This window comes from Bidens hawaiensis, unplaced genomic scaffold (assembly GCF_021521415.1).
Source record: "Bidens hawaiensis isolate Kalapana, Puna unplaced genomic scaffold, B.hawaiensis_p1.1 tig00038106_1, whole genome shotgun sequence".
In the NCBI taxonomy this organism is placed as follows: Eukaryota; Viridiplantae; Streptophyta; class Magnoliopsida; order Asterales; family Asteraceae; genus Bidens; species Bidens hawaiensis.
This window is the reverse complement of record NW_027496675.1, coordinates 4609-148787: the sequence shown is the minus strand read 5'-3', so window position 1 is coordinate 148787 and position 144179 is coordinate 4609. Positions and strand designations below refer to the sequence as shown.

Here is a 144179-nt window from a genome sequence, read left to right as displayed (position 1 = left end):
GAGAAATGAGATTTTAACAATTCAAAGTATGTCACCTAAGTCAATAATAATCAATGACAATGCAATCAATAACACCCATAAATTCTACTTTTGTTGCTATGGAAAATCCATTCTCTTAAAAAAATGGCTTCACTTAACTCTACGTTTATTTATGTTGTTTTAAAACAATTTACAACACTTGAATTTCAGTTGTAGTAAGATTGTCTTATTAACGATAATGAAAAGTTTTAAGTTATGATTCAATAACATTTCCTTTTGAACGACCAACAAACATATAACATATAGAATGCTAAGGTATTTCGTACGAGGTGATCCAATGGCAAAATGCCACATTCAGCCGGCCCAACCCAGCCGTATGAAACTCTTAAGCGTCTTCAAGTAATCTCTTGTTCCGGTGAAAACCGACCCGCCCGAAGACTCACGGTGGTAAAACACATACGCCATCAAGATCGAACTGTAAATCACGAAGATCACAGTCTTCCTTCATTGAGACACTGTGGCCCTAATAACACTTGTGCATTGTTTGATTAATAAAATTCAAATTTCCTCTCAATAAAACAATTAAATAGATTATCATTTTTTACATTAAAAATTTAATAATATATAGCTTTTAAATAAAATATGAATATCTAAAAACATTTTTGTAAATTATTTTATTTATTATCAAATAAAAGTAAAAAGAGAAATCACACATGAGATGAGATGAGATGAGATGAGATGAGGTGATTGATTGACGTCCAGTAAACTGATCGATTTAGGGTGTGTTTGGGATTCCTTATTTAAGGTGAAAAGAACTTTTTATGATAAGTAGAAAAGGTATTGTGACTATTTGTTAAGGAGTTTTAGAAAAAGTGTTTGGATTAACTTATTGATGTAAAATGACCAAAAATGACATTTTTATAAAAGTGAATAAGTTATTTTTAAAAAGTGTTTGGGATTGCTTATTTATACCATTTTATACTTTTTTCATCTTTAGCATATTGAAAAAGAAATTACTAAATATACATCATAAAATTTGTTTACATATAATTTTTTGATTAAACCATAATAATACTACATTCGAGATGTTAAAAAAACACCAAAAATACACAATAATAACAAAATAATGTCATACTACATTCCGCTTTGCGATTCCATTATTTCTTGCGCAATAGCATCTCTTATCGCTGTCATACAACGAATGTTCGCACCTTGGTATGGAGCAAGATACCCTTTAGTATTTGGGTATCCGGCATCAACAACATAATATTTTTCTACAAATAAAAAAAAGTTGTGAGTCGTTTCAAACAAGTATAATTAAAACCGAACCGAACCAAACCGTTACTAACAAGTATAATCATCTAAAACCGAAACCGAACCGTGGATAATTAAAACCGAACCTAACCGAACCAAACCGTTATTAACGGTTTGGTTCCGGTTTGGTTTCACGGTTTTGACTTCCGGTTTGGTTTCAACAGACTGCAGATTGTATAGTCTTTAATCTACAGCATTGGAGTCAAAGAAGTTGATCATATAAAGACGTTATTAGAAGAACTTAAAAGGAATCAAGAATCAAATATTGAACTTGAGATGGTATAGTCTTTAATCTGCAGCTCATGAAAGAACTTGAAACTGAGCTGCAAGCGCATCACGCATTTGATGCGCTCGTTATTTAAAAAATACTAAAGCATTGAAACATGGCTAAAATATGCGCATTCCTGTTGTCCCATCAAGCTAAATTCAAAACAAATGAGTATCTAATTTTAGTGTATGCATTTAATTGTAAAATCAACATCAAAATTGTATTCCTTAAACTGATAAACAACTACTATTTGTAATATAGACTCTTATCACTTACATCATATAAAACAAGAAAAACAGTACTACAAATTGATAAACACTCAAACTTTGAGCTTAAATTGCTAAGAATATCTCTAATTTCATCACCACCATCAAATGTTCCTTGTTATTCTTTGCAGGACTTGGCGAGTCAAAATCAGCAACACCAGCAGAGAAATCAGAATTGACATCATGGAATCCGTCATCTTCCTCATCATCGTCCTTCACCACTACCTTGCAGAGCCTCCTTCGTCCATGAATTTTCACTTTTTGATGTCTGTCACCTTCTGTATTCACAAACACTTTCACGCTAACATACTCCAAAATAAAATACTCTCTCAAACACTACATGATATATAAAGAAAACAATTACCTTGCTGAGAATCAATGTCATCCACAATGGAACTACCAGGTTCACCAAAAGAATCAACACTTTGAAATTCATCTTCATTCAAAACTTTTGATGAAACTTTCTCTTGCTTCATCTGTAAGACATGAAAGGTACATGTGACACACTGAGAACAATAACAACATATACAGAATGTACAAGTCTTTTCACTAAGGTTTATTATTTTTTGAAAGCCCATTAATCTAGGGGTGAGCAATAATCGAACCATTAAGTCGCTAACTTAAACCAAACTGAAAACTAGTTTAACCAAAAACCGGTTATCAAATTTTTGTGTACCACTGTTTAACCAAAATTAACCAAACCGAACGTTTTTTATCTTCATATATCTGTAGCTTTTATACCTCCATTTCCTTCCTGTATTTCGAGCTTTATACATCCAGTTCATGTATACACACCTTCACCTTAGGTGTACATACCTTCCTTTCATGTATTTCTAAGCAAAAATTGTAGCCGAAGTCTGGTTTCGGTTATTAAATGAAACTAACCAAATCAAACAATGAACCAACAAACTAATCAAACCAAACCGATTTCGGTTAACGGTTCAGATGAATAAATTTTGCAATAACCAAATTTCACTTTTCAGTTTCGGTAGTGTAAAATAATCAAACCAAACCAAGATAATAATTCATACTTGCCCTTCGACCAGTGATAATCCTAACTTTCGCTCTTGTTGCCAAGAGCAATCCTGATAGCATCATAGATTTATACTTGATTTTCACTCGATTTCTCTCACAATAATGATTATGAACATACTAGCAAACATTAAATGCACATTGAGTGTAAAATATATAACGATTATGCTACCGGGATTGCTCTTGACAACAAGAGTGAAAGCTAGAATTATCATTGATCAAAAAGTATGTATTATGAACTGGCGAACGGCCAACATGTGATAATTTGGATGACTAAAATCCAATTTTCCTAATAATAATAAAAAGAAATCAACGTTGTTATCAATTTGTTTATAACATATCAAATAATAATGGACCAACAATAAAATGATCACCAATCTTGCCATCAATTAAACACACCAATTCCACAAACTAATTAGGATCATACATGCATACTTACAGAATAAACCCAATTGGGTAATAACAAGATTCCTCCAGATTCAACTTCTGGGTTGCAAAATCAAGAAACCCCAAATTGCGAATTGGGTTTTTTTCTCTCTAAAAAAGCTTGTGAATTTGAATTCGAAAGCTTAACTGATGAAAGAATAAAGATGAATCTGAGTAACAGAAATTGATGATTCTGGAGGGTTGATATTATTTGGTCAGAATTGAATTAAGAACATGTATTTAGATATTAGCAGGCGTAGGCGATGGTAACGGATGCTGGGTGGAATGGTGGAAGGAGGGTGGAATGGGAAATATGATATTGATAAGACGTTAAGTTAGGAAACTCTTTATGAAAACTTAAATTTTAAGCTTGTAAATAAAGAGTTATTGAAAAGGACTACTTTTTTTATAACTTATAACTTATATAAGTCATGAGGAGGTAAAACAAGGAATCTCAAACACCCCTTAGTGTTCCTAATCTACATCTAATCTAATGATATAATAATAATAACAATAATCCAAATCGATTTCACCGTCAACTAAATACCACTCTCTTCTCCGTCACCAGCTTACTTTCTTTCTGGATCCTCATCACCGATCCGATCTGCTCAGATCTCCTTCGTCCGATCAGGTAACTAATTTCACATACGATTGATTCATTGAATGATTGATCCATTATTGAATTATATTCGTTCATTAGGTTTTGTTACTGAAATTAGGTTTCAGTCACGTGCCAATTGACTGATCATTGCATCGTTAAGTTGTTTATTATTAGTGTAATAATTTGCTAACATCAGTTGGAATGTAACTGATAACTCATCTGGTCAATATATATATATATATATGTATACATATAGTTGAATTGAGGAGATTAGTTTTCAGTTTCACTCGCAGGTTTAGGTGCATCCTCAATTCAATATTTGCTTATGAAAATTTTGAACTCTGTTTTCACTTGATACTAATTTTTTATACTAACTTCTTTGTATATGAATCCCTGAATAAGCACCATGGGTTATAAATCTTACTAAATGAACCTTTAATCTGGAAATCCATAAGCCTAGATGTTTGTTGTGGTTTATGTAGAAATGTATGTTTAAAATGCACATCACATGATACGGTCTGAGTTGATCTTATGTTTGGTGTGGCGCTTATGCGGTTAGACCAGTTTTTAAACAAATTGGATCTTAGTTCTTAAAATCTGATTGAACAAAGCTGACCATCAATGAGTAATTAGACCATTTATTGAACAAATTTCACTAGAGATGATCATAATATCTTATATTTTAGTGTTTAGAGTTTAAAAGTTAACAAGTTCAAACATTATCTATAAATAATTTTCTAGTTTTAATTTTATTAATGTGCATCACGCATCAACTGTTGGGATCAAAACCATCGATCACGGCACACTTTTTAAAACTAAGTGTATGCCTGAGTTAGGCTGGCTAGCTGCTTGTTTATTCTGGCGTCTTATATCTTTATCAGTAAGCTGCATATGGCGTCATCTTTTATGCGTCAAAATAACATTTGCGTTATGTTGTCACTGTGTGTTATGCACACACACTCTAGTTTAGTAGTTTATCTCATTCTTCAGTAAGAAGATGATGTGAAATTTGATTCTTATTTTATTCAAATAATGACGCTCTTGGAATTGCATGTTTGTTGCATATTATTCATGGAAGCATAGGAATAACGTGCTACAACGTGATATACTCAAGCAATGGGGACTGAAAATCCTAACCGTGCGAATAACTATCAAGGATATACAGCCACTCCTTTTGCAGCTCCTCAAAACAACATGGCCATTTCATCATCTCATCCTGTGGCTGGATCAGGTGTCTCGGCTTTCAGGCCAACATCAGCCCCTGTTATGCCAAATACAACTCCATTTTCTTCTCCCGGGCCTGTGATTGGATCTGGGCCACCTAGTTTTAGACCCATGCAACCAGGTGGTCCAGGTAGGCCCACTCCGTCATATGGCCCACCAACTACAGGACCTCCCAATGTGGGCCAGCCGGTTTTTCCTCCTCCAATGAGACCTCTACCTCCTGGCCAAGTAAACCGTCAACCCCAGATGCCACCTGTACAAATGGGATCTCCACCTCAAAACTTGTACAGTAATCTTCCAAGGTCAAACATGCAGTCAGCTCCACCCTCAACTGGACCACCTTACCCTGGCTATCCCAGTATACAAAACAGGCCAGTGAATCCACCACCACCTCAGCAGACCATATCTGCTCCTTTTTCTTCTCAACAAGGTGGTTATGGACAACCTCCTTCAGTGACATCATCATCAGGAATGTATGGAGCTGGTCTTACCTCAGCACCTCCTACAGGGGCCATGTCAGGTTTGGTAGAAGATTTCAGTTCACTTTCTTTAGGATCGGTTCCTGGATCTTTTGATAATGGGCTTGATACTAAATCATTACCAAGACCACTCGATGGTGATGTGGAACCGAGTTATTTTGCTGAGATGTATCCCATGAACTGTGATTCTAGATATCTCCGGCTCACAACTAGTGCTATACCGAATTCACAGTCTCTGGTTTCCCGTTGGCAGTTGCCTCTTGGAGCAGTTGTGTGTCCTCTAGCAGAAGCTCCTAAGGGGGTGAGTATTCGTTCATTTCTGCAACTAATGGATGTGAGATAGATTTTCTATTTGATAAAACAATAATTTTGTTTTGTACTGTTTATTGTTCAGGATGAAGTGCCGATAGTTAATTTTGCCACAACAGGTATCGTTCGTTGTAGAAGATGCCGTACATATGTGAACCCTTATGTGACTTTTACAGACGGTGGAAGAAAATGGAGATGCAATATATGTGCTTTGCTTAATGATGGTAATACTCTTATTCCTTGTACCGAAACATGAACTGTTTTTAAATTAGGAAAGTGTTGGTTAAAACAGTAATTTGACAGTATGTCTTGTTCAACCTTACATGTTTCTAGTTCTAAATCTGTTCATGTTGTGTTATAAGGTTTCATCTTACCTCCAGCTATATGATATCTTACACATTTATGCTGTAATCGTGTTTAATATATCTAGTATCAAATTATTATTTTATGCTGTATGGTCACCAGTAAATAGGCATGTGATGATGTGAACGATCCAAGCGCTTAATGAACCGTTTGTAAATCGTTCGACAGGAAGTTCGTATATGGTTATTTATTTAATGAACGAACATGGACAAAAAAATGTTCATTTAACTAAACGAGCGAACATCTGCGTTCATTTATTCACGTTCATGAATGTTCATTTATTCACGTTTATGTTTGTTCATTTACGTTCACATGTTTAAATATATTATTGTTAATTGACATTACTAATTAGCCCCTGCCCATCATTTACAAGACCATGTTAATTTTATTTGTTCATTTACGTTTGTTTATGTTTGTTGATTTAGGCTAGTTTAGAATATAAACAAACCAACATGAACATGTTCGTGTTAATGAACGGAAATGGACAAGAAAATTCGTACGTTAAAATGTGCGTGTTTGTTTGTTTATTCGGATACAGTTAAACGAACATGAACAAGTCTCGTTTGATTCGTTTATAAGCTTGCCAGTTAAAAAATATCTTGATTTTGTTGTCGTATATGGAATTTTGTTACAATTATGCTATTCTTGCTAAACAATTTCTATGGATAATTGCAGTGCAAAACGATTATTTTGCTCCTTTGGATGCCACTGGTAGAAGAACTGATCTAGACCAACGTCCTGAGCTTACAAAGGGTTCTGTAGAGTTCGTTGCTCCAGCTGAGTACATGGTTCGGCCTCCAATGCCACCGGTATACTTTTTTATGATCGATGTCTCAATATCTGCAGTTAAAAGTGGAATGCTTGAGGTAGCCTTTTCTTTTGAATATATAATTAGGTAAACAAACCGAATGAACACGAACGAGCCATGTGCGTGTTTTTTTTGTTTGTTTAACTTTAACCGAAGACACGATCAAACACGAACAGTTATACAAACTTGGTTTTCTTGTTCATGTCTGTACGTTAATAGTATAAACGAACTGTTCACGAACGTAAACAGACATAAACATGTCTATATAACTGTACATAGATGAGCAGATATAAACAAACGTAATTGAGCAAACACTAATTACAAGTAAATGTGAATATTATTATGTTGGGCCTAAAAGTGTAATAAAACTAGACTAAATTGCAATGGGTGATTTTTTAATATAATGAAGCTAGACAAATTTGAAATAGGCTTAACTATAAATGAATACATAAACAAACAAATGTAAACTAATAGACATAAATGAACAGAGGAATATAACTGAACATAGATTAACAAATATAAACTAACATAACTGATTACACACCAATTAAAAATACACATGAACATTAATATGTTGGGCCTAAAAAGGTAACAAAATTAGACTAAGTTGTAATGGGTGATTTTTTGAATAAATAAAATTACGCAAAATTATAATGGGCTAACATTAAATGATTACATAAACGAACAAACGTAAACTAACGAACATAAATGAACGTAAAAGAACTAACTAAACAATCATTTATGAACCTAAGTGATTGGACGAGACGTGTTATGTTTGTTTGTTAAACTAAATGAACAAAAAGTTCTGTTCATGTTCGTTCATTTAGTAAATAAACGAACTTCTTGCCGAATAGTTTACAAACGTTTCAGTGAATGTTTGGTTTGCTTACAGGCCTATATATAAACCAGAACTCAACCCTTGGGATTTACCTTTATACATATAACCTGTTGATTATGTTTTCTCATTGTAAATTTTGTTTTCGAGGTTGATTTGGGTTCATGTTAATTGAGTTATTTATTTATTTATTTATCTATTTATTTATTTTTTGCTTGTGTTCTTAGGTGATGGCACAAACTATTAAATCTTGTTTGGATAGTTTACCAGGCAGCACGAGAACACAAATCGGGTTCATAACGTTTGACAGCACCATTCACTTCTACAATATGAAGGCAAGTGATTTAGAGTTTTGCTGATTGTACATTAATTTTTTTATCATAACTTTGATTGATGTTGACCTTGAACCACCCTTTTTGTTTTACCTTTTCCAGTCATCTTTGACACAGCCTCAAATGATGGTGGTATCAGATTTGGATGATATTTTTGTTCCATTGCCAGATGATCTGTTAGTCAACTTGTCAGAATCCCGAGGTGTGGTGGAGGCGTTTCTGGATAGCTTGCCTTCTATGTTTCAAGATAACTATAATGTGGAATCTGCTTTTGGGCCTGCCCTTAAAGCAGCTTATATGGTTATGGTAAGCTTTTTTTGACCTTGTACTAGTCAGAATAGTGACTTCATTGTATCATCATCTACTTATTTGTGTGATGTAATTATGTTTTCTTAACGTTGTTTAGCGGTTGTGAAACTTTGTTAGTATCATGTCATATACGTGGAGCGACTGGGTAGAGGTGGCAATTTCAACTCATTTTTAGTTAGGTGTAGGCCTGTATATGAATCAAACTTTCGGTGGAACCATTCGGTATGAAGTTCGTTTAGTTTATGAACGAACGAACATGAACAAAATTTTTGTTTATTAAGTTAAACGAACGAACATGAACACGTGTATTGTTCGTTCATTTATGTGTGTTGGTTTACGTTTGTTTAAGTTCATTTGTTAATATTCATTCAAATTTTTTTGGTTCATTACAACTTAGTTAGTCTAGATGTAATAATTTTTTAGGCCCTACACATTGTTCTTCACATTACGTTTATACTGTTAACAAGCGAGCATAAAAGAATGTGCACATGGTCATTTTATTAACAAATGAAGATGAACAAGGAAATCGCTTTCGTGTAATCATTCGTTTGGTTTGTTTACAATCCTAGTTAGATGGGGTTGCTTGGGTTATGTTGTAGTTCTCCAATGGGTAAAATAGAAAAGTACCGCTAAAAAACAAGTCAAATGGTGTGTAAATTGCCCAAAGTGTACTATTAATGATAATGCCTCATCACCATTTATCCAAACACTTGGATGTTTATTGAAATAATATAACTTTTGTGATCATCTTTGATTCTTGTTTGCTGTAATATAACAAAGTTTAAGATGTTATTACTGAATTGACTATTATTATTCAATACTTTTTTACAATATATAGACATTACAAGGAAACCTTAGTTAGCTAATAAGCCCATGTGCCCTAATCTGATTATACATTCCAATACATAAATTATACAAAAGGGTTTACTTGTTGATGCCATTTTGCTGTCACGAGTTAGTTTACTTGTTGAAAAAGATGTCTGCTTTTGTGGTTTTACAAAGGATTTTTGAGCTCTATGTGAAAGCTTGAGTTTTAAGTGTTACATTAGTGAACTTAATTGCAGGTTAAGTTAAAAGTAGTGACCTTTATGGTAAAATGTAGTCACATCACAATTTAATGGTTTACAAAAGTTCAAGCTTTAATTGAAGATTGAGTTTTGAGTTAAAAATTAGTGAACTTAAAATGTGGATGGTGATTGTGCATCTCTTATATTATGTCAGTTACATGACCCGACTAATAGTTTTGGTGTAATGTTGCCACATCACTAACAAGTTTCTTTGGTCCGTGCAGAGCCAACTTGGAGGGAAGTTGTTGATTTTCCAGAGCACTCTTCCTTCACTTGGTGTTGGTCGTTTGAGGTTGCGAGGAGACGATCTGCGTGTCTACGGAACAGATAAAGAACACACGTTAAGAATACCAGAAGACTCGTTTTATAAACAGATGGCTGCTGATTTCACCAAGTTTCAAGTTGCAGTGAATGTATATGCATTCAGTGACAAGTATACTGATATAGCCTCACTAGGTATGCATTGATTGGGGTCAACTTCATTCTACACTCTTCACAGGTTGAAACTTACGCCTAACGGGTCAAGCCGGGCTAATTTTCTATATAACTAAATAGGAAATGGGTCATGTATGTCAAATGGGTCAAAAGTTCATTGTTTTAATGCTACAACCTTCTGGTTCTCTTTTTGTTTAACAAGTATTTGATTATTATTATAGTTATAATATATTTTTTATATTTTTGATTTGAAACCTAAATAACCGAACGGAAATGACCGAACCCAACTGACGATTTGGTTTTTGTTTTGTTAAAACCGAGTTCTTTGGTTTTGCATGTATCAAAAACCAACCGACATGACTTTTATAACTAAAACGAATCTGTAAAAACCATATAAACCAGTTTTTTTGTTTTTTTTTAATTTATGGATTATACTTTTTATTTTTTAAGCATTTTATAAAAAAAATAGTAAATGGTGTAACCCAAAAATTGTAGGCCCAAACGTATGTCAATCAAATCATCATTAATTTGCAAAAAAAAAAATTAGGCTCAAAGTTTCAGACCCAAATTCATTATTCCGGGTCATTTTTTTGGCCCCAAGATTTCAAGGCCAGTTGACAAAACTGAACCAAAACCATTGTGGAAACCAAAAACTGGAAAATCTAAAAACTAAATTTTGGTTGTTTGTTTGCTTTGGGCCCAAAACCGACCCATGCACACCCTAATTTTAAAATTGGTAAAGAATTGTTTGTGGGTTAGCTTTTGCTCAGATATTTGCTTTGTGTGTTATATAAGATCAACAATGTTTATTAATTTACATGCAGGTACTTTAGCAAAATACACAGGTGGACAGGTATATTATTATCCAAGCTTTCATTCTGCACTTCACACAGACAAGTTGAGACATGAGTTGGCTAGAGATCTCACTAGAGAAACTGCTTGGGAATCTGTAATGCGTATTAGATGTGGGAAAGGTGATCTAACTAATTAAAACTGTATCCTGTAACCGAAGCAAACAAACACGAACGGATCATGTTCGTCCTCGTTCGTTCAACTTTAATCGAACAAACAATTGAACACAGTTAAATGAACATGGTTTTCTTGTTCGTTCGTTAAGAAAATGAACATGTTTGTGTTCTTGTTTATTTATGTTTGTCCGTTAACAGTATACACGAACGGTTAATGAACGGACATACCTTAGCATGTTCGTGTTCTTTTGTTTAGCTTTAACCGAACAAATGATCGAACATGAAAAATTAATTAGACATGGTTTTCTTGTTCATGTTGCCTGTTAAGAAAATGAACGTGTTCGTTTGTTAACACTTACCAGTATGCAGACGATATACAAATGAACATGACTGAACTAATTCCTGTTAGAAGTAATGTGAAGAACAGTGTGTTGGGCTTAAAAAGTTATTAAAACTAAATTATGTAGTAACGGGCCAAAATATTTTGTAAATGAATATATTTACGACCAAATATGAACGAACTGTAGTAAACAAACCTTCACGAAGATAAAAGAACGAACGAGGCATTAAATGCACAAACTTTTTGTTCATGTTTTTTGTTAATCAAATAAATAAATGAACATAGTTGAACTCCCACCCTGTCTGGTTTACCAACGGTTCATTGAACATTTGGTTCGTTTACAGGCCTCACTGTATGCTATTTGCAAATTGTTGCTTCTAGCAAGGTTCATTTCTATATTAAATTATTGGTAGTTTTTCAGTAAAGATATTAATTTTTTATATTTTTTTCTAGGAGTACGTTTCACCTCATATCATGGGAATTTTATGCTGAGATCCACAGATCTAATAGCACTTCCTGCTGTTGACTGTGATAAAGCTTATGCAATGCAGTTTGCTCTTGAAGATACATTGCTTACAACTCAGATTGTGTATTTCCAAGTGGCTTTACCGTATCCTTCACTTCTTTTCTTTAGGTTCTACATATGGTAATAATTTATCAAGTTCAAACATTGGACAAAAATGTGATGATGGGTCAACCCAATTAGTTTTAACCATACCCAGCTTCTTGACCAGCTCATTTCACTACCAATATTTTATATAGTTGTAGCTTTTAGTATCGAACATTCTTTTTTGCTCTTTTTTCAAAATCTCCTGTTATCATCATCAAATATGTTCATGAAACATGCTAGTTCATAATCTTTGTATCTTTTGCTATTTCTTTTACATATATGAAAATACTTAACAGCCAAAAGATATACTGCATCTTGTGGCGAAAGACGTATTAGAGTACACACTGCTGCAGCATCAGTGGTTACAGATTTAGGAGAGATGTACCGCCAAGCGGATACCGGTGCTATTGTTTCTTTGCTTGGTAGATTAGGTAAAATAATCTCTCTCTCCCTCTCTCTCTAAAAAGTAAAGAAAAATGGAAATTTGAGAAATATTATATGTGGCGGGAATTTTTTACATGTATATCTACAATCTGACCTATCAAAGCACGTGCGAAAGTAATTTACATTATCAAAAAAATACTTTATATTGAATACAACTTCGTTTTTAATAAAATTTATATCGGAATGTTGAGAAAAAGAATTAAACATGGCTGTGCATTTTTTTTAAATAACGAATAAAAAGTTATTAGCGAATATATAATTAAATAATAAATGAAATATTATAAAAATTGGTATGGGTTGACGATGTATATTATTAATAGTATAATGGGTGGAATTGAAACTTAAAAATAGATAGCGAAATGCGACTGGTTAACTTACTATTGATGGTTTACAAATTGTACATAGTTCTTCAATCACTTGCAACATATATACACATATATGTATAGAGTTTATGGATAGTAACATGTAAGTGGGTGAAGGGGCATATTAGTAATTTAACTTCTTTCATAATTGTGTATATATATATAGAATATGGTTTGAGTTACAATACTAATTCCAATAATATTAACTGTAATTATCTGCAGCAATTGAAAAATCTTTATCATATAAACTGGAAGAAGCCCGTAATGCAATTCAACTGAAGATCGTGAAAGCCCTAAAAGAATATAGAAAACTCTATGCGGTGCAGCATCGTGTGGGAAGCAGGATGATCTACCCAGAATCACTTAAATATTTGGCTTTATACGGATTATCGTTATGTAAATCGACTGCACTTCGTGGCGGGTATGCTGATGCACAGCTTGATGAACGGTGTGCTGCGGGTTTTACCATGATGGCGTTACCTGTCAAGAAATTGTTAAAGCTTTTGTATCCTAGCTTGTTTAGAGTAGACGAATATCTTGTGAAGGTATGCTATACTTCTGCATTTGATCTATTTACTTTAGGCTTGTAAACAAACTGAACGGACATGGACGCAGCGTGTTCGTATTCGTTGCTTAACTCTAACCAAACACCGGTTATAAGTAAACGTGAACATCAATCTGTTCAACAACAACGCTAATAAAACTAGTCTAAATTGTAATGAATGATATTTTTATTTTATAAAACTAGACTATATTGTAATGGCCTGCTTGCGGTGCACGCATATAATGTATATATGTGTGAACCCTCGGGTGGGCAAAAGCGAAATTGCACTAATTTTGACGTTATTTTACCAATATCGTGAAAATAACGTTAAAAGTGGCGGAAGGTTAATCAGGCATCATGTGGTGGCGTTGATAGCCGAAAGACAAGGGTACATGCACCAATCGGTCGGTGTCCCGATGGTTGAGTGTTATGTGTCTTATGTCCAAGGCTTGATGCAAAACTACTATCGAGCCGAGGGTCTCACCGGAAGCAGCCTCTCTATCCCTATGGGGTAGAGGTAAGGCTGTCTACATCTTACCCTCCTCAGACCCTACTATAGCTTTGCTATTGGTGGGATATACTGAGTACGATGATGATGATGATGATGATTGTAATGGCCAGATAAAGTTAAATGAATAAATAATCAAACGTAAACTAACGAACGATACACGAATTCTAATGAATGAATGTACACGACATAATTGAACCAACGAAACATGTGTTCATGTTCGTTCGTTTATTAAATAAATGAATTTCCCGTCAAATGGTTCACTAAGTGCTCGGTTCGTTTACAGGCCTGTAATCGATCCATTTAATTAAGAACAGGTTGATTGGTTTTTTTTTTCAAAACATGTCAGAGTGTCTGATGGGTAAAATTTTTAGCCTAAATTGAAACTGGTCAAAAGTTAACTTTTGTAAAAATGACCTGTTTTGACCTCTTGAACGGATCTATTTTTGCCACCTGTACTGTTAATATTCTTACTTGTGGGTCCTCTATATTGGGTGATTTGTTTATTTGCAGACACCTATCCCGGATGGTGAATTTGGCAGAGTTTGTAAACGGATGCCACTTGTCGCAGAGAGCTTAGATTCTAGAGGAATTTATATATTTGATGACGGTTTTCGTTTTGTTGTGTGGTTTGGTCGCATGCTTTCACCAGATTTAGCCAGGAATCTAGTTGAGGAAGATTCAGCTACAGACTTCTCAAAGGTATGCTGTTTTTACACCTGTATTTTAATTGTTCTATTATTAGGGTGTGCATGAAGCTTAAATAACTGAACTGAAATAAACGAATCCGTTCCATTAATAAACGGTTTGATTTTTTATTTTCTAGTAGAGCGAGTTTATGGTTCGTTTTTTCATGTAGAAAACCGAAATATGAACTGAACCCATAAAAAAAAGACCTTTATGGATAATAGTTTTTACTTTGAATGTTAAGCAGTTTATGAAAAATTAATAAATGGTGTAGCCTAGAAGTTTTAGGCTTAAATGTGTACTAATCAGATACTCATTAATTAACAAAATATTGTAGACCCAAAGTTGTAGCCTCAAATTCATTATTTTGGGTCAATCTTTTTTGGCCCAAAAATTTCTAGCCCAAACATAGCCTAAAAACCAAATCTGTTTTTAAAATTGAAAACCAGGTCACAATGGGTAAACCTTTAGGGCTGGTCAAAATGGTTAAAATTGTGTTTTGGTGACAAGCCAACATTCTTTTGTCCTCTTTTGTATCTTTTAAATAAATTTTAGATACATTTATGTTTATAAGAACTATTACTAAAATAATCGTTCAGTCACTTTTAATAAGAAATTTAGGAGGTTCCAAAAAGTTTTGAGCAACTTTTAAGCCATCCGAATTTTTTTATATGTTATGGATATTGTTTTTGTAAAATTAACACGCTAGTTAATTTCTTTAAAAGTTACTTACACGGATGGCCCTTGTGGTTTGCCATATTGCATTTTTTTACTTGTGGGTAACATTGATGGTCCTTGTCAATAAATTCTGCTAGATTTTCTGTTAAGTTTTTGTAAAATGAATAAATACATTACTTTTTCTTTAAGATCTTTAAGAAATGGACAAAGTAACTTTTTGCTGGTCAATTTAATCCAACTTTCACTGTATTGGTTGTGCTAAAAATAACCCCAGATTTGACCTTTACCCTACCCACTTATTATCGATTACATTTTTCAAGAATCAGGTTTGTGTGACGGAACGTAACAATGAAGTGTCGAGAAAGCTAATGGGGATTTTAAAGGAACTTAGAGAAGCCGATGCATCATATTATCAGCTTTGCCATCTTGTGAGACAAGGAGAACAGCCCCGCGAAGGTTTTTTTCTACTCGCAAATTTAGTTGAGGACCCGGTTGGTGGTATGAATGGTTATGCTGATTGGATACTTCAGATACATCGACAAGTACAGCAATAACGCGTAATAAATAAGGTGAAGTTGCAACTATTTTTTTGTTTTTTAAGAAACATTGCTGTGTATTTTTGAATTTCTTTTCTTTAAAGCTGATTCATGGGTGTGCATGAAAGCGAAAAAACTGAATCCAAACAAATACGACGGTTTGGTTTTATGTTTTCATAAAAAGCCAACTTTCTGTTCGGTTTCGGTTTTACATGTAATAAAAGCTGAAAAAACCTAACCAAAATAACTGAACTCGAACAAAAACCGATTGTTTGGCTTTATGTTTTCATAATACCCGAACCTTTTGGTTCGGTCTCGGCTTTGCATGAAATAAAAACTGTAAACAGCGAGCTGAAATAACTGAGAACCCAAACAAAAATCGACAGTTTGATTATATGTTTTTGTGAAAACATAATTTTCTGTTCGGTTTCGATATTGCATGTAATAAAACCAAAATAACTAGACTCAAATTAAAACCGTCGGTTTGATTTATGCTTTTGTAAGAACTAAACCCAAATAGAAAAAAACAGACTCAAAACCACTTTCTCAGTATTTGCTTTAAGACGTATTTACAATGAAAATTACTTATTCTTGCAGGGAACACGTAGTTGCTGGTTCACTATTCATAGATGTTTTAAGAAAACGAGAACAGTTTTTTAGCCGGAAAGTTTGGTAATTTATCAGACGTAAGTTTCATCAATTTGTGTGTTTAGTTCACCATGGAATCTATATTTCAGTGGGCAATATGGTTATTTCTTGAGTTGAGATTTCGATCCAAAGTAAAACCGTTCATTGATTGATGCATTGTGATAGAAGTTAAGAACCGAGGACGCTTTGTTGGAGAGACGTTTATTAGACTAAATGAGTGCGGCTTTTGTTTGATAGATTAAGATGCTTATCGAGTCATGTGTTTATAGGTGTTGAGCCTGTCTTTCGTTCTAGACACGCACATATATACATATTAAATTAATGACATAATTGCAAAAAGTACTTTAGTTTTAAATGATTTTTGTTTTAAAGGATAAAACAGTCGTTTGATACCATCAACATGCAAAACCGTATTTGATTATTCTCGAATACCAATTCTTCGGCCTTGATTAGGGATGTGCATTTGGTACTGGATGCTGTTACCGAACCTGTAGATTTGGAACGAAATACGATAACCACTTTCTAGAAGTGTGGTATCAATATTTTTAGTGCCCGATCTCGTCCTTAGCTACTTTTGATACTTGTACGATATCGATCTCGTCCTTAGCCTTGATCAATACAGTTTCTCTTTTTTTAATGTCATTTAAGAAACCGTACGTCTTATTTAGGTCACATACCATAATGGTATTTCCATTACATATATTATTATTATTATTATAATTATTATTAGCTTTTATATAGCTGTTAAACTGTGATCTTATTATTAATATTATTATAATTAGTAGTAGTTTTTATATGACTGTTAAACTTTGATTTCCTTTGTTTTGCTTCATACACATGTACTTAGAGCCGAGGGTCTCTCTGGAAGCCACCTCTTTATTCCTTTGGATAGAGGTACGGTGTGCCTACATCCCACCCTCCCCAGACCCTACTTATAGCTTTGCTGTCGGTGGGATTTTACTGGGCATGATTGATTGATTGATAAGAAACCGTACGTCTATTATGCTAATAAATTAAAACACGGTGAATATGACCAAAGCATCTTGGCGATAAATTATACAACATAATGAACTTTCAATAGATAACTAAAACATCTAGCATGTGAATTCAAACACAATTTTATATATCACAAATTCACAATCAATGATCTAAAATACAATAAGCTAAATTAAATATCAAAATCAAATATAGTTAATACTACGAGTATGTTTGGCAAAGAGTTTTTATGAGCTTTAACCTACAAGTTTAAAAAAAAACTCATATTTATGGAAAAGTCTTGTTTAGTTAGAGTAGCTTGAAACTTTTAGGTTAGGAGAAAAAGCTTGAAGCTAAAAGCTTCAACTACTAGCGTTTAGGGTAAAATTTGACCCGACTCGGTTTTGGGTAAAAATTATATTTGAAATTTTTTAAAATCTTATATTTTAAAAGTTACAAAAGAAAATTTAAATGAGTAAATTAATTGTGATAATTAAATATTAAAATAAAAACAAAATTTCAAAGTTGTTTGATTTCAAAAATGACGATTTTTTTTCAAAAGTTATCGGAGCCGACAGGTTTGGTTTATAAGTTGTTTGAGCCGACTAGTTTTGATTGACCCAAACAAAACTCATCGGCGAAGACGGATTTAGTTCAATACTTGTCTCCACTGACGGTTTTAGATGAACATTTATGGAATCTAAAAAAAAGATGACTATTTTGATAATCTCTCTTCTCAAATGGACTATTTTATGAATTTTCTTCAAACACAATAAAAAGGTATGAAGTAAAATACAATATCTCAAATACAGTCTAAAGTGTATAAAGCAAACAAAATTAACTTAAAACATTATTGGAAAAGAAATTAACTTTTACACAATAAAAGGTATGAACTAAAACAGATTGTCCTCGTCATTCTTGCTCAAGGATTCTTTCTTTTGGTTAACCGGAAACTTAGCATCTATTAGTATAAATGATTAAACTGAAATGAAATTGCCTATAAAAGAAAGAGAGTGAAAGTCATATTCGGAAAAAATCATTCCATAATCTGGGATAATCAGAATGATGAAAATTGTAATTTACTCATGTTCCTAATATAAAATATCATAAATTATTGAAAAAAAGAAAAGAAAATGAAACTTACTATAATAATGAATAAAAGTATATATTTTTTTGGATTATCAATAGTATGATAATTTGATATTTATCATAATAAATGTTTGGTTGTTGAAGACTAAGCTTTGTCCAGAAGTTATTCCCGTGTTTTTTGTCGGCGACTTACGACATGCCAACATAGATCCTGCCGTGCGTCCTTGTTTCAAAACATTGACTATGAAGTATAGTACTTGTATCAACAATTTTTGTTTCTCAAAACTCATTTAACATTATTTTATTTTTATTTTAAATCAAGTAACATAAAATGTAATATACATCAATTTTAGAGAAAGGCTTGCGATTTTCACTAGAAACATAATATCGATCCCCACTTTTCATTTTGGGTGATTATTAGCAATGAAAGATTTGAGCTACGTCTTGTGAGGTTGTTAATTTGTATCCCGAGCCAATCGGGTTTTCGTCTCATCGTGTGTTACGTTAAAGAGTTATGCTCTTATGGCGGTACAAAGATTGTCAAGTGCCAGCGGTATGGTATCCCGGGGTAACGCTCAAGCAAAACTCGAAAGTCAGTGTGGATCGATTAAGACAACATAGTAGGCCAGGATGGGGCATCGGGATTCTCCAAATTAGAAAGTGTGTTGGCCTAAACATAAAAAGTCGCCGTTTAAAAAAAATCAATCCTAGTTACTATCTGTTGATTATATTTTTCAAATATAATTAACTGACGTGATACATAAAAAAAATTCACTAAATATTAAACATGATTTATAATTATTCGATTTACTTCAAATTAGAAAATAATAATAATAATCGCACTATATATTTCATTTAAGCAACTTTTGTTTTAATGACTTCAACATTTGTGTACAAAATTTACAAGAATGAACACATACGAAACGATAGACTGAAACTTTAGTATAAAACTTATATTATTGAATGTTATTTAAAAATTATACTCTTTGTTGTGTGTTAATGAAGAAGAAAGAACGCCAATTTCTTATGTGTCACTTGAATAAAAGAATGATGAATGAAATATTTTAAATGGTTTTTCAGTTTTTAATATCAAGACCTGTTTTGGTTCAACTCTAACCTAAAACAGACACAGACCGAATAATGCATACCCTTGTCTCCATGTTTACACACACATTTTGTTCATGATCACAGTTGCATACCCTTCTTTATATATTTCAGTTGCATAGTTTATATTGTGATATTACTATGGCTCGATTTTTTTAGGCTTGAGCTATACACACATCATGTAGGTTATTCAAACACTAGGAGAGCCCATACGACTTGTATAAGGGCTATATGAGTCGTATAGGTGCAAAGTTATGTCATTTTCTGTTAGGAGTGTCAGGTAGCCATATAGGGCTATACGAGATAAGTGAGCTATACGAGTCATAAAATCTATACAGCTCGTATAAGGTCGTATAGACTGCAAAAAGTTATCACCTCTATACATATGTCAATAACTGAGGGTTATACGAGCCGTATAGCCTTGTTACACACCAGGAGTTGATGTTTGAATATAACAACCAAAAAACTAAATAAAGGTTTATTGTTCTACACTTCTACCAAGGTCTCATAAATAAAGGCTGTAACATGTCATGCATTTAATGTTGAACATAATGGGCATTGTCAAATTTTCAAAAACAAAATAACAACCGATATGACAATTCATCATAAACTAACAAAGGGATCCTTTCTTCCATCTTTTCTTTCATTTTCATAAAACAGCTTTTCTCTTTCTTCTTTTTCAAGCATTACAAATCCTATCCTCTATATATACGTACTATGGTGTAATCTTCTTCCTACTCTCATCTTTATCCATCTTTAATATATAATCTACTTCTTCTTCCTTGTTTTCGTTGGTCTGAGGTTTCAGTTCGTTCGAGCGCTAGAAGGAATCGGGTAACCTGAAGCTTGCACATGGCGTTTGATTTCTATATTCTTAATTTGCTTCCATTTCCAGTTTCTATGATGTATTTCCAAGCTTCATAATTTCTTAGGTATTTCCTTTTTAAATAAATAAACGTTGTTTGAATGTTGAATGTTATTACACTATTTGTGTTTTTGAAATTATTGGACCATCCTAGGGTTTTGTTTATCATACTTGAACAGAAATTAAAATTAATAATATATTTGTTTTTGTTAGAAACTATGTATGACTTGTTGACTTCAAATCTGTTACGTTGTTTTTAGATTCCTATATCTTCTTCTTGTTTATCGTGTATCCCATCATCATTAACATTTCATTTATCCAAAATGAAGTATAAGTGAGGAGATCAAGTCTAGGTTGCGGATTTGGGTCCTGGGTTTTTGGGTTCTTACTACAACGGTAACATATTCTCAACGTTTGAGGATGAATACATTTCTCAGTTCCTTACCTTGTTCGAAAATGATTCGGCTGGGCCTCTTCGTGAGTTTGTGAAGGCCGAAAAAATACGTCCGGTCCCTGCATCTGTTGAGGTGAGCAGTTTTTATTTGGGTGAGACGGTGGATGTTTATGCTAATTACAGTTGATGAAAATGGAAGAACATGAAGAATATGGAAGAAGATAAATACTTATTTCTGTAATTAATAGTTTAATTTAGGAGAGCGGGGTCACATAAAACTTAATTAAAAATACTGTCGGAGTAGACGGAATAATCAAAGACTTTGTCAGTCAAGACGGAATACTAAAAGTCCTATCGTTCGAGACGATATTAAAACTTCTTAGGTTTTACCAATGCCTGGATTTTACCAACCATCATATATGTTTTATACTTTTTTTGTTCTAGTTTCGATGTATAAAACACGTAATCGAAACCAAAGGAATTCGTGGTGACTTACCGTCCCAACATCAGGGACCGACAGCGCTTGGGTTTTACCAACGCTCGGATTTTACCGATGTGCTCCGGCTACCGACTCCGGGTGACACACTAGTTTAAAACATTTGTTATTTGTTTCTTTTGTTATTATATTATAGTTCTACTACTGTATTGAATGTAACGAAAACGGACTGAATGACATCTTTTTTTTCATTCTAGTTTTGTATTGTGATGAAAACTAACCGGAATCAAGTAGAGACCTTGTCTTTTTCGGTACCGTAACGAACGTGTTTTACCAACGCTCGATTTTTACTGACCGACACTACCAGTTGTTCCACCTCAATTGTTATAATATATTTTTTCATTTTAGTTCCGTTATTGTAATGAACGTAACGAAAACCAATTGAATTCACGTCGAGTTACCTCCTCAATGCCAGGGAACAACACTTGGGTTTTATTACTGCTCAAGTTTTACCGACCGAATAAACATCGTTTTAAATATTTTATTTATACGTTAATATTTTGTATGTTAATTTGACGAATTTTAATTTGTTTTTTTTTGCTCAAGATTTACCAACGTTGTTTATAATATAATGAACTAATTTATACTGACCGAATTCACGTCAACCCACCCTTATAAAACTCAGCTTTTACCAACATCCGGGTTTTACAGACCGCATATATATACTAATTTTTTTTATAATACGCTCGGCGATACATTAGTTTAATCTTTTATTTTGAATATATTAATTTGACTTATTTATTTTTTAGGTTTATTTCTTGTACCATAACGAATATTGTCAATTCTGATTGAGTTCATGTCGAATCGTGGTTGCAACGCCGGGTTGTAACAACTGATTTCACCGCTCAACACACAGATAAATCACTAGTTATTACTATAAAAAAATGTGATATATCTAATATAAATAAACAAATGTATATATATGAAATATAGGTCGTAAATAATTATAGAATCTTTCTTCACTCAAAACCATTTTAACATGACATAAAAATAATAAAAGTGAAGGTGGTTAATTGCCACTATAAACCAAGAATAAGGGAAAATCACTTAATCGCCATTACTAGTGTAGATTATAAACAAAATCTGACACAACCATTTAGATTCCTATGCCACCCTCCTTACACCCATCTAGATCTTCCTATCAAAGCTAAGGATAATGGGGCGTCATCTAAGGAGCGTGGACTAGGTGGCAGCAGGCTATGGTCGTGCACACCACTACCACCCTCACGCAAGCAGGGACGCGAAGGCATGGGGCGAGCCAGACCACAGGGTTAAAACTAGTCGTTGGACATTGATTTGCTCAAAAAGAGCCGTTGGGCTTGAGTTTAAATAAAAAAAAATATTTTTAATTACAAACCTTACCACTATAAATAACAACCTCGTTTTATAAAAATAACACACCAATCTCACTCCCTCTCTCTCTACTATTATTTACAAAACCTCTCTAAATATCTCAAATTTATAATAATGTCGGGTTCGGGTAATTTCAACATCAACGACCCTCAATTTCCCGAAGGATTGAACTACTTGTACGACGAATCGTTTCAAGCTTTCATGTATTCTCAAAACGAGACTTTTTACAACTGTGAGATGTCACAATCCGAATATTCGGTCCCAGAGACACAACCAGAGACACAATCCCCGAAAAACGCTATTTTTATGTATTTTTTTAGAGGTTGTTGCATTTTAAATTTATGTTTTTATTTTTCTTTTTATTTATGTTTTAATGAAATGTTTTAATTTAGTATTTTTGTGTTTAACAAAAAATAAAAATCAATCAAGTCTCGGATCACCTGGACCACTACACCCTATGGGGCTTGATCATGAACCGCATCAACGCCTACATGTTGGATTTATATTGGATCACTTGGGTAAGATCAAGCCCATTACCCTTAGCCTAAGCAACATTTCTAATGGCAAGAACCCCTTGTATTATTGAGAAATAAAATAAACCCCTCAAGTAATTAAAACCCCACAAAATACACTAGTTTAAAAAAAAACGGTAGAAAATCCCTTTTACTTTTAAAAACGTGTTTCAGAAACCTGCCTGCCTACTACTTTATCAATAGCTTTTATATTATACAAGTCCTTAATTTCTTCCATCTTTTCATTGCCATATCTCTCTCTCTCTCTCTCTTTCCATCTTTAAATAAATAATTGTTTACTGCACGTGCTCACTTGGGGCTTATCTACATTATTTGTTATTTTTATTTTAATTGTTTTTATCTTATGCAAATATGAAGGATGCTAGTCGCTCTAAGACGGTGTATTTATACTGTGATTTTGGTGGGGTAAATGACAATTAAGACGCACAGATCACATTGAAGGGCAGGTGGTTCCGCAGGTAACGAAGTTCAAGTATCTAGGATCATTTGCTTAGAGCGATGGGGAATTAGACAGTGATGTGACCCATCGAGTTCAGGTAGGATGGTGTAGATGGAAAGCAGCCACAGGTATATTGTGCGACAAGAGTTTCCCAGCTAAACTAAAGGAAAAATGGGTCGTAGTTAGACTTGCAATGCTATATGTAATAGATTGTTGGGTCATCAAGAAGGCACACGTGCGGAAGATGGAGGTAGCAGAAATGAGAATGTTACGCTGGATGTGTGGGCACACAAAATTAGACCGAATAACAAACGTGTTTCGGGAAAGATTAGGGGTAGCGAAAATATCAAACAAGATAAGAGAGTGGAGATTGAGATGATTTGGATATGTGAAGAAAAGACAGACGTTGAATCCTGTTAGATTCGTAGAAAACATTACTATAGATGGGAGGAGGGGTAGAGGACGACTTAAATTGACTTGGGATGAGAGGATTAGACATTATCTGATAGACCTAAACCTCTCAGATGACATGGTTGGGAATATGAATTCTTGGAGAAGTATAATTAAAGTTAAGAATTTTTAGGGAGAAATGAATACTTTATGGCGTCTATTTACCTTATTTTGGTCACACACAATAATAGTATTTTCTGTCCATATATTGCTATTATTATTATGATTATTTGTGTTGTTATTATTATTATTATTATTATTATTATTATTATACTGTTAAACTTTGATTTCCTTATATTGCTCCATACATATGTATTCTAAAGCTGATGGTCTCTCTGAAAGCCACTTCTTTATCCCTTTGGACAGAGGTACGGTGTGCCTACATCCCACCCTCCCCAAACCCTACTTATTACTTTGCTGTTGGTGGGACTTCACTAAGTATGATTGATTGAAATATGAATGAGATTGTTAGTATTAGTTGGGTCAAGGTTTACCTATTCTATAGGTATAGGCAGTAGAACGTTTGGCCTTAGTTTTCACCTTTATTTTCCTATTTATCTTCCTTGTTTATGTAATTTTCATTATTCCATTTCATTGAATAAACACAAGAGATTAGTTCTCAATTTAACATTTTTCATAGTTTGTGTGTTCGCTATTGCTTTAATATAATCCACTTTGTTTATCATGTCATCCCGCTAGAATAGAAGGAATAGGGTAACTCGAAGCTTGCCCATGGCGTTTGATTTCTATATTCTTCCCTTCCACTTCCCGTTCCGATTATGTATTTCTAAGCTTAAGATGATTTCTTAGGTATTTCCTTTTTAAATAAATAAACGGTTGTTTGAATGTTGAATGTCATTACAATTTTGTTATTGATATTATTGGACCATAAACCATTGTAGGGTTTTGTTTATCATATTTACTTGAAGAGAAATTAAAATTAATAATAAATTTGTTTTTGTTAGAAACTATGTATGACTTGTTGACTTCAATTAGTTATGTTAGATTGATTATTCCATGTATTGCTTAGATTACCTTGATTGATTTTGGGAAAATGTATAATATATATTTGTTGTTTTGGGGAAAACGAATCTGATTTTTGGAAAACGTATGGAGAATATACTGTAGGTTGTTTATGGATCACTAGGGCATTTGTTGTACATGTTCCATTGAGTCGTATCCAGAGGCGGATCCAGAAAATGTTTGTACGGTGGGCCACTACGGAACGACTATAAAAAATAGGTCAATCAAGAAATATAAAGATAAAAATACACACCTTGTTATTGTATTACTTGTAAAAACATCACCAATTCACTAAATGAGCAAACAATCAAATTACCAATTCACTAAATGAGCTAAAAGGCATTTACGAAAAATTGTGTAAACGGAAAAGTTAGACATCATCATCATCATCATCATCGTACTCAGTATATCCCACCAATAGCAAAGCTATGGTAGGGTCTGAGGAGGGTAAGATGTAGGCATCCTTGCCTCTATCCCATAGGGATAGAGAGGCTGCTTCTGGTGAGACCCCCGACTCGATAGTAGTTTTGCATCAAGCCTTGGACATAAAGCACATAGCACTCAATCATCGGGACACCGGCTAATTGGTGCATGTACCCTTGTCTTTCGGCTATCAACGCCACCACATGATGTCTGATTAACCTTCCGCCACTTTTAACGTTATTTCACGAGATTAGTAAAATAACGTCAAAATTAGTGCAATTTCACTTTTGTCCACCCGAGGATTCACACATATATACATTATATGCGCGCACCGCAAGCAGGGCGAAGGAAAAGTTAGACATGTTCGATACAATTAACAAGAATATAAAAAACCAACAAATAAAAAAAACACTTAAAAGCTTCAAGAATGTTAAAAGAACTTTAAATAAAAGTAATAATAATAAAAAAACTATAAGTTACAACTTAATAGTTTACACTTGCAACAATATTCAGTGCTTAAGCAATAGCATCCTAGCAAATAGAAGTCAATTCGGTAACATTATAAGATATTTTTTTTTGACAAGAAAATTTCTAAACATTATAAGATATATGTTGGATTTATTTTGTGTGGGCTTCAATAAATATAGAATTAATCAAACGAAAAGTGAGATCTTCAAGTAAATTAAAGGGATGAAATCAAGAGTCCAATTTTGTGTGGTTTTATTTTCTGTTCGCCACCGTCACGTCTCTTTGATGACTTCAATCATGACGTTTCAGTAGTCACGTACAAGAGTCTAATTTTAATATTATAAATTTCTTTTAACTAGTTTGGGCCTTGGCCCTTGGGCTTGGAGAGTTTGACGGTGGGCATCAGGTCATATACAATAAAATTACTCTAGATAGTTCACTATATATATGGACCAGCATGGGCTGGACGGTGGGCCTTGGCCCACCCACCTATAAGGCTGGATCCGCCCCTGGTCGTATCACTTTATTTGATCGATCACAATTTATTAACGGAATAGTATCATTGGTTGTCTTTTAAGAGTTTTTCTTCATGCCCTTATCAGGAAATCAAAAATTAAACCTAAGGGTGATGGCATAGTTGATGAAAAAGAACATCTTGAAGAAAAGAAGTTCTTCTGTCAACTGGGTGAGCTCGTTCAATTTCACTACCAACGCCAAGAACAAGTTTATAATAAGAAAACTATTTTAACTTGACGTGACACGAATATGAAAGTGTATATACCGATCAGACAAGGAGGAGAAATAGGCCTTCATAACTATTAGATGATAAAAATAGAATATTTGTAAGTTAATGCAATTGATTGTTTCCTAGTCAATCTCCTGTAATCAAGGAGTAATTTGTGTAATCAATTTATATATATATATATATATATATATATATATATATATATATAATTCAATCCTCAAGACAATATTGAGGTTGATTTTTACCAAATCTTACATGGTATCAGCCAACACTACGATTCTCTCCAATTAAACCCTAAAATTCCTTTCTTCTTCCCTCCTTCATCCTCTGTTCTCTGTTCATCCACCATGGCCGACAAACTCACTAGTTCTATTTTGCACCAAATCACCATCAAATTAACATCCACAAACTATCTTCTTTGGAGTAATCATATACTCCCCATATTCACTCCAAAAACTGAATGGGCATATTGATGGTACCATTGTTTCGCCGCCAAAAACCGTCACTACCGACGGTAAAACTCTTGTCAATCCCGAATATAACTCTTGGCTTGAAGACGACCAGCGGGCTATCATCCTCCTTAATTCTTCTCTCACAGAAGAGGCGGCCACTGAGATCTTGGGTGTCTCAGGCGCTCGCGATAAATGGTTAGCATTGGAAGCCGCATACAGCAACTCCTCAATAGAACGGATGTACTCTCTTCGTGATAGTCTTCGACAACTATCGAAAGGTACTTCCACGGTCTCCGATTACCACCGGAAATTCAAACTTATCTGCGACCAACTAGCAGCTATTGGACATCCGGTTCTGGACATGGATAAAATACATTGGTTTTTGTGTGGTCTTCGGTGTCTCTTTTGAAAGCTTCTCTATTTCGGTTCGTAACATCAGACCACCGCCATCATTTCGGGATCTAGTAACTCAAGCAGAGAGCCATGAACTATTCATGCAATCCCTCCATGGCAACCACACACCACATGCTGCCTTTCATGCGCAACAATCTTCTTCTTCAAACTATCGTGGTGGTCGGTCATCTTCTTTCGAGGTAATAATTATCGTGGGGGTTATTATTCTGGTCGGGGCAGGTCACATCCCAAATTCACTCCAAAATGTCAATTATGCAAAACTTATGGGCATTCGGCTTCGTCATGTTCGGAGTTATCCAAGTTTGCAAAATATAATAAACCAGACAACATGGCTAGTGAATCTCTAGCACGGGCGTTCCATGCTCAGTGCCATGTTAACAACAACACCCTGGATTGGAATGTTGATTCCGGTGCAACGGATCATATGGCTCCGGATTTGGATGGCTTCAATCAGTCCGCCCCTTATCAAAGTAATTCTCGTGTTATTTTTGGGAATGGTAAATGTAAGGCCCCAAACCGGTAGCCCTACTTTAGCGTCGGATTTACTCATAAACACAGTTCTTGCAATCAGAGTTAATTAAAACTTTCGCGGAAACGTTTACTTGAAGCATTCGTTACAAAACATTCAATTTCTTCTCTGATACTATAAAACAAATCATTATATTTAAAACATCTTTTCTTCCATCTTAAGATGCCAGCCGTTCAATCCATGCCATGTGCCATCCTCATGCTAGTTCTTTGGTCTGATCACCTGCGTGCATACTAAAAGTCAGCTACGCTGAGTGAGTTCTAGTTAATCAAGCAACTTATCATACAACCACTACATGCATCATATACGTATCCGCAGACACGTAGTCCACTATCTAACCTGCTTACCTTACCACTTAGCCTCTTATTTACACCTACCACCTTGCCACTTTGCCACTTTAATAACGTATAACGTTATGCCACTTTGCCACTTTAATAACGTATAACGTTATGCCACTTTGCCACTTTGCCGCTTTAATAACGTAGTCACGTATAGGCTTACCCTACCACGTGCTATCGTCGTGCCACTAACACTCTTACTACACTCTTGCCACTTCTAACACGCTCTACCTCTACTTGTCTACAACATGCTTCATATCATTTACATAATAAGCAAGTCACATCATAGCATTCATACACACTAATAACCACTTGGCAATCACTATCCTTGGCGATGCGTGCAATATCCGAAGATCGTTCACGCACCAACAAGTATTATATAATAGCTACCTCGTATAACATCTATAGCATACACTTACCACTTAAGGTAAGTGTATTCACACTTCACATCGAGTATGCACACAGCCCCGAAAACATAACAAGGAAATGGGGCTAGAAACTCACCTGAACACGGTTACGTTCACCGTTAATCGTAATCCCTTTCTTCAGTTATGCACGGCTGACTGTATAACAAGTATACGTATCAATTAACTATCACTACTCATATTGTATTTCTATCTTTATATGACCCACAACGAACGGGGGTCCGGGGGCAGCGCCCCTGGCAGCGGGGTCTAGGGGCGGCAGCCCCTAGCAGGGTCCAAGGGGCAGAGCCCCTGGCTGGGGTCGAGCTGCCAGGTCAGCTTGGAAAAATTTTATTTCCATTAACTGTCTTAACGCATTTTTCATTAGGTTTTTAATTTATTTTCTAAGCGAACTTAACTTTAGGCGAAGTTAAACCTTAGGCGAACTTAGCTTTAGGCGAAGTTAAACCTTAGGCGAACTTAGCTTTAGGCGAAGTTAAACCTTAGGCGAACTTAGCTTTAGGCGAAGTTAAACCTTAGGCGAACTTAGCTTTAGGCGAAGTTGTCATCAGGCGAACTTAGCTTTAGGCGAAGTAAAACCTTAGGCGAACTTAGCTTTAGGCGAAGTTGTCATCAGGCGAACTTAGCTTTGCAGGCGAAGTTCATCAGGCGAACTTAGCTTGCAGGCGAAGTTGTCGGCTGCAGCTACTGTTCGTCCTTAATCATCTTCGTTTCTTAACCAAATAACTCGATTTAGGTATCCACGGAATCGTCTGACCAGCGCCTACAAACCCCAACCATCAAATCGACCTAACATCGATGTTTAAAGGGTGCGATTTAGGCATATAGGTTACGGGTTCTTTTATCAATCGATTAACCCATCAAATCGTAACCATTTTCAGTAAGTTTAGCTTTGTTGGATTCGTTTTTACCATACAAACACAGATCTATCATTTCTATACTAATCCAAACCTAAACGAACAAGTTCTCGATATAAACGTACCGTAAATGAGTCGAACTACGAACACGAGCTGGTCTTGTTGCTTTGGTTCGTCACGACGATCTAGCACCAACGAGCTCGGGTCCTCGCCTTTGGATCTTGGTTCGGCTTGTGTGTTTTGGGGTGTGTAGAGATTAGGATGGATAAATAGATGGAATGGAAATGATTGGGGTTTAAGGGGGTATTTATACTCCCTTAAGCCCATGGACCGAAGGCCCATATTTCCTTTTGGTCCCTATCTAATCCCATCTAACTATCCTACTAAGTCTTCATATTTTGCTATTATTATTATCGTTTCACTAACTCGTTTATTTCACCCGATAAAATAATATATTAAATATTACTTTAGAAATTTCGGGATGTTACAGTAAAACTCTCCCGATTACGCACACAGGTACATATAATATTTCGGACTCTATTAATTTAAAAGATGTGCTTGTTATTCCCAACCTTACAAAGAGATTATTATCCGTCAGCAAGTTAACATTCGATTATTCGGTTGATGTCCTTTTATCTCAACCGTTCTTTCACATTCAGAATCGGAAAACAAAAAGGGTTCTTGCTAAAGGAAGGTGTGAGAATGGTCTCTACGTGCTTAAGGAAGTTCCTCAAGCTTTGGTTGCTACAATTTCAAGTCAAGCTTCTTTTGAATTATGGCATGCCCGTTTGGGTCATGTTGCTTTTGATACTATTTCTCTTTTGAATAAGTTGGGAGCGTTATGTGTTTCTTCGGTTTTGCCCAAACCAAACATTTGTCACTCTTGTCAACTTGCAAAAGGACAAAGACTACGCTTTGATATTAATTTGAAACGGTCTTTGAATCCCTTAGACCTTGTGCATTGTGATTTGTGGAGCCCCTCACCTATTATTTCTAATGATGGTTATCGTTATTATGCTGTTTTTATTGATGATTATTCCAGGTTTACGTGGTTTTACCCGCGCTTAAAACCAAAACGGCCTTTTATACGGTCTTACCTGCTTTTATCAATCTTGTTCAGAATCAGTGTGATAGAAAAATAAAAGTATTTCAAAGCGATGGAGGCACGGAATTTGTTAACCATATCGTTAGAAAAATTTTTGAAGACAATGGCACGTTTCATCGTTATTCATGTCCGTATACGCCACAACAAAATGGTCGGGCGGAACGTAAACACAGACACATCGTTGAGACCGGGTTAGCCATGTTATTTAATGCTTATATTCCAGCTTCTTATTGGGTCAATGCATTTTCTTCCGCCACTTATATTATTAATCGGTTGCCAACACCGATTTTGGAAAATAAATCTCCTTTGCAAGTTCTATTTCAACAAGACCCACAATATGCCAACTTTCGTTCTTTTGGTTGTCAAGTTTTTCCTTACTTAAGAGATTATTCCAAGCACAAACTTGAACCAAGAAGCATTTCATGTGTCTTCACCGGGTATAGCTTGCAATATAAAGGTTATCGTTATCTTGATCCGGCTACATCACGCATCTATGTCACCCGTCATACTCGGTTTAATGAGAATTTTTTTCCATTTAGCGGTGCTCCTAATATCACCAATTTATCTAAACTTGATATTACAACCTTCTTGGAAGACTTCAAAGGCTCAACATCCCATAACCCAAACCCACCTACTTCAGTTTCCATTTCTAAACCCTATGACACAATACCATGCCCATGTGACACTAATATATTCACCCATTCTTCTATACCAACTATAGACCAACCTCCTCTTAATACTACCATCCTATCTACCTCAAATCCAATCTCTGACCCATCTCATATCACTTCCAACTCACCAACCTCAAATTCAATCCCAGACCATCCTCTTCCTATCCTACCCACAACCCAACTCACACCATCTCACACCCAACTGATATCACCTGTAACCAAAACCCAACAAACCTCTTTAGAAATACCTATCCCTTCCACTCATTCAATGACTACTCGATCCAAATCTGGAGTTTTTAAACCAAAACATATAGCCGACTTAGCCTCCCTCACTCACCATCCCTTACATGTAGCCTTGTCTTCCATTGTTGAGCCAAGAGGTTACAAAAGTGCTGCTAAAGATCCAAAATGGTTAGCCACCATGCATGATGAATTACACGCTCTCCATACCAATCAAACATGGACTTTAGTCCCGAGACCTTCCGCGTCAAATGTTGTCGGGTTGAAATGGGTCTACCGTATCAAGTACCATTTGAATGGGTCTATTGAGCGTTACAAAGCCCGTCTAGTAGCTCAAGGATTTACTCAAATACCGGGTCTTGATTACTCCCAAACATTTAGCCCGGTTGTTAAAGCATCCACAGTTCGTATTGTGCTCTCGCTAGCAGTTTTAAATCAGTGGAAATTGCATCAACTTGATGTCAAAAATGCCTTTTTGAATGGTCATTTGAATGAAACTGTGTTCATGGAACAACCACCTGGCTTTATCAATCCCGAGTACCCGGATCATGTGTGTAAACTTTCAAAAGCCTTATATGGCCTGAAGCAAGCTCCTCGAGCTTGGTTTCAACGATTGAGCTCTTTTCTTATTTCCTATGGATTTGTTTGTAGCCGTGCTGACACGTCTTTATTTGTCTTTAAAAAGGCAAATTGCACTATGTACCTTTTGGTTTATGTGGATGATCTTATTCTTACGGGCAACGATGAAAGAATTATTGGCTCGTTTATCTCGCGGCTTAGTAATAAATTTGCCATAAAAGATCTTGGAGATCTAAACTACTTTCTTGGCCTTGAGGTGGCCTACACGGATGCGGGTATCTTTTTAACTCAATCTAAATATGCATCTGACACTCTATAGCGGGCTAATCTTTATGACTCCAAACCTGCTAGCACTCCATTAGCACCTCATGAGAGCTTTATTACATCCGGTGAGCCTTATACGGATCCCACTCTTTATCGATCTTTAGTTGGGGCACTACAATATTTGACTATTACGCGACCGGATATCTCATACGTTGTTAATCAGGTCTGCCGGTTCTTACACGCCCCTACTGTGGATCATTTTCAAGCTGTTAAACGTATTCTTCGTTATGTTAAAGGAACCGTTTCCTTTGGTCTCTCTATTACTCGTCCACATAAAACCTCACTGGTTGGTTACTCTGATGCTGATTGGGCAAGATGTCTAGACACGAGACGCTCAACTTATGGCTATTCAATTTTTTTGGGCGGGAATCTCGTGTCATGGAGTGCCAAGAAACAACCTACTGTTTCTCGATCTAGTTGTGAATCTGAATACCGGGCAATGGCAAACACGGTTGCTGAGATTATTTGGATCACTCATTTACTGTAGGAGTTAAATGCCTTACCGCCGGATCGCCCTACTCTGCTTTGTGACAATAAGAGTGCTTTGTTCATGACTCAAAATCCGGTCTCGCATAAACGTGCCAAAAACATTGACCTTGATTATCACTTTATTCGAGAACTTGTCACTTCTGGTAAGTTGTATACACGTTTTGTTCCTACCAATCTTCAGGTGGCTGACATTTTCACCAAAAGTCTTCCGCGGGCATCCTTTGAAGCTTTTCGTACTATGCTATGTCTTGGACCGCTACCATTCCGATTGAAGGGGGGTATTAGATGATAAAAATAGAATATTTGTTAATTAATGTAATTGATTGTTTCCTAGTCAATCTCCTGTAATCAAGGAGTAATTTGTGTAATCAATTTATATATATATATATATATATATATATGTATAATTCAATCCTCAAGAAAATATTGAGGTTGATTTTTACCAAATCTTACAATAACAACGAGATTAGGATTCACACTTACAAATACATCAACGACGTAACGCACGGTGCTCTCCTCTTCATTGTCATTATCGAGCCATAAAACAAGAGAACGACAACCCCTCGCTTCGTTCTCTAAAGTATGTACGATGTTTATTGGTTCAAGTTGCAGAATTTGCCTTGAAAACCCTAATTTGGATATTGTGTAAAACTGAGATATTTTTTTTATCATCAAGTTTCAAATTCGGGAATTTTGAGCTTATAAATGTTCTTGATTTGGATAACCTAATTTGGATATTATTGTGGAGATCTTGGAAATCTTTTATATGTTATGCCCAATGACATTCTTTCTATCTGAATCGTGTAAAGACTCACATCTATATTGTTAACATTACATGTATACTATTAACAAACGAACATAAACGAATGTGCACATGCTCATTTTATTAACAAACGAACATGAACAAGAAAACCGTGTTTGTTTGGTTTGTTTACAATCCTAGTTAGATGGGTTGCTTGGGTTACGTTATAGTTCTTCAATGGGTAAAACAGAAAAGTACTACTAAGAAAACAAGTCAAATGGTGTATAAGTCGCCTAAAGTGTACTCTTAGCGATAAATCTTCTTAACCATTTATCTAAAGACTTGGATGTTTATTGAAGTAATATAACTTTTGTGGTCGTTTTTGATACTGATAATTGTATGATAACAAACCTTAAGATGTTAATACTGAATTGATTATTACACAATACGATTCCTTACAGTATATAGACATTATAAGGAAACCATGGTTAACCTAGTAAGCCCATGTACCCTAATCTGATTACACGGTCCAATACAAACAAATTATACAAAAGGGTTTACATGTTGATTCCATTTTGCTGTCACGAGTTAGTTTACTTGTTGAAAAATATGTTTGTTTTTGTTGTTTTACAAAGGCTTTTGAACTTTATGTAAAAGCTTGAGTTTTATGTGTTAAATTAGTTAACTTAATTGCAATACAACATAAGCAACAACCACCACCATAATCAGTAAATCCCATAAATGGTCAAAGCTACCAGTAAGGTATTGGGAGGGTGAGATGTAGGCAAACTTCTTCTTTACCCCTAGGATAGAGAGGCTGTTTCCAACGAAACCCCAGGCTCCAAAACAAACAACATATTAGCAAACCAATTAAAATTTAAAAATGTATAATAGTTTTTTGGAATAATAAATAACTAAGTACAAATAAAAACAAAAACAAACAAACAAAAAAATACGAATAGATAGCAATAAGAATAAAAACAAATAAGTAAATAATACATAACTAAACAAATAAAAATAAATAATAATAAAAATATTATAATAATAATTAGTAATAAAGAATTCTAAGCACGTAAAGTTATGACCATATGCCATAATTCTAACCCAAAAAACTATACTCTACCCTTAAAAGTCTTTAATCTTAATCATACATCTCTAAGAAATCTTATTATAAACTATATATTCGGAGATCAATGTGTAGGTTTATCAAATCATGTCTAATACTCTCATCCCAAGTCAATTTGGATCTACCTCTACTCCTCCTCTCCTCTATAGTAATGTTTTAAGTGTTAAATTAGTGAACTTAATTGCAGGTTAAGTGAAAAGTAGTGACCTTTATGTTATGGTAAAATGTAGTCACGTCACAATTTAATGGTTTACCAAAGTTTAGGCTTTAAATGAAGATTGAGTTATAAGTTAAAAGTTAGTGAACTTAAAATGTGTTTGGCAATTGCGCATCTCTCTTGTATTATGTCAGTTGCATGAGCCGACTAATAGTTATGGTGTAATGTTAACACATCACTAATGATGACGGGGTAGCTCAAGGAATTAGTAAAATGGTTTTCACACATTAACGCTAAAAAGGTTAGAAGGTTAAAAGCTTCGTTTCCCGCCCAATTTATGTAAACAAGTACGTGAACAGTAAGCACGTGCTACAGTACAACGTCAAATCACTATTCACATCACTGTTACCTCTGAACAAGGGACATGCTCAGAAAAAGTAATATTATTTTAATCATGGACCAACGGTCAAAAGGTTCCCGCCCATAAAATATCAACTCTCTAGCAAACTGGAGGTTAACTAGTTTATCCACTAGACAAAAGGCTTGGGTTCTCCCTTTATAAAAGGATGACTCAGCCATAAACAAGGACACACCAAGATCTAGGCAGAACACACACTCCCTGATCTTATCTTCTTCTTTGAGAAATTAGCACTTTGCTTATTTCTTTCTTACTTCACAAACATCATAGTTTCACCAAGAACTTCATCCAAAAACCGATCTCAAACACCTTGGTCTTGGATCTCCGGTGAACTATAGCAACTAACAATAAACTAGTGAACCTCTCTCTGCGTTTTGCAAACGTAGAGGGACACCACGACCTGCGTTAGATTAACCTGAACCCTTGAAGCTTGTTAGCCTAACCAATCCTACCAATCCATTCACTATCATTGGTCTTATAATTGTTGTAGCAACAACTAACAAGTTTCGTTGGTCCATGCAGAGCCAACTTGGAGGCAAGTTGTTGATCTTCCTGAGCACTCTTCCCTCACTCGGTGTTGGTCGTTTGAGGTTGCGAGGAGACAATCTTTGCATCCACATAACAATAAAGAACACACGTATACTGATTACTGATATAGCCTCACTAGGCATGCATCGATTGGGGTCAAGTTGAAACTTACGCGTAAGGGGACAAACGGCTAATTTGAAATATAACTACAAACGAAATGGGTCAAAAGTTCATTGTTTTAACGCTACAACCATCTGGTTCTCTTTTTGTTTAACAAGTGTTTGATTGTTATTTGTTATTATAGTACATTTTTTTACAATTATTAATTGAAACCGAAATAACAGAACGGAAATGACCGAACCCAGCTGACGGTTCAGTTCGCAGTTCGGTTTTGCATGTATCAAAAACCGAACGGACCCTACTTTTATTATTAAACCGAATATGTAAAAATAAATAAACACATTTTTTTTAATTTATGGTGTAATCCAAATATTTTATGCCTAAATGTATATCAATCAAATCATCATTAGTTAACAGAAAAAGATTTAAGCTCAAAGTTTGAGGCTTCTGGGTCATTTTTCTGGCCCAAAAATTTCAAGACTAGCCGACAAACCGAACCAAACCCATTCTGGAAACCAAAAAAACTAAAAACCAAAAATTGTTGTTGACTATGCGAGATTCGAAGCGAGAAAGGTGTTGGGTTTTCGCCATAATATAAATAAAAAAGATATTTCCAAGAAGAGCGAAAAAAAAGTAATGACGCATCAGCGAGAAAATATGGATTATTATAGAAATTGATTGTTTATTTTGGTGAAAGTTCTAAACCAAATGTCCTTTGATTGTCACAATAGAAAGCATGCAGGCAGGCAGGCAGTAGCTTTTAAGAACGCAAGGTTTATTTTGCTAGAGACAGCCAATGTTTATTTTGATAGAGACACCCAAGGTTTTTTCAAAACACCCAACTTATATGTGACGGATAGGGTAATCCATGGCATATTGATGGGATGTTTTAGAAAAATGTGTTTTTTTTGTTATTTTGTTGTCTTTTTTATTATTTTATTGTTTTTTTTCTTTTGCTGTCTTTTTATTTATTTTTATTTGTTGATTTTGTTTGTTTTGTTTTTGTGTTAGTGGGTGTAACCAATTTTTATTTTCAATAATTTTTTGTTTTCAATCCATCGGTTTTAAAATTACAGCGAAACAACTGAAACAAAACAACGTAAACAAAACAAAATTTATATAATAATAATGAATACATAACAACGAGTTCGAAAAAAAGAAACAAAACACAAAAACAAATCTAAACTGCAGCACCACCCGCGTCGTCGTCTCGTCTGCGTGTGGTGGGCTTATCCCCAACATCATCGTCGTCGTTGTAACATCTCAGATTTTTCGTAGTTGTATTCGTTTATGCTTACCCGACTCGGGAATGTAGTTCGGAATTTTCTTATTAATAAAATCTTGCATTTATGAGTATTTAATTTTGTTTAATTCATTATATATCTTCGTATTATTCAAACTCGTCAAACAATTCTATTTAAATATATGAATTACTTTAATAAAACCTGTAGCTCAAACAGATTTGAGAAATTTTATTAGTTAAAGTCCCAAACTCTGGTTTAAGCGAATGTAAATCAGCTCGATTTTGGTATTAAACCAAGTTTGGTTCCAACACACCATAAACTTAGAAATTTAAATAATATAAAATGAAACATAAGTTAAAAATGTTAGGAAACATTTTTGGTGATTTAAACAATGACTAGCTCATAAAAGGAGAAGTTCGAATTTTATTCGGTTTTACCCGAAACTTGGTTTAAAATGAAAAATATTTTAAAAAAATAATTTAAAAAAAAAATACTAATACAACGACAAAAACAAACAAAATAAAAATTAAAAGAAAACAAAAGACAAAAACAAAAAAAAATTAAAATAAAAAACAAAAAAAAGACAAAAAAACACGACTTTTAAGAGCTATCCTTAGCGGATAAACCAATCAATAACTGTTTAGTTGGGTGTTTTTAATTAGTAAGACTCTTTGAACAAAATCTTTCTTCCATCTTTTCATTTTCATGTGTCTCACTTTCAAGGATCACAAATCTCTCTCTCTTTCAATCTTCTTCCTTACATCTTCAAACTATAATAATTCTCTTCTTTTCTTCCATCTTTTTCAACTCCCATGGCGTTTGATTTCTATATTGTTCATCTGCTTCCACTTCTTGTGATGTAGTCTAAGCTTCAGATTTGTTAGGTATGTCCTTTTTAAATTAATATACATTGTTTGAATGTTGAATGTTGTTACACTATTTTGTTCTTGATATTTGGACCATCCTAGGGTTTTGTTTATCATACTTGAACAGAAAACTAAAATTAATACTCCTTCCGTCCCGTGTTCAAGTTTGATTTTTCAAGTCTTTCTTGTTTAACTTCGATCGGCAATATTTTTATTTGTGTTATATAATACTTGATGTAAAATATATGAATGGATTGGGTTTTAAATGTATTTTATATTGATATGATTTTCATCAAGTGTTATATGACACGAACAAAAATATTTACGATCAAGGTTGCAAAAGAAAGACCTGAATAGTCAAACCAGGACACTTATAATGGGACGGAGGGAGTAATCAATTTGTTTTTGTAAGAAACTATGTATGACTGACTTGTCGACTTCAAATATGTAATGTTAGATTAGATCTATGTATTGCCTAGTATTGATTTTGGGAAAATGTTTAGTATATATTTGTTGTTTTTGGGAAGACGAATATGATTTTTGGAAAACGTATGGAGAATATATTGAAGGCTATTTATGGATCCCTAGGGCATTTGTTGTTCATGTTTTATTGCATCGTATCACTTTGTTTGTTGGTAGTTTATTAACTAAATATTAACTAGAGCTTTGTCAAGACTTTCCATCCGGCTTGCCGAAGTCAATTTCCTAAGTCTTTTGAAGATTGGGTTAGTCGTATACAAAACCCACATCTGATTGGTCAATTTGGGCTTATTGTTGGCAATTATTCAAACACTTCATAGTTGGTGAATTGGTCGATGAATTATTCAAAACTTCCTATTTGGTTTTTTTGTTACTCCTCTTTTCGTTTTAGATTAATGAATTTGTTGATGAATTATTCAAAACTTACTAATTGGTTTCAATGAAATTCTCACGCTAGCTGCTATTTGGGTTATTGCTTTCCTTACCTCGGAACATGCTGAGGATGATTCTGTTGTGGAAAACGAAGGTTCGATTGGGTTGTTAATTTCACCTAATTTCATGTAAATCTCACCCGGTTCCGGATGAGACTTATTTCTGACGGTAAAAATATGAATCTTGTTCCTGATCTCAATCCAACTACAATCGGGATCTTTCTTCAAAGCCTTTTGTCTCATTTTCTTTCTTATGTGATCAAGATCATCCTTTTGGTCACATAAAGCATAGAAATGTGATACGAGAACATAATTCTTTATATCGTATGGATCTAAATCAAGAAGCTTTTTGGCTGCACAATTGCCTAAAGTTATGCTACGATGTATCTTACATGCAGCAAGAAGCAACCGCCAAATGGTAGCATTATGGCTAATAATTTTAATGTCTTTAATAAACAAGATCACGTCTTTTAATCTATTTGCACGACCAAGAAGATCAATCATACAAGTATAATGCTCGGGCCATGGATCTAGAACATAATCATCCACCATTAGTTTGAATAAAGCTTTTCCTTCATCAACCAATAATGAAACAAGCATAAAGAATTACCAAGAAACTTACATGATCAAGACTAATATTCTCAACCAACATTCGATTAAATAAACGAATGGCTTCTTTCTCGAATCCGTGCATCCTGTATGCGTTGATCATGCTAGTCCACATGACCAAATCTTTGACCCTGTTCGACTTAAACACGTTAGACGAACTCTTTAAACATCCACAAAAAGAGTACATATCTAGGTTAAGTGTTCGGATGTGGAGGAAGGGGGTGATGATCTCAAATGAACGTTTTTACCTCTACTTGGTATATATCAAGTAAATCGTCTTTCCTTGATTTTTTTATGACTCATTGTGGCTCGCTCTAATGTTTGGTTTGGTGGTTTTAACCGGCTGGTCTATTTTGAAACTTGAACCCGGATGGATGGATGAATTTTCTTTTCTAATCTTTCCTTTCACTTTTAATTAAGATGTTTTATGATTGGTTAGATTTATTTACAATAAGATAGCCATAGTTGAAAGAAGAGTTGCTTGAAAAGTAGAAGAAATGAAAGTATTCAATTTGTTTGAAAAGTAGAAGAAATGAAAGTATTAAATTTGAATTACAGGAGCTGCGTTACAACAAATATCGACCATTATATATGAGTACAATACAATGCTATACAAGTAACCACTACACCCTTAACTTGGTTTATATTATCAATCATAAACATAAACGAGTTCATAAACCTCCCCAATAACCTTGCTTGAAATTGCCATGTAGATCTCGATGAACCGGCTTCGACATCTTAAAGATGTAGATCTTGCTTGTACATCGGCAGATTCCTTGGGAGTTTCTTTTAGATATAGTAGTACAAAGCATGTCCAAAGCTAGCTAGGATCTTGCTAAAAAAGATTTCCTAACAAGCAACGGTATTTGACAAAAAAAGATATTTACATGATAGAGGGCAAAATGGACTTTCGGTTATTAAGAAAATGGCGGTGCCATTAGATAACTCACATGTCGTACCTTTGAACAAAACACTTATTTTCTCTACACTTGTATTAATGTTGAGTATTTTGGCAAGTGGAGTATGATGATTAGGCCTCTAATCCGTTATATATCAAAATAGCGCTGGTCAAATCCGTTTCACAATTACAAGAACACCTGATCTCCCTCTACAAATGACTTAGAAAGCCAAAATATTATATATGCCTCAAGTTGATGAAATTAAACACTTTGGACATGACATTAGAAATCCTCCGGTCCAAGTGTTTTCAAACACGCAAACAAAATTTACACGACATTGATGTAAATATCCGATGACAAGACTAACAACTCTAACGGGATGACTCGATAACATTACACACACACACATATTATTAAAGCAATAGGTTTCTATGACAAATGACATATTCATATTGGTTCAATTGACTATTTTCCATAATTAACTTTCAATCTTAGAATTTCTTAGTAATTTAATAATTCTAAAGTAAATTAAAAAAACTCTCATTTTAAATGGACTTGTTTACTATATCTTATAACCCATAACTCATTTACTCCCAATATTTTATGACCCGTTTTTTTAGTTATATGGGATATGTAACAACCCGATTTTTGAGAACCCCAAAATAATAAATGTCGAGTTATTGTGTGGAGTTACACAAGTTAATCCATCATAAAAGAGAGGAATTTAGCTCTTATTAAATTGAATGACCCAATGTTTAATGCAATATATGGTATTTATTTCTTTAGAATAATTTAAATATTGTTAAGAATATGGTGTTAAATGAGTTTTAACCGTATCCATGTAAATATGGTGTTAAATATAAGTTGGTTGTGGCTTAATGGTAGAGCACTCACTTTACAAGTGAGAGGTAGGGGGATCAAATCTTATGACCACCAACTTATATGTGAGATATGAGGGATGACCCTGGCTTGCCAGGGTTTGAGTCCTGATCTCACCCGGTTTTACCGACTTCTTGCTGTCGTGCCGTTTGGCGGACGTGGGGGTCGGGTTTTATCCGGTGAATCCCTCAACAGGTGGACCGCTCCGTCCGTCCGGACTAGTGGCCGGCTCGGGCTACCTTTAGCCAATGGGGGCCACGTACGGGGTACCCGGCGTTACTTAGTTGGCCGTTCAAAAAAATAAATATGTTGTTAAATGAGTTTTGATCTTATCCTTATCCACAATGTTGGCACTTTTACAAACCGAAATGTTATAAAATAAATTCCCTTTCTAAACTTAGGTTTAAAATACTCATCAAATCAAATGGTTTGATATGGCAACACATTTTTTATTGTACAAAAAACATATTGACCAACGAACCCATCATATCGACCCGAACATAACCGATTAGCCAACCGACCTCGTCCCCATTGCGTTCCCCCCCCCCCTCGGGTAACACATGGGCTCCCATGCTAGTTTTTTTAATGAATGTAAACAAATGCATAATTATGTGTAAACATATCGATCATATAACCTACACTATCATGTGTAAGCTAAATACATATCTCAATATATATGCCCCTAAAGCTTGGCGTTCGCATGCAGCAACGAGCAGTTTGGAATGAACCGTGCCAAAGCGAGTTGTAGATCGTATGTACAACAGATGGAACTTAACGAACTTGTAGACCAAAACAGATTGGAATAGTATCTTGTAGAGAGGTCCCCTCTTGTCGGGCTTAGGGACACTGAGTTTGTTGCTAGGCAAGCGGTGCTAAAGGTAGAAGCGAGAAAAATTGCTAAGCACGAGAAGACGTGTGTTCAGAATCAACATGTCTTCATTCCTTTTGCTTTTGATATATTTGAGTCTTTTGTCACCGATGCTGCTACGTTTTTAAAAAGAGTTCAGTGGGTCGTGCACAGTAACTCAACAACGCCAAAGAACGAAAACTTTGTTTTCAACATGATCGGTTTTTCCATTCAAAATGGGGTGGTGGCGCAACTTGTTGCCCGCTTATCTGCCTCTCTATTGTAATTAGATCCTTTTTTTTAGATAATGGTAAAATTAATGTCTTGAATGTTTGTTAAACTCGTGCATTTTTTTCCCCGAACAAAAATAGGGTCTTCTTGATTTTTTTTTGCAAATCCAAAGCAAAGCATATTTTTTCAATTGAAGTTTCAACACGTCCCGCATTTAGATATGGGTTTAAAGTGGCCGAACAAGTGATAATGGGTTCAAAATACGTTTTAAACTTTTCTTTCATTGGCTTCATCATTTTAGCAAAAAAATGGACCTCTCTATTTCAAATCTTCAAGTTTTGTTGCCATTATAAAAAAGTTGTAACTTGTGGGATAATAAAGTCCGATAAAAACGAACCCCAATTTGTTAACTAGCTAGATGATGGGAATGGTGTAACCTTGATTTCGGTTCCAATCAACGCATGGAATGTAATCAAACTTCTTTTTGTTTTAAAGCAATTTTAAACGTATTGTAAGTCGAGTTCCATTACGTCCCAATTCACACGTAAACAACGCGTACCCGACTCTTTACAATACTTTCTATATCTTACATATATTGCACATCTTGCTAGTCATAAAAAAAATCTTGTTTAAACTCTTTTGTTACATCCACAATTTGACTTAGTGTGTCTTGCACGACTAATTGTTTTTGGTGTTAGTAAGTTGGTTCCCATTGAAATTTAGAAGTATATGGATGTTAATTATGTGATTATAAATTATTTTTAGATTCTTTTTCTTTTTAGGTTATTAGATTTTCTAAGAATCTCAACCTTCACCTATTGTCCGGGATTAATCCCAAGTCAGGAAATGTTTATAAACAGTCACAACTTTAAACTCATTTTTCTCTAGCAATCCTACTCTAACCGAAATTCGCCCGTTAGCTTCTGATGACATGAACTGCTTATCTAGTTGCATGTGTCAAAAGCATGGACCAAAAGAAATATTTTCGACTTTATTTCTTCATATCCGAGCATAATTAGTAGTGATATGATATGGTTCTTGAAGACCTTTTCATTAGCCGCTAGTTTAGTGTTTGTGTCTTTGTTGAATCATGTATTAATTAATTCGGCCTTGAAATCCAACTTTGATAAGAAAATACTAACTAATTGTAAAGTTTTAAGTTGAACATATGAAACATGATAATCGATCACTTACGAGTGATATATAAAAGTTAGACAGATGCATATATTATCTAAAGGAATATAATATAGAAATTTATCATAATAATAAGTCATAAAAATGAGGGATCCTTGACGAGCTAACGTCCAAAGAGACAATATATGAGAGATGAGTAAAATGAGTAGCAATTGTGCAAAAATACCTCTTTCTTTGTATCAGGGATAGGATTAAAAAAATCGTTTCACCACAAGTCTTTACAAGAGCATACTCCAAACCCAAAATGATGGAATCTATTAGCATCTCTAACAATAATTTCCCTACCATAATACTTAGAAACAAGCTTACTAAAAGTATGACAATCATCACAAACACGAAGATTCTTTGTAACATGAATTGGGGTTCCTTGAGTTCTAAGTAACCCGTAAGATTGTTTATACCCTCCTACCCTCTTCAAAACATCATTAATTTCACTTAATTTCATGTAAATCTCACCCAATTCCTAAATGATTGATAAAAATTATTGATTATTTTGAAATGGTGTAGTTTATAAATATCAAATGTAAAATAAATATGCTTTTTGTTTATTATTAAACCATTTTAAGTTTTCAGAATGTTATATACTCTCTAATTGTTTTGAATGAATTATTAATATTACAAATAAGAAATTGCATGTAATTTATGTCTTTTACAAATAAGAGTAGTAAAAAAATATTTGAAAAATTGTTTCGAATACATAAACGTTTGTCTTCCATGTCACTCAAACGTCAAAAGGGGAATTAACATCTTTATTAGAATGAAAATTATAGGTCTCTCACCGTTCATTTCTCATTCAAGGATTCTTTATTTCGGTTATTGCTACTCGTCATTCTTGCTCAAGGATTTTTTTTGTTTGTTTTGGTTAACATCCATTAATTTGATGTTTGTATATAAATAGATTACATGATAGATGATTAAAAAAATTTGTAATGGTAATAAATTTTTGGTTGTTGAAGACTTGAGCTTTGTCCAGAAGATTTTCCCGGATTTTGCTACGACATGTCAACATCGATCTCTGCCGTGCCGTCCTTGTTTTAAAACAAACATTGTTTATAAAGTAAAGTACTTTGTATCGGCTTTTTTTTTTTGGTTTCTCAAAACTCATTTAACATTATTTTTATTTTGAATTAAGTAACATAAAATAAAAGATACATCAATCCTAGTTAGTTTAGATGTTTTGATGTATTAGTCAGTCTTTGCTAGGCTTGTAGTTTTTTCTTTTTCACCAATAAAATGATTGTTAAAAAAACATCAATCCTAGTTCTATTGGATGATTATATTTTTCAACTGACGTGATACATAAAAAAAATCACTAAATATTAAACATGCTTTATAATTCTTCGACTTAATTCAAATTAGAAAATAATAATAAATTTGTAATTACTCTATTATATAACTCATAATTACTTTCCTTGATTATCATAATTACCACATTAATTTTATTTGTCTTTTATCAAAACCGATTAAGTTATTTGGATTGAAATCGTGTTTCATAAAGCTTTAATATTCTAGTCAGTAGCTTGCTTTTGTACAAATGGAATCCTTTTTTCGGTGTTTTCATTTTCATATACCTTTCTTTCTCTCTTTTTTTATGAAGCATTACAAAGGGATGTGATCCTCGTACACCACCCCCACATGCCTATACGGCTCGTATAGGCCTATACGGCCGTATATGGTACGAATGCCTGACAAGGAGACAAAAAAAACAGCTTTTTGCAGCCTATACGACCGTATAGGCCTATACGAGCCGTATAGGCATTAAATGGCTCGTATTGCCTTCGGACAAAACCATAAAACCTATACGGTCGTATAGGGCTATACGACCGTATAGACATTTAAAAAAAATGATGACCATATATACAATAGTCGTGTAGGCCTATACGGGTCGTATAGGCCTATACGACCGTATAGACACTTTTTTAAAAAAATGATGACCATATATACAATAGTCGTGTAGGCCTATACGGCCGTATAGACACTTTTTAAAAAAAATGATGACCATATATACAATATATGTGATTTATACGGGTCGTATTTGGGTCGTTTATACGGGTTTTTTGATTGCTGCTAGGTTTGGGTTTATAGTTCACTCATTGTCAAGTGATAATTGTTCAACAATATTCCCCTTGTTTTATGGTCCACAACATGGTATCGTTTCTATTCAACATGTCAACGGGAATAATTTTGTAGCCCTATACGAGCTGAACATTTAAGCCCGTTAAGATAAACGAGCCAAATACGACCCGCATAAATCACATGTATTGTATATATGGTCATCATTTAAAAAAAAGTGTATATACGGCCGTATAGGCCTATACGACTATTGTTTATATGGTCATCATTTTTTTTTAAAAGTGTCTATACGGCTGTATAGGCCTATACCAGGCACTATAAATGATGGCCGACAACCTCAGACACAAACTAACACGATTCAGGTCCTATACGACCGTATAGCCCTATAAGAGCCGTATGAGACAAAAATGGTGTATGAGGATCGAGGGTGGTGTGGGAGGATCCCTTGCCATTACAAATCCTCTCTCCGAGTCTTCTATATATACGTACTATGGTCTATTCTTCTTCTTAACTTTATCCATCTTTAATACTTAATCCTTTTTCTTCTTCGATGTTTTCGTTGGTGTGAGGTTTCAGTTCGTCCTAGAGCGCTAGAAGGAATCGGGTAACCCATGGCGTTTGATTTCAATATTATTCATCAGCTTCCACTTCCAGTTCCTATGATGTATTTCCAAGCTTCAAATAATTTCTTAGGTATTTCCTTTTTAAATAAATAAACATTGTTTGAATGTTGAATGCTATTACACTATTGTTCTTGAAATTATTGGACCATCCTAGGTTTTGTTTATCATAACAGAAATAAAAATTAATAATAAATTTGATTTTGTTAGAAACTATGTATGAGTGTCTTGTTGACTTCAAATCTGTTATGCTAGATTACCTTTTATGTATTGCTTAGATTACCTCGATTGATTTTGGGGAAATGTATATATTTGTTGTTTTTGGGAAAACGAATCTGATTTTTGGAAAATGTATGGAGAATATACTAAAGGCTGTTTATGGATCCCTAAGGCATTTGCTGTTCATACTTTATTGAATCGTATCACTTTGTTTGTTCGATCATAATTTATTAACGGAATATTATCATTGGGTTTTGTTTTTGTTGTTGTTGCGCATCATCATCATCATCATCATCATCATCATCATATCATCACAGACTCTTATACTTGTTCATGATGTTTTGCTTAGTGCCTACTTCATTCAACTTTCATGTCCATTGTGAAGAAGAAAATGAGCGCTTCTGAAAACCGGGTGAGCTACTTTTTATGCCTGTTGCATTCTAATGTGATTATGAACTACAATTATGCATAACTAGCTCACCAATTAGGAGTCTAGCAAAGAAAGAAGAGGCTGGTTCAGCAGAAAAGAAAGTGGATGGTACGGATGAAAACAATGGCGGTGGTGATTGTTATTATAATGAAACAAAACATCATAAACAGTGATGGAACCAACCAATAGACATGTTCTTTGGATTGGTGTAAAATTGTAGTTTAGAAAAAACTCAAAAGTAGAAGTAAAACAAAACAAAACTTTAATCACAAAATCATCCTTCAGCAAAGCATGTTATTGATATCCTGCGAACAGGAAGAGTTGAAGCAAAACCAAGATAAATAAACGAAATCGCCATTTGAATATTGACAAGGGATATAAATACAATACAGGAGCTAAGGTAAATATGAGAATTAAGTAAATACAATTAATTGCAATATATGCCAAGCATATTGTATGGAAAATAATATCTCTAATATTTTGATATTTTCTCCATCTTGAATACTTGGCTTATTTATATATTTGATACCTAAAGTTTGGCGTTTGCATGCAGCGATGAGCAGCTTGGAATGAACTGTTTCAAAGCGAGTTGTAAAGAGACGTAGTGTGAGAATGTCGCATGTACAACGGACGAAACTTAACAAACTCGTAGACCAAAACTGATAGGAATATTATCTTGTAGGTGACGCATATATAATAGGTTATAGCAGTTATAAATCCGTTGCTAAGGCCGGTTTTCATGTGTATACCGAACTAGGTATAGGGTATTAAAAAATCGAGTATCCGGGTATTGAAAAAAAAAACCAACAAATTTTCTAAATGTTTGTTAAACTCGTGCATTTTTTTCATGAACAAAAATAGGGTCTTCTTGAGTTTTGTTTGCAAATCCAAAGCAAAGCATATTTTTTCAATTGAAGTTTCAACACCTCCCGCATTTAGGTATGTGTTTAAAGCGGCAGAACAAGTAATAATGGGTTCAAAATCGTTTTAAACTTTTCTTTCATTGGCTTCATCATTTGAACAAAAAATGGACCTCTCTATTTAAAATCTTCAAGTTTCGTTGCCATTATAAAAAGTTGTAACTTGTGGGATAATAAAGTCCGATAAAAACGAACACCAATTTGTTAACTAGCTAGATGACGGGAATGGTGTAACCTTGATTTCGGTTCCAAACAACGCATGAAATGTAATCAAACTTCTTTTTGTTTTAAAGCGCTTTCAAACATATTGCAAGTCGAGTTCCATTACGTCTTAATTCGCGCGTAAACAACGCGTACCGGACTCTTTACAATACTTTCTATATCCTATATATATTGCAAGTCTTGCTAGTCATAAAAAAAAATCTTGTTTAAACTCTTTTGTCTTGCACGACTAATTGTTTTTGGTGTTAGTTCGTTGGTTTCCACTGAACTAGAGATGGTGAACCGGATAGGGTAAAGCGGTCTTCTGCTGAAGTTAAACATGTTTTGGTTTCTCTCATGTACTACTGAAATTTATAAGTATATAGGTCATAGGTGTTAAATATGTGATTATAAATTATTTTTGGATTCTTTTTCTTTTTGGGTTATTAGATTTATGTAATAATAAGTTTTATAAATATTTGATTATAAATATGTGATTATTAACATGTTTCGTTTATGTGTTTATTTAGTTTTAGTGTTAAATAATAATCTAATTTAATATAAATTTTTAACTATTATTGTATAGTTTTAAAAATTGAATACTATTTCACTACATTTATTTATTCTATTATGACTAATGCTTGTTATTATTTAATATTAATTGTATTTAATTTTTTATTTTTCCAATATCTAGAGGCGTTCTGTTTAATTTTGTCTTTTTTGCAACCTCTCTGTTCTTTGGAACAGAGGTACGATTAGCCTACATCTCACCCTTCCCACCCTATTTATAGCATTGCTATTTGTGAGATCTTACTGGGTATAGTTGTTGTTGGTTGTTGTAGATTTTTCTAATAATCTCAACCTTCACCTGTTGCCCGAGATTGATCCCAAGTCAGGAAATGTTTACAAATAGTCACAACTTTGAACGTATTTTCCTCCAGCGATTTAGCCCGTTAATTTCTGATGACATGAACTGCTTATCTAGTTGCATGTGTCAAAAGCGTGTCTTCTTATGTCAAATTTATATTAAATTAAGTAAATGTCAAACCACATGGACCAAAAGAAATATTTTCTGACTTTATTTCTTCATATCCGAGCATAATTAGTAGTGATATGATATGGTTCTTGAAGACCTTTTCATTAGCCGCTAGTTTAGTGTTTGTCTCTTTGTTGAATCTGTTAACTTTACAAGTGATAATATTGGTGAAAACTCACTTGAACCAAAGAGCAAATAATAAGAGAATACACAAACTGATTGTGCAAACTTTCGGATGCTTTTCATTGAAATGGAAATGCAGTACATATAGGGGAATAAAGCAACAACTAACCGCTACTTCACTTACCACTAACTAGGCAAACTACCAAACCACTACAACAATAACAAACAAACGTGTACAGAATTAAATAACATTAAATCAAAACAAAAAATAACATTAAATCAAAACAAAATAACTTTAAAGATAAGTACTAGAACGTGGACCACATAATCAATCACACATCCACATCAGACTAAGATGGTGTTGTAATGTCAACCGATTCATGTATTAGTTAATTCAGCCTTGAAATGTAACTTTGATAAGAAAATACTAAACTAATAAGTTTTAAGTTGAACATATGAAACATGATAATCGATCATTTACGAATGATATATAAAAGTTAGACATATATGTATATATGATCTAAAGGAAATAAATTTATCATAATAGTAAGTCATAAAAATGAGGGATCCCTCACAAGCTAACGTCCGAAGAGACAATATATGAGAGATGAGTAAAACGAGTAGTAATTGTGCAAAATGTGTGTAATATTTGTTTCTTGGATAATGGATCTTAATCATGCAAATTTTGACATATTGAATGGTGTTAAGCCCAAACTTTAAAAATGCAACAAGTCAATTCCAAACTTTCAACCTACTTTTCTCAACAAGTTTTTCACTAACAGGTTAGACTCCGTTAGTTTTCAAACCGTTAGTTTTCGTTAACGTGGACGCTTACATGAAAAATAAAATATGTTAAAATACCTGTTTCTTTGTATCAGAGATAGGATTACAAAAAACTTTTCACCACAAGTCTTTACAAGAGCATACTCCAAACCCAAAATGATGGAATCTATTAGCATCTCTAACAATAATTTCCCTATCATAATACTTAGAAACAAGCTTACTAAAAGTATGACAATCATCACAAACACGAAGATTCTTTGTAACATGAATTGGGGTTCCTTGTGTTTTAAGCAACCCGTAAGCAATAGCCAATCTTTCACTATGACCATTTAACATCTCTCCATCTTTCTCAATATTATACTCTCCTACCTGCTTCAAAACATCATTAATTTCATCTAATTTCATGTAAATCTCACCCGATTCCGGATGAGACTTATCTCTAACGGTAAAAACATGAATTTTGTTCCCGATCTCAATCCAACTGCAACCGGGATCTTTCTTCAAACCCTTTTGTCTCATTTTCTTTCTTATGTGATCAAGATCATTCTTTTGGTCATATAAAGCATAGAAATTTGATACGAGAACATAATTCTTTATATCGTATGGATCTAAATTAAGAAGCTTTTTGGCTGCATAATTGCCTAAAGTTATGTTACGATGTATCTTACATGCAGCAAGAAGCGACCGCCAAATGGAAGCGTTTTGGTTAATAATTTTCAAGTTTTTAATAAACAAGATTGCGTCTTTTAATCTATTTGCACGGCCAAGAAGATCAACCATACAAGTATAATGTTCGGGCCACGGATTTAGACCATAATCATCCACCATTAGTTTGAATAAAGCTTTACCTTCATCAACCAACAATGAATGGCTACAAGCATAAAGAATTGCCAAGAAACTTACATGATCCGGATAAATATTCTCAACCAACATTCGATTAAATAAATCAACGGCTTCTTTCCCGAATCCATGCATCCCGTATGCGTTGATCATGCTAGTCCACAAGACCAAATCTTTGACCTCGTTCAACTTAAACATGTTAAACGAACTCTTTAAACATCCACACGAAGAGTACATATCTACAAAAGAGCTTGAAATTGGACCTTGAAAAACAAATTGCTTTCTAATTATATATCCATGAATTTCTTTTCCTTTTCTTAATGATGATAAACTCGAGGCAGCTGAGAGTAAGGCGAGTAACGAAACTGAATCAGGCTCGGTTTTTGTTTCCTTCATGGAAGTAAAAACATCAAAAGCTTCACTTGCAAGCCCGTTTTGTACAAGACAACACATTATACTTGTCCAAGAAACAACATTCTTTACCTTAATAAGCTCAAAAACATGAACCGCATAATCTATACATCCGCATTTCCCATATGTGTTAACGAGTGTATTCTCAAGAACAAGATCTTGTACACCTTTTCGTATTATACGCGCATGGATTTCTCTCACAACCGAATTTGACTTCAATTCACCACAAGCTTGCAGAATGCTTGCAAGCAGTACTGAATCAGTTTCTATTCTGTTTATTTGAGCTTGGCGAAATGACGATAACACCCTCGAGTAATATCTGTTTTGGGCATACCCTGAAATAATGGTTGTCCAGGAAATATTATCTTTATATTTGATGCTCTCAAAAAGGGACTCTGCGTAGTTCATTTTACCACACTTCGCATACATATCAATGAGTGTATTACAAACCTGCAAATCGGAGACCATCATTCTTTTCATGGCATATGCATGAATTTCTAGACCGTTTAATAAAATCCCCAAACGACTGACTGCAGATATGATGCTTATAATTGAATAAAGGTCGGGTTTTTGTCCCGCATTTTGCATTTGGTGAAACAGATCCATAACATCGTCATAAAGACCGTTTTGACCGAATCCGGATAGTAAAGAGTTCCAAACAATACTTTCTTTTCCATCCATAAAATAAAAGATACTTGCAGCTTCTTTCATTTTGCCACATTTTGCGTACATAACAATCAACGCATTCCTCACATGTGTATCTTGATAAAGACCTGATTTTAAAAGACAAGCATGAAGCTCCTTGCCAAATATTAGATACAACGGCTCGTCACAAGCGTTAAGAGTGGCAACGAAAGTATACGCGTTTGGCAGAACATTATATATCTGCATATCTCTAAACAATTTTAACGCCTCTAAAGACAACCCGGAAGCAGAATAAGCTGAAATAATCGAATTCCACGATACCACATCCGTTTTCTCATCCAGTTTCTCAAACAACATCTTCGCCGAATTCGAATCCTTGCATTTTGCATACATTCCCATTAACGAATTAATAACATACACGTTACAAACAAACCTTAACTTAACAGCCATGGCGTGAACTTGAGCCCCGTACCAACGGTCTTCAACCTCACCGCAAGATTTCAAAACCGACGCGAAGGTACTCGCATCAGGACGAGTTCCCGACATGTTCATATCTATAAACAATTGCATTGCTTCAAAAGGGTATCCATTTGTGATATGAGCTCCAATCAAAGCGTTCCAAGTGAAAACAGTTCTTTCAGGCATTTCATCGAACACCTTGTGTGCATCCAACAAGGACCCGGATTTCCCATAAGCTAAGACGAGCTTGGTGCTTAAAAACTTTGTGTCAACAACGTGGCAAGATTTGATGAGATGGGTATGAATTTGTTTGACTTGTGGTAAAGATTGTTTGGTGACACAGTGCTCAAGAACTGAGGCATAGGAGTGTGTTTGTTGGTCGGTGGTAAGTGAAACAAAAGCTTGATTGAGCGTCAATGGCGGGTTCATCTTTACAAGAGAATTAATTGGGTAAAAGATTGGGGTTTATCATCATCAGTCATCTCTGTAAATGGGCGACTTCACTTGGGATATGTGTCACTGGTAATAAGTGGAGGGGTTTGTTTGCAAATAATAAAACTTGGAGGTCTGTTTTGTAAATGCTTAAGTAACCAACTCTAACTAACTAATTAATGACATGTCAAATTGAACCTTTTACTTTTTTTTCTCAACATTTTTTTATCAAGTATACAAATAATATTTCATCGTGTTTACACCGATACAGCGGTCAATAAAAATGATTTTATGTGATTGTATATGTCAATTGTGATGACTTTATTTTAAGATTTTGTGATAGAGTGTGCCAGTAAACTTTATACTCATAGTTGTGACATTATGTGCGTGAATGGAAGTGTTATATTTGCGGGAGAACTTTTCTAGATATTTATGTTTATGTGCTAGACATGTAGAATAGTCATGATAAGTGTTCATGAGCTATATTATGGATGGATTAACTGAAAGATTTTTCTTGACAGTCGGAAATATTTTTGAGTTAGTACTCAGTTGACTATCAATATATATAAATTTTTTTCCCAGAGGTCGTGTAATTTAAAAAAGATATTAAACAAAATATCATCTAACAAATAAGTACGTGAAACACCATAAAATGTATAATTAAAATATAATATATCTAAAGTTGCTATTTATGAGTTTTCGTTTTTTGAAATATAACCATAGCATCATATACTTTTGACATTCTTAAGCAAGTCTCTCTCAATGAAACATGTACAAATGTCATTTAAGTTCTTATCACCCATCCGAACTAATCATACAATTTAACCTTTGGCGTCTTTAATTACATAATATATGCGAGCTTTTCTATTTTTATTGACCAACATAAATAATATTAAAACTTCTAACAAGACACTAGAAACCCCCGAAATACAAAACGTTTAGCGGTTTAAAAATAAATTAATCTAACCACGTAAACAAACTAAAAAACAAAGTTTATAGATAACATAATCTATTAATATATAGCAATAAACAAAGGGATCCCATAAACAAATTACATAAAAAATGAAGTGTACCTCAATTTGTTGCATAGAAGCAATAAGTATGTGTACGGGATTAAGCCTCAATGGTGTATTGTCAATTGTCAACCTTTTCTGATTTCTTTGTATTCACTATTCACAGCTAGCTTGGTTAACAGATAAATTCATAAAAAGACAAATTTATAATCTATGCGTATTAAATAACTTGGACTTTTCTTTTATAATATGGACGCATTAGCTTGTCTTCTTATACTTCAATAACCAGTGTGGTGTTGGGAATTTTAGTTTAACGGTTACATGATGTGCAGGATTAAGTAACATGTTTTAAAGAGTGGATAATTATAAACAGTTGAATATAATTAGATTTAATTATTATTTATAACTATTACGTTCTATTATTTAGCAATCCTAGTTATAGGTTAACATTTTATGTTAGGATTATAAATACCATAATGTTGGTATTTGAGATTGTAATTGAGTTTTATGAACAAGATAGCTACATCGTCACTAATCACCAATGCACCATCGCTTGCCGGAGAGGCAGTGAACAAGACAACCGCATCTTAGTTTGATCGCCCGTAATCATAGACCCTAGATTGGACTCGAGACAACGGTTGACCGCTTTAGTTTGACCAAATGAACAATACATATATGTTAATTTGCAACACATCTCCCTCCATTGCACAAAAACTATACATGATATTCAAATTATATAATCTAAGCTTTAATTAACCCCTTCTTTCTATATACACACACGCACGCGTGTTTATCGAAACAAATACAATAAACAACGCATCATGTGTTCCGATAAGCCCGTCTCATTTTTCATGTACTCCCGGGCCAGCTCGTTTCTCACTAGGGTTAGTGGGGAAGACGAAAACATTTCCATATACCTAAATTACCCCCGTCTAAAAGAACTTCTCATACTATCATCGGGCAACGTCCACGATATCAAATGACCACCCGAATCACCACTCAAAAGTTGTTTCAAATCACTCGTGAGGTGAAGGGCGGTAACTGAATGCTTGTGACCCCGTAATACCTTCCGTAGGACCAACGTGTACTCGGGCACATCACCTAGCCCTAGCCCCAACCCTAGCCCAACCGGTTGCACATTTTCACTAGAGTTATGAACCATTTGCCAAACCTTAACCGCACCACTTTGGTGACCTGACACGTACCAGTTCGTTTCCATCCAATCTGAAAACGTACACATGGTCACCGACACTATGAAATCAGATGGAAGTTGTGATGCATTCACAACCGATAAACAGTCACCGTTTATACTCCAAACCGCTAACATAATCCCCGCACCCGTCACGATCTCACCCGTTAATTCGTTCATATAAATAGCCGAAACCGGACAAGTGAACATGGGTAACTGTCTGATAAACACCAACGAGCTAAGGTCCCATAACACCACGCTGCAGTCATCGGAACCGCTTATTATAACCATGTACCGTTGACAAATATGAAGACACGTGATTTTAGCCGAGTGAGCCGAGAGTGATTTTTCCAACTGCAATGTACGCGGTGCGCGGGGGCCGTTGTAGCTACCGACCCGCCACACACAAACCAACCCGTCATCCGCACCGGTTACCAAAACCTGACCATCATGGCTCACACTCGCACACTGGATCTGGTTCCCACCATGTAGATTTTCGTGTGTCGACAGGAGTTTATCTTGATCGTAGCTCAAGTATCTTAAACTACGGTCCGGGAAACCCCATGCAACGTAAGTCGCGGCATATGGTCGGGGTTTTAACAAATTATTGGGGCCCACCATAAGAATTTTGTCATTTGATGTCGCGATTTGCGCGATTGAAGATGCACTTTTGCGAATCTCGTGTGGCACGAGATAGTTGGAATATTTGAGTGGGTTTATTGGGAACCTTTTGTTCATTCGCCTTTTCGGGTGGGCCCGTTGGAATAACTGTTTTGGGGTTTGACCGAAGTGGTTAATTTGGGCTAAAATGGAAGCTTTCATGGCGGGATTGGTGACTGCGTCTATGTCTACGCTTCCTTCGTATGTGTAATGGTAGAAGACGTTAACCGCTTCCTCTGCCGCCTGTCAAAATAAGTAATTTGTGGATAACTGATTATTGTAATTTGTTAATATGTTGATACGTACCTTTCCACGTTGTTTGTAACCAAAAATGAGGTCGATCCAGTGATGCAAATTGACTGAAACGTAATCGGATTCGAGAGCTTCTCTATGTTTTTTTATGAATTCTCGAGCACTACCGTTGGCCCATGGTGGTAATATAACGTCTCCAACCTGTGTTTGAAAAACACATTAGCAAGTTGTAACGGTTCGATTTGGGGTCAATGGCGGGTCAAATGGTTTGAATGTCTTAACCTGATAGTAACTCGGTTTCACTATTTGTTGTGAATTCTGTTATGCATGTTGATATTTAGGGACAAGAATGGAACATATATGAAATTTGGTAACTACTTAAGTGACTAAATTTTGAAGAAAAAAAAGACACTAAATAATAACAGTAACTGAAATAACCGATGTAACCAAACCGAAATAAACAAACCCAATAAAAAACAGACGTTTTGGTTTTACGCTTTTATAAACCAACTTTTCGGTTCAGTTTTGCCCCTTTTAATATCCAAAAATGTAATAATCAATTAGTTATTAATTAACAAAATAAATTTAGGCCCAAGTTTCATGCTCATACTCAATACTTTGGGCCGTTTTTTTTCAGCCCAAAATTTTCAAGCCCAAAAAACAAGTGAATTACTGGAACAAAATTGAAACTTGACGACTAATTCACGATTTTATCCTAATTTAATATGTAGTTCTGATAACCATATTTAACACATTAACTATTCTTAACAAAGTATAAATATTCATAGATATTCAGAAGTAAACCTAGCCCAGCTTGTTTTGACCCATAATAAAAAACACATGTTTGACCCAGAAACTATTTTGACAACTTACTATAAACAGTTGAAAATTAAAGAAACAAATTTCAAAAGAAATTAACGAACACGAACGAAAAAAGTCAACAGACCTTTTCTCCTGATTGTTTCTCTCCAAGGTCAAGATCAAATCTGTTTTCCAAGAATTCTGGCATATAAAAGAATTCTGGAATAAGTTCTTTAACATCGGATGTGTTGCCTCTTCCAGCAGCACTTGACCATGTGTCCCCTATACTGTTGAAGAGGCGGTCAGCATGGTCAAACTGGCCACCCTGCAGTTTTTGATTCTCAGTGCTAAATGGTGGCAACCTTAATAGATAGAAAAGAACAATCCCGGCACTAGAATAGTGAGAACCATAGTGAAATTTTGGGATCTCAGGATCGTCCCAGCTCTCAAACCTGCCATAAAACACAAAAGATAAAAAAGTAAAATTAACCCGCGCTAAGATGAATGGCCCAAGCCCTAGCCTTACCTGGCTCGGCTCGAGCATTTCACAAGCCGAGCTCAAGCTCAACATTTCAGCATTTCAAGCTAACGAGCCAAGCCTGAGCCCAACCTGGCTCGGCTCGGTTCGACTCATTTACAACCCTATTCTCAGGTTAACAGAAGTTCCCAACTTTCTAAAAAAGGTGTAAACTAAAGCCGGAAAAATGGGCAGGGCAGGGTGGGCCAGGAGTATTATGGTACAGGTGCTACTGGGTTGATCTGGAACACTTTGTGTACAAACTTTTGATAAATAATTAGTCTGTAACATTTGATCACAAAAACTATATTATTTCAATAATAACCTAACACTCTGGATAAAATGAGTTAGGAGGTTTATATTCAGTTATTGACCTAACTAAACTTATTTACCTCATTAGTGATAAAACACAACCAGAATCAACCCATTCATTAGTAAACGGATCTACATTAATATATATAAATGATGAATTCAACCTTCTTTTGAACTCTTCTTCTCCCTCTTCTGTTTGACAACCCATGGACTTGTTAAGTTTACGGAACGACTTTTCATTCGTTAAGTCAAGATTTTTACTCTCATAATCTGCCAAAACCCAAGGGAAGACCGGATACTGTGTAAGATCACTATACCCACGACCCGCAAGCGTGTTGAGATGCATCAGGTATTGGAAATTACTAATTTCTCCAATTTGCCACCTCTTGGAGAAAGATTTGGCCATAATCTTAAATGCATATTCTTGTTTCATTGATCCTGAAATTGTGGTATCCAACCTGATTTTAAAAGAACAAAAAGTTTCAGTAACTTCTTAACCCATTATGTAAAACCAGGTCAATTCGGGCCATATAATGGGTAAACCCGACCTGAGTCCTGGCCCACTTGATCGATAACCTTAAGCATTTGGAACCATTTAAATGTCATAATACAAACAGGATAATCATAGGATAATCATTCTTGTAATATTTTCTTGTAATAATAATTCATATTTATTACTATTTACGGAAAATAAATAACAAGGGGCTGGCACGTTAACCTGACCCACTTTTACTTGGCCTAAAAGTTTACATGTTTTACCAAACCACCTATGTTGCCACCTATTATTAAGATGTGATTTTAATTAATTTATATAAAAAAAATTATAAATGATGTCGCCCAAACTTTTTTTGGCCTAAATGTGTAATAGTCAATTAGTCATGAACTGATAAAAAAAGGCCCACAATTTCAAGCCCAAATGGTTAAACCAGAAAAACTAAAACCGAACCAACCCTGTCTAAAAACTGAAACCGAACAGTAAACAAAAACCCAAAAAAAGAAAAATAATCATCATTTTAACAAAATTTGACTCAGTAAACCAACCCAACCCACATGTAATACTACCTCAATAGGAAAAAAATAAATTAATTCAAAGGCAGATAAACGACATACATGCTGTTTCTAGGAAGATTCATGGCCAACAAATTCTTAAAAATTTCTTCCCGCTCTTTCTTGTGAAAAACCAGAAGATCATTACACCCATCCATACTAAATATCTCAACTGCAACGGGACGTAACTGATAATCACGTTTCAACAATTCATGAACACTATTAAGCTTCCACATCCTCCACAAATGAGGAATATTCCCACCATTACTCACCTTTTCGTTCCCCCATGCGCCACCATTGTAGGCCCACGCCCTTCCCTCACTGTGTGATTTTACCATCATACCCCAACATGGTGTTGACTTTGACTGTGAGTCAATGGAGAAATCTTTTGTCACACCTAACGCTCGATCGATAACCGAAAGGTCATCTTCGGTTTCCTTCTCGCATATACAGCCCGATTCATCAATGTAGAAATTCTCGATAACGTATAAACAAATCTCACCGATAAGAAATATTCCATCATGTTTATCAAGACCTACGACCCGTTCACAATTGTATTTGAATTTTATTTTCTCGGTTGGTAATAAATAAGGACAGATCAAATACTCCCCATTGTTACTCGATTCCTTATCCACTTTATCCTCGATTGCCCTAATTTCATCAAATCTTGTTGAAGGATTCAAGATTGACTTCCTTGGAGAGTTTAATGTTGATCTTTCTTGAATACTTTCCGACATCGGTGCGGTTACTGAGCTGGAATGGATACTGAATTCAGCAGCCGAGTGAAGACTGCCTTCGTTAATGCTACTATCGCAATCATTAATATTATTCCATCCCACTTTCAAACCATCCGATACCTTAAATATCGGTTCGTCATACATCGGTTCGTTTAACAAAAGATTAGCCAACGGGTCCAGTTCGTGGACGGGATTTGGATCGATAACATTGGTTTCGATTTTCTCCTTCACGAATTCGAAATTCCCGCTTAGAATATGCTGAACCATGTTGACTTTCAATTTGCAACGTTCCAACTTCTTCCGCATTCGATATGGGCCTTCTATTGGGCAAAGCTGCCATTCAGGCTCATTGTTTGTAACCGATTTGGGTAACGAGAATATACCTTGTTCATGCATAAGTTGTTGAAGATGCGTTTGCCACTCGCTCTCGGCGTGTAGGACCCACCCGTATTTATCTTGACGAACGACTCGTAACTCGGTCGACATCACGTCACGAACCGATTCCAATGCCACTCGCCTCTCGTTAACCTGCTCCCAATGTCGTTGATCCAATTTCATCGACTCCCGTAATTTTCGCCCGATTTCCTTCTTACGTCGACCTTCCAGTCCTTTTATTCTAACTCCTGGAAACTTAATTGAACCCGCAACAATCTGGACCCACATGATCGCAGCACATTGTTCCAAAGTTTTGTTAACAAGTAGTTCTGATACATAAAGCCATTCAAAAAACGCAGATACGTTTCCGGTAAGCAGAAGGTCAAACCCACCGTGTAAAACATCCAAAACCGGGCCATGATTCGGTTTTGAAATGAGCATGTCTTCAAGTGCAGCCCGCCGGTGCACCAGAAGATGCTTAAGGATGTCCACAGCTAAGTTCTGAGCACTTGGTCTTTGATCGTGCAAAAGCGAGATTAAGTTTATACAGAGACAGGAAGTTAAATCGGTGTCACGGTTACACGGGCAGAATATTATTCTGATATGAGCTACTAATAACTGTAAAACCGCACATATGTCCATCACACTGTCTTTTTGTGAATCATTACCAATCAATCTCTTTTTCGGTTCCATTTGCAACCCTAATCGTGACAGAAACTCGTCTTCCCTAATTGATATTAAAAAAGACGGAAGAAAACAGTACATTATAACCCGGTTCATGTTTTTGAAAATCGTGTACAAGTAGCCCTCGAGTTGCTTTGTTCCTCTCCCGATTGACAAAATTCCTTTGCCAGCTGGCGGTGCCTGTTCAATTCTACCGTCTTTATTCGCCAGTTGTAACATCGAAAGCAAAAACTCGAGTGTTTTCAATACCGCAGATGGTTGAGGAAACGCGCCCATATACATACGGTCAACTATCAAATAACATAATGCGTCTAGATTCAACGACCAACGCATTTTATCAAGTTTTTTCTCATCTTCTTCATCATCGCGCAAAAGCCGTCTTTCTAGAAAGTTCATGAGCTTAGTAAGACACAAGCCTTGGAAAACGAGTACGGAATCAGGTTCGACATACAACGGGACAGTATCCAAAACAGTTTCAATAAACGGTGTTGCCTTTATCTGCTGGGTTACAAGATCCGCAAGAACTTCCGCCGTGAAATCTAAAATGGCGGTTGCCACCACGTAACACGGGCCGCCACCGTACCCAGAATCATCCACATCAAGAAGCAGTTTTGGGTTGACTGTAGCAACTGAGTTTGCTGGCATTTGGGATACGGGTTTCCATTCGGGAGTTGACCCGAACTCGCTGAAAGACACGGAAGATACCACGGAAGGCGATGCAGTGGATCCTAGCCAAGATGTGAAACTGAGAACTTGTGATGGAGAGGGTACTGACTGAAACCGAGAGCCTGAGCGCTCGGATAATATTGGGGAATCATAAATGCTTAAAGACGGAGAACGCGGTGAACCTGTTGGGTGTACCTTAATGGGAGCGATTTTGAGGTCATGGAAATTGAATTCCTTAAATTCTTTTAATTGATTACTGTTAGATGGCGGGCCAACTTCTTCGGTAGAATTTTGTGATTCGGGTGGGGGCAAGATGGGGTTATTGTCAGTTTTGGTGGTATCGAGGTTGTCTGGATCAACAGGGGTGTCTTCAGAACTTGCACTTCCTTGAACTGCAGGAAAGCTTGTGATACTTATGGAGGGTTTAACAGGTTCTTCTAGATCAAATGGCATGCTGGAAAATGTGTTCTGTGAACCACTACTGTTATCATCTGCATCATTTATGTTTTTGTCTTCCGTCTTTGCTGACAGCTCTTTTGTCATCATCACAGCATGAGCAGACCTACAATGTTATTCAAACATTTAAGGCATTAACCAAGGTTTAAAATTTTGGCAAAAAGTACTAAAAATTTGCTCGTTACCAACCGGCCCAGAAATAACAATAATACAGATTATAAAAATAACCAAATAACATATATTATGTTTAGATAAAAACTATATATATATATATATATATATATATATATATATATATAGAGAGAGAGAGAGAGAGAGAGAGAGGGGAAGGATCAAGAGAAAACTCCTCCTTAGAGAGAAAACTTAAAAACTCCTAAAGAATTATTTTTAATTAAAATAAAAAAATATTTTCAATTTTTTTTCTTTCATTCTTCTTATATTTTGTTACTCTTCACCGGGAAAAAAAAAGTCGATACGCAATAGTGTGTATTATATGCAAAATATAAAAAAAATAAATAAAAGTCGATGTAGTGCATTCGATGTGTGCAATAGTCTTATATTGTATATATAAAATAGTGTGTATCAAATATGTGTAATAGTGTTGTATTCTATGCAATACAACACTCTTGCATATATGAAATACACCCTATTGCACATATGCACTACACTGATAATGTTTTTTTTTTTAACAATATCAGCATATAAAAATAATGAAAGAAAAAAAATTACAAAATTTTTTTTTTTTTTAAAGTTAAAAAATAATTTTTTAGGAGTTTTTAAGTTTTCACTTTAAGAGGAATTTTCATTTGAACCCACCCCTATATATATATATATAACAACTTTAAATGTATATAAATTACTAATAAATTGTATAGCTATAAAAATAACTATTATCCATTATGTTATATACTAAAATTATAATCAAACTACATGTATAAACAACTTTATATGAATATCAACTAATCAATATATAAAAAACAAGCCGAGCCGAATCGAACTCGAGCTTAATAAACTACTCATGAGCCAAGCTCGAGCTTTAGATGTAGATCTTGAAACAAGCCGAGCTTGAGCTTTAGAAATAGAGCTTGAAACAAGCTGAGCTCAAGCTCTAGTAAGCTAAACAAGCCGGACTTGGCTCCGCTCGTTTACAGGCTATAACTTTTCAAATTAAGAAAACCAACAACCACCAAGAAAGATAAAGTAGAACCTGGCACAAGAGAAATAAAGATCCACACAGCTCTCAATAAACTCAACCCGTCTACAAACAGCAGAAAATGGAGGACACATTTTCACCAGGTCAACCATGAACCTAATAACAGAAGCTGTAGCTGCCGGAGCCGAAGCTTCACCGCCCATAAGACGTGCGGCATAAGTTTTATGCATCAAAGCTTCACCCTGAAGATCACCAGCCATATCAGTATATCCATCCACAAGCTCCGCCACAATGCCACCATCAACTTGAGTCTGAATCGACAACCTATCAAATGTCGATTTTGCCATTGCAACAACAGAATCCAGAAGTTCTAAAAACTTAAGTTCCACATTATTTCCATCATTTGGTATTAGCGCGTGAAAGTCAAGCATGCGGACTTCTGGTAACCTTGGATACACGGGCTTTCCGAATACCAAACAAAATAAAACATAATAAATATCGGGAGTATCATAAAAACTCGGGAGCACTCGCATTAACCCTTGATATCCACCACTTGTTCTAAATTTGTAAGCAAATGTAGGAGATGATGATGTAAGACAAACACCAAGAAGAGTCATGATCCATCTCATACTTGTGGGATGAACACCTTCATCAAGAAAACAAGTTATTAACTTCGATGAAACAATCTTATGCCATTGTTCAAGCAACTCTTCGGATGTAATTGTGACCAAAAGATCGATTAGCATCTCAAGCAACATGTTTCTAACAATAACATGCTTCCCCATTGACTCTCTCATTATTTGAATCCGTGAGGTCGGTTTTGGTGGGTCGAAAGTCATGATCACAAACCGAACGACGTGTTCGAGCTCAGAAATGACGAAACCGTTCCCCAAGATAACTCCTAAAAGCACAACCAGCTTTTCCAACACTGGAACCTCAACATCACCTCGTTGTAGGGTTACAAGTAGATGCTGCACAAGGTTAATTCTTCTCAAAAGTGTAAGATTATGATTTCGGTACCAATGCATTGAGACAAGATTTTCAAGAAACCCGAGAAGTGCAATTTGGATTGGGATTTCTGCTGCTACCCAAACGGTCCAGTCTAATAACACGTGTTCAACCATATCTGGATTTGAAAGAACCATGCAATTTGATATTTCAGTTGGTATGTCGTTATCGAGCTCTGAAATAAGATTAAAAGCGTCTTTTTGCATGGAGAAATCATCCATATCTTCTTGAGAACTAGCTGAAAACACATCATCACGAAACTTAGGAAAATTCAACTCGTCAAAGGCGGGTTCGTTCTCGGTCAACGGAGGAGAAATAACATTCTGAACTTCTTCCAACTTTTTAGGTTCGGGAAACGAGGCCTCGCAAGCAGCGATTTGAAAAAAGATATCAAGTGAACGTGTGTCAAATATAGACATTCTTGAATGCAGAAAGAGGGCTAGTAGGTGATAGCCCCTGAATGCTTGCATGTCTCTAATGTTTTGTGGGTTTTGATTGAGTGCGCATGCGAGCAGCATAAGTGCTGTATGTAGCATGCCACTGGTTTCTGCTACTTCAATTAAAGCTAAAACAACAGCTATTCCACCAATCGGACACAAGGTTTCACCGATTGTACAATGCTTACATACATAAACATCACCATGAAGACGTCCAAAGCGCGGTATCCCTGAAGAAAGGTTATTTATAAACTTTAGAAACCGCATACAGAGAATATAACAGAAGTATTATTATAAGGGAATTCTAGACAGTTGTTATCAGTCACAAATTCATAACTAAAAGGTCAAAATTGCCTTTACTTATATGATATAGATTTAAAATCAGTCACAAATAGAAGTGTAAACAAGCCAAGCTGCCCTTGAGCTACTCAAGATCGGCTCGCCAAAAGCTCAAAACGAGCCAAGCTTAAAAGAGCTCGAGCACGTGAGCTACTCACCCTTATGTATATATATAATAATAAATGAGCCCAAGCCTAAGCTTCACTTATCAAGATCCAACTAGATTGCAAGCCTATTATTTATATAATTATTATTTAATATATTAAACATATACTTATATAAAGATAATAATTATGTATAGTTATGATAAAAGTAACTAAATAATATATAATACTACATATAAAAATTACAGTTCAAAAATATATGCAAAATAATTATAATATAAATTAATTTACAAATTATAAACGAGCCGAACTCAAGCTTTAGAAACAGAACTCGGGCTCATTTACACCTTTAGTCAGAAAAAATAGACAAACCTCCAATAGGGGAAGCAGCAGCTGACAATGGGTCAACTAAATTGAGCATTGACAAAGTTCCAGAAGCCGGAAACACTTCTGTAGACGTTCCATCAAATGCAAATATAAGTTTTCTTCCCGACAGCTGTAATGACAGGTACCCTAATCTCTCGAAGTCCCAAACGATTCCACTCCGATCAGTCTTAGTGTTACCTAACTTATTACTACTCTCACCCCTTTGACTAGTCAACGCCAAATCCGTTTCCAAAGAATCCAAAATGGCCATACTACCCCCGCGACACGCCTGGTTAGGAACAAACTGCAAAATATTCTGGTCTTGAAAAAGACCCCTATACCCTCGGCCCAAAATATACATGAAATAAATCGAGCCAGGTGTCAATACTTCTTCAAAAAGATAACAAGATCGTAGGGTCCACGACATGTCACTGGCACGCGCGCACGTTATTGGTGTCCCAATAATTACTTGTAGACTTTTGCCCATGGGAGATGGAGAATAACCTAATCTCCCTGTATGTCGAAGCTTTCCATTAAGATAGACGTACGCGACACTCGCTTGGAATAACCCCGCCAAAGTATTCGGTTTGCTATGAACCACTGCAAGATGATGCCATTGATCTTCAGTCAAATCCAACCCGGAAAAAGTCAAAGATGAAGAGTTACTCGTTGCAAGGGTCAAACTTCCATCCTCTTGAAGGCGAAGTTCGGCATAGAACGCATCACCGCCGTCTGTAGCACCGACCGAAAATAGGGGTAGGGTTTGTGGGCCCTTGGTGGTGGTGGTCGGGTTCGGTTTTAAGAAATTGCGAAACTGGAACCAACAAATGAATGAATAACCTGCAGCTGGGGGCCACGAGCGCTCGCCTAATGACACATGGATCGATGCGTATCCGATTTTTCTCATATCCAATTCTACAAAGGGTGCAAGAGGGACAGTTTCTGAAGTCGCGTCTTGTTTAATAACAATCTTTTCCATCATGTTAACAAGAATGTGACCAGGATTTCTTTGTCTCGCTTGAAGAAGACATCTTATGATTGTTCTAAGTTCTGATGCTGATAACCTGAAAACAATTTCAAAACTTCTGTTTTATGAAAATTACCTAAAAACCGGTTTTCGTAGTCACGTCAAAGGTTAACATGGTTAAAAGTTACTAGGGGTTAAGAGGCCAAGTTGTTCGTGAGCTACTCAAGACTGGCTCGTTATAAGCTTGAATCGAGCCGAGCTTAAGTGAGCCCGAGCCTAAAAATAAGACGCATATGTCTTTTAAATGTACAAAAACTATAAACCTGTGCCGGGGCTTCACTTATTGAAATATTATTATATATAAACTGATGATAAAAATAACTAAACAATGTATATTATTTTATAAAAAAATTATAACTAACAAATAAAAGACTTATTATAAATGTATATACATTAACTTAGAAATAATAACCGAGCCGGACTTTTAAATGAGAGTTTGAAACGAGCTGAGCTCAAGCTCGAGCTCTCAAAAGTAAAACAAGCTGAGCCCAAGCTCGTTTCACCTCTAAAAGTTACCAGCAAGTTGGTTGCTACAATATCATTTTGATCAGTTATGGTCAGATCACCTCAAATCAAATTGTTTGAAATTTGTTTCCCTTCAATCAACATGATAAAACCTTGAGAATATTTTCTGACCTAAAAAGGTTAGTTAGCCTTTTTTATGGATTTAGCCGTTAATAAAAGTTTCACTACGTAAGACTCTTGTTTCGTGTGAGAAAGATGAGCAATTTAGATAAAACTTCAAAAGAAGATAAAGTTTAACCTGTAAGCCCCGAGTATTTCAACAATCTTTAAAGCAGGGGAAAGTACAGGGGATGAACCCGAAAGGAAGGGATATATTGTCTCCAGAAGAAGTTCCACACAGCCTGAACAAAAACACACATCGCAAAATAAGTAAGAGCTGATTCTAAAAGGAACTGGAAATTTTGACCCGCTTATGAGTTATGAACAGGGTATTTTTTTATATCCGACACGTCAATATGGCTAAAACAAGATTATGTTAAAAAGAAACACACCAAATCGTTTTTATTCAAAGCAAATAAAGAAGCTCCCTTTGTCCCAAAATAAACAGGATTTAAGATACGTGCAATTTATGCATTTTTAGTTGATAGACTGCCAGTTTTACCCTTAATGCTTTACAGATACCACTGAAATGCAACATTTACGATGAAGTTTTACCCCGCCATTTGGCAACCTAGGGGTGTAAACGAGCCAAGCTACTCTTGAGCTACTTGAGATCGGCTCGTTAAAAGCTTGAATCAATCCGAACAAACGAGCCCGATCCGATATATAAGCTTTTTAATAAACAAGCCCAAGTCTGAGCTTCACTTATCAATCTCGAGCTGGCTCGCGAGCCTATTCTTTTTATTTAATATATTAAATATACATTTATATAATTATTATTATTGTATATATATAAATGATAAAAATAACTAAATAATATATATGTTATATTAAAAAATATAGTTTATATATATATATAATAACTAGAATGTAAATAAACTAATTAAAAAATATGCGATGCTCAAGGTTTGGAAAATTACACGCAAGCCAAGCTCGAGCTTTAGAAATAGAGCTTGAAACGAATCAAGCTCGAGATCGAACTCTCATAAGTTAAACGAGCCATGCTCAAGCCTAGTTGAACTTTAGCTCGGATTGGCTTGTTTACATATGTAAAGAAAGTTGGTTACCTGCAGATGTGAGGTTTTCTTGATTAAGCGGGCCCGCATAAGCAAGCTCTTCAATAAACTTCAACAACTCAAGCTGCAATTTTGAAGAAAATAGTAACAGCAAACGAATTAAAACCCTAAGTGCCCCAGCATTATACACTCTTTCCTTCTCAACAGAAAACGAGCCGGATTGAGTAACTATAGGAAAACTAGCTGATAAGTTCCTGACAACATTCGTTTCCGGGGTCGAAAAAGGCGGGAGCACAATCTCGAGTGCGAGTTCAAGAAACAACTGCATTACTTGCCTTTCACACTCTACACTAATCAAACCCGACTCTGATAACAGATCACAGAAACTGTGAGATGAGACAACAGAGTTTAGCTTTTCCCTGTTAACAGGATTATTGCACACGCCAGCTGTCATCACTCGCAGTAAGTATGTAAAAACTTTCATGCAAAGAGACGAGCGGAATCTATGAAGTGTTGTTAATAGAAGAGAGAACCCGGTGGCTTCACCGAATACTCTTTGAGCACATCTGTTGGCTCCTAATACACGCCATATTGCTCCAAAAAGATCACATTTTGCATCGTCTTGAAGATCATATTGAGATCCTGAAGAACTAGTGACCATCCCGCTTTTTGAAATTTCAACCAGTGTGCTCAGTTCCTCGGAATGAACCTAATGAGCATAAAATTGGAGGTAAATTATAGACATCTTTAAAGTTTTGAGGGTTTTTGTAAAAAAGTAATCATAATAACTTTACGGGGTTTTCTCTGCAGAAAAACACAGTTACCTGAAAAAATATATATATTAAATTGAACTTTTATGTAAGTTCTTAGGATTTTTATCAAAAAATAATCTTAATAAGTTTACAGGCTTTTCTCTGCAGAAAATCATGGTTACCTGAAAATAATATTATATTGGACCAGAAGTAGTTACTTTTTATGCCATTAACCTTTAATAGTACAGGCATAAGGGTGTTTCATGAACTGATGAAAGACTAGTAATGATAATAGAAGCTTAAAATCAAACATTAAAAACAAAACAATAATCAAATATAAAACTTAACTAACCTGAGCAGAATCTTCAACAATCAAGCACGATAACACGCGCAAAACACCGGGACGGTGAATTTCCGACACCAAAAACGAAAGAGCCGTGTTTACACCATTAGCCATACGAAACGTCACTTGATTATATTCCGCTTTCTTCAACAAATAAAACAAACAATCCCACGAAATGGATATCGTGCCTTCATTTTCAAAAAGCGATAACTTCCCGGACCCAGTTTCCAACAGCTTTGGAGACGAAAGAATCACACCTTTACTACCTGAATGTTTCTTAAACCCACTCGAGTTTGACTTCCAATCTGGATCATCAACGTTATTATTGTCATCAATGGGACCCACTAAAAACCTGTGTTGTTTGAGATCACCTAGCAAAACTTCCAACACACCAACTTCACGTAACACCTTTTTGTAATGTTGATCAAATGATAATAATTTTATATAGAATGATAAAATAGTGTGTTTTAGTTCAGACGTGATTTGTTGTTGCAATAAGCAGCAAAGAGCAAGTAATTCTTGTTCAGGTATGCAGTTAACAACCGTCACTGCGTATTCAAGAATTTTAAGGATAATTTCTTGTAAAGAAGGTAAAAACCCGCCCATGTTTAGGATCAATAATGGCACGGCTCTCAACTGCTGACACAGCATGTAATTCTCAAGATGACTTGAAAATATTTTGAACATTCGGTTTAACACTTCAGCTTGCAGCTCTCGACAATCAGCTTTTAAACAAATGTCTTGTAATACTTGGATGGCGTCGATGTCTTTGACTTTGTAACTGTCTTTTTCCCAACCGTGGTCAGAAGACGAGGTTTGACTTTTGCGGTTATTCTTTAACTTGGTCAACGCAGTGTCAGTTGGGCCTGTTTGAGATAGACTGACTAGAACATCCAGCAACCTGGAGAGAGTGGGTGAGAGAGCTTGTGATGTCGTGGCGTCTGTTGCTGAGTCAGCAGTTTCATAATTGTGATATTTTGAAAGAACTAATGCAAAGTGAACGAGGTATTGGTATCCGTGTGCGTTACGCACGTCTTCCCTGAGCCTGATGTCACCAGCCTCTACAAACCATGTTGTTTCAGTAGGCATAAATGCATAATGAGAACTTTAGATGATCATGTGTAATTTCTTTATAAAAGTTTGAATATTTTTTTTCTTAATTCGGGGCGAATATACATATATAAACCTTGGTTACCAATAAGTGTGAAATTCTTTTCCACTTAACTTGAAGTAGAAGGTGATACTGAAGAAAAAATTCCCTACAAATATCCTAGTTTCATAATAGTTAAATTTGGAAAGGAAAAAAATATTCACTAAATAGTAACCAAGATTCAAATATGTTTCATTTTCCTCAATTAATTTTAAATTCTTTTATCATCTATAAAAAGATTACATAGGATTGGAAAACCTAATGAAAGTTGAGTGACTTCAAATTTCCAACATATTATAAAAGCATTATTCCAAATTTCCAATGCTAGTCTGTTCTTTTAATAAAAAGGATTTATATGTGCAATAAAATGCACTTTGCGAGACTTTCAACCCGCTTGACACATATAACCTATTTACTCATTTCTTTTTAAGCACGTATTTTATAACACATTACCTAAAACAACTCATTCATCAAGCAGATTAATGACTAAAAGATTGCATAAGAAATGCAGTTTGACTTTATCAAAGAGTCAAATTATGTTTAAGCTTGAAGATAACAGAAAAAACAACTGACCAGGTCTATATGACAACTCTATGCATTCAAGCAGCAAGTCCACAACGCCCATTGTATATGCAGGGTCTCCAGTTTCTGGTTTGAAGTCCCTCACACTGATTAACAATACCTTCATCTGCAAGTCACTAGTAACTGTATCACATCTGTTGACTTCAAGTGACAGAAAGAAAATGTGTACTCCCTAATAACTTAAGAAAATGAGGTACAAGCTACCTAGATACAAGTAGTCTATGCATGAGATACAAGTTTATAAAGCATCATTTTACAAAATAAAAAATAAAGACCGCATATTAATAGAAGAACCAGTATAATTCAGTGGGATAGAATGTGATTATTACCAGCTGATGCTTCCTTATATACTTTGCAGTGCTTCCATTGTCATTAGCCAAAAGAAGACCAAGTATCTGAATAAAAACTATATAAGATACATCTATTGATGCTAAAATAATTAATATAACAGCCATATTATAGGCTACATAATTAACTAAGTTTAAAGGGCACCTGCATTGCATGTCTGTGGAGCTGAATACTGTGCAAGTGTGCAAGACCTTCTTTATATCTTGAAATGAATATCAAAGATCCATTAGAAACCATTTCAAATAGTAGTTGAAGTGATGTGTCTTCAATTAAACTCTGAGCAGCTGCAGGATGATCTGCCAAAGCCTTCATAATATGCACAATACTACTTTCTACCTTCAAGAATGTGATCAAATATAGTAGCATATTAATATATGCGTTATCCATATATATATATAGTAGCATGTAAATGTATGTGTATACCTCAAGCCGTCGATCTGGACCTGTGTTTTCTGTCTCGTCTTCAATGGAAGTAACCTTATGCCTCGAATTTTGTCTATCGGGACCCAAAAAGGCATTGAGAATATGAACGAGACAACACAAGATCCCAGATGCAAGGAGAGATTGTTTATCAATAGGCTGCCAACAACGTATATAAGTCCATATTTCAGATAAATATATTCAGGGTTAAGTTAAGAATGTACCCCAAATACAAGGTATCCAACTGCCTGCAAAAGATTTGAACCAGGTTGAATTCCATCCTACATAAACATACACACAATTATTATTACAGATTGAACAAACTTAACTCATTCAAGAAATAAAGAAAGAAATTTGAAGGCAAACCTCTGTGACCTCTGAAAAATAGTCTATCAAGCTTTCAATCTCCAACAATCTTGCTTTGCTACTCAATCCTAACTTCTCAATATCTGTAACAAATGCTCTACCCACCACAAAACAAAATATGTGTGTATCTACTAACCTGCACAAAAGCTATGTTTGGTTAATTAAATATGCCATAAGTTACATAAATGATATATCATCTTCTGTATAAAGTATCAGAACAAGTGTAGAACTACTTTCATGTTCATTTTCATTTAGGTTCATGATATGTTCATAATAGTTCAGGGTTATCTTTTGTAATAAATATAAGTGCAGGGACTAGAATTGTAAATGATCCAGTTGTGTATTAGCAAATTCTGTTGAGTACCTATGCAAAAGTTGAAAACGAACAGAATCTAAGAGAGAGGGAAATTGTTCCGGTCGTTAACAATGCAGGTTTAATACACAACTGGATCATTTACCTAGTCCCTACACTTTCATTTATTACAAAAGATCAACCTGAACTATTATGAACACATCAGTTTGATACATGCATATGCAATTGTTGATAATGCACTATAACTTTAAATGGAATAAAGGAAAGACATGAAGACAGGTGAAGAATGAAGATGATGTCATACATAGTAATCAATTGTGCTACATTGGAATGTTGCTTTACAAATCTACAAAAGACGTCAACAGTCATATCCAAGGCCTTTTCTTTCTCCTGCATCAAGAGGTACAAATTCATAAACATGCAACAATAATATTTATAAACGAGAAAAACTAGAAAGATAATTGTGCGCATGAACCTTCTCTGTAGAGGATGAACGAAACTCTTCCCAATATCTCTTAAAATCCAATTCCAATTCATATTTGTCTCTGTGATACAAGATGATAATAAAGAATCACACCAATAATCACTTTTAGGAAAGAGCGGATAATTTACATGAATAATCACTTTTAGATATTTTAGTGGTTCAAGACAGTAATGTTCAACTTCAATGTAGACATAAAGATTCCTTTTTAGTTTTGTATCTTTGTAATGCTATCTTCAAAACTTTAATAGCTTAATCTAGTAATCCTAAACATTTTACTCTTAAGTAAAAGGAACTTATAAGTTCTAGCACCAAAATTAACTCTACTAATCAAATATGGACTCTTCTTCTGGACTTCATTATTTGCTATTCAATGTTAAAAGCATCATTATTGTGTTTCAACATCCGCTCGCTCTTGTTAAATACAACATTTATATTATGACCAACCACACCAGAGGAATTACAGGTGCAATAATGTGAACTATAGTTAATAACTTAATATGCTTAAATGACATATACAGATAATAATAAGTATGACACTCCAATATGCCACCAGACTTTTCAAAACACAAATCGTAATGTAGGATAATGAACAAAATCTTGTAATAACAGAGTATGATCGGTTTTACATATTATATTAACTGCATCTTTAATATCCAGATTATACAAAATTGATAGAAGGACTCAATTCAACAACTTAAAGCTAACATATATCACTTAAACCCTCAAACCATTCTACCACAAGTTAAACAATCACATTTCAACAATAATCAATTTGCATCACATTAATAATATCTATCTATAATAATAATAATAATACCTTGAAGACGAAGAAGACGCTGACGAGAAGTAATCGTTTGCGGCATTATTAATATTATTATTATCAATGAACAATGGCGATTGGGAGGCAGACGGTGAGGATGATGGAGATGACGGAGAAGACGCAGTCCCTGTTAACCCTACCTTGTCCTTAAAGTCCTTAATCAATGTTACCCATTTCATCCTTTAATTAATTACCTCTCATTCATTCGCCCATCAATTTGGCGCCAAACCGAATCCGAGCTCAAATTTCCACAAAAAAACCACCGATAAATGCTTCCGATACGGAAGTTAGGGTTTCGATTGCGGACGTGAAATTGGAATTGAAAAATGACGTAAAATGATAATAATAATAATAATAATCAACGGAGAATGATGATCGGTGCGTTTAATTAAAATTACAATGCCGTGATTTTGGAGAATGAATTTGGTGCCCTAGTTCTTCGTGACGTGTGATTATTGGCAGACGGCTAGCTCGTTCGTGGAAAAGCTTAATTTGTCGGAGAAACTGCTAAACCCTTTTGATTATTGTTATTGTTCTTGATAATATGTTTTGTTGTTGTTGATGATTTTGAAATCAAAGGGGGTGAAGCTATGTTAGCCCTTTGTCTATACAATAATGACAAACTAAGTCCATATGTTATGCTTACGATTATTGTTGTTATTATTATTATTATTATTATTATTATTATTATTATGAATTTGTTGTTCACATTTGGTTTAATGAACGTGCGTGTTACGTTACGAATCATCTCATGATTCGTATATGTCGGCGTATGCTTTATGTTTGTCATTGTGTTTATTAATATTATTTTGGTGTATTCGTGTAATGAGGTTGAGATTGATTATGTTAGTCATATTTGTCAAGTTGTAGTGTTATTACGATAAAATAAAGTTTATGCTAAGTTCTTCAAATGTGGATTCTAGTTTCGAGAAGTATGATTATGGGGTCATGTGACAAGCTATGATCGTATTCTCGTCAATCTGTCTTTAGTGGTACCATGATTAAATGGTCACCATTAAGTCTCATACATAAGCCCAAAGTTTTCTTCATTATCGCAGTGCATATAAAGCATATTTATATCATAATTGTTTTATATAATCTAATTAAAAATGAATTTTATAAAAAAACAATAATTAAATATTGTCTCATATCTGTTATTCACTTGGATGGATAAACTACTATTAACGACTAATCGATTGTGTCACATGTTGTTTGGCCTTAAGACTACTCCTATTGAGAGTATAAATATCGGTTAGTCGGCTTAGATAGCTTAAGTGAAAGTAAAAAATAAAAAAATAAATTAGCTTAGGTAAAATCAAAGATAGACAACAAGGTTGGTTTACCAATATTTACTTGGTTATGAGCAAACTAAGCATAGTACACCATATAATGTTTTTTATCAACTTTTAGGATGTGAATAAACATTCATAAGCAGGATACTCATGCTCAGCACTCAAATCTAACTAAAAATCATAATCTTTTAAATTTATTCTTAATTTTTTCGAAATCTTTCACATCTCACTCCTCATTCCTCGTGTATATCAATATTCAAATTAAATAATATATTTTTATTAAAGTATTATTATTATTGTTGTTAGCTATTTTCTTCCACTCGTAACAAATATTTAAAAATGGTTTTGGGGTGAAGAGTAACCCCTCAACTATTTAAAAAGTTAAGGATAGAGATCTGATGTAGTAATAAAATAACATTTTTTTTATTATGCCTTTATAATTTTGATATGAGATTGTTAATGAAGAGGTCATTATGAATGCTTGATACAACCCTTAGAGTAGGTTAATCTCCAAAAAAAATAGATTAAGGAAAGAACACAAATTTGAAACAATTTTTTTCTCTTCTTTCTTTTCAATGCAAAAGTACAACTTAAATAGGAAATAATATACAGATAATAGTAAATATGGGTCATAAACTTGTCAAAGGAGGTGAAAAATGCAGGTAATGGTGGGACCACTTTCTAACCACATGCATGCAGAATAAAATGTGCAGAAAATCAATAACAATTTTGATGAAATCCAATTCTTTAAATTGTTGTTTTGTTGACCGGGTCATTAGATGGGTTGAATTTCGGGTCAGTAGCGGGTCAGGTCTGTCGAATCATATCAATGCTCTAAAACGACTATCATAAACAACCCAAGCAAACCAATTTTACATTAAATAAATATATACTATGATTAGCTTTTATTGTATTAATACCTAATACAAAATAAAGAATAAATTTATGTATTTTAAATTTGCAAATTAAATAAGTTGGATAAAAAATTGTTTCACGTTCATTAAACATATTTAATAACATAGATAATTTAAGGTACTATCTTTAGCATGAAATAGAAATTTATAGTTCTAGAAAGAGAAGCTACATAATTCAATCCTAGAAGCCTAAAATTTTGTCATATATGCTCCATGAGGTAACTTTTTAGAGCGTTATGATTTTCTTTATTACGAAATCGTGCCCTAATGGTCATATAAACTCATAGGTCTACAATCCATTGAGTAAAGTGTTGAAAAGGTTGTTCATCGTCTTCAGCTTCTTTCAAAAATAGAAAGTTATAAAATTACACAAAAAGCTGCTATACTTATAAAAGGTTAACCATTACACTTTACTATAACTTTCAAAATAATCAACAGTATATTCTTTTTAATGACTAAATCAAGTTTGATCTTATATTACCCTAAGTACTGTCACAACTCATCCTTGTGCACCAGGGCTTCACCACATGCCTGTGCCAATGGAACCACAATAGCACTTAGATTGTCAGTACTACCCCTCTCCAATGCTGTCTTCACAACACAGTTTGCCAGTGAAAACGAGGGTAAAAAGGGAAATCTATCATATGAGGAAACATTTTCTTGAGTATCTTCATCTTCAATAAGTTGACAAACATTTTCAGGTGTCAAACTCTCGAAAACACCATCACATGCAACCACCAAATACCGATCTTTAGCAGTTATGTTTCGCCAGCTCACCACTTCTGGTTCAGCAATCACACCATACCTAAACGAATCCAACCAATTTTTGTTTAAAAAAATGAAGAGTATTATGGTCAGATTTTATATAAATGGACACTATTGGCCTCCATATGTATTTACCAAAATGGTGTTTGGTTATTTTATTATGTGTTTTTTAACAAAAATATTTGGAACTTGTATTTATATTTTTATTCAATCAATTAGCACAGGCTTATTGAAAAAAGTTAAGAAAATAGTTATAGTGGGTTGGTAAAAATAAGAAAAAGAACTATAATGGGTTGATTAAACTAAAAACAATATTTGATTGATTGAATATCAAATTAAAAAAGAAGTGTAACAAAAAAGATAATGGAATTGATTGAATAAAAAAAACCTAAATAACACAAAATAAATTTACAACCACCATTTTGGTAAATAAGTTCTCCATTTTGGTAAAAAAAAAAACTAAAAAACATATTCCTTTTGCTTTTGATACATTTGGGTCCCTTGCCCCAGAAGCTATTACGTTTCTTAAAAGAGTTCAACGGGTCGTGTACAGTAACTTATGAACGCCAAAGAACTATAACTTTGTTTTCAGTAGGATTGGGTTTGTCATTCAAAGGGGGTGGCGGCGCAGCTTGTTGCCCGCTTACCCACCTATATGTTGTAATTGGATCATTTTATTTAATATATGAAGAGTTTAGTGATCAAAAAATAAATTATAAGTTTTTCAAATGTTTAACATAACATCTTAATTTTATAAAACTTGAGTGAAGGCTTTAAAGGTTCACCTTTTAAGAGAAACATCACCAATGGCTCGAGAAACGGCCAATATGCCATTGACACGTGGCACGTCCCAATCAAGAACAAATCCACCCGCCCCTTCGATTCGGGCCCGTTCATCATCTCTATCGGGATGATGATCATGAGTCAGTAGTTCAGCATACCCTGCAGATTTTAACCAACAATAAAAAAAATAATCATCTTATTTTAATTCTTGAAGTAACGAATAACAATAATCACTTTTATATAAATAAACATCCAAACACCATGTGAGTGGGGTCTTACCTGAGCATAAGATGACTCTAGAATCACCAACATTTCCGACTAGCAATTCTTTATCATTCAACAAAAGAACAACACTGGCCGTTGATCCCGCACTATATTTCTTCTTATATGCTTCCTGCATTCTCATAACAAATAAAGAATGCATGTTTAAGAGATTGGTTTTTATAAAATCTTGAAGAACAAGTTAACTACGGTACTTGCCATTGAAAATTTCCAATCAATATCTCGAATCGCGCCCAATAGTGCTTCTTTCAAGATTTCATGTAAAGTTTTGTCATCAATTGCTACTAAAACTCCATGAGAACTACACCAAAGTCAAAGAAACAAGTTGACCAACCACAAATTTTTACATATTTACACATAGAGTTGTTCAAAAGGCTCGAGGCTCGCTCGAAATTGGCTTGTTTGTGAACAAGCCGAGCCAAGGTAAGCTTGGCTCGTTTAAATAAAAACATAAATTTTAATATGTACCAACTATAACCCAAAAGTATAACACAAATTTAATATGTTTAAAGTATAAACTCTTTTGTTTATAAATTCTACATTTTGGATTTAAGATATTTAGTTTTTTTTTTTTTGCTTATATATATATATTAGTGTGTAAAAATGTAAAACTGAGTACTTTTCTTTAAATGAACGAGTTGGCTCAACGAGCCACGAGCTGGTCGTGCTTATTAAGAACCGAGCTTGAGCTCAACATTTTAGCTAGTTAAGATAAACTAGCTAAGCCAGCTCGGCCCGATTTGAAACAATCAAAGCCCAAGCCCAACCTGGCTCGCTATCCATCCTATATAGCCCGTTCATTTTTCAACCTTTAATTAATTTAACCATAAAATAATCATTGATCCTATGAGCACTTCATGAACCTTACCGTTGTGTTGATGAAACTAAATCATGGTGATTATCAAGAACGGATGCTTTTTTGAAACCGCCTGCAATGACATGAACGAGAAAGTAATCTAACAAGTGTTGTTTAGCCGTTTCACTCGCTTCTATACCTCCATGACCATCAAATAATGCAAGTACATCGACCTTAGCCTCATCCATTTCATCTTTCCCTGCAATCGTGTAATCGTACCCTTTTTCATTCATCATTAACATTTAATTATATATACATACTTTCACAATATTATTTGTAGATACCAAGAACTGATAATATGATGTAACATTCAATTCTTTCTCCACACATTTTTTTGTCAAAAAATGCATGAATTTTAGATTAATGCTAAAAAGTCAAACTTATTTTTTACGAAATCTAAATTTAAATTTATACACTTAATTTCATTTCATACATATAAACGGGTTTGGGACGAACCCATGAACATATAAAACAGGTCATATTCGTGTCAACCCGACGCGTTCGCAGTTGACCTGTTTAACCATTTATTTATTTTATTAGTTTTTTAAAATGCTTTTTTTAATAACAGGTATTTTTTTTGCCTAAGTTTTAAAACTTAAAAGATAAATTTTATGGTTTAAACATGACGGGTCGAGATACTGTACAATAACGCCTTAACGTACGATAGATACGTGAGATGCTCAAAGTCAAAAAACAAAGTCAAAACCTAAAAACGCTCAATCAAAACCTAGAACGCTCAAAAACGGTTTTCGTGAAAAAAAATAAAAAAATGATCTATTAACAATCCAAAACTGTTTTTTTTTCGGTAAACCAATGATTAGTTGGATATGTATTTACGATTCCGAGATGTTGGGATGCGATTTCATGGATCAATTTCGTGCAATAAGGGATTCGCAATAAAACTATTCGGGTTTGTGTCGGTTCGACCCGTCAACCCGCAAACACAACCCATTTATCAAACCGTTCTTACCGAATAAAGGTAAGCGTATACCAAGATTACAGGCAACACGATCCTCTTGGTACTTCCTATGGCCTTGAATACTCGCAAATTCACATACTTTAGTCGAATTTTTTAGAGATTGGAGCCATTCGGCAGCACACTCAGGAGACTGAAGAACAGCAGGAGCACCACCCTCATTGTAAGCGATCATACACGGTGAACTGTTAGCTGAGACCACAATCCCATCAATGGAGGAGTATATTAATATTATTATTATTATTATTAATGTTTGGGGAGTTGCTAAAGCCCCAATTTTGACTTTCATTAGTCAAATATCCAGTTTGGGAATAATATAACCGTAAGACTTTTGGGAAGAGAAAATGTATATTACCAAAATGTTCAACATATACATAATTAATTTTATTTTTAGAGTGGCGGCATTTTTGTGTTTAGGCTACCGTATTCTTCTGAAGGAGAATATGGGATTTCTTATTTTGATCTCCTTATAACTGTTTAACTTTTTGAAAAGTTACATGATTTTTTTATAAGTTTATAAGGAGGCCAAATAAGGAATCCCAAACACCTCTTAAATTTGGAGTGTCTTGTTGTGTTATTATGGTCAGACTATATTGTCTTAATCGGGCTCATGCTAGCTTTAGAGTGCTTGGGTGTTCCCTCATATAACCATACATTTGGCTATCACTTGATAGTCGTCGTGTTGCCACATGATAGAAACTCTTTGGCGTAACACATGGTGGGACGAAAACCCAGGTGGGCTCGGGATTTGAACTGACAACAAGTCAAATCTCAAATCAAAATATTCCTTGTCATAATCCACCAAAAATAACGTAAATGAGGATCGAACTTGGGTCTCCAATGAAGAACCCAATCTTTTTAGTACTAGGTCATAAGTGATGAACATATATACATTAATTAATTATAAAATGTTATTTGATTGTAAAACTTCAAAACCTTCTTTCTTATAACGTATATATACAAGATTTACTTTATTATTAATTATTGTTGTTATTAGTAAAATTTTTACTGTTTTTTTCCGTTAATGAGCATGTCAAACTTACCAATATCATGAAAATAGTCCTCGAGTAAGTTAATCTTGCTTAAACTAATTTTATATTATGATTCCCTCGCATGTAGTTTACGGATTGTTTTATTATCATTCTCCGTTTTGTATTCGATCTTTTTTTCCTCTCTTTTCTTTTCTTCAGATGTGGCATGGTATTATGCTTATATAGTTCAAATGTAATTGTTTGAGCATGACATGCTTTTATAAATATCTGTTGATTCGATTTGTATACCAAAAGGTAATTTTTACCTAAACAAAATATACGATATCAGCCTAATTTTTGTTATTAACCTAACATATTGTTGGGCCGAACAATAGGATACATTTCATAATCTTACAAAATATTATTTATTAGTGTTGTACTTACATGCCAATGGTCTTGACTCTTGAGATCGTAATGAAATGGTTTACAACTTTGTGCTAATTTTTGGCAAAAACATAACATCATTTAAATAAGGGGACTATTTTTATTTTTTAAAGCAAGCAATGGATTTAACACATATTAATGCACAGACATTGATCTTTACAACTTACATACTCATCAAGTCTTTACATTTTCAACATACACAAACCAAAAAACCTATCTTTGTGTAACATTGCATATAAACTCACTAATTTGTTTAATAGTTAGGGTTCTTGGCAATTTACACGGCTTCGAAGTTGAAGCATTTCTTGATGGTTCGGGTCAAAAGACAGGGCAGCCCGGCAGTCCCGCATGGCACCCAAAACATCCCCAATATGTTCATGAAACGCTGCCCGTAAATGCAATATTATTTATTAGGTATGCTTTGAATGCAAACGCCCTTGATAGCTCCGCTATCGCTTCTTTCTCCTTATGATTGTCCATCAAGACTGACATTTGACCACAACCGAATTTAAGTGGGCCCCATAAGAATATTAAAAAAAAATCTAAGGGGTTTCGTATCTGACATGGTAATTTTTTAACGAAAAGTGTGTTGGTCAACAACCTAACCCGACTTGTACCATATATTTATATGTTTTGACTAGAGGTGTAAATGAGTCGAGCCGAGCCCAACTAGGCTCCAGCTCAAGCTAGGCTCGTTTCAAGCTCAATTCCAAAGCTCGAACTTAGCTTGTTAGTAGTTTTTCAACACAAGTTTGGCTCGTTTATTATTTCTTTATTAATTTATATGCAATTATAATCATTATTATATATTTTAATTATAAGTTTTTATTTTATATATATATATGTATGTATGTATGGTAAGGATTCTAAGAGAACCCTTTGCAAATTGAGAATTTTGAGAACCATTTTAGACCACTAAAAACACATTTAAAAAAAATATTTAAAAAAATCATAAAACAAAAAATAACAAAAGGTTTTAAAAAGTAAAAAAAACCAAAATTCTATATTTCATTCCGGTTTCATTAAAAAAAAGGTCGTATTATACACATATGTATAATTTTATTTAATATTTAGTTACGTAATATACACATATGTACAGTATCGTTTATCTTAAATTATGCATATGTGTATAAAAACATGTAAATGTACATATATGTATATATTATACATATGTGTATATAATTTAGCAAAACCGAGTTTTTTTTATGAAACCGGGATTTTAAAATAAGAATTTTGTTTTTTTTACTTTTTTCATTTGTGTGTTTTTTTTTATTTTATGATTTTTTTTATTTTTGGGATTTTTGTGGTCCAAAATGGTTCTCATAGTTCTCAATTTCAAAAAAGTTCTCTCATGATCCTGTATATATATATATATATATTAATTATAACTTTTCTAGATAACATAATATATATCATTTAGTTATTTTTATAATAACTTTATATAATAATATATTAAATAAATATTATATAAATAACAAGCTTATTTTTAGGCTCAAGCTCGCTTAAGCTTTGGCTCAACTCTTGAGAACCGATCTCACGTAGCTTAGTAGCAGCTTGGCTCGTTTACTCCTACTTTTGACCCGTTTAACAAGTTTCCTTTTAGGCTCTTTTTTTATTTAACCAGTCGTTCAAAAGTAAATGACCGAAATAACCTGCTGCACGATATCTGTAAGGATAAACCCGAAGAGGATCCAAATGAGTGACCATTTCAAGATCGATCTTCGTCTGTTCACGTTCACAATACTCGGATCTCTTTTCATATGCAGACGCATTATTCCGCGCCTTCTCAATTAGTTTTGTCATTTCCTCAAAAGCAGCAGACTTGTCATTTCTTAAATAATGAACCCGAGCAAGTCCCTGGTGGGCCCGTGTGTGCCTTATTTTAAGCGCATTAATGTAGCAATCAGCTGCAAGGTCTAGTTTCCCGGAATCTACATAAACGCTTCCTAGATTGTTCAACGCCTGCAATGTTTTAAGTGTCAGTCTTCAAATGTTAATATTAATGATTGCTAAATCTTGGATTATCAACCCATTTAACCCGTTAAAGATAAAACAATCCAAATCGACCCATCTAGGTAAACGGGTCAAGTTTTAAAAATAAAGATTGTTCAAACCTGGCCTTTGCGAAGCCTATCGGAAGGGCATTTAAGGGCGTCTTGAAGAAGTGCTGCAACGGTTGAAGAACAAGTAGGATCTTGGCTAGAATCCGCCAAAGCATACGCTTTTAGAAAAAAGGCTTCAAAAGATCTATTCAACTTAATAGACTCATCGGCTTTTTTCAACCCTTCATCACAATGGCCTGTGTCATATAATATCCAACCCTCATAAACTAAGCGTTCGTGTTCACTCGATGCATGTTGGCGTGCCAACTGTAAACTCCGCATCGCTGCTTCCGGACAATTTAACCTGAATTAAGATTAACAAGAAATTTAGTATAAACTGCATTCAGTTTGCAAATGTCAAAGCATAAATAATAATAATAATAATAATAATAATAATAATAATAATATAATACCTGAGTAGAAGCAAAGACTGTCTAAAATACAAGACACCTTTAGCCGTTTCCGACTCCAACATCTGATATATCACAGAAAGTGACCCGATGTCATCAGCAGCTGACCACCGATCATACAACTGTAACCAACAATCTGCACTTGTCCAACTTACAACATGCTCACGAACCAACGTTTGAAACTGAGTCGCCGGGACCCGCCCTTCAAACATCCTATAATCAGGACAAATAGTAACAATCGCTCGCACATCACGAATCGCCGATTCATAATCTTCAACAACCAAATTAAAACAAAACCTCAGCTCCAAACACTCAACTGTAAGCTTAAAACCAAGAATCTTGTTAATTTCCGCCATCGAATCTTGAACATTTTGCTTTTTCATTAATGTAGCCGCGCGGTACATGTACGGGTACGTTAAAGTCGGGTCCAAGTTTGCTGCTTTTTCAAGATCTTCCAATCGTTTTTCATTATTTTCACAGTATAGCGATCTTTCTTGATACATCCACCCTAAAGGTGTGTAATTTGAAATAATCTTGCTGAGTTTGTTATAAGATTCAACCTTTTCACCCTTGATTTGACCAATTCTGGTCAAACCCGTGATAGAATAAACGTGGCCTTCGCTCAATGCAGCCTGAAAGAAACGCTCGGCTTCGTTATACTCCTTCTTGAGTAACTTCACACATCCCAGCATGTGACACGCCACCATTTTTTGTTGACTTTTTTCTGAGGAGTTGACTAATTGTTCCAAAAAGCGGGCAGCTTTATCGGACCCCGGATCAAGATCCATAGCAACTTGGCTTAATAAACAGTAGAGCGAAAACGAAGCGGACCCCACTATAACCGATCTATGCAGATGGTTGACATTAGTCAACAAGTCAACTACGTGTTCATCGTTAAGAGAAACTGGAAGTTCTTGAAGGAAAACCTGTGTAAAAGAAACTGGGAAATAAATATCCGAAGACTGTGTTTAAACAAGTCGTGTTCGCGGGTTGGCGTGTTCAACCAACACCAACCCGAACATGACTCAAACCCGCGAATTTCATGACGTGTTTCAAAATAAATAATAACAACCTGCAAACAAGAGGCAGCAAGAACCGGGCAATTATCTTCTAGAGCATATTCCATAAGCTCAACCGCATCGTTTCTTGATAAAATGAGTGTTGCAAGTTTCCTATCACAGGAAACTTTAAGATTCTCACAACAAAACTTACTTGAAAACACCGTGATTTCAAGTAAAAGATCTGTTGGTAAATCAGGCAAAACACCGGTTGAGCTAAATTCACTAATCACCTTCATACCCATTGGTGAAATGTAGTTTTTCGACAAATCAATAACCTCTGAAACCGATTCTATAAAACACCCATTAAGCATAGAACGAAATGGAAATGAAAGAGCCGCCATTTTTTGTCTGTCACAAACTATCTTTTCATCCCCGATTTGAAACACAACGGTTCCCGATAAACAATTCGTTTGATTCATCATTGCTACAGACGGGAGCTCAGAACCAATGTCTATCAATCCAAACTCGTTTGCACATTTTCCACAAGAAGAGAGTATATCCGATATAAGTTCTTCACCTCGTTTTTCATATTTTAACCATGCCCCGAAAACGAGGCGTTCATGAACTGTGCTTGCTTTGAGCCAAGCTAATCTAAGGCTTCTTCTCATTAGTTTAACGTCACCGAGGCCTTTAAAGACTTGAAACCGTAATAAATAAAGGCTTGACCGCTCATGCGGAGAGCATGATTCGAGTTCTTTGTGGATTTGTGCTAACACTTCTACATAATCGACAGGTTTAAAATAGGGTAGAATTGATGGATCGGGGACTTTGATTAAAGATTCTCTGCAAATAACATAAGTAAACACAATTAAAAGCAGGCCTCTAAATGAGCAGAACGTTCAGTGTACAATTTTCAATGGGAAGTTTATTTATTTAATTAACAAACGAATATGAACAAAAAAGTTTGTCCATTTAGTTAAATGAACAAGCACGAACACATGTCTCGTTTGCTCAGTTTTTTTTTCGTGAACGCTTGTTTACATTCATTTATGTAAGTTAGCTTACGTTTGTATTAGTTTAATCGGTTACGTTCGTTAATGTATTCATTTTAAATTGTTTGACATTACAAATTAATATAGTTCTAGTAACTTTTTAGGCCAACACACTGTTTTCCACATTACTTTTAACGGGTTTTAGCTTCGTTCTTTTACATTCGTGAATTGTTTGTTTACAATGTTAACGGATAAACATAAACAACACGAGCATGTTCATTTTCTTAACGAACACGAACACCCCATTTATTGAATATTCAAAATGACCATCAAAACAGCAAACGGAAAGCTTACAACGAAGAAGGAGAGTGAGGTGAAACTTTTGAAAGCTTTCCTCTTTCAACTTGCAGCCATGATTGCGGATTCAAAGCATTTAGATGTGATTCTTTACAAGATTCAGATGGGAAGAATGTCTTCATGGAGCATAACAGATGAACAGTTTCCAAGAGCTCCACAATAATATCCAAATTAGGGTTTTTCGAGGAAAATTTTGCAACTGGAATGAATCAGGAACATTTATAAGCTCAAAATTCCCAAATTTGAAACTTGATGATAAAAAAAATATCCAAATTAGCGGATTTTTTTAGGCAAAATTCTGTAACTTGAATAATAAAGAAAATTTAAAATCTCAAATTAGAAACTTGAATATATTGGTGATAAGAAACATCACAGATCTTCACAACAACCAAATTAGATTTTTGAGGGAAAAATTCTTAAAATTGAATAAATTAACAACAATCAACCCTCAAAATCCCTAATTTTAAAACAAATTCTCTTAATTTGCTGATGATTAGAATAACTATACCAAAAAAGTGGTTTGTGTTTCCTTAAATAATTACACAGGATCTCTGCAAAAAAACAAAGCAAAACCACATTAAACTTACCAAATCTTTTAACCTAATAAAATACAAACAGCAAAAAAACAAGTGGTTACTAACCTTGTTTGGATTAGAGTAAAGATACAAAATTTCTTCACCAAATAATGAATTACAAAAAAACAAAACAAACCCACTAATCTAGTGATTTTGATGAACAAAACCCACAAGCTCAAAGTGAAAGAATCTCAATAAAAATTCAATCTTTTTTTTTTGGGGGTAATTTAAAAGGTTTCACCTTTTTCTTTGTTTTCTTCTATTCAATTTCCCACTGCCTTTTTCCCGTTGGAAAACATAAAGATTGCAGCTGCATAGAGTTGAGGAGTTTATTAGTGCCAGCAGAGAGTACAAGTGTTGATGCACGTTGTACAAGTTCAAGAGGGGTAGAAAGATTGGGTTTGTTAATGACAGGACTGGTTTTGTTTCAAAGATTTGAAGAACAATTCTACAGTTAAAAGTGAATCAATCACATAGAAGTGAGGAGTGATTGGTGGGGTACGTTTATTAATTAATGTATTGCTTGTGAGTTTTATGTTGATTATATATTTACTGTATATGTGACTAAATATATCTAAGAGTACACATGACTGATATTTATGTATAAGTATGCATCTAACACACTTTATAACTTTTACTTTTAAATTATATATATTTTAAAAATTATGGACAATAACTTATATCACACATTTTCTACTTATGTGTACATTTTAGTTAACATATATAATTGGTGAGCATATAATTAACCATTTTCGTATTCTTCTTTTTTTTTCAACCTCTTTCGTATATGTTTCAACTATCAGCTCTATATAATCGAAGAGAACATTTTGCTAATGTGAAGATCGAATGCATGTTCGCACGTCATGGATGGACACAAATAAAACATATAATTCATTTGTTGACCCTAATTATGTAATGATTCATGTCTTGTTCATATTACGTTAGCGTCTCTAAAGATGTTTGTATGCTTCATTTTTCTTGATTCAAAATACAATAAATAATGTAATTTCTTTTTTATTATTTTTACCATATTATAATTTGTTTGTTTTACTAATTTGACCGGGCACAATTCAACATTGTAAGACTTTTCGTAATGAGCTTCCGAATTGATACTACAGAGATTTAATTTGGACCAAGTCGTTAACTATTTACTGTGGTGAGCGGTCAAAGAGGTGTTATCCCATGCTGATTGTTCTTGCAGTCAACATAATGAGTAAATCGGAGTTTTGAGACAAGTAGGTCGAGGGTATGTGCTTCAAATGCGAAGAATACGCTACAAACAAGTTGTAAATGAAATGGATCAAGAGGATAGAAAGAAAGTTGGAAAACTAAGAAAACCAAACTTAAATGTTTAAAATCTCACAACCGAATAATTTTGGATTATTTATTAATATATATACCCTTATAAATATTAAAATATCATATATACCCATGCAAAACTAAAAATATCATATATGCCATTACAAAGTTAATATATATATATATATATATATATTATATACCCAATTCAATAAAAAATTTAAAAAGTGATTAGATGCGATAAAAGGTTTACAATGTAGACCATTCGATGCGATAAACCTTCGAATGGTTTGTAATTTTGAAGAAGTGACGAGAGACATTTGGTTGTCGTTAAATGTGAGAAACGTCAACTAAAATTAAAATAATAACATAGGGTGTAAACACATTATGTAATGGAAAGGGGTAGAACGATCTATTCGTTAAAAAATGGGCATATATGAATGTTTTTTTTTTTTTGAAAAATAACGGTAAAATGGTCATTTATTAAATTATTATTAATGAATAGGGTATATATGATACTCTAATTGTTTTATAACGAGATATATGATATTTTAGTTAATTTGTAAGAATATACATAATATTTTAAGTTTTACTTAGGTATATATGATGCTTATAATATTTGTAAGAGTATATATGAGATTAATCATAGTTCTTATAATTTAATTTTAGGCAAATTGGAATTTTCTTATCTTCCACTTTCATTGCAAAAGACAATCCCTAACGGAAACTAACTTCGTGTACTCATAACTTTCCTTCATGTTGTTTTAGAACAGTTCAAAGCATTCTTATTGAGATGGAAAAAACAAGGAATTATTCATTGTGGGCACACGGAGTTACATTTCCGTAACGAAAGAGAAATTTATGAATTTATTGGTCAAATATTTGGCCCATGATCCCCATCCTAAGTAGTCGAGAATTGAGATATAACACCAAAAGACTTCATTTAAAAAAGGGAATTTTTTATGAGTTCAAGTTCTACTTCTACCTATGACAAAAATAAAAATAAAGGGGTTTTCTCAACTATAATAGGTTCCTCCTTAGGGTAGAACGGAGATGATGAGGTGTTCAATGACTCGTCAATGTTTCAAATAGCTGGGCTTTTTTTAAAAAAAAGAAAAGAAAGAAAGGGTGGCGAGTCACGGATCGTTAAAATCCAATTTTCAAACTTAAAAACATAACTGACTTAAAGTTATGGGAATATTTTTGAAGGAATTAAAATCGATTAAAAAAATTAGAATTTAAAGAAATCTGAATCTGGCAAAACTATGAAATCTCCGAAATCCTAAAAGCATTAAACTAAGGATACTCCACTCTATTAACTATGTATCCTTAAAAGTTTCTGGCATCCTTCGTCATCTTCAAAGGAACGGGCACCTGCACAAACTCAAAACATGTCATGTCATTTATAGGTTGACTGCCCAACGCTCAGGTCAAACGGGTTGAAAGTTGCCCGGATTGAAATCCAATACAATGCAGGGGGGTTACAAACACAAATTATGTCATGGGCTACTTTTAACCTGCTCAAGTGCTCAACCCATTTAACTCGTTTCCTTTTTTGGTAAGGTTTTAAATGAACACATTTGAACCGTTCACATTAAAAGAAAACCAAACTCAACCCGTTTTCACATATGTGAGTTGAAATTGCCACCCTTAGGACTAGGTGATAGAGCTACTTGCCTGAACATGTTCGTGAGGTTGGCAGGTCGAACCTAAACACGACGCAAACCCAAAAATGCTGTCACACGCATGACCACGAACACGGGCCCATTTAACCCGACAACTTACAAATTTTTTTTACTTTTATAAAGCAGTTATGATTAAACTATTGGCAATTTATTTTTAAAATTTTACATTTTAACAACAAAAATACCCAAATAGTTAAGTTATTATATGAAACACATTTAAAAAACTAAAAAATATATATAAAGTGGTTACACGTGTCAGCCCATGTACCAGGTTGACACGAACGCGACTCGCTTATCCAAACATGTTCACGGATTCAACTTAAAACTGGCTGACCCGACCCCGTTTAGACTAAACCCAAACCCACTTCGGGTTAGGTTCATGTCTATCAGAAATTCACACCCCTAGGGAGTAGGGACGGTACATGGTTTATCCAGATTGTTAAATAACTATATACAAGTGATTAGCAACATTTAGTGAAAAAAGTGGTATAATGAATGCGATATGCAAATAACATAATGTTAATAACTTTAAGATGTAATGATATACATAGAAACGGAAAAATGGGTGGGTCAAGCAGGTTGGGTAACGGGTCAAAACGGATCATCTAATTTTTTGGAACATAACTGTTTAAAATGTTGTACTCTGTATGCATTTAATAAATATACATTGGGTGATATTCAACCCAATTAACCAAACGAATCATCTGTTTATTTAATTAACATAATTTTTTTTATAAAAGCAGTTCTGTTACCTTTTGTCAGCAAGGATGGGAAAGAGACTTAAATTTAGCTAAAGCGGTTAGGGGTGTCTGGTGGTCTGACAAGTGGCGGTGGGGGAGCAAGTGGCGCTCCTGCTCGACTGTTCATTTAGGTTGTCACACCCCGAAAATCTTAACTTAACACAGCGGAAGTCTTAACTTTAATTCGTTCGGGTTATGACAGATGCCGATAGTCAACAATAATAACATTTAATAATAAAAGCATCATCTTTTATTATAAGGAAACATTTTACAAAATCAGAGTTTATTACACGTGCTGATGCACGGTTTACAACACAACACTTTTGTTCAAACACCCCACGCTCTCGTTTCCATGCCACCTCGAAACCTTCACTTTCCTGCAAAGCATATTTAAATAATATTTGGGTCAACACGAATGTTGGTGAGTTATTCCTGAGAAGAAAAACTTATTATATAAATATAAACAATTTATATATAAACAACACATGAATATAATGGTGTACGGCCATTATACTCCCAATAAAACCGATCATAACACGGTATAACACAATAACGAAACCCGCATTTTACCTTTAAGCACAAAAAGCGTTAGTTGTAAACTAGCTAAGAATACAACGCGTGTATGACTACCAATTTGATAACTCGAAACGTACCATACTCGAAATATTCCCACTTTTAACCCAACGCGAATGGAAGTGGGGGGCGTCACCCCGATAGATCTACCAACATTTCTGTGCCCTCAATTCGGTTAACAGTTATTTAACCAAATTGATTCATCCCACAATAACGACAATTTGTAGTATAATGCGTTTTCAAAACATATATATATAAATACGAATATAGATATACAATATGCTTTTCGGAGGAAGAACTCACCTTTGATTTCGGTGTTCGAATAAACGCTCGTTCCTATATTAGTACACGTTCGTTAATTTTAGGTTTGACTAAAATATATATATTCTTATTCTAAAAATCCACACAAGCACATAACACATAAAGTTTACTACTTATAATCTTATAATTCTATACTTAAAAATATAAACAAGTAATAATCAACTAATAAGTGTTTTATTTAATAATTTAATTTAATTATTAAAATTTATAAAAATTATTACCTTTAGTTGCTGGAGTATTTTGGAAAAATTCAAGTTATTATTTTATTTAAAATTTTGACTCTATTATAATCGGTTTTGTCGGTTTTGCTGGTTTCGTTGGTTTTGAGCTTAAAAACGAACCGGTTGTCATTTTTATGAAACTTTTAGTTTTAAATTATCTAGAACACTTTTTATATAGTTTTTAGTCAAGTTTTATTGGTTTTTCAATAAAAATGTTTCGGTTTTTATTTTGTTGCCAATTTCTTAAAAATGCCAATTTTTAACGTTTTCGTGTCGGTTTTCGCGACACGAACCGTGTTGGTTTAAGTTTTGCTATTCTTGACTTTTCTTATACTTTAACTTATGTTAAATATAAGAATATTATGACTTTAGGAGCTGTTTTAATTCAGTTCCAAAAACTCATGTCGGTTCACCTTAAAAGTCGAACTTTCCGATCGTGAAAGTCACCGACAAGCTATTTAAGTCACAATGTCAAAACCAAACCATTTGGTACAGCAAATATACATATAATAACAAGTAATATATCATCACATCCATGTTTGATCATCTAGCATCAAGTATGCACACAAAACAAATTTTTAACTACACATGCTCAAGCCTTAGCTTAAGTTTTCAACTATACAATATACATGTTATTTCTACAATCTCTACAAGGTGTCTATGTACCAAAATTTTCAGATCTTAATAACCCATATTAACATCTTATTTCAACCCATTGTTATCCTTTAACAAACACATTCTTGATTTCTTTAACAACAAAGTTTCTATTACTAGTAAGTAGCAATTTTTTATAACCTTATTATCATACTAACAATCTTTACAATAGAGTTTACTAAAGTAATCCTAACCACAAGTCTTTAATCATCCACACAAGATTATGTTCACTTATCAAATCATTTTGCAAAACATCTTGTACAATTTACAAAGTTTCCTTTATTAGTAAGTTTAACACAAACTCTTGTTTATCTAAGTTATCATGTTTCATGCATCCTAGTACTTCTAGTAGATTTTATTCCTTTCCATATGTCTCATTCAATCACTTAGTTTGTCATTTTCACTCCATATAAGACAAGTATGAGCTTTATGATCAAAAATCAAATTTTTGTATTACTTGCATGTGTAAGTAACTTTCCAACAAGATCAAATCCCTACACTTTTGTCAACCCTTTTCCAATATCCTTTCAAAACCATTATTATTACAACTTTTTCAAGTAATCAAGTATATGGGTTTTCAAAATTATCATTCTTTCTTTAACCATTTTACCATTTAACAAGCTTACAACTTCAATCCAACACCCCAAATCAAGACCTATGGTTCTAATGGGTGTTTTTACCCATAATCCATTTCCAATCTTTTGACCATTTATACATTTACTTCCAATATTAAAACAATACCTAAACCCATTTGTTAAACAAACTCAAGTAACATCAATATGGACAATCTATACAAGCTAAAATGCAACCATAACAAGTCCTATAATCAACAAAACCCATCTTACACATTCATATGCAAACTCACGGTCACATACATACATGCATATATCCATATTATACTTGCATGTACACTACCAAACATACTAAAATCAAGCTTTAAACATCAAATAGCAACTAATATACACAAATCTTTGAAGTGGGTTACCTTGGATTTCGGATTTGGTGCCTATGGAGGTGATAATGTGATCTTGTGTTGGCTATAATCCTTCCTTTGGCTTCCTACTTCTTGTAATTTGCTTAAACTTCCACCAAAGACTTCCTAATCAAGTGTTGTGTGTATGATAATTTGAAAATGTGAGATTGTAAGGTGATGGTGGGGTGGCCGGTTATATGAAGGGAGAGAGAGAGGTATAGGGTTGTGAGTTGGATGGTATAGGGTGTGCATGTGTCCAAGTGGGAAGCTTCCAAGTAACCTATCAATCATTGCATACCTACATGCAAGCTTTTCATTGGTGGGTTTGGGAGGTGGGTTGGGTTATGTGTATGTGGCGGCCGAGAGAGATGGGAGAGGGAGAGGGAGAGGGAGAGGTGGTTTTGAATAATGACATGTGATAATATCTAGGTGTTAGCGTTTAACGTATCTCGTAATTTATCTAGCCAAACGACTTCCGTTTCTAATAATTTTTATCAGACTTTGAGCGAAATTAGATTACAGTCAATGTCTGCCTAAAAACATAATTTTCTGATAAACTTAATGTCAGGCTCTTACGGTGTCCTCTACTGGCTTTCGGTTACTTGTTTTCTAATTTTCGCGATTCGAACCTTCTAAAATTAAGTTTATACACTATCTCTAATATCCTAACATAAAATTTTATTTTTCGAGGTCATCTTGACACGTTTATGAATTTATCCGTTTTGAGATATTACCCGGTGTCAAACTGCACTGTGTCAGCTATACGACAAAATTGAACTTTTTCGGGTTCCATATTTTAAAATTCAACTAGAGTCAAAAACTTTGGCTAAAAATATTATTCCTATGTATTTATTTTACTAATTAATACACGATTACGGTCAAGATAATTACCAGATTAATCTAATTTTTTTGGCGGTTGTCACATTCACCCATCCTTTTAGAAATTTCGTCCCGAAATTTAGGATGTAGTGCTGGTTTCGGTTTCTTCTGGGAAGAGGTGAGGGTATTTCGCCTTCATTTGATCCTGACGTTCCCACGTGAACTCGGGACCAAGTCTTGAATTCCAGCGAACCTTGACAAGCTTAATCCTGTTACGCCTTAGCTTCTGGATTTTCCAGTCCATGACTTCAATAGGTTCTTCTACAAATCGAAGCTTATCATCAATCCTTATGTCTTCAATAGGAACAATCAGCGATTCGTCGGATAGATATTTCTTCAGATTGGATATGTGAAACACGTCGTGTATTCCACTGAGTTCTGAAGGTAGGTCGAGTCGATAGGCTACCGACCCTACTCGTTCGGTAATTTTGAACGGTCCAACGTATCGTGGGCTAAGTTTTCCTCTTTTACCGAATCTGATTATGCCTTTCCAAGGTGATACCTTTAGTAACACTTGGTCTCCTACCTGGAATTCCAACGGTCTCCTGCGATTATCCGCATAACTTTTCTGTCTGTCGGCTGCAGCTTTTAACCTATCCTTGATTTGAAAGACTCTGTCGGTGGTCTCTTGGACAATTTCAGGACATGTAAGTTGCTTTTCTCCGACTTCTGCCCAACAAAGAGGAGATCGACATTTTCTTCCGTACAAAGCTTCAAACGGTGCAGCCTTAATACCGGAGTGGTAGCTGTTATTATAGGAGAATTCAGCTAAATGCAGATAAGTATCCCAACTACTTCCGAAATCAATGATACAGGCTCGCAGCATGTCTTCCAATGTTTGGATAGTTCTCTCGCTTTGACCGTCTGTCTGGGGGTGATAGGCGGTGCTCATATCTAAGCGAGTTCCTAGGGATTCGTGAAGAGATTGCCAAAAACGAGAAACAAATCGACCATCTCTGTCAGAAATGATTGAGACCGGTATTCCATGTTTGGCTACGATCTCTTTCAGATACAGCTGAGTTAACTTCTCTATTCTGTCTTTTTCTCTAATGGGTATAAAATGAGCGAATTTAGTTAATCTATCCACAATTACCCAAATCGCATTATAACTTCGCGGCGTAACTGGCAGTTTGGTTATGAAGTCCATGGTAATATTATCCCATTTCCACTGAGGGATCTCTGGTTGTTGCAGTAGTCCAGGCGGTCTTCTATGTTCAGCTTTCACTTTGGAACATATCAGGCACTTGCTGACATACACAGCTATGTCTCTTTTCAAGTTAGGCCACCAATAATGTTCTTGGAGATCTTTATACATCTTGGTTGATCCTGGGTGGATCGAATATCCAGACTTATGCGCTTCGTCTAGAACAAGATTACGCAGATTTCCATAGAGTGGTACCCAAACTCGATCAAGTAGATATAGTGTCCCATCAGACTTTGTGACAAATTCATTTTCAAGTCCTCGCAATTTCTCAAACCTTACATTTTGCGGTTTCAAGGCTTCACGCTGTGCATCACGAATTCGAGTAGTAAGACTCGTTTGAATCGTCAATCCTAATGCACGAACACGCAAAGGCTTTTCTCTTTCCTTTCGACTCAACGCATCAGCCACAACATTCGCTTTACCTTTGTGGTAACGAATCTCACAGTTGTAATCATTGAGTAATTCTACCCATCGACGTTGCCTCATATTTAGCTCCTTCTGATCAAAGATATGCTGGAGACTCTTGTGATCAGTAAATATTGTACATTTGGTTCCATACAGATAATGCCTCCAAATCTTAAGAGCAAACACAACAGCTCCCAATCCCAAATCATGCGTCGCGTAGTTCTTTTCATGCACCTTGAGTTGTCTGGACGCGTATGCTATCACCTTGTCTTGTTGCATAAGCACACAGCCAAGATCTAAGCGAGACGCATCACAATATACTACAAATCCATTGGTACCTTCTGGTAAGGACAAGATTGGTGCACTACACAACTTTTGTTTAAGCAATTGGAAGGCTCCTTCTTGTTTTCCTGTCCATTCATATTTCTTGTCTTTTTGGGTTAATTGGGTTAAGGGTTGAGCTATAGAAGAAAAATTTTCAATGAATCTACGATAGTAGCCAGCTAATCCTAAAAATTGTCGCACTCCAGTGGGTGATCTTGGTGTCTCCCAATTCTTAATTGCTTCAATTTTTGTTGGATCAACTAGAATACCATTCTCATTGATTACATGCCCTAAAAAGTGAACTTCTCGAAGCCAGAAATCGCACTTGGAAAATTTGGCATATAACTTCTCTTCTTTTAGCAATTCTAGAATCAGTTTTAAGTGTTGTTCATGTTCTTTCTTGGTTCGTGAGTAGATAAGTATGTCATCGATGAATACTATCACGAATTTATCCAAGTATGGCTTACAAACTCTGTTCATAAGATCCATGAACACAGCCGGTGCATTCGTTAGGCCAAAAGGCATGACCAGGAATTCATAATGGCCATAACGAGTTCTGAAAGCGGTTTTAGGAACATCCTCTTCTGCAACACGTAACTGATGATACCCGGACCGCAAGTCGATTTTTGAGTAATAGCTTGATACTTGCAACTGATCAAACAAATCATCAATTCTCGGTAGTGGGTATCGATTCTTAATAGTAAGTTTGTTCAGTTCTCTGTAATCGATACACATTCGAAAAGAACCGTCCTTCTTTTTCACAAATAAGACTGGAGCTCCCCAAGGTGAGAAACTTGGTCTTATGAATCCTTTGTCTAGTAATTCCTGGAGCTGATTAGATAACTCCTGCATTTCCGATGGTGCTAATCTGTACGGAGATCGAGCTATCGGAGCGGCATCTTGAACCAGATCGATTCTGAATTCGACTTGACGCTGAGGAGGTAATCCATGCAAGTCTTCAGGGAAAACTTCTGGAAAATCCCGTACTACAGGAATATCCTCTATCTTTCGCTCTTTAGCCTTTGTGTCGACTACATTGACAAGAAAAGCGGGACATCCTTTCCTTAACATTTTGCGAGTTTTTGTGATACTAGAGAGTTTTAACTCGGTGTTACTCTGGTCACCTCGAATGCTCAGAAATTGACCGGTTGAGGTTGGTAAACGAACTAGCTTTTCGGAGCATATGATTTCAGCACCATTTTTGGATAACCAATCCATTCCTACTACTATATCAAAACTGCCTAACTCTACGGGTAGAAGATCGATTGGAAACCTAAGGTTTTCTAACAGAATATTGCAGTTTCGGACAACTTTACTGGTTTCAATTAGCTTCCCGTTGGCTAATTCTATTGAGTAATTATTGTCTAACTTGCTTGGTTCAATACCGAGAAGGGGTTCGAATTGGTCAGAAACAAAGCTTAAATCTGCTCCAGTATCAAATAGTACATAAGCATAATGATTATTAACGAGAAACGTATCGGTGACTACGGATGAGTCTTTCCGGGCCTTTTTCGCGTTCATCTCGAATGCCTTGCTCTTAGCATTTTGTACCTTGAGTTTGGGGCAATCATTTCTGAAATGCCCGATGACACCGCACTCGAAACATTCGAGAGTTCGGCTTCCTGAACCGGACGGAGAGTCCTTACTGAAACAGTACTGAGTCTGGTGTCCAAATCGATTACACTTCTGACATTTCCAACATTCCCCATTGTGACTCTTTCCACACCTGTTACAAGTGGATCCTTGTCCTGATCCTCTTGCGTTTGCTGCAAACATTCTTCGTGCTCCTTGGTTTCGCTTGAACTGTCCTCCTGAGTTACCATTCCACTTTCGTTTGAGTTCTCCGGTTTTCTGATTTTCGGTAACTGTTTTTCGTTCAGGTTCGGCGGTAGTCGCTTTCTTACCGAAGTCTTTCAGAGTTCCCATACGAATTGCGTTATTAGTTAAAGATTTTGCCAGCTCTCGGGCTGACTGGATAGTGGTTGGGTTGGAGGAGGTAACCAATCCTCGGATCTCGGGAGCTAAGCCCCAAATGTACCTCTCGATTCTTGCATATTCAGGCGTAACTAGTCGGGGTACTAGCCGTGCCAAAGCGTTGAATCGGGAAGTATATCCTCCAATGTCAGCACCTTCCATCTTTAACTGCCAGAATTCGTATTCGATTTTCTGAAGTTCGTTTCGGGGACAGTACTCCTTTAACAACATTTCTTTTAGTTCTTCCCAGGTTAGACGGTAAGCGGCATCTTCTCCAAGATTTTGAATTATGGAGTTCCACCACTCGAGTGCCTCATCACGGAATGAGCACACTCGGTATTTTATCCGTTCGAGAGGAGTGCAATCACTGATTTTCATTACAGATTCCATTTTCTCGATCCACCGGATAATTTCCAAAGGTCCTTCGGCACCGGTAAATTCTTTCAGTCCGCAACCTTGGAAAGTTTTGTATGAGCACCCGCGTACCGTGCTACCTGAGGGGTTTTCGTTTAGATTTTCGGTTCTAGGTGCTTCTCCATTTGAAGTATTAGTTGTATTTAGGGGGTTTTGGCTTGCGTTGCGATTAGCCTCATGTTGCTCAAGTGCCGTATTTACATGTTGAGCGATTAGCTGAGCTAACTCGTCTTGAGAGGAAGGTAATCCGGTTGCTTGATTATTAGTGGATCGTCTTGTTTTTGGCGCCATGTTCTTTTTAGAAAAAAAATATAATTTTGGTTAGTTTTGGAAAAAGTGATATTTTTGTAAAGAATCAAATAGCATCATTAATAATACAAACATAAATATAATCATCAAAGAGTGGGATTTCATAATGTACCAAAATACCAAAATTAGGTGTACTTACCTACACCTTGGTCACCCACCATATATCTAGTTCTTACCACAACCACACAAAAAAAAACAACATGTTCCAAAGTTAAGTTACATCTAGACGTGCACAAAAAAACCGGTTCCGGAACCTAACTGGTGGAACCGAACTGGGACCGGTTCCAGTTCCAACCCGGTTGGTACAATACCCGGTTTGGGTATTTTTGTACCCGAAAATCGTACCCGGTTCTCCTATTTGTATGTCAGTACCAGTTCCAACCCGGTTCCTACTCGGTTCTTAGTTGGAACCGGTTCGGTTCGTACCCGGAAAAACCGGTTCCGACGGGTTTTTTTTGAATGGTCAAACAAAAGTCAAACTAGCCGTTGGAACCGGTTCCAACGGTAATATAGCCGTTGGAACCGGTTTTTTAGACACAAATTAGCCGTTGGAACCGGTTCCAACGGTAATATAGCCGTTGGAACCGGTTTTTGATGCCCAAACCTATATATAACTTGTTTCCATCACTTGTTTCACCACCAAACTCAAAAACAAACTAAAATACTACTCCTTTAGCAAACCCGTTCCTTTACCCGACCATCCAACTAAATATTATTATGGCACCCATCAAAAAAACTAACAAGAAGGCTAAGAAGAGTGTTTTTGTTGCCCCCGTTCCGGTTACGGAGGACCCAAGGGTTGTTACGGTAGTCAACCATAACCGCAACCAAGACATATGGAAGAATTGGGATTTGATTGTGGATGACGAAGGTTATCTAAAGGCTCGTTGCAAACTATGTGGTTCAATATTAAAGCACGATTCCAACTCTACTTTGAGAAAGCACATCGAGAAGCCATATTGCAAGGCGTTGAAAGGGATTGGCGCGACCGATCAAATTGACTTGGGTAAAGATGGTACACTATTTCGTTACAACACGACTCAAGTTCAAGATAGAATGGCAAAGTTCGTTATTCAACGAGGTTTGCCGTTTAACCACTTTGATGACCCAGAGTTGACGTCGTTGATTCGCGAAACTCTACAACCGAGATACACACATGTAAGTCGTACCACCTTAAGACGTCATTGTATCAGGTTGTGGGAGTGTGCTAAAAAAGAGTTAATCGAGTCTTTTCATTCTTTAGAAGCCATGGTTAGTTTAATTACCGATGTTTGGTCGGCACCACACGGGTTGCCCGAATCATACATATGTGTCACCGCTCATTGGGTTGATCCGGTGACATGGCAATTGATGAAACGCACCATCGCTTTTGAAAACTTCCTGTTCCCACATACCGCCGAAAAATTGTTTGAATTACTTGATGAAGTTATAACGACTTACAACTTGAGAAATAAAATATTTTCGATTTCGTTTGACAACGCTTCAAACAATACTAAGGCGGCTGAAAAATTTGTCATTAAATATTCACCACCTTGTTTCGGGGATTTTTTTCATGTCCGATGTGTTGCACATATCATCAACTTGGTTGTTCAAATAGGTCTTGACAATGAAAACATTTGTGATGATTTAAAATACTTTAGACTTATGTTACAAGATGTCTTCAAAAGTGGTAAAAGAAGACATCTTGAATATAAGAACTATTGCAAGTCGGTTGAAAGAAAGTATTTGGGGCCGAATTGGGACGTTCCAACCCGTTGGAACTCAACTTGTCATATGTTAAAGTGTGCTTTTGCCCAACGCCAAACTTTACAAGCTTTTCATAACAATCTTGTTGAAGAACGCGAGGCCGATATGTTTCCGGAAAGTGTTTGGGTCCAAGTCGGTTATTTGTTGGAGTATCTTGACGTGTTCAAAAAGTCAACAACAAAATTATCGGGAGTCTATTACCCTACTAGTTATTGGGTTTTGCAAGAATTGTATTATATGTCTTGTGTTTTTAAAAGCTTTACGGAGAAGAACAAACTCTTCGAAAATATTGTTGCGGTGATGAAAGAAAAGTTCATAAAATATTTTGAAATCATACCGCCGGTCTTTACTTGTGCCGCCGCATTAAACCCCTATTGGAATGTTAATGGGGTTGAAACAACGATTGAGGAAATATTCGACAACTTAGGTATGCACGAGATTGACCCGAAGTTGTCGACGGAAGCGAAGGACAAGTTCAACAAAAACCTTCAAGACCTTTATGACCATTATTTTCAAATGTATGGTCCAAGCACGAGATCGTCTTTTGTGAAAAAAACAACTAGTAGGCCGTGCAATGACCCACTTATAAACTTGATGAATGGAATTCGTGAATCGGCATCTAAGAGGCAAAGAGGAAATACACCAAGTAGCGAACTTGGTCGATATAGTGGAGCAAACTATGTTGAGGGCGCAACGGTCGACGAAATTCGCAATATTGATTTGTTGGCTTGGTGGAAAGGTAAACAAAACGAATTTCCCATTCTATCCGCCATGGCTCGTGATTTGCTTGCCGTACAAGCCTCAACGGTTGCTTCCGAATCGGTTTTTTCTCTTAGTGGGAGGGTGTTATCTATGCGAAGAACAAAACTAACTCCCTAGTCTCTAGAGGTTTGCATTTGCCTAAAGGACCATTTGGATGCGGTGGATCGTGTACAACACAAGGCGAACTTTGAAGACGAAATACCAATAGAGCGTCATATTCATGATGAGGAGGCGGAGGACGGGGTTTCTTCCGATAACGAAGACGAGGGTCAAGACGAGAATGAAGACGAAGAAGAGTTGTAATTATTTGTTTTGGTAAAATTATTTGTAACTTGTTCAACTAATATTTAGTTTTGATTTGTTTTATTATAATTACTTTTGTTACTAATGATTAATTTTTGTTACTTTTTTAATAACGACGAACATTTTATTTATTGAAAAAATAACTATTACAAACATTATTAAAACATAAACGATACTAAACATAACAACTAAAACATAAAAAACAAAGTCCGTCGTTTTAATCCGGGAATACTTATTTTTGGGTTGTAGAGCCGGACGACTCTCCCACTTCCGTTTTTTTAGCTTCCAATCTTACTCGAGCTCTGTATCTAACTGGTGCATCACATCACGGGTTTGGTCATCAAGACCTTGTTTATGCTCGATAGCAAGTACACGGTCCACCATGTTATGAACGATGTTCTCGTAAGCTGAGAACTTGGCAAGAAGAACCATAAGTAGCTCGTGATCGGAGGGTTCCTCGACCACAGGCTCCGTTGAGGGAGGCGGTGGTGGAGAGGGTGGGATCACAGCTAATGGGAGTGCAATGACAGGGGCCGATGCATCACGGTTTGCCCTGGTCCTTTTTTGGGTGTACACCTTCAAGGGTGTAGCTTTCGAAGTAGACCCGGCATCTCCTGATGCAACTACCGGACGCCACTCCACCGGTGATAGTGGAGTACCGCTGCTACTAAAATCGGAGTCAGATACGATCGTCACAGAGTTCGTCATCTGAATAAACATATTAATTCAAGTTAATAATAATCAATCATATATATATCTTTGTTACCTTTTCGTTTCGAGAGGCGGGAAAGGAGCGCGTGTTTGAACATACCGTTATAGTTTAGAAAACTTTATATTTTCTAATTCTCTATAACTGTTGGCTCTGGTACCAACTTCTGTCACACCCCGAAAATCTTAACTTAACACAGCGGAAGTCTTAACTTTAATTCGTTCGGGTTATGACAGATGCCGATAGTCAACAATAATAACATTTAATAATAAAAGCATCATCTTTTATTATAAGGAAACATTTTACAAAATCAGAGTTTATTACACGTGCTGATGCACGGTTTACAACACAACACTTTTGTTCAAACACCCCACGCTCTCGTTTCCATGCCACCTCGAAACCTTCACTTTCCTGCAAAGCATATTTAAATAATATTTGGGTCAACACGAATGTTGGTGAGTTATTCCTGAGAAGAAAAACTTATTATATAAATATAAACAATTTATATATAAACAACACATGAATATAATGGTGTACGGCCATTATACTCCCAATAAAACCGATCATAACACGGTATAACACAATAACGAAACCCGCATTTTACCTTTAAGCACAAAAAGCGTTAGTTGTAAACTAGCTAAGAATACAACGCGTGTATGACTACCAATTTGATAACTCGAAACGTACCATACTCGAAATATTCCCACTTTTAACCCAACGCGAATGGAAGTGGGGGGCGTCACCCCGATAGATCTACCAACATTTCTGTGCCCTCAATTCGGTTAACAGTTATTTAACCAAATTGATTCATCCCACAATAACGACAATTTGTAGTATAATGCGTTTTCAAAACATATATATATATATATAAATACGAATATAGATATACAATATGCTTTTCGGAGGAAGAACTCACCTTTGATTTCGGTGTTCGAATAAACGCTCGTTCCTATATTAGTACACGTTCGTTAATTTTAGGTTTGACTAAAATATATATATTCTTATTCTAAAAATCCATACAAGCACATAACACATAAAGTTTACTACTTATAATCTTATAATTCTATACTTAAAAATATAAACAAGTAATAATCAACTAATAAGTGTTTTATTTAATAATTTAATTTAATTATTAAAATTTATAAAAATTATTACCTTTAGTTGCTGGAGTGTTTTGGAAAAATTCAAGTTATTATTTTATTTAAAATTTTGACTCTATTATAATCGGTTTTGTCGGTTTTGCCGGTTTCGTTGGTTTTGAGCTTAAAAACGAACCGGTTGTCATTTTTATGAAACTTTTAGTTTTAAATTATCTAGAACACTTTTTATATAGTTTTTAGTCAAGTTTTTATTGGTTTTTCAATAAAAATGTTTCGGTTTTTATTTTGTTGCCAATTTCTTAAAAATGCCAATTTTTAACGTTTTCGTGTCGGTTTTCGCGACACGAACCGTGTTGGTTTAAGTTTTGCTATTCTTGACTTTTCTTATACTTTAACTTATGTTAAATATAAGAATATTATGACTTTAGGAGCTGTTTTAATTCAGTTCCAAAAACTCATGTCGGTTCACCTTAAAAGTCGAACTTTCCGATCGTGAAAGTCACCGACAAGCTATTTAAGTCACAATGTCAAAACCAAACCATTTGGTACAGCAAATATACATATAATAACAAGTAATATATCATCACATCCATGTTTGATCATCTAGCATCACATCCATGTTTGATCATCTAATTTTCGCGATTCGAAACTTCTAAAATTAAGTTTATACACTATCTCTAATATCCTAACATAAAATTTTATTTTTCGAGGTCATCTTGACACGTTTGTGAATTTATCCGTTTTGAGATATTACCCGGTGTCAAACTGCACTGTGTCAGCTATACGACAAAATTGAACTTTTTCGGGTTCCATATTTTAAAATTCAACTAGAGTCAAAAACTTCGGCTAAAAATATTATTCCTATGTATTTATTTTACTAATTAATACACGATTACGGTTAAGATAATTACCAGATTAATCTAATTTTTTTGGCGGTTGTCACATAGGTTATGGTTCCCGATCTGATGGTGATTACCATAAACATCTCCTCCTTTCCTCTTGCTCTTCAACCTTCAACTAACAAGAACGTGAGAACCAAACCAAACATAAATATTGGAAAATAAAATGATAAATTAACTAATTTTTTAGATACCTGTCTTTTCGCTTCTCTAGATACCTTTGAACTGAGGCTTTTCTGCTTGATGAACCTTCAGCTTAGAAATTTTAATTGAAAAGTAAAATAAAATTGTAAAGGGGAATAATATTATTATAAGTCATTGAACTATAATCAAGTTTTCTAATTGAGAAGATGTAGTTCATGCATTTTAAAATACACTTTACCCAACTTTTGATTTGTTCGACCCACTTGATTAACTACCTTTAAGGGTGTGCATGAAACCGAAATAACTAATCCATAACTGAAATACCCAACATAACGGAACCGAAATAACAAACGATTTGCTTTGATGTTTTTTTTTAGTTTTGGTTTTGCATGTGCCGAAAACCATAAAACCTGAACCGACTTTTATAACCAAATCGAACCAGTAAAAACCAACTTTTATTAATGAACGTTTGAATTATAACTTTCATTTTTTAATATTAAGTAATTTGTGAAAAAACTACTAAACAATGTAGCCTCAAAACTTTAGGCCCAAAGTTTAGACCAAGATTCACTGTTTTGGGTCATTCTTTTCGACCCAAAAATTCCTAGTCCAGATGGCTAAACCAAAAATACTAAAAAACCGAACCAAACCCATTGTGAACCAGTTCGCCAACGGTTTTCAAAAACCTTTCGGTTTTTGGTTCGATTTGAGCCCAAACCCACCAATGCAAACCCTTAGCTATCTCTTAGTTCACTTTTTTATTTTATTTTACTCTTGGACTAGTTAGAAATAAAATAATCTTGAAACACAAACAAGTTGATGATTAAAGCAATCAATATGCAAGGCTTGAAACATGAGGAATTCTCTTAAAAATTAGATTATGCAACATTTTTTATATATAAAAGGCAAGAAGAAATATTATTATAAAATTTGCATAGTTACCAGAGGTATCTTCACGCGATATGTTGCTTTCTTCTTTGTGTAACCGATAGTTGTCTGTCATTCTCACTGTAAAGCAAAGATGTTACAAATCAGAAATAACGCATGAAGTATACTCGTAAACACTTTTATTTGTTTAATTAAAATATCATTTCATTATAATTACTTTCTGAATTAAAAACTTTTATTTTTATTTTGATCAATCTGAACTTGGTAATACTTCTAGGGTCTCCGAAACAATTATAGTTTTAATTATTAAATACCAATTGTTCAGCATAATTAACTATAAATTCCTATGTACCATACTTGAACCTAGGAAACCGAACGGACATGAACGACGCCTGCACATGTTCGTCGTTTAACTTTAACCAAACAGACTATCGAAGACGAATAAGGTTTTCTTGTTTGTGTTCATTCGTTAAAAAAATGAATGTGATCATGTTCGCTTATGTTCGTTCTTTAATAGTATAAATGAATAAGTCACAAACGTAAACGAAAAAATATAATTGAACATAGATGAACGATTACAGGCGAGCATAATTGAGCAAACACCAATTAGAAGTAAACGTAAATATTAATGTGTCAGGCTTAAAAAATTAATAAAAAATAGACAAAATTGTAATGTGTCATGTATGATATTTTAATCTATTAAAACTAGACTAAATTGTAAAGGGCCTAACAATTTAAATGAATACATAAACAAACACACTTAAAACAAACGTAAACTAACAAACATAAAATGAACGTGAACGCATATAAACAAACGTTCACAAACAAGACATGCGTTCATGTTCGTTCGTTTAACTAACTGAACAAAAAGTTCTGTTCATGTCCGTTCATTTATTAAATAAACGAACACAAATAAACTTCCTAGTTCCCGCCAAACGGTTCACTGAACGTTCAATTGTTTGCAGGCCTAGTTGAACCATGGAATATAATCAACGACAAATTAATCAACCTCTTTGCAAAACTGGAGGGAGCAAGGGAGAGAAATCCGGGCCCACATTAATGCTTGGAGCTTGCAACATGTTTCCATCAAATGGATCTTCTTGAGGAAACTGGAGTGGGCTTGCAGCAAGCCGGAATAGTGCCTGTGCCTGAAATTGCTCAGTTAGTGACATCAATGTTTAAAACTGGAGTTTGTATAAGATACATCAAATCATATACCTTATCAGCTGGGACATCATCATATACATTCACTTTGCCACTATAAAATATTGTCATTTGTCCTTTTGTCTCTTCTGCCCCGCCATTAATCCTGAAAGATTCAGGTAAAAAGTTAGCAACATGTTACTTTTCCGCTAGTGTTACACTGTTATGTAAGTTTATTGCGAGTGACAAATGGACGTGTGTATACCATACACATAGATATGAAAGCTAATCCATGGACATCATTAGTACCAATATAAACAGTGCACTTAGTCTCATCAATGGGTTAAAAGCCTAAATATGCTACTATAGAAATTAGTAACTTTAAGCATTAAATTATAAATTGTGAGATAAACTTGTCAGATGCAATATATGAAAATGACTACTGTAATATATGAAATTGACTACAAATCAGCTTCATGTATTCACCCAAATGGACCTCGTTTATGATTTTAGATTTCGGGCTACTTGTATTTTAATTCAAATACAAATAAAGGAGACATATTTAATAACCCTTTCCAGATAACTATATGATGTAAATCTATTGCAACTAAATCTTTAAACATGGTTAAATTTGAAAAAAGAAGAGGTACTGCAATTAATGCTGTAATCTTGCAAGTCTCTTAACTTAGGAAGGAAACATATGAGGATACGAAGTGAATCTTTATTGTTCTATAACCATTTACAATTAGTTATAATATGTAATCCTCCTCTAAGTGAGTAACCCACTACCTAATTGTTCAATGCAAAAATCAACTTAATGAAAAAGACGCGATATAGATTAGATGTAACCTAATTTCTCATCGTTCCATATTACTTTGTAGCTTTTGATGAACAAAAGGCAAATAAAATCCTTCACAAGAAGCAAGTTTGATTTCTAGATCAGTTGGGATTAGATATAGGTATACTGATAAGATTTATGAAAAACTTAGATTACAGGTCAAAAGGCTCCAAACCAGTTAAACATGATCTAGTTTATCTCACAGGTCAATCTTAAGTGAAACCAATGAGGGAAATTTCAGCAGTTGATAATTTAGGATAAGATTTGTAACTAGTTAAACTAGTACTTCTAATGAATTAGGTCAACTATCTTTTCCTTCCTTATTAATGGGCAAATTCTTGCACTCTCGAAAAGACAGTAAAAGAATATATAAGCTCAGTTGAACTTAAACTGTTCACTTTCTATATTTAACTAGCATTCCTAATACTAACCAACAATCAAGAAGGGAAAAAGATGAAATGAGGTTACAGAAATCATAAAATTAACTCATTTGTTAATGGAAGCTAATGATGTCTAGCTTAAATAAAAATCCACTAAAACCAATAGTAATGAAAGTAAAGCTTCCTTCGCTCACAATCTAAATCCGCATCCATGAAACATGTACAATCATTACACTTAATAGCCATAAGATGATTTAACAAGTTACCGAGGCGGAGCAGAATCATTATCCCCCAAATAATCAGCCTTCTCGGTATCATTCCGGTGACCAGGAACTGATTCTTCCGCTGAAATCGAGATCTCCGTATCGGCACTTGTTCCTTTCTGGACCTACATTTCAAAGCTCCACATAATTAATAATAACCTAATCACAAAATAAACAGTAAAATACTATAATATAATATATTCATATAATATTCAAAAGCATAAAGCACAGCAATATTATATTAACAACAATTAGCATAATAGCATCTACTATTTCCTAATAAAAAATTAGGTAAAAGTTAATTAAACCGTACACGAGCGGAGACCGGAGTCCGAGAACTAATGTACATCTTCCGGCTACCTTCGTCTGAGTCCGGTGACGGTTCGAGTAACGCCTTGAGCATAATAACTTGCTGGATCGCCTGCGATTTATTCCACGACGGCCGTCTCATACCTAAATTTCAATAACCGTAACACATCATAATTCAGTCACTAATAATAATAATAATAATGATAATAATAATAATAGGTGACCTTTTTGTTTGAGGTAACGGCGGCAGTCTTCGCGAGTGAGCTGCGAAATGTCGTCTTCGGTGAGGAGTTGAAGAGGTTTATCGAGGACGGAGATGGCGGAGGACGGTGGATCCTCGGTTGTTGACATGGTGGAAATTGGGGGAAATTGAATTGAAGAGGATCAAGTTGAAGGAATTAGCCCCAATTTGATAATAATATTAATAATCATCATAATAATGTAATTGTAATGGTAATTGTGTTGTGGGAATGAACGAGAAATTGGGGGGTGGGTTGTCGTTTGGGTTTGGGACAATAATAATGATTTAATTTAAGGTGAGTTTTTTTGAAGGTCTTCTTCATCCAATGGGAAGCCTGCAACTTGCCACCCCGTACTGCCACGTACTCTTATCTACCCTTCTTTTTTTATTGTTATTTTTATTCTTTTTACATTATTACATAATTAAATATTTTAATTCTATTTATTTTAATAAAGTGTTTCATGCATCAGCAACAAAGTCACAAAGCTAAATTTCATGTTTAGATACTATTTAAAATTTTAAATTCTTAATTTAAGATCTATTTTCCTACCGCAAACATGTAATTTTTTTCCTAGCACTGGCACAAACCCGAAACGATTTGTGTAAGCAGAAACCACACATGCGAACATGCAGTCATGTGTAATGAAGGGAAGTTAGTTGAAAAACAACTTCACTGCACATGCAAATATAATTTATGAGTAAACTGTAAAAGGTCATAGAAAACAAAGAAATAAAAAATAAATTAGTAACCATGTATAAGTTTCCAAAAGACCAAAACCAAATTGTATAACTTCAGAATAATGCTCTTATTAAAATAATGTTGAATAGAGATTATGTTATTGAACACAATGGTGATTGATAATTTAACCATTTTACACTATTCCCATTCAAACACTAGTGACTAGACCAATTCCAAGAGAAAAAAACAAGCTCTCCAAAAAATAGCCTCTAGAGATCATATGGGAACATTTACATTCTCTCTAAACTCAAATATATAAATATCGTTCACTACTATATAAAAAAGACACTAATAATAAACCCTTAAACGAAAAACTCGATTAATCTCCTTTAGTCGAAGGCTCGGCACAAGCACAAAAGTGACCTTTCTTCCGCCTGTTGTTTGCTGCTCTTGTTCTTCCACCACCATAAAGATAATCTTTCAAAACCACCCGTTTTTTGGTGTCGAGAAACCGTTTTCTTTCACTCGATGTGTTTACATCATCAAGTTTTAACAGCTTAAATTGTATCTTTTGTATCTCTACTTGCAATCGACCGATTTTTTCAGACACCCGTCTCGCTTGTCCCGACACCTTTTCTCTTCTCGCACTTTCACTTTCTCCTGATTCCGAGTCACCTTCGATATGCTGTACTAATCGCGCGTTGATTTCGTGTAGCTTTTCGATGGCGGATTCAGCTTCTGTGAGTTGACCTTTGACCAACTCGCATTCGATCATTGGTTTTCCCTTTCTACTTGTTAATGCCGTCTCAACTTTCCGTTTCAAATCATCGATTGTGATTTGAAGATTCGTCAACTTTAGAACATCGGAATTGAGTCGTTCTAGAACTTTTGTCTTGTTACCATCTTCACGGGGCTCCTTGAACCTTCTAGAAACTTCTAGAATGTCATCGAGAGACGTATCTGAAGCGGTGGGATGGTGTTTGGACATATGTTTGCAATCATTCGTGGTTTCCCATATCTCGCCTTCTGTTAACCCTCGTTTGCTTACGTTGTATGACGAGCATTCGGAGGCTTTATCGAGCATTATGTTTTTTGGGTCGGGTACTGAGATTTCAGGTGTTGACTTTCTTTGACTCTTTGCTCTACCTGGATTCTTTCGCTGACTCAATTCTTTGATCTGCATCATTGCGGATTCCAGCTTTGCATCTGAATCTAACTTTTGTTGTGTTGCTAACGTTTGCATCTCGGTTACAGCTGTTTCAATAAGTTTAACTTTAGTTTGAAGATCCTGCAACTCGACAAATGCATCTCTTTCCACGGTTGCAAATTCATCACCCTGAAAACATTCGTTACCAAATTACTTCATTAATTTAAAAAAAAAAAAAAAAAATATTGTAGCTATTACATATAGATTCACACTCAAAATAACAGAGAATCGTAAATTGTTTTATTTAATATAATTTATTTATATAAAGAAAAGTTTAGGGGTCCGACTAGAGGTGTAAACGAGTGAAATTGCTCGTGAGCTACTTGAAATCGGATTGCTAAAAACTCGAACCAAGCTGAGCTTAAGTGAGTTCGATCCCGAGCTTCACTTATCGAGCTTGAGTAGGCTCGCGAGCCTAAACGATATTAATAGTGTATACCTTTTATTCAATGCTTTAAAGTTTAAACACATAGTTACATATATTAACTGTATGTAAATTTATAAAAAAACTGACATAATAATGCATATTATGCTATATATAAAAACTATAATAATAAATAAATACATAAATAAGTATAAATTCAATAAACTAATGAACAAATAACTAACAAATAAAGACCCAAGTTGGGCTGAGCTCGAGTTTTAAAAACTGATCACGAGATGAACTTGAGCTTTAGATACAGAGCTCGAGTAAGATAAACGAGCTCGGCTCAGCTACACTCATCATGTCAATGGAAAATAATAGCTTGAAAGAAAACGGGTAAAATGACACCCAACGTGCATTTTCAATGACCTCCTAAATTATGTTTCAAATTTTAGACACTGAAACTTATTGAAATCACATTTAATACGCGAATAGCCTCTTCAACAATATTCAACAAAAAAGTGTTCCAGGTTAACCAAACCATACAAAAAAATATCAGTCTTTGCTAAAAGGTTAAGCATTACCTTCTCGTTTTCGGGCTGTGAGACTTTGATTTTGACACAGGTATGATTTTCCAAGGATATGATGCTATCCCTTAAAGATTCAACAACCGGACCATAGGCATCCAAACGATCTTTAAGATCCACATTCTCACATTCCAAGATGTTGCTTCTTTCTTTAACCGACTCATTATTTAAATCTTTGAAATTAATTTCATCTTCAAGATTCAAACAAACTTCAATAAGCTCACCGACCTTCTGTTCTAATAAGACTTGACAAATAACGGAAGTCTGCAAATCCTGATAGATTAACGACCCCTCAATTTCAAGTAACCGCGTCTTTTCCTCTGTTTTTTCAAACTTTTCTGACAATTTCTGAAATTTAGCCTCAAATCTCTGGATTTCTTTGCTCAAATGATTATTATCTTCTAAAAGTTTGAGAATCTTCTCATTGTTTTTTCGCTGCAGATCCTTCTTCTCATTCTCTAAAATCTTTATTTCCTTTTCTTTTAACTGCAATAAATTATTTCGATTCACCAAATCCAAATTCAATCTCTCACAAACAGATTGAACCGCTCTAAATTCTTCGTGTTTCTCATCAATGTAATTCTTCAAACTTTGCGAGAAGACTTCTTGACTTAAAATGTTATTTAAAATGATGTCATTTTCGTCTTCTAGAACATGAATCTTATTCTTGATCTGAACATTATCTCCCAACAAAGATTTGTTTTCTTCAAGAACAACTGCATTCTCCATCTGCAAGGTTCTAGAAGCTTCTTGAACAACTGACAACTCATGTTGTATATTCTCTAGCTGAGTTCTTAGATCCGATTCATTAACATCTCCTTCAATTACTTTCAATCTTAATTCTTCATTCTTTTCTGAAATTCTCAACACCTCGTTTTGCAACCCGAGAATCTTTTCAGCACGAACACTCGATTCCTGTTCAATTGCACACTTTTCCAATTCAAGATTCGCCAATTTTGACTTGAGTTGACTCAAAAATGTGACTAGAATTGTTGTCTCAACAACCAACTTCATGTTTTCGTCTTCATTTTTAATCAGTGTGCGGTTTTTGCCTTCAATTTGTTTCTCAATATTATTGAAACATGTTTGTTCTTGCCCGTTTTCACACTCGGTGTGTAATGAAAGACCAACAGATTTCAACAACTGATACACCCCGTTCGTTAATCTATTGTTTTGATCAGTTAAAGATGTAATCTTCATCTGGTTTTTGTTTTTTTCTTGTTTCAAAACATGAATCAAACTTTCAGACAATTTGGATGCTTCTTGAAGTTTATGACAATCATTTAACAGAGAAAAGTTGCTCTCTTCAAGATCTTGAACACAGTTTGACAATATCAAGATTTCGATTTCAAGACCGAAAGATTTATCGACCTCTTGGTCAAACTCTTTGCTTTTGTGTTGACTTTCTTGTTTCAGAAGTTGAATTTCACTTCTCATTGCTTCCAGTTGTTGGTTATTTTCTTGAGCAAAAGTAACATGTTCTTGAGATTGTAAATCCAATGATACATTCAACTCTTTCACCCTTTGAAGTGTAGATTCTCTTTCCTTTTCCATTAATGAGTATTTATCTTCTAGATCTGTGTATTTCATCTCAAGATCTTTTAACTTGGTTTCAGTAACTTCTATTTTTGTGACCAAACTACCCTTTTCAGTTACAAGTGCCGACTTTTCATCAGCAAGCAACTGACACGAATCTTCAAAATTTTTTGACTTTTGCTTCAAGATCTCAAGTTTAACATGAGCATCAAAAAGCGAATTTTCAAGAACCGTGTTTTTCTCCGATACGTGACTCAAATTTTCGGTTGTTACTTGTAATTGACCTAGCAAATTCGCCTTTGCAACCGCAAGATTTGACTTCTCTTCTAATAGAAACCGATATGATTCTTCAAGTGACTTCAATTTACCCCTAACCCCATCCAGCTCAGCACCCAAATCTGATAAAGAGTTTTCCAAAACGACGTTTCGTTCAAGAAGTTGCCCCATGATTTCCAGTTTCGTTAAAAGACGCGTTTTTTCAGTTTTTTCTTTTTGCAATTCTTCTTTTAAATTAAAGGTCTCGTTTTGTAAATCTTTCACAGATGAACCGAAGCTTTCCGGGTTCAACCCGACATAAACGACTTGCTCCAAAACTGACTCGTGCTTCTTGTTTAACTCATTTATTTCCTCTTTTAGACAATATATCTCTTGCTGAAGCGCGTTTCTTTGGTCAACTCTAAGGTCAACCTCTTCTTCAAGCCTCCCGTTAGCTTCTTTTAACTTACCGATTTCCGCCTGCATTTCATTTAACGAAATGACGGACGATAAGTTGACCTCACTGAGCTTCTCATTCTCCTTGATTTTGTTTTCTATCTCTCCCTCTAATACTCGGTTACGAGCGTTAATATCACATAAAACTTGAGCTCGGCTTTGCAACTCACTTGCCATTGATCTTAACTCTTCTTGAGATTGAGCGTGCAATTGTTGTAATGTTTGGAACGCGGTCTCGGCTTCAACAAACCGTATTCTTTCTTCTTGTATGCAAGTCCATAATCTCCCTAATTCCTTCTGTTTCTCTGTGATTTCTTGACATTGACTACTGATTTTGACTTCCTTAGATTCCAGTTCCATGCGTAGATTCGTGTTTGACTTTTCTAACATTAAGCGCCGCTCTTCAGCATCTTTCAAAAGTGAAATTCCATTATCGATTTCAGTTTTCAGCCTCTCGGTTTCTTCTTGCGCACACACGAGTCTAAGTTCGAGACTTGAAATAGTCTCCATGCATTGTTGGTATAAAACATCTTGTGCCTTTTTCTCTTCGGTTAATTTAACAATTTCAGAACTTGCTTCTAGAAGCTTCTTCTCTACTTCTAGAAGCTTCTTCTCCAAATCTAATTGCAAGTTTATAGATTGTGTGCACTTATCATAAGCAGCATCTCTTTCATCTTCTAACCTTTTAACTTCTTTCAAATTTTCCTCATTGATTTCTTCAATTTTCTTTTGGGCCTGATGGTAAAGCCCAATACCTTCTTCCTTTTCAACTTCTAATCTTTTAATTTCTTTCAAATTTTGCTCATTGATTTCTTCAATCCTCTTTTGGGCCTGATGGTAAAGCCCGATACCTTCTTCCTTTTCAACTTCTAATCTTTTAATTTCTTTCAAATTTTGCTCATTGATTTCTTCAATCTTCTTTTGAGCCTGATGGTAAAGCCCAATACCTTCTTCCTTTTCAACTTCTAACCTTTTAATTTCTTTAAAACTTTGCTCATTAATTTCTTCAATTTTCTTTTGAGCCTGATGGTAAAGCCCAATACTTTCTTCCTTTTCAACTTCTAATCTTTTAACTTCTTTCAAATTTTGCTCATTGATTTCCTCAATCTCCTTTTGGGCCTGATGATAAAGCCCAATACTTTCTTCCTTTTCATCTTCTAACCTTTTCATTTCTTTCAAATGTTGCTCATTGATTTCTTCAATATTCTTTTGGACCTGATGATAAAGGCCAATACCTTCTTCCTTCTCAACTTCTAATTTTTTTAATTCTTCCTTCAACTTTTGGGATTCAGCTTCCGCTCTGCTTGCACAGTCAGCAAGTTTTCTAGAATCTTCTTGCAATTTCAAAATCTCCGACTCGAGTTTTGATAGTTTATCCAAACTCTCGAGGTACTGCTTCATTCCAGCTTCTTTTTCATCTTCTAACTTCACTAAAGCCTCTTTTAATAAAACAATTTCTTTGTCGAATTGAGACCTGTGTTTATTATTAATACTGTTGGCATCTTCTGAATCAGTGAAACTGAGGGCTTTTCTTGCGGTTCCTGTTGACCCATCTTTCTGAAAGTCAACATGGTCAAAGGAAGGAATTGTGATGGTTCTTGAATATGGGGTTTGAGGATCAGAATCATAGGGAGAATTAGAAGCTGAGTCATCGGGTACTTGATTTGGAAATGCTTCACTCATTGTTTTGTGAGCCTGGCGGAGGGCCCCGGTTGCATGATCATATCTTTCGGCTAAGGCCCGATAAGCCCGGTATAACTCTTCTACTAGTTTTATAAGCTCGGGACGCTTTTCGTAGTACATTTCTGCCCTTCTGGCAAATGAATCCGCGTCTTCTTCGATGAGTTTTATCATTGCTTTCACTTTTATGTCAACATCTGTACATGCAACCAAGGAAGAATAATTAATAAATGATTAAACATACAAGTAAATTAAATCTACAAGTCAATTTGGATAAAAGCAAAACCTAGCTTCTTTCCTTCAATAGGAAACACAGCGCGATTAACTATAGAATTAATTATCGCTTGGTCCTTGTGTTTTGACCATATTGCAATTTGCAACTTTAGTACCCAAGTTCCAAATATTACACCTTTAGATCAGTTGTTTGCACGATTGTAACTAGGGCCGTGCAGGAAACTGAAATACAGATCCAAACCAAAAAAAAAGGAAACTTAAAAAACCTAATGAAACAAAAACAGACGGTTTAGTTTTATGTTTTAGTAACCACCGAATCGGTTTTGGTTTTGCACATAATAAAAACCGAAAACACAGGACAGAACTGAATTTATAAATTTTTATTTTTTATTTTAAGTAATTGATAAGAGTTTAATAAATTGTATAACCCAAATATTTTAGTCCAAGTGTACAGTAACAATTAGTTATTAGTTAACAAAAAGATTTAGGCCCAAATTAGATATTTTAGGACAATTTTTTCGGCTCAAAATACTAAGCTCAAATAAAAATACCGAAACCAAACCAAAAACGGACCAGTTTTCAAAAACTAAAAAACCAAAATTTCAGTTTTTGGTTCGATTTGGTTCAACTTGTTCTGTTACATGAATGTGAAAATGACAATAAACCCCTGTAATATTTATGTAATAATTAACTTGTTTTTATTTGCAGGTGCACCCAACAATATGAAATATTTGTTTATGTCCTTTACTTCTTTAATATAGAGGTATTTTTGTCATTTTAAAATTTTAACGAGAACAAGTTAACACCTATCCATTCTAGGGACCAGGCGGCCAGCGGTGTTGCGTTCATGCGAACAATTTGTTTAAAGTTGTAAAATTTGAAAATTGGGGACTAAAGTTGCAATACGGCCAACATAGAGAATCCGCGTAATTAATTATTAAATATTAAATGAACCAAAACCTAAATTCTAGTTGGAAGATAGGGAAAGCATTGAAGGCTATGAGATAATTACAAAATACCCTAATGTATTAAATATGCCCTACATAAATATGCCAGCAAATTAAATCTATATAGTCAGATTGAAAGGGAAAGAAAAAGAAAACACTGATTCATTCCTCCAGTAGAAAACACAGTGCACGATTGATTATACAAAGATCCGCAACCTAAATTCTAGTTGGAAGATGTGAGAGCAATAATGGCTGTGATTAAATTACAAAGATACCTAACGTATCCAACTGTTGGGTTCGTAGGCCTTGTTGGCCCGGTTTATTATATGAAGTCAAAAGAGGAGACGGGTGTGGGCGGTCGGGCCCAAGCCCGGCCCGGTTTAGATTTCTTGCATAATAATTTACTAACCCTAGTTCAGTCTCTATATAAACAACATTATGTACTTGTAATATTTGTCACTCAATAAAGAAATACCTAGTTGCCACCCGTGGACGTAGGTCAGTTTAGACCGAACCACGTTAAATCCTCGTGTTCGTTTATTGCTTTCGTGTCGTGTTCAGTTTCGTGTGTGCGTTTAATCCTAACAAGTGGTATCTAGAGCTTAGGTTCAGATCACGCGAAGAACACGTTGAACCAGCCGAGTCGCCGCCAAATCATCCAGCCGCCGCCACCCTACTGCGCTAGGGTTCCGCCGCCGCTGCTCCGCTGCTACAGTTCCACCGCCGCTGCTACAGTACCGCTGCCGCCGCTACAGTACCGCCGCCGCTGCTACAGTTCCGCCGCCGCTGATTAGGGTTCCGCAGCTGCTGGTTCGTTTTTTCTGATCAGCTCCGGTGAAGCATAGTACGAGACATGAAAGTTTGAATCAAGATCCTATTTTTGTTGAAAAACAGTTGTCAAGTCAGAAGAAGCGTTAAAGAAACGGATAACCAGTTGCCAACCGCGTTTGTCAGGTTTTATCGTTTCAGTTTAAAATTTCAGTTTCTGATTTACAGTTCGTATTTCCGCTGCGGTTTAAATAGGTTGATTTTTAACAGAGTTCAGTAGAACAGTCGTTAAGTTCAGGCTCGTGTTGCTGTGTCTGTCTCTGTTTTTATCCAGTTTTTCGTTTTAGTCATTGTTATGGCAGAAGACGGAAAGGTTTCGATACAGAAGTTTGACGGACAGAAGTTCGGTTGGTGGAAGATGCAGATTGAGGCACTACTTTGTCAGAAAGACTTGGATGTAGTACTTGAGGATGAAAAACCAGAAAAGTTGTCAGAAGCAGATTGGAAGAAGTTAGACAAGAAAGCTAGGGCTTGTATTACATTGTCGTTGTCGGAAGATGTGGCGTTTAACGTCATGAAAGAAACCACAGCCCGTGGTATGATGGACGCACTATCCAACATGTATGAGAAGCCTTCGGCAGCGATTAAAGTCTATCTTATCCGAGAGCTAGTGACAACTCGAATGAAAGAGGGTGGGTCAGTTATAACTCATATCAATAATCTTAATTCGATCTTGTCCCGCTTAGTGTCAGTTGACATTAAGTTTGATGATGAAGTTCAAGGCCTCTTGTTATTATCCTCTTTGCCCGACAGTTGGTCACAAACAGTGACTGCAGTTTGTAGTTCGTCTACAAATATTACTTTCGATGGGATTCGAGATCTGATTCTGGGAGAAGATTCAAGACGCAGAAGTTCAGGTGAATCATCAGGCAATATGCTAGTCACAGAAGGTAGAGGTAGGGGAAAACAGCGAGGCAGTGGGAGCAGGAAGAGGAGTCAGTCTAAGACTCGTAAGGATATTGAATGTTGGGGTTGTAAAGAGAAAGGACACTTCAGGAATCAGTGTCCGAATGGTAAGAAAGAGGTGAACGTTACAGAAGACGACACAGATGACGGGGTCAGTAGTGATGAGGCTTTGGTTTGTAGTGTTGAGAGTAGAGTTGATGCTTGGGTGATGGATTCTGGTGCATCGTTTCATGCCACTCACTGTAGTGAAACGATGAAGAATCTTAAATTTGGGGATTTTGGAAAGGTTCGACTAGCGAATGATGATATTTTAGAGGTTACGGGTATGGGAGACGTTGATTTGATAACTTCAGCCGGTACTTCTTGGACTTTGAAAGACGTGAGGGTTATTCCAAGTTTGAAGAAACGTTTGATTTCAGTTGGGCAGTTGGATGACCAAGGGCACGATGTTAAGTTCGGGAATGGGCAGTGGAAAGTAGTCAAAGGGAATCTCGTGGTTGCTCGTGGCAAGAAAATGGGTTCGTTGTATATGGTCGATATGTCACCGAAAGGAGTGGATCCAGTTTTGGTGAAAGACAAAATCCGGTTCACAGAATCTCGTGGGCAGAAGAAGGTTCGTTTTGCAAGTAACAAACCCAGAGCCAAAGTGAAGATTCAGGATGAACGAGCTAGGAAGGTTAAATCAGTTGGGGGACATCGTGACAGTGGGAGCACAGGTCGTGTTTCAGTTACAGTTCCAGGTCGACAGTGGATTAAGAAAACCAGTATTCCAGCTGTAAAAGTCTCTCCAATGAATTACTTGCTGAATATGGAGAGTGTTTGTTCTCAGGTTATCTCAGGATCCGGTAGTTCGTTACAGTGGGAGCCGGTAGGGACAGAGAACGGGTCAGGGGCAGTTTCAGCCATGACTGACGTGTTGGAGCTCCGGAGAGCTTCAACGGGCCTTCAGGTTAATTGACGAGAAGGCGGTGGCAACTAGAAGAAGTTTAATGTTCAGATTACAGAAGTACAATCAGGAGTGCAGACGAGAGTACTCAAGGCCTCCGAGTGGGAGATTGTTGGGTTCGTAGGCCTTGTTGGCCCGGTTTATTATATGAAGTCAAAAGAGGAGACGGGTGTGGGCGGTCGGGCCCAAGCCCGGCCCGATTTAGATTTCTTGCATAATAATTTACTAACCCTAGTTCAGTCTCTATATAAACAACATTATGTACTTGTAATATTTGTCACTCAATAAAGAAATACCTAGTTGCCACCCGTGGACGTAGGTCAGTTTAGACCGAACCACGTTAAATCCTCGTGTTCGTTTATTGCTTTCGTGTCGTGTTCAGTTTCGTGTGTGCGTTTAATCCTAACACCAACAGCCCTATCTACCAAGAAAACGAGCGAAGGCGTCCGTGAGCTACTCGAGATCACCTCGTTAAAAGCTCAAATCGAACCAATCTTAAACAAGCTGGAACCTAAAAATAAGATTGTTTGATAAATGAGCCTGAGCCCGAGCCTGAGCTTCACGTATCGAGCTCAGACTTGTACGAGGCTACTAATTATTGAGTCTTTTATTCATATATTAAATGTATGATTATAAAATAATTATTATTGTGTTGCAATTATGATAAAAGTAACTACATAATATATATTATGTTATGTAAAACTATAACTAAAACGCACATAAAAATATTAAAAAGTGTATGCAATATTATAAATAATAAACTAGCCGAGCCTGATCTTGAAAAACTACCCACGAGCCAAGCTCGGCTCGTTTAAACACCTAATGGCTGGTTCAAACCCAGTGCTCTTGCGTAATCTTACCATTTTACCCTAGATACGAACTGATATATTCTCAAAATTCAGTAAGATCCAGATTCTCAGATAAGAAATGGTAAATCACACACTGACATGTTATAAAATGAGTATAACATGGCATAGGGCAAATGAATAAATACAACCCGCTCATATATAACTTAGGCCGCCTTTTTTAAGTCAAGTGATTTTAATGAGTTTCTATTTAATTCTAGAGTTCCAACAGAAAAATGAACTTGTGATGTAATTGTAACCAGTAATATCATTCACTAAACTCACTCGATTTTGCATTATCATGTAAAAAACCAGTAATACCATTTCTCCTAATGTAGATATTGACTTTCAAGATAACCAATAGAAAGAAAGCTATACCTGAAAGATTTTCATGAAGCCATTTTGAATTTTTGGGGCTAATGTGGCTGTTCCACCACCACGAATACATACGCCTCGAGTCCACCTTTGACAAAGTCGCCATGGTCAACCTTCCGGTAAACCAGAACTCCTAAAGTTCAACACAGACGTGCAACTTATTAGACCTTAGAACAAACAAGTACGAAACGTTTCAGGTTTTGATGACCATATAACAATCAGATAAGTAATCAACTCTTCAAGATCAACACGGAATCATCATGAGTTCATTTAACAAAAGAGAGAATAACAACGCACCAGACCACGATTTTCAAATGTCAAAAGTTTTTCATAAATGCCATAAATAGAGTTGTTATACTATTACATCAACTTTATAGCAATATTTCGTTTTCAACAAGCCACACCTAATTCCAAAATTATAAAAAAAATAATAATAAAAATTAAAAAACCTATTAAAAAAAACAGTAACTAGCCCTAATTTTGAGATCCAAAACACCTCATCACCATCACACACAGCCACAAACAAATTCAACACAATTACAAACCCTAACCCTATCCATCATTATCAAAACACAATTAACCAAAAATTAACAAATCAGCACTCAATCACAGAACATTGAACCTACAGAATCAATAATTAACAAATCGAATCAAAATTGTGCAAAAAGTAACTTACAGAACAATCAAAATTCAGCCGTGATTCCGATTCTGCAACTCTATAAACACAATCATATCAAATTACGAAGCTCAAAAGCACCGATATCAACTCATTCGAGCTTAACTTAACGGCGTTAGTTTCTAGACTTGACTGTAGTTAGTTATTTCTTTTGCTGTGTAGACGCGACGATATGTCGGCTTGAGAATGAAAAAATGAATTATTAATAAGAAAACATTAATATAACGTACACAAGTAGGGACCAATATACATAAAAGTTCAAAATGAGACAAATTAGTTAGGATAATAAATAGTTATCTAATAGTCTTAAGATATTATTAAATATTAAATGCTTAATAATTATTTTTCTACTTTTATCAAATACTTGTATACGTTTTAGACAGGTGACAGGTGTAGTTTAGATGTAGTTTTGAGCTTAAGAAATATTGTGTGTGAAGCTTTGAACAAAACAGAAATATATTGTGCGTATAAAATTTAACGTGATAGTTATGTTCACTTAAATGTTTATGAGATTGTTTTCGTTTTGGATTTTTCTTTATGTGATATGGACTGATGTGACTAATATTGTCATTAATCAACATCATATGTTATTGAACTCTTATGAAGATGCATCTGTTTGTTTAGGCTGAGGGGTGTGGGGGGCGCGAGAGGGGGCGCGAGTGGGGGCGCCAGCCAATAATATTGTGACGTGTGGCAGAGAGAGGAACTTGATAAGATGGGTGTTGGTTGTGCCGCTCGCGCCCCGGGACATGGTGTGGAGGGGCGCGAGAGGGGGCGCGAGCGGTTTTTTTTTTATTTTTTATAAATGTATTCAAAAAACGTAGTATTAAAAAAACTCATAAATTATTTAAAAAAACACAACAAATACCAGAATCCAAAACCACTTTCTGTGTTACTTAACTGTGTGTATTTCTATTTTCTTGGCCAATACTTAACTTTTCAAGAAACACTTTCTGGGTTCTTACCAGAATCCAAAACCAACAAATACCCATATCCCAAAATTTTGATAAAACACACACACAGTCACACACACACACAGTCACACACAAATGCGTGTCTCTCTATTTTCTTGACCAATATTTAACTTTTCAAGAACCACTTTCTGGGTTCTTACCAGAATCCAAACCCAACAAAAACCCATATCCCAAAACTAAATCTTTTCACAGGATCCGAATAAAAAAGGAAGTCCAAAAATATTTTTTTTTTTAATAAAATAAGAGCCCAACGGCTCAATTTTCACCTCCAACGGCTATTTCACGCTCTCCCATGCCTCCAACAGATCTTTTCCTCCCGCTAGCAGGCTGGCGCCTGCCTTGGTTCCCGTGCTCGCGCCCCTCTCGCGCCCCTCTCGCGCCCCGGTGGTGTGGGGTTAGCGCCTGGGGGCGCGAGCGGGGGGCTCACGCGCCCAGGTTAGCGCCCCACACCCCTCAGCCTTATAGTGTGATAGTTTGAGTTTGGCTTTATTCATAATATGTAACAATCTATACTATATAATAAATAAAGTTTTTTTATGCCACATGACATTACATAAGATAGTTTCTTACAAAATTTTCCCACATCTCTCTCTTATTAAATACATTACCTTTTTTTATGAATAGTAGTTTTATATTTAACTTTTTTTTTGCTTTTTAATCAATTATTCTCTCTTTCTAAGAATTTTTTTAATTTAAAATTTAATACAAACTTAGATATATTATTTAGTTTTATGTAAATACGTGGTATTAGTTTTCAGTATTAAGCTTTTGTAAGTAACGATTTTTCACGTTAATTTAGATAAAATAATTAATTACACATAAAGAAATTTTAACTTTATGTTTCTTTTGCAATGAAGATTAATAAAAACTAAATCACTATAGATGGTTTGATTTGTTTTTGAGATAACATGTTTTAACGCATGTTAAGTTATGTTTTTCATTATCTAAAGTTGAAATAAAAATCAAAACGGAACTACTAATTTTGATATGTAGGTTAAAATTACAAATAAAATTACAAAGATTGTATACCATATTGTGAATTTCTACCATACAACTTTTATGAATTTTGAACAACTTTTTATTTCTATATTGTATAATATGTAACTTATTCTACCATACATTATATCTTTATATCATTTGAACATATTTTTTGTTTTTCACATTGTGTTATTATCTAAACAAATTTATTTATTATAACTTGTGTTCTACACGGGTCTTAATGCCATATGCCATTACACATGAGTAATTCTTACATAATTTTCCCATTTCTCTTATGTTAAATATACATTTCTTTTTCTTATTAATAGTTTTATATTTTATTCTTTTTTTTCTTTTCAATCTATTATTATTTTTTAATAATTATTTCCGGGTTAAAAATAGTTAATACCAACATTATATATTATTTAGTTTTATATAAATATATTGTATCAGTATTAATATTAAGTCTTTATAAGTAAAGAATTTTCACACTGATTTAGATAAAATAATTAATTTCAATATAAAAAAAAGAAAGTTTTACTTTATATTTGTTTTGCAATGAAGATTAATAAAATTAATTTGTTCGTTTTTTTTAGACAACATGTTTTAACACATGATCAGTTATGTGTTTCGTTATATATAGTTGAAACAAAAAAACAAAGTGAAACTACTAATTTTAATATGGAGGATAAAGTTACAAATAATTTATACAAAAAAATAATTTAAAATTTTATGAATTTTCAACAACTTTTTATTTCCATTTGTGTAATGTGTACTTTATTTTACCATATATTATATATTTATATCTTTTGAACATATTTTTTGTATTTCACATTGTGTTATTATTTAAATAAATGTAGTTATTTTAACCCGTGCTCTACACGAGTCTAATGCTATATGTTATTACACATGAGTGATCCTTACAGAATTTTACCACCTCTCTCTTATATTAAATATATATTTTTTTTTCTTATTAATAGTTTTATATTTAACTCTTTTTTTTGTTCTTAATCTATTAATTTCTTTTTTAAATAAATATTTTCTGGTTTAAAAAATTTAATACCAACATAACTATATTATTTAGTTTTATATAAATATATGGTATTAGTTAATAATATTAAGCTTTTATATGTAACGAATTTTCACGTTAATTTAGATAAAATAATTAATTTCAAATTTTAAGGAAAGAAAATTTCACTTTATGTTTCTTTTGCAGTAAAGATTAATAAAAGCTAACGTTAATCAATTTAGATGGTTTGTTTGTTTTCGAGAAGCCTATTTTAACACATGGTCAACTATGTGTTTCATATCTGGAGTTGAAACTAAAAGAAAAGTGAAATTATCAATTTTACTATGAAGGATAAAGTTATAAATTAAATTACAAATATTGTATACAAAAAAATATTTTGAAATTTATGAATTTTTAACTTTTTATTTTCATATTGTGTATTGTGTAATTTATTCAACTATATATTATATTTTTTTATATGTTGAACATATTTTTTATATTTCATATTGTGTTATTATTTAAAAAAATTTATTTATTTTAACCCGTGTAGAACACGAGTACATAACCTAATTTTTTTATATATAGTTGTATGTTATTAGTTTTAAGTAATTTGTGGATATTGAATGGTAGATGGATAAGCTTGATGGGTCTTTCTAATTTTATGAAAGTCAAAGGTGGGTAGTTGGTCAAAAGGGCATTTTGGTCTTTGTAATTGTTGAAGTAGAAGGAAAAATGGCAAACTAAATATTTAAAGGGCAAAAGTAAAGTACTAGACATTAAAGGTTTAAAAGAAGAAAAAAAGTACCAAAAACAAACAAAGAAAGAAAGATGCGGAACCCTAGGCCGCCGTTGCAGGTGCCGGCGGTTACGAAAGAAAGACGGGTATCAAAATTCTTCATCACGAATCTCCCGGAGGGTTCTACACCGTGGGAATTGGCAGAGTTTATGAAAGGGTTCGGGGACGTTGCAGGGGCGTTCGTAGCAAAAAAGAAAGACAAAGATGGTAGGCGATTCGGGTTTGTTTCCTTCATTAATGTTCGAGATTTGGTGGATTTAGAAAAGAAGCTTTCTGGCATCAAGATGGGTAAGAATAGGTTAGTTATTAATATTGCTAAGTTTGCAATTGAAAATGGGGGGCAGTGGAGTAGTAGACAGGTTAGTGGGAGCAAGCAGGTGGCGAAGGGGATGAACGGTGGGGTAGAAATGGGGAGGGGGAGGAAGAAGGAGGAGAAGAGCAGTGAAAGATTCAGAGCGAATAATGGTGTCACGGTAAGGGGAATGTGGGGAAGGTCGTTCCGGGACATTTTGGCTGACAGGAAAGGCGGTGAAGACACCGGGGGGGAGAAGAAAGATGTCAATGGTTGCGAGGTGGTTATTCCTGATTCGACCGGCGCTTTTCAAGGGAAGTATAGAAGGTCATTGGTGGGACGAGCGATAGACTTCAAAGCACTTATTGATATGCGCCGGTTTGTTAATTCGGTGGGGAGGTGTGAGGTTGGGTTGCAGTATCTTGGGGGCATTTCGGTGTTGTTAACGTTTGAAAACGAATTCGAAGCTTCTAACTTCCTTGAAGATAAACCGGTATGGAATGATTGGCTCTTGTCGTTGGATAGGTGGACTGGACAGTCATTGCATGGTGAAAGAGTTGCGTGGTTAAAGATTGTTGGGGTACCGTTGCATTTGGCTTGTAATGAGACATTTGACTTGATTGGTGAGAAGTTTGGGAAGATTCTTAAAGCTTCTCAACTTTCGGAGAATGACGGGGACTTATCGGTTAGTTGTATTGGTATTTTAAGGGGTGAGGGGTTGAAGATTGACAATCTAGTCACTTTGGTTTGGAAAGATAAGTTATTTCGGGTCTCGGTTTATGAAGAAGTGGGTGACTGGATTCCGGATTGGTTGGAAGCGGATGGTAATTCTAGAGAATCGGGAGACGGGGTTGAACAGGGTTTTAATGATGGTGATCAATTGGAAGAAGGTGAAATTAGGGGGGTTAATGATGTTGTTGGAAATATTTTGCATGAAGGTGAGTTTATGGTCGGATGTAGTTCCCGTCAAAAAAAGTACAGGAAAAAGAAATTGAAAAAGAAGGTAGGGGGTGGGCTTGGAGATGGTGGGGTTGTTGGGACAGAGGTGGGACGGTCTAAGAAAAGGCCCAGATGTGCATCCAGTGATCCTTTTAGTCTTAATTCAATTATTGGGATTACAAACTGTGGAAAGTATACCCAGATGGAGAATGAAGGTGACGGTTCGGGAGTGGGGATTAGTGGTTCATTCGGAGGAGTGGATCTCAACAGTACCCCTGTTGGTTTTGAAATGAATGGAGGTGACGGTCACGACAGTATGAGGGTGGGGGCGGATGGAGGAGATAAAGTGGGGGTTGGTCGGGAGTCAGTGGATGAAGAGGTTGCGGCCACGGTTGAGACGGGTTTGGTAGCTGGAGTGCAGATTCACGGTTTTGAAGGCTTGGTTAAGGAGAACATTGTAGTGGGAGGTATTAATGGTGTTTTATCATGAATTTTTTATCTTTGAATCTTTGCGGGTTTGGGGGGGGGGGGGGTGGTGGTTATAAGGCTAGTTGGGTTAGAGATTTGGTTGGCAGTGAGAAAGTGGATGTTGGTGTTTTTCAAGAGACCAAACTGGAGATTGTTACTAGAGAGTTGTTGGCCAAATTCTGGGTTAAAGGTAATTTCGAGTTCGAGTATGTTGCTTCGTCGGGTTTGTCGGGTGGTTTATGTTGTGTTTGGGACCCTAGAGTTTTTGGGGTGTTAGATTGTATAAAGGATAGGAATTTTTTGTTTTTAAAAGGTTTCATGAAAGGTGAGGGGAGTCTTTTGAATATTGTTAACGTGTATGCTCCGCAAGGGGCGATGAGTAAGAGGATGTTGTGGGATCGGTTGTCGGATTTGGTTGGAGGTGGTGACGGGTTTTGGGTGGTTTGTGGAGATTTTAACGTTGTCAGGGAGGCGTCTGAACGAAGGAATTCGGTGTTCAAAGGGGGGTGCTCTCGGTCGTTTAATGGGTTTATCCGGGAAGCTAATCTTAGGGAGTTTGAGATGCGTAATTTCCGGTTCACGTGTATTCGTGAAGGGGGGAAGAAATGTAGTAAGTTGGATCGGTTTTTAGTTAGTGTTGATTTTTTTAATAAATGGCCGGAAGCTTGTTTGAGGGCTTTGTCTACATGTATAACGGATCATAGGCCTATTATTTTGTCGTGTAAAGAGGTTAACTTTGGCCCTCGGCCGTTTAGGGTGTTGAACTCTTGGACGTGTCGTGCCGGGTTCGAAGATGTGGTGAATATGGCGGTGGACTCTTTTGTTTTTGAAGGCTCGTCGGATTTGAGGTTGCTAGCTAAACTTAAATGGTTGCGGATTCACATTAAACGGTGGAGGGATGAGATGGTAGTTAAAGAGGAAGAGGAGAAAAAGGTGGTTCGGGAGGAAATGGCTATTTTAGAAGAATGTCTTGAAGAAAGGGATTTAGAGGAGGATGAAGTATGGACTTTAGCAAGGTGTAAAGCGGTTTTAAAAGAACATGAAGGTTTGAAGCTTCAAGATTTGATTCAAAGATCTCGATTGAAGTGGGCAAGGGATGGAGATGATAATACTAAGTTCTTTCATTCTATGGTTAATTGTCGCAAAGCCTCGAATGGGATTCCAGGGTTGAATGTTAATGGGGTGTGGGTTACTAAGGCGTCGTTAATTAAAAAAGAAGTTTTTCGGTTTTTTAGGGAGCGTTTTCATGAAGATTTGGATAATAGACCGCATTTGAGATGTATTAATTGTTTAAGGCTGTCGGAAGAGGATAGTGGGTTTTTGGTTGAGCGGTTTAAAACTTCGGAGATTAAAGCCGCAGTTTTTGAATGTGGAAGTGACAAAGCGCCGGGACCGGATGGGTTCAATTTTTTCTTTATTAAAAAGTTTTGGGGAGTGTTTGAAGAAGACTTTTATGCAGTTTTTACAGATTTTTTTGAGGACGGTAAGATCAATATAGGTTGTAACTCTTCGTTTATCACGTTGATTCCTAAGAAGAAGGATCCTTTGTCATTAAACGACTACCGGCCTATTAGTTTGGTGGGAGTTATTGCTAAGGTTATTTCCAAGCTGTTGGCGAATAGGATGAAAGTGGTGTTGGACTCGGTTATTTTGGATCAACAGTCGGCGTTTATTCGTGGTAAGTCTATTATAGATGGGCCGCTTGTGATTAATGAAGTTGTTTCGTGGTGTAAGTTAAAGAAGAAGAAATGTTTTTTCTTGAAAATAGACTTTGAGAAAGCGTATGATAACGTGAATTGGGATTTTGTGATTTCTATTCTTCATCAAATGAATTTCCCGGATAGATGGTGTCAGTGGGTTAGAGGACTTCTTTCTTCAGCTCGGTCCGCGGTGTTGGTCAATGGGAGTCCGACTTACGAGTTTAAATGTTCTAAAGGAATGAGACAAGGTGATCCTAGTTCTCCTTTTTTGTTTCTCGTTGTTATGGAGGCGCTTTCGTGTATGATTCGTGCGGTGTGCGATGAAGGTTTATTTTGTGGAATCAAACTTCCTAACAATGGGCCGGTTCTTTCTCATTTGTTTTATGCGGACGATGCGATGATTTTGGGGGAGTGGTCTATTGATAATATTAAGTGTGTTATTAGAGTGTTGAGGTGTTTTTATTTATGTTCCGGGTTGAAGATTAACGTGGCTAAATCGTCTTTGTTCGGTGTGGGTGTGGAGGATGATGAGATAGGGTGCATGGCGAACGTTATTGGGTGTAGGAAAGGTGAGTTTCCGTTTGAGTATTTAGGGCTCAAAGTTGGGGCGAATATGAATCGGATTGTTAGTTGGAATCCTGTGGTGGATATCATTCATAATAGGTTGGATTCTTGGAAGGTGAAAACTTTATCGATTGGAGGTAGGGTTACGCTTATTAAGTCGGTTCTTTCGAGTTTACCGGTGTATTATATGTCACTCTATGTTGTTCCTAAAGCGGTTATTAAGAAGATCGATTCGTTATATAAGAAGTTTCTTTGGGGAGGCTCGGTGGAGTCTAAGAAAATTCATTGGGTTGCGTGGGAGAGAGTTGCGGTGCCGATAAAGGAAGGGGGACTTGGTATTTGTAGTACTGGTGTTTCCAGTGTTGCTTTGATAAGTAAGTGGCTGTGGAGGTATAAGAGTGAAAATGGTCTTTGGAAGAGGGTTATTTGTGCTATTCATAGGTCGTCGGTTGGGTGGGGTGGGTTACCAATTGGTAGGTTGGGTAATGGGGTGTGGGCTAATATAGCTAAACAGGTGAATAAGCTTTCAGTCGGAAATGTTCCTTTTCGGAATTTTTTTAAGGGAGAAGTTCGTTCGGGGGGTGCGATTCAATTTTGGTTGGATCCTTGGATGACTTCAGTGCCCTTAAAGGATGTTTATTGTAATGCTTTTAAGGTTGAAAGGTTTAAAAATTGTTTGGTTTCGGATCGGGTTATTAAAGGGCCGAACGGTTTGGCGTTTGATTGGAGTTGGATAGATGGTGAGAGGAATTCGATAGTGTTGGATGAAATTGGCAGTATAGAAGATTCTATTACACCGATGGTGTTTCCGGATGGAGAGGATTATTGGAGGTGGGTCGGTGGTGGGTCTAGTGGTTTTTCTGTCGGAACTGTTAAAAATCTTATTCGGGCCGAGAGTGGTTTCCGTGGCTCGGGGTCGTTTCGGTGGTGTAGATGGGTTCCGGTTAGATGTAATATTTTCGCTTGGAGAGCTGTTTTGGGTAAAATTCCGACTGTTGACGCGTTATCGTATAGGAAGATTTCGGTGGGCCGCTCGATTTGTGTTTTATGCGAGTTTGGAGACGAGTCAGTTGAGCATATTTTCACTTCTTGTTATGTGGCTTCGATTATTTGGCAAGCTATTGCGTCATGGTGTGGTATTAATAATTTTTTTGCCTTCTCCATGGATGATCTGATGGAGGTGCATAATTATGTTGGGCTTAAAGGATATGCTAAAACTGCTTTTCAAGGTATTGTTATCATCAGCTGTTGGCGAATATGGAAAGCTAGGAATGAATGTGTTTTTGATCGTAAAATTGTTAGGGTGGGTGATTTAATTAGTGAGATTAAATCCCTAAGTTTTTTCTGGTTTTCCAATAGGTTTGATAAGTATTCCCTGTCTTGGGATTCGTGGTGTCGGTTTACGTTTATGTAATTGGTGTTTGTGGGTGGTTTTGCCTTTTTTTTGGGCTGTGTTTATAGAAATTTTCTTGTCAAAAAAAATATATTTAAAGGGCATGTGACTCAAGCCTTAATTTGGTCCTCTCATGGTGACAGTGAAGTATGCGAAAGAGAAAGGAAGTAAAAGATATGGAAAAGATTATTATGCCATATTTAGATGGAGTTAGAAGATTTCCATTAAAGAAATCAAGGGGAAGATGTAAATATTAAATATTGTACCTATTTTGACTCAAATGATGTAAGAGTAATTAGGTGTCAACTTTAGGCATAAATTTGGGTAGATATTATAGATGATTCAGTTATTAATGCATGAACATTCTTAAATTTGGATTTTTGGGATTTGGGTATAATATATACAATGTTTTTTTAAAGTGCAATATAACACTATATTTTGATTTTTGTTGTCCACCCCAGTCCCACCATGCCTTCATCTTGAGATGGTGTTGCTTAGCCAAGGATAACAAAAAACAAAGCCAACTATTTGTACCATACATAATAAAATACCACTTTATACCAGGCCCAATTCTTTGTGCCATTTGTATTTAAGATCCAAGCCCTTAAAATTACCAAGTTTTAACCCCGGCCTGATCATTGCTATCTATATCATTGTAATTAACAAGGCCCGCTTTTAAAAATATTCAAATCCAGAAGCTTATTGGGCAAACTTAGAACTTCAAACGTTTGAATCCTACCCAATAAAGATCTAAGCACATCACTGCACATGTTTTGTCAAATGAAACTTATGATATATACATCAACAAATTAGCAAATAATCAATATAATTCTTTAATTCGATATAGTTGTTGTGAATTTTATTTTCTTTATAGCGACATGATAAATCATCTGAACTCGCAATAGTAAAATTGTCAAATCGGATGAAATATTAATATCGTTTTCTCTTGTGCTACAATTCTTTGGATTCGCAATCAGATGTCGAAAAATGGTGACTAATACTAACAATGAAGTCAAGACTCTAACAAAACAAGAGTTGTTTACGTGGAAAATAAAGTGGCATTTCATTAAGGACACAAGAGGTGTCTATTTACAATTACAAGTTACAAAATCGGCTATTATATTTAAAAGACTACATCACAAGCGTCACATAGTCTACTAATAACTAGATCTGGCTAGCTACTTCCTTTGAACCACTCAGATCAGCTTGATGATCACCGGCCTGGACTGAAATCTGAAATCTTCTCTGGAATGAACCGGCTTGATGCTTTGATGTTTCATCGATGCTACATACCAAGCTGATTTGTGGGTTTTGATCTCTTCATGGATCCTTTTGTGCTTGAAGTGTTGATTTCAACACCACTATTTGTTCCGCCAAGATAGATTCTATGAACAATCAACATGTCATCATCCAATCCAATCCGAATACACTGTACGTGTTCAAAATACAAACAATATTAAGATTAAGATATATAGGCCAGAACATAAAAACACTCAAAGCAACAATTACAAGATAATAAATATATGAAGGACGAATTGAAGGTTGAAATTTCTTACATGAATCAGATATAATCTCATCGATGGATCTTCAGGTTATAGCGGCGCATATGTTACGTACAGCGGAGATGAATTGATTCAGAGATCGATGATGATAAATGTAACAACCCAGCTACCACCGTACCATAATATTGTCCGCTTTGGTCAGGACGTACCACCATCGCCTCACGGATTTGCTTTTGGTTGCCCTGGTGGTCACCCATCCTCATACTTCTCTCACCTGAGCACGCTTAACTGTGGTATTCTCCTCTCATCTACTACCATTAAGCGCCCAAAACGCGTTATGATGGGGAAGGTATCCACCTCCTTATAAGGAAGGCTTAGTTCTCCTTCCCAACCGATGTGGGATGTCACAATCCACTCCCCTTAGGGGTCCAGCGTCCTCGCGGGACCTGGCACCACCGGTCCGGCCCTGGATCTGATACCACTTGTAACAACCCAGCTACCACCGCACCATAATATTGTCCGCTTTGGCTGGGACGTACCACCATCGCCTCACGAATTTGCTTTTGGTTGCCCAGGTGGTCACCCATCCTCATACTTCTCCCACCTGAGCACGCTTAACTATGGAATGCTCCTCTCATCCACTACCATTAAGCGCCCAAAACGCGTTATGATAGGGAATGTATCCACCTCCTTATAAGGAAGGCTTAGTTCTCCTTCCCAACCGATGTGAGATGTCACAATAAATATGCGTATGTATGCCTCCCAATATATAGTGCAAAACTAGGTCAAATCCTAAACCAACATTTTTATTATAGCCCCTGAAATTGTTTGTTTTTTTCATATAAAACTCAACTATTTAGGTTTATATTACGTTTAAAAGGGAATCTAAGATAACGGGAACAACGATTCGATCTAAATAAAGTAAACATTCTATTTATCCATCGACTTGCTATGGAAAATATTTGATTGGTATAATCTCGTTATGGAATGAATAGCTACGAAAAATTCCACCATTTGTTTCAGGTTAGTATGGTAAGGGACGTAGATATATAAAATTTGAACATCGTGTAACATTTATTTTTCATTAGTTATGATTTATAATATGTGTTTAATTATCTCCTACTAGAAGATAGAGTATGATTTATGAAATTAGTAGTGGATCGAGTTCTATTAATAACAATTGACAGATTGCTCGCGTTACATATATTAACAGCACACTTAAGAACTCGAAAGAACTCAACGTAATAATTTTTCTTTTTAAATTTTTTTACACATATGTAATATGTAAGTGTAAGTAACGTAAAAATATTACAGTATTTTTATAAACCGAATCGCCTTTTTACACATGTGTAACAAACATTTAAACTTGTTTAATCATAAATAAAAATGTATTCTCTTTCCTGATTCAGTTTTTAATCAAATTTAATCACACCCACATATCCTATACTCATTTAATTAAATGTGTGGTTCATATTGAGTTCTTAAATATCTTACAACTTATCAAGTTCTCAAAATATCTCTCTTATATATATATATATATATATATATATATATTTCTATCTTTTAGGAATTTATTTTTCATAAATATATATAACTGAATGTATGATTTTGAAACAGTTTTCACATATTTTTTAGATAAACAAAATCAAGATGACTTTTTACTATAATTGATGCTTTTTCATACAAAATGTGAGTTTTAAATTTTTATAGTATTAATAACTAGCTAAACTAGGAAAAACAAACGGACTAGGTGGGAGATGTAGCATGTTAGAATGGGCCTTTTTGTAGGAAAAAAGGCGATATTGTTTCTGTTAGGATTTTGGTTTGAATCAGATGCAGTTTCGATAAAAATATGCATAAGTTAAAACGTGCCATTCTAAAAATGTATGGGCAATTGAAACAACCATTTCCGTTGCTTTGATATACTGTTTGGTTGCAATATATTCACCTAGTATGGCTGTGTTATTTCATTATTTACTTTTAAACATGTCCGTGGCCGTTTAGAGCCATCAAAACCCAATCTTAAGTCCATTAAAACCCATTTTTATTTGGATGGGTAAAATTTGTCATTTGTACTTTTATAGTATAGAGTATAAACCTCATGATAAAACAAAATATTAAACTATCAATTAACTCAGAATGTCAAATGATGTTGCAACATAACTGAGAAATTCGATGAAAGTTAGAGATGGGTAGTTGGTCAAAAGGACATTTTGGTCTTTGTAATTGTTGAAGTAGAGAAAGAAAAATGGCAAACTACATATTTAAAAGGCATGTGACTTAGAAGCCTTATTTGGTCATCTAATGTTGACAGTGAGGTATGTGAAAGAGAAATGAAGTAAAAGATATGAAAAAGATTATTATACTATATTTAGATGAAGGAATTAGAAGCTTTCCATTAAAGAAATCAAGGTGAAGATGTAGATATTAAGTATTTTGCCCATTTTGACTCGATTGATGTACGAATAATTAGGTGTCAACTTTAGGCATAATTTTGGTAGATGATGATTATAGATGATTTAGTTATTTAATGCATGATTGCATGAACATTTTTTTAATCAAAATTGGATTAAAGGCACAATATGGTAATTTTGTGTTTCTTTTAATCAATTGTAAATGATCAAGGTACTATGACGCAACATGCTAACTAGGTAGTTGCTACTTGAAATCTTACTATGAATCTTTTTTTTGGGGGGCAAAATGAACTGACACCACGCATTTTACAAATTTAGAGAACGAAAATTTCAAAAAAAATTAAGGCTACTTGACTTTTTTTTGGGACATCCATTCCCCAAGTAAAGTCAAAATTAAGACAACTATCAAGATAGACACCAAACAAGCGAGTATAACGTTTGGTCCGCCCACGAATGCCTTGCCATCACATGGTACAACACGACAATATAAGTCGATCCCAATAGTGATTAGAAACATAACAAGATTTGTTACCAGTCCAAAAACTGGCCGGTTGGCAATGGTACCATACATAATAAAATACCACACATAATAAAATACCACTTTATACCAGACCCAATTCTCTGTCCCATCTGTATTTAAGATCCAAGCCCTTAATATAATTATTTCCAAGTTTTAACCCCGGCCCCATTGCTCTCTATATCTTAGTAATCAACCATGCCCACTGATAATATTCAAATCCAGAAGCTTACTTCAAAAGTTTCAATCCTGACCAATAAATTAAGGTTTAAGCACATGTTTGATTTGTCAAATGACATTTATGATATATGATATATCCGTCAACAAATTAGTAAATAATCAAGTTCTTTAATTCGATATAGTTGCTGTCAATTTTATTTTCTTTAAAGCGAAATGATAAATCATTTGAAATCACAATATAGAACTAGAAAATTGTGAAATTGGATGAAATATAAATATCGTTTTTTCTTGTGCTATAATTCTTTGTATTCACAATCAGATGTCGGAAAACGCCGACTACTACTAACATTGAGGTTTAGACTCTAATACCAAAAAATCAACTGCAATTCATTAACTAACAAGTACAAGAGTTGTTTACGTGGAAAATAAAGTCGCATTTCATTAAGGACACAAGAGGTGTCTATTTACAATTGCAAGTTACAATATCGGTTACTATATATCTAAAAGACTACATCACAAGCGTCACATAGTCTACTAATGACTAATCTAGCTAGCACATCACAAGCGTCACAGCTTGATGATCACCGACCTGGACTGAAATGTGAAATCTTCTCTGGACTGGACCGGCTTGATGCTTTAAAGTTTTTCCGATGCTACTACGTACCAAGCTGATTTGTGGGTTTTGATCTCTTCATGGATCCTTTTGTGCTTGAAGTGTGGATTTCAATACCACTAAGTTGTATCCGCCAAGATAGATTCTATGAACAATCAACATGTCATCATCCAATCCGATCCGAATAGACTGTACGTGTTCAAAATACAAACAATATTAAGATATATAGGCCAGAACATAAAAACACTCAAAGCAACAATTACAAGATGATAAACATATAAAGGACGAATTGAAGGCTGAAATTTCTTACATGAATCAGATATAATCTCATCGATGGATCTTCAGGTCAGAGCGGCGCATACGACGTACGGTACAGCGGCGATGAAGTGAGTTAGAGACCGATGAAGATAAATATGCGTATGTGTGCCTCCCAATATATAGTGCAAAACTAGGTTAAAATATTAAATCCTAAACCGAATTTTTTATTATAGCCCCTGAAATTGTTTGTTTTTTCATATAGAACTCAACTATTTAGGTTTATATTACGTTTAAAATGGAATCTAAGATAATGGGAACAACGATTCGATCTAAATAAAGTAAACATTCTATTTATCCAGCGCGGGTCAACTTGCCACGCAAAATATATGATTGGCATGATCTCGTTATGGAATGACGAGAAATTCCACCATTTGTTTTAGGTTAGTATGGCAAGCAATGTTTTATAAACCGGTATTTTATTTGTACCTGATTGGACTAAAAATGGTACAATTAACCGGTTGAACCGGGTTGTATCGGGATGTTCAACCGGGTTGTATAGTTTACCTTATGATATTATATAAATGTAACTTTAACTCAAAAAACCCAAAAAATACATGATTCCATAAAAAAATATCATTCAAAAGTTAATCCATGTTCAAAAAACAATGCAAAAGCACTTGATTTTCAAAATAAAAATTCTTTTAAATAAAGGCGTGTAATAGATTGATGTCATCCGGGTGTTGCATCGAGTTCACGATCGCTTAAAAGATTAAATTCACTCTCATCGTCATCCTCATCAACAAGAGTATAAGCACTTTCATTTCCAACAATAATAAATATGAAGTTTTAGTTACAATACAAAAATTACATGAAATAAGTAACATTTAAAAAAATGAGCCTCAAACATAAAAAAATATGGTGGCCTTTTAAACCGGTTTTCTATGAAAACCAGCCAGTTTGATGTTCCATAAAACCGCTCAAATATACTGGGAACAAAACATTGTGTTGCTCACCGAAATCGGTAATTCAACCGGTTGAACCGGCCGGTTTAAACCGGTTTTTAAAACACTGATGGCAAGGGACGTAGATATATAAAATTTGAACGTCGTGTAACATTTATTTTTCATTAGTTATGATTTATAATATGTGTTTGATATCTCCTCCTAGAAGATAGAGTGTGATTTATGAAATTATTATTGGATCGAGTTCTATTAATAACAATTGACAGATTGCTCGTTTACATATGTTAACAACACACTAATTACATTAGATATGCTCTCATTAAGCCGCTACTAATACACACACACACAAGGAGAAGATGATAAACATACTTACATATACGCGTACCCAAAACTCACTCAAATATAATATATATTTTGTTTCATGTCTACTAGATTATGTGTTTACTCAAATATAATATATATTTAGCACAACGCCAGTTTTTATTTTTCAAGATATTGTGGTTGCTTGGTAAGTTGGCAGACAATGTTTGCGTTCTATGTAACTTATGAGGTGTGTAGACTGTAGATGTGATAATTCAACTCTAGATCCCTAATGAACTGATTGAAGAAGAATCACTTAAGTTTATGGAACGCCGATGATTGGACAACTATAAGTGGATTGGTGAAGACTGATTGGTCAAAAGAGTTATTTGTGCAAAGGCTTACATAAATCAACTAATTAATTCATAAAAAGTTATGATTGGCATGATCTCGTTATGGAATGCCGAGAAATTCCACCATTTGTTTTAGGCTAGTATGGCAAGCAATACGCCGATGATTGGACAACTATAGGTGGATTGGTGAAGACTGATTGGTCAAAAGAGTTGATTGGTCAAAAGAGTTATTTGTGCAAAGGCTTACATAAATCGAACGCCATCCCGCATTTTACAAATTTAGAGAACGAATTTCATAAAAATTAAGGTTACTTGACATTTTTTTTGGGACATTCATTGCTCTCTATATCTTAGCAATTGATCATGCCCACTTATAATATTGAAATCCAGAAGGTTGGTTACTGGGTAAACTATGAACTTCAATAGTTAGAATTCTACCCAATAAAGGTCTAAGCACATGTTTCGTCAAATGACATTTATGATGTATCTTTCTTCAAATTAGCATATTATCAAGTTCTTTAATTCGATATAGTTGGTGTTAATTTTATTTTCTTTAAAGCGAAATGATAAATCATCTGAACTCGCAATAGTAAAATTGTCAAATCGGATGAAATATTAATATCGTTTTCTCTTGTGCTACAATTCTTTGGATTCACAACCAGATGTCGAAAAATGGTGACTAATACTAACAATGAAGTCAAGACTCTAATACCAAAAAATGAAAAAATCAACTGCATGCAATTCATTAACAACACAAGTACAAGAGTTGTTTACGTGGAAAATAAAGTGGCATTTCATTAAGGACATGAGAAGTGTCTATTTACAATTACAAGTTACAAAATCGGCTATTATATTTAAAAGACTACATCACAATCGTCACATAGTCTACTAATAACTAGATCTGGCTAGCTACCTCCTTTGAACTGCTCAGATCAGCTTGATGATCACCGGCCTGGACTGAAATGCGAAATCTTCTCTGGAATGGACCGGCTTGATGCTTTGATGTTTTTTCGATGCTACGTACCAAGCTGATTTGTGGGTTTTGATCTCTTCATGGATCCTTTTGTGCTTGAAGTGTTAATTTCAACACCACTAGTTGTTCCGCCAAGATAGATTCTATGAACAATTAACATGTCATCATCCAATCCGATCCAAATAGACTGCACGTGTTCAAAATACAAACAAATATTAAGATATATAGGCCAAAACATAAAAACACTCAAAGCAACAATTACAAGATAATAAATATATAAAGGACGAATTGAAGGTTGAAAATTCTTACATGAATCAGATATAATCTCATCGATGGATCTTCAGGTCAGAGCGGCGCATACGGCGTACGGTACAGCGGCTATGAAATGAGTTAGAGATCGATGAAGATAAATATGCGTATGTGTGCCTCCCAATATATAGTGCAAAACTAGGTTAAATCCTATACCAAAATTTATATTATAGCCCCTGAAATTGTATGCCTTTTTCATATAAAACCCAACTATATATTTAGGTTTATATTGCGTTTAAAAGGGAATCTAAGATAATGGAACAACGATTCGATCTAAATAAAGTATAAATTCTATTTATCCAACGCGGGTCAACTTGCCACGCAAAATATTTGATTGGCGTAATCTCGTTATGGAATGACTAGCTATGAGAAATTCCATCATTTGTTTCAGGCTAGTATGGCAAGGGACGCAAATATATAAAATTTGAACGTGGTGTAACATTCATTTTTCATTAGTTAGGATTTATAAGATGTGTTTGATTATCTCCTACTAGAAGATAGAGTGTGATTTATGAAATTATTATTTGATCGAGTTCTATTAATAACAATTGAAAGATTGCTCGCGTTACATATATTAACAACACACTAATTACATTAGATACGTTCTCATTAATCCGCTACTAATACACACACACACAAGGAGAAGATGATAAACATACTTACATATACGCGTATGTGACTCAAATATAATATATATTTTGTTTCATGTCTACTAGATTATGTGTTTGCTCAAATATAATATATATTTAGTACAAGGTCGGTTTTTTATTTTTCAAGATATTGTGGTTGCTTGGTAAGTTGGTAGACAATTTTGCTTTCTATGTAACTTATGAGGTGTGTAGACTATAGACATGATAACAACTTTAGATCCCCAATGAACCGATTGAAGAAGAATCACTTAAGTTTATGGAACGCCAATGATTGGGCAACTATAGGTGGATTGGTGAAGACGGATTGGTCAAAAGAATTATTTGTGCAAAGGCTTATATAAATCAACTAATTAATTCAACATAAATGTTGTATAATTAGAATATCTGACTATATAAGGTTTTCGGTTTTCATGGTATATAATCATACTAAATAAACCTTTGCATCACAATAAGAACAATACTATGCAATCATGGAATATACATTTGTTTGGCAAACCATCAAACTCTATGGAATTATATAAACCGCATGCCAATTTTTAGTTTGAGCTAACACACATTTGTTTCTAATTAAGGGGTATCAAAATTTAGAGTTGCAAAGAAAATTAGGAATCATAATGCGTAAGTTTTCGTGTAACAACTACCTAGATAGCATGTTGCGTCACACTAGCACATAAATGTAGTTTTAACCCGTTTCAGGCCGGCAAAACCAAGAGTTATTAACTTTGTGAGTTGGGGAGGGACTTGTTATTTGTTTTTTCTTTAATAAATATACAATGAAAAACAAACTAACATGTGAAAGTTAAATTAGTAGTTTGGTTTTAGTCAAACTAATAGTATACAATATCGAATCGTATCATATGAAAATATGTTAAATCCTATCATATTATTTATATATTGTATTTTATTCTAAGATATGTTATATCATATTATGGTAAATTATACAATATCAAATCATTTAATATCTACCACATCATATTTAATTGCTTTACTAAAATTAACCCCTTTAGACCTTATTTTCATGATATCAAATCAATCAATTTTATATACATTAACTTGAGTTTACATCCCTTTATTTTACATAATCACTCAAACAAGAATTATTAGTAAGTAAATAATAATAAAACGTACAAGTAGAGACCAATAAACATAAAAGTTCAAAATAAGACAAATTAGTTAAGATAATAAATAGTTATCTAATAGTCTAAGATAATCAAATATTGAATGCTTAATTAATTATTTTTCTAGTTTTACCAAATTATTTTATATGTCTTAAACATGTGACTTGTAGTTTTAGGCCTAATAATAAATATTGTGCGTGAAGGTTTGAACATGAAGTGAAACATGAATATTGTATGTATAAAATTTAGCGTGATAGACTGATAGTTACGTTCACTTGAATGTTTATGAGATTGTTCTCGTTTTGGTTTTTTCTTTATGTGGCATGGACTTATGTTTTAAGTGTGGCAAGACTTGATGTGACTAATATAGTCATTCATATCCATAATATGCTATATATTGAATTCTTATGAAGATGTATTTGTTTGTTTATAGTGTGATAGTTTGAGTTTGGATTTATTCATAATATCCAACATGTTTTTAAAACTAAATATATAGTTATATGATATTTGTTTTATGTAATTTGTGGATATTGAATGGTAGATGGATAAGCTTGGCGGGTCTTTACGCTTTAGTCTTTATTATATATATGTAATAAAATATATAAATTCTAACTTTATGAAAGTCAAAGATGTGTAGTTGGTCAAAAGGGCATTTGGTCTTTATAATTGTTGAAGGAGAAGGAAAAATGGCAAACTACAGATTTAAAAGGCATGTGACTTAGAAGCCTTTTTTGGTCCTCTATTGTTGAAAGTGAAGTATGTGAAAGAGAAAGGAAGTAAAAGATATGGAAAAGATTATTATACCATATTTAGATGAAGGAATTAGAAGATTTCTAGTAAAGAAATCAAGCGGAAGATGTAGATATAAAGTGTTTTTCTCATTTTGACTCAAATGATGTACGAGTAATTAGGTGTCAATTTTAGGCATAAATTTGGGTAGATGATGATTATAGATGATTCAGTTATTTAATGCATGAACAGTTTTTAATCAAAATTGGATTAAAGGCATGATATGGTAATTATGTGTTTATTTTAATCAATTATAAATGATCAAGCTATTCAGACGGAACATGCTAACTAGGCAATTACACGAAAACTTACTATGAATCCTAATTTGTTTTTAAACTAAAAAAAAAAGTTTTTTAGGGTAAAAAGAACGACACCCCACATTTTACAAATTTAGAAAACAAAAATTACAAAAAAAGAAAATTAAGGCTGCTTAAGTATTTTGGAACAATCGAAGTAAAGTCAAAATTAAGACAACTATCAAGATGGACACCAAACAAGCGAGTATAGCGTTTGGTCCGCCCACGAATGCCTTGCCATCACATGGTACAACACGACAATATAAGTCCCAATAGTGACTGGAAACATAACAAGATTTGTTACTAGTCCAAAAACTGGTCGGTTGGCAATGGCGAGGATAACAAAAAAACCAAGCCAACTATTTGTACCACGACCTCATTGGTCTCTATATCTTAGTAATTAACCCGGTCCACTTATAATATTCAAATCCAGAAGCTTACTGGGTAAACTTTGAACTTCAAAAGTTTCAATCCTACCCAACAAATTAAGGTTTAAGCACATGCTTAATTTGTCGAATGACATGACTTATGATATATCCGTCAACAAATTAGCAAATACAGTAATCAAGTTCGATCTTTAATTCAATATAGTTACTGTTAATTTTATTTTCTTTAAAGCCACATGATAAAATCAGCTGAACTCACAATAGTAACAAGAAAATTGTCAAATTGGATGAAATATAAATATCCTTTTTTCTTGTGCTAAAATTATTTGGATTCACAGTGAATTGAAGTACGTTAAGACTCTTAACACCAAATCAATTGCAATTCACTAAACAAGTACAATAAGAGTTGTTTACGTGGAAAATAGTCACATTTTATTAAGGACACAAGAGGTGTCTATTTACAATTACAAGTTACAATATCAGTTACTATATATTTAAAAGACTACATCACAAGCGTCACATAGTCCACTAATTATATCTAAAAGACTACATCACAAGCGTCACATAGTCTACTAATAACTAATCTGGCTAGCACATCACAAGCGTCACAGCTTGATGATCACCAGCCTGGACTGAAATGTGAAATCTTCTCTGGACTGGACCGGCTTGATGCTTTAAAGTTTTTTCGATGCTACGTACCAAGCTGATTTGTGGGTTTTGATCTCTTCATGGATCCTTCTGTGCTTGAAGTGTGGATTTCAATACCACTAAGTTGTATCCGCCAAGATAGATTCTATGAACAATCAACATGTCATCATCCAATCCGATCCGAATAGACTGTACGTGTTCAAAATACAAACAATATTAAGATATATAGGCCAAAACATAAAAACACTCAAAGCGACAATTACATGATAATATTTATATAAAGGACGAATTGAAGGTTGAAATTTCTTACATGAATCAGATATAATCTCATCGATGGATCTTCAGGTCAGAGCGGGGCATACGGCGTACGGTACAACGGCGATGAAATGAGTTAGAGATCGATGAAGATAAATATGCGTATGTGTGCCTCCCAATATATAGTGAAAAACTAGGTTAAATCCTAAGCCGAATTTTTTATTATAGCCCCTGAATTGTTTGTTTTTTCATATATAACTCAACTATTTAGGTTTATATTACGTTTAAAAGGGAATCTAAGATAATGGGAACAACGATTCGATCTAAATAAAGTAAACATTTTATTTATCTAGCGCGGGTCAACTTGCCACTCAAAATATTTGATTGGCATAATCTCGTTCTGGAATGACTAGCTACGAGAAATTCTACCCTTTGTTTCAGGCTAGTATGGCAACAGACGTACGTAGATATATAAAATTTGAACGTGGTGTAACATTCATTTTTCATTAGTTAGGATTTATAAGATGTGTTTGGTTATCTCCTACTAGAAGATAGAGTGTGATTTATGAAATTATTATTGGATCGAGTTCTATTAATAACAATTGACAGATCGCTCGCGTTACATATATTAACAACGCACTAATTATATGAGATATGTTCTCATTAATCCGCTACTAATACACACACACACAAGGAGAAGATGATAAACATACTTACATATACGCGTATCTGACTCAAATATAATATATATTTTGTTTCATGTCTACTAGATTATGTGTTTGCTCAAATATACTCCCTCCGTCCCATTAAAAATGTCATGTTTTGAATTTTCAAAGTCTTTATTTATAAACTTTGACCTTAAATAATTTTGTTTGCGTTAGATAACACTTGATGAAAGTTATATGATTTGAGTATGTTTTAAAAAATGTTTTTATCGGTATAATTTTTATCAAGTTTTATATAACACAAAAAGTATATAATTAAGGTCAAAGTTTATAAATAAAGACTTTGAAAATTCAAAATAGGACACTTTTAATGGGACGGAGGGAGTTATATATATTTAGTACAAGGCCGGTTTTTTATTTTCAAGACATTGTGGTTGCTTGGTAAGTTGGTAGACAATTTTGCTTTCTATGTAACTTATGAGGTGTGTAGACTGTAGACATGATAATTCAACTTAAACCGATTGAAGAAGAATCACTTAAGTTTATGGAACGCCGATGATTGGGCAACTATAGGTGGATTGGTGAAGACTGATTGGTCAAAAGAATTATTGGTGCAAAGGCTTACATAAATCAACTAATTAATTCAAGATAAATGTTGTATTAGAAGATCTGACTATATAAAGTTTTCGGTTTTCATGGTATATAATCCTACTAAATAAACTTTTGCATTACAAGAAGAACAATACTACGCAATCATGGAATATACATTTGTTTGGCAAACCATCAAACTCTATGGACTTATATGAACCGTATGCCAATTTTTAGTTTGAGCTAACACACATTTGTTTCTAATTAAGGGGTATCAAAATTTAGAGTTTCAAAGAAAATTAGGAATCATAATAGGTAAGTTTTCGTATAACAACTACCTAGATAGCAACATAAATGTAGTTTTAACCCGTTTGGCTGGCAAAACCAAGAGTTATCAATTTTGTGAGTTGGGGAGGGACTTATTATTTGTTTTTTCTTTAATAAAATATACAGTGAGAAACAAACTAGCATGTGAAAGTTAAATTAGTAGTTTGGTATCAGTCAAACTAATAGTATACAATATCAAATCGTATCATATGAAAATATGTTAAATCATATCATGTCATGTTATTTATATATTGTATTTTATTTTAAGATATGTTATATCATATTATGGTAAATTATAAAATATCAAATCATTTAATATCTACCAAATCATATTTAATTGTTTTACTAAAATTAACCCCTTTAGACCTTAATTTCATGATATCAAATCAATCAATTTTATATTCATTAACTCAAGTTTACACCCTTTTATTTTACATAATCACTCAAACGTTAGATCAACTCTCTTGTTTAAACATATATAGGGAGGGATATTTTGTTAATGAGTTGTAAGAACTTTAAAAATTTAATATGAACCACACATTTGAC

At 34.9% G+C, this 144179-nt stretch overlaps 5 protein-coding genes, 1 long non-coding RNA gene and 2 pseudogenes across 11 annotated transcripts; 1 reads left to right on the top strand and 7 right to left on the bottom strand.

Moving 5' to 3' along the window:
* Positions 1–1906: 1906 nt before the first annotated feature.
* LOC143590038 (uncharacterized) lies at positions 1907–3548 on the bottom strand. The gene is made up of 3 exons (XR_013145394.1): positions 3344–3548; positions 2192–2287; positions 1907–2105 (listed from the first exon to the last, which is right to left on the bottom strand). It is a non-coding gene; the product is annotated as an uncharacterized LOC143590038 (long non-coding RNA).
* Positions 3549–3778: 230 nt separating this feature from the next.
* On the top strand, positions 3779–16865 carry LOC143590034 (protein transport protein SEC24 A-like). 4 transcript variants are annotated; one of them, XM_077070635.1, is made up of 14 exons: positions 3779–3916; positions 4970–5890; positions 5984–6122; positions 6937–7127; positions 8132–8239; positions 8339–8542; positions 9837–10068; positions 10872–11021; positions 11809–11965; positions 12269–12396; positions 12994–13316; positions 14337–14525; positions 15515–15757; positions 16322–16865. In XM_077070635.1, exons 2-13 carry the CDS (start codon positions 5003–5005, stop codon positions 15740–15742), a joined length of 2937 nt encoding a protein of 978 aa, XP_076926750.1. In that variant the 5' UTR covers positions 3779–3916; positions 4970–5002; the 3' UTR covers positions 15743–15757; positions 16322–16865. The 4 variants fall into 4 exon arrangements, with proteins under 4 accessions (XP_076926750.1, XP_076926747.1, XP_076926749.1 ...); XM_077070632.1 differs by having other exon boundaries at positions 15509–15757; XM_077070634.1 differs by having other exon boundaries at positions 3792–3916; positions 4965–5890; positions 15509–15757.
* Positions 16866–50445: 33580 nt separating this feature from the next.
* Positions 50446–53171, bottom strand: LOC143590037 (pentatricopeptide repeat-containing protein At3g63370, chloroplastic pseudogene; annotated as a pseudogene).
* Positions 53172–54766: 1595 nt separating this feature from the next.
* Positions 54767–73926, bottom strand: LOC143590033 (protein SPIRRIG-like). The gene is made up of 19 exons (XM_077070631.1): positions 73474–73926; positions 72648–72717; positions 72477–72562; positions 71860–71995; positions 71718–71774; positions 71497–71652; positions 71218–71409; positions 71055–71120; positions 70717–70831; positions 69003–70054; positions 67950–68607; positions 67022–67124; positions 65238–66295; positions 63032–64652; positions 58970–61930; positions 58024–58317; positions 57176–57482; positions 56284–56430; positions 54767–56220 (listed from the first exon to the last, which is right to left on the bottom strand). The coding sequence occupies exons 1-19, from the start codon at positions 73653–73655 to the stop codon at positions 55051–55053; spliced, it is 10431 nt and encodes a 3476-aa protein (XP_076926746.1). The 5' UTR covers positions 73656–73926; the 3' UTR covers positions 54767–55050.
* A 2248-nt stretch (positions 73927–76174) lies between these two features.
* LOC143590036 (putative protein phosphatase 2C 51) lies at positions 76175–79538 on the bottom strand. Its single transcript, XM_077070638.1, has 6 exons — positions 79339–79538; positions 78381–78567; positions 77707–77813; positions 77510–77620; positions 77233–77389; positions 76175–76487 (listed from the first exon to the last, which is right to left on the bottom strand). Exons 1-6 carry the CDS (start codon positions 79517–79519, stop codon positions 76175–76177), a joined length of 1056 nt encoding a protein of 351 aa, XP_076926753.1. The 5' UTR covers positions 79520–79538.
* Positions 79539–80879: 1341 nt separating this feature from the next.
* On the bottom strand, positions 80880–85879 carry LOC143590032 (ETO1-like protein 1; annotated as a pseudogene). The gene is made up of 6 exons (XR_013145393.1): positions 85619–85879; positions 84344–85115; positions 83275–84197; positions 82874–83165; positions 82412–82721; positions 80880–81244 (listed from the first exon to the last, which is right to left on the bottom strand). The product of XR_013145393.1 is annotated as an ETO1-like protein 1 (transcript).
* Positions 85880–103747: 17868 nt separating this feature from the next.
* Positions 103748–108110, bottom strand: LOC143590035 (protein TIFY 4B-like). Its single transcript, XM_077070636.1, has 8 exons — positions 107880–108110; positions 107660–107799; positions 107350–107471; positions 105941–106031; positions 105732–105870; positions 104777–104842; positions 103885–103945; positions 103748–103808 (listed from the first exon to the last, which is right to left on the bottom strand). The coding sequence occupies exons 1-8, from the start codon at positions 108004–108006 to the stop codon at positions 103805–103807; spliced, it is 750 nt and encodes a 249-aa protein (XP_076926751.1). The 5' UTR covers positions 108007–108110; the 3' UTR covers positions 103748–103804.
* Positions 108111–108705: 595 nt separating this feature from the next.
* LOC143590031 (protein NETWORKED 1D-like) lies at positions 108706–120549 on the bottom strand. 2 transcript variants are annotated; one of them, XM_077070629.1, is made up of 4 exons: positions 120418–120549; positions 119745–119874; positions 110731–114857; positions 108706–109911 (listed from the first exon to the last, which is right to left on the bottom strand). In XM_077070629.1, the coding sequence occupies exons 2-4, from the start codon at positions 119845–119847 to the stop codon at positions 108955–108957; spliced, it is 5187 nt and encodes a 1728-aa protein (XP_076926744.1). In that variant the 5' UTR covers positions 119848–119874; positions 120418–120549; the 3' UTR covers positions 108706–108954. The 2 variants fall into 2 exon arrangements, with proteins under 2 accessions (XP_076926744.1, XP_076926743.1); XM_077070628.1 differs by lacking the exon at positions 120418–120549 and having other exon boundaries at positions 119745–120152.
* Positions 120550–144179: the final 23630 nt, after the last annotated feature.

Excerpts from the sequence above, each read along its gene's own strand:
- LOC143590036 (XM_077070638.1), bottom strand. The coding sequence starts at position 79,519 with ATGATCGCTTACAATGAGGGTGGTGCTCCTGCTGTTCTTCAGTCTCCT. Across the intron at positions 77,814-78,380 it reads TTAGTTTCATCAACACAACG|TTCTCATGGAGTTTTAGTAG; the intron begins GTAAGGTTCATG and ends ACTTTGGTGTAG. Across the intron at positions 77,390-77,509 it reads TAGAGTCATCTTATGCTCAG|GGTATGCTGAACTACTGACT; the intron begins GTAAGACCCCAC and ends TAAAATCTGCAG.
- LOC143590031 (XM_077070629.1), bottom strand. The coding sequence starts at position 119,847 with ATGGCGACTTTGTCAAAGGTGGACTCGAGGCGTATGTATTCGTGGTGG. Across the intron at positions 114,858-119,744 it reads GCTTCATGAAAATCTTTCAG|ATGTTGACATAAAAGTGAAA; the intron begins GTATAGCTTTCT and ends TTGCATGTACAG. Across the intron at positions 109,912-110,730 it reads CACAGCCCGAAAACGAGAAG|GGTGATGAATTTGCAACCGT; the intron begins GTAATGCTTAAC and ends GAATGTTTTCAG.
- LOC143590034 (XM_077070632.1), top strand. The coding sequence starts at position 5,003 with ATGGGGACTGAAAATCCTAACCGTGCGAATAACTATCAAGGATATACA. Across the intron at positions 5,891-5,983 it reads TAGCAGAAGCTCCTAAGGGG|GATGAAGTGCCGATAGTTAA; the intron begins GTGAGTATTCGT and ends TTTATTGTTCAG. Across the intron at positions 8,543-9,836 it reads AAGCAGCTTATATGGTTATG|AGCCAACTTGGAGGGAAGTT; the intron begins GTAAGCTTTTTT and ends TGGTCCGTGCAG.
- LOC143590033 (XM_077070631.1), bottom strand. The coding sequence starts at position 73,655 with ATGAAATGGGTAACATTGATTAAGGACTTTAAGGACAAGGTAGGGTTA. Across the intron at positions 71,996-72,476 it reads GTAGCACAATTGATTACTAT|GTTAGTAGATACACACATAT; the intron begins GTATGACATCAT and ends GCTTTTGTGCAG. Across the intron at positions 68,608-69,002 it reads TTGTTGAAGATTCTGCTCAG|GTTCATTCCGAGGAACTGAG; the intron begins GTTAGTTAAGTT and ends TATGCTCATTAG.
- LOC143590035 (XM_077070636.1), bottom strand. The coding sequence starts at position 108,006 with ATGTCAACAACCGAGGATCCACCGTCCTCCGCCATCTCCGTCCTCGAT. Across the intron at positions 107,472-107,659 it reads GGACTCCGGTCTCCGCTCGT|GTCCAGAAAGGAACAAGTGC; the intron begins GTACGGTTTAAT and ends TTTGAAATGTAG. Across the intron at positions 103,946-104,776 it reads ATCGCGTGAAGATACCTCTG|CTGAAGGTTCATCAAGCAGA; the intron begins GTAACTATGCAA and ends AAAATTTCTAAG.